We start from the raw sequence: 126,523 nt of genomic DNA, 5'->3' as shown, positions 1-126,523 counted from the left end.
ACAGAAAGAATCAATTCAGCAGGCCTGTATTTTAACTATGTGGTTTGGTATCATAAATAACTTATCTTGATTGAGTTGAATGACACTTGTTTTGAAGGAGCACCCAATACAATATTGCAGAGTTTGTATAGAAAAAGAGGCTGGTTTTACATTTAATGTAGAATGACTCCTGCCTATTGAAATTTTCATGTTTCCCAAATGAATTCTGGCACATCATAAAAGCCTACTCTGCTATCTGCCTTTCCGGAATCATCCTACTTAAAGCATCTACAACCCCATGCCGAGTGCGGGAATCTGCTACTAGAGCAATAAATCTGCTGTTCCCTCAGTTTGAATCCTGTCTATTCAGAGGATTTAAAAGGAATTAAGAATAAATAAAGATGTTCCTATTAAATCACCCAGTGCTGGATGTATAATTAATCTTAAATTTGAAACAAGTACAGATAGGCCTCGAACTTATGACCATAATTGAGCCCAAATTTTCTGTTACTTAGTGAAACACTTGTTAAGTGAATTTTGCCCCATTTTACAACCATTCTTGCTGTACTTGTTAAGTGAATCACTATGGTGTTTAAGTTAGTAACACACATATTTAAGTGAATCTGGCCTCCGCATTGGGTTTTCTTGACTGAAGGTTGCAAAAAGGGATCACATGATCCCGGGAGACTGAAACCATCATAAATATGAGTCAGTGGCCAAGCATCTGAATTTTTTTTAATAAAGTTTTTAAATTTTTAATTTAAAACAAATACAACATTCTTCTTTACATGCTATAGAAAGTGTATCAGTTGGTTACAAATAGACTTTTGCGCATCTCTTCCACAGTCAAGAAACATAGTTCATGTTAACTCGAGCATTTTAACTCAAATATTCATACATGTCACCATCATCATATATCCATTTTCATTTGACTATAATTAATAATAATAATAATAATAATAATAATAATAATAATAATAATGGTTTCTGGCTCAAATATCTGACCAGTTTACATGCAATATTGGCCAGGCAACTGAATGAAATTTTACAAAAGGGCCAAATTGATGAATGGTTGACAACTGGAAAAACATACTTGATTCAGAAAGATGCAACTAAAGGAACAACACCTGAAAACTACAGACCAATAACATGCTTGCCAACAACCTTCAAATTACTCACAGGCATTATTGCAGATAACATGATGGATTATTTGGAAACAAACAACATCTTGCCAGTAGAGCAAAAAGGCAACAAAAGAAGGAGCAGGGGCACAAAAGATCAGCTTCTAATTGATAAAATGATATTAGAAAATTGTAAGAACAGAAAAACGAACTTGAATATGGTCTGGATTGATTACAAAAAGGCATTTGACTCACTGCCACATAGTTGGATCATAAAATGCTTAGAAACAACTGGCATTAGCAAAAATATTACATCCTTTACTGAAAAGGCGATGAAACAATGGAGAACTGAGTTGGCAGTAGGGAATGAGATCTACGGAATGGTTAATATCAAGCGAGGAATTTTCCAGGGTGATTCACTTTCACCTCTTCTCTTCATCATCGCAATGATCCCACTATCAGTAATCTTAAAAAAAATGAAATTAGGCTACCAAACAGCCAAAGAAGCTGAAAAAATTTCACATTTACTATATATGGATGATTTGAAACTCTATGGAAAGTCAGAAATAGAAATCCAATCATTGACAAACACAGTCCGAGTATTCAGCACCGATATTTCAATGCAGTTTGGCATGGAAAAATGCGCCACTGTATCCATAAAAAGGGGCAAAATCACTGCATGTGAGGGAATTGAAATGCCCAATGGCCAATTAATTAAATGCAAAGAAAATGAAGCCTACAAATACTTAGGCATTCTGCAGTTGGATAACATCAAGCATGGAGAAGTAAAAACTATTGTCAGGCGAGAGTACACCAACAGAGTTAGGAAAATTTTAAAATCTAAATTGAATGGTGGAAATACAATCAAGGCCATAAATACCTGGGCAATACCAGTTATAAGATACACAGCTGGTATAGTTAACTGGACACAAGCTGATTTGGACCTTTTGGACCGAAAAACCAGGAAACTAATGACAATGCACTACAGTTTACATCCACGTGGTGATACTGATAGACTGTATCTGTCCCGAAAACCAGGTGGCAGAGGATTATTACAAGTGAAGCAAACAGTTGAAGAAGAAAAACATGCACTGGCTGATTATTTAAAAGAAAGTCAAGAACATCTATTAATCGAAGTAAAGAACAAAAATCTACTGAAGGCCCAACAGACGAAACAAGAATACAGAAAAGATGTGATAAAATCAAGAATGGAGAGTTGGCAGAACAAAGCACTGCATGGCCAATTTCTGGAAAAAATAAAAGATAAAGTGGATAGTGAACAAACTTGGTTATGGTTAACAACAGGTACATTAAAGAAAGAAACAGAGTCACTAATCCTGGCTGCGCAAGAACAAGCTATCCGCACAAATGCCATTAAGGCCAAAATCGAAAAATCCTCCGATGATGCCAAATGCAGACTTTGCAAAGAAGCTGATGAAACTGTTGATCACATCCTCAGCTGCTGTAAAAAAATCGCGCAGACTGATTATAAATTGCGGCACAATTCAGTAGCACAAATGATCCATTGGAATTTGTGCAAAAATTATAATATCAAAACAGCAAAAAACTGGTGGGAACATCAGCCTGAAAAAGTCACCGAAAATCAGATGGTCAAGATCTTGTGGGATTTCCGTATACAAACCGACAAAATACTGGCGCATAATACACCAGACATCACACTGGTTGAGAAAAATAAGGTCACAATCATAGACATCGCAATACCAGGTGATAGCAGGGTCGCCGAGAAGGAACATGAAAAAATCGCAAGATACCAGGACTTAAAAATCGAAATTCAACGACTATGGCACAAACCAGCAGTGGTAATTCCAGTGGTAATTGGCACACTGGGCGCTATTCCAAAAGCACTGGAATTACATTTAAAACAGTTAAAAATTGACAAAATCACCATCAGTCAAATGCAAAAAGCCGCACTGCTTGGATCTGCACGCATATTACGAAAATACATTACGACGTCCTAGGCCCCTGGGTGGGGCCCGACTAGTAACCAATGCCAAATCCAGCGAAACAACTGGCCGCTGTGATACAATTGTATAATAATAATAATAATAATAATAATAATAATAATAATAATAATAATAATAATAATAATAATAATAATAATGACTTAAAAATCGAAATTCAACGACTATGGCACAAACCAGCAGTGATAATTCCAGTGGTAATTGGCACACTGGATGCTATTCCAAAAGCACTGGAATTACATTTAAAACAGTTAAAAATTGACAAAATCACCATCAGTCAAATGCAAAAAGCCGCACTGCTTGTATCTGCACGCATATTACGAAAATATGTTACAACGTCCTAGGCCCCTAGGTGGGACCCGACTAGTAACCAATGCCAAATCCGGCGAAACAACTGGCCGCTGTGATACAATTGTATAATAATAATAATTATTATTTTTGTTTCTTAAACAATACATGCCCACACCAGTGGGAAAAGAAAAAAGAAAAAAAAAAGAAAATACAAAATAAAAAAAACCAAAGAAGACAAAAAGAACAAAAAAAAAATAACACAGGTATATATTATATAAGAAAAAAAGTATATCAGCTGGTTACAACATGTTTTGGTGCATCTCTTCCATTAATTCATATTATAATTAATTCATATCATAATTCATATTAATTCAAATATCTTAACTCAAATGTTTACCATATTGACATCATTATACCTCCACTTTTAGTTGACTACAGTTATTTAAACATCCTTCATCCTTAACTATGCCAAAGATTTAGTCCATAACCACATGCTGACATTTCATTTACTTGTTTGTAAAATCCTCTATTAACATCAAATCCTCATATCCTGTTTTAGCTGAACATCCATAATATTTAATACCAAAAATTCCATCTTCCATGCAATGTAGTTTATTATCATTCTCCCTTCTTTATGTAATTATATCGTATATCGTAACATTTTCCCCATATTAGTTAACATTTAACTGTATATATTTTATTTTATTTTTTAATAGCGACAATTATTGTGATTAATAACCTTTGTATATGGTCCAAAATATTTCCAACCTTCCCTTCTCATATCCAATTATTATTTATCATATCAACTCCACATTATATACATTACTATCAATATCAATTATTATTCAGCTATATCTATTACAAATAAGAGTAATTAGATTTAGCTAATTTTAAATTGTATTCTTCCATCTATCAGCCTATGTCTCTCCAATAACAAAACCTTCTTAATCCTATTGCCATTCGTGGAACAGATTTACCAAATGTTTTTATAAGCAAGTCCAAACAGGGATATCTTCGCACCTTTTTACTCAGGATGCCTCTGATGAAATAATAACGTTGTCCCAGGCTTGTTACACTTTTCAATTTGTCTTTAATTCTCAAGGGTGGAATTAAAAATTCTGCAAATGATGTTTCATAAAGTGTAGATTCTTTAATGCTTCTCATTCCTCCTGCGCTCTGTCTTTTAAAATAAATCTTCTGTATGGCTGCCCCCCTTTCCAGCGTTGCATCTCTTTCTCCCTCCAAAATAAACCAGACGCCCTGCGTGTCAGCAAGTTGAGAGACTTCATTTCTCACATTCTTCATTTGTATTTCAGGAACATTCAAACATTCAACGTTCTCACTTTTTTCTTCATATTTTAATGTCAAATAGTCCAATTTTTTTTCAAATCTTTCATATGAGTCAAACAACTTTTGAAATGCAGAGAAAAACATTTGAAACGAACTTTTTGGAGTATGTATCGACGCCATGTTGTGACGCAGTTAGAAGCTCTAAAATATTTGCAAGTAAAAACACGCTGGGAGCTGTGCGATCTTATCTGATCTTAGACCAACACAGCCAAGCAATAAAAGTGTCAGATCGTAAAAAGCCAATTTATAGTAAATTAGTTTACAGCCCACTTAAAAAGAGTCAGAGGGAATGTTGAAGTAGATCTTTAAAACATTTAAGAAATAGGGTAACCACCGGCCATAAATCCATTAAAGAAAAACCAATTCGCCGCTAGATTCTTCTGTTCTTTGGTTTCAATTAGCTTAAATTTTAGTGCGGACCGTCTCTCTTTGAGTAATAAAATCAGCTTACCAGTTGAAATCACTTCCACCATTCTTAGGGGCAACCTGCAGTTTCGGTTAGCATACCGCTAATCCAGAAGGAGCTGGCAAAAGGGGTTGAATTCCAAGCCCCCCAGAGACCTGCGAACGTCTCTGAGGTCACTGGATCTCCCCAAACCTTTCACTGTCTCTTCGGGACAGCTAGGATCGAAAACGACCCGTCCAATTTCCTTCGGAATAGGGAAATTTCAGGAATAGCCTGAAACTCCGTCTTCTCACTGCTAAGCCCCGCCTTCTTCCCCAAGCATCTGAATTTTGATCATGTGATTGCAACGGTTGTAACTGAAAAATGGTCATAAGTCACTTTTTTCAGTGCCACTGTTGTTTTGAATGGTCATTAAATGAACTGTAGTATGTCAAGGACGACCTGTAGTTGATTTTAAGTTTGCTCACATATACATACACATGTTGTGCTCCGCATTCCAAGATATTTGGTGGCTGCTGTGGACAAATGCAGAGACATCAATGGAGGGATTAAATACCCAAAAAGAGGGTGGGTGCAAGTTAAGTGATCAACCTAATTTCTTTTTAAATGTGTGTTTCAGGCACTTAAGAGTGGGCTTCAAATATATGACCACCTTGATTTTTTTTCTTGGGCAAGTGGAATGATAAATGGCCTCTCTCAATTTTCACTTGCTCTTATTATTCCAGACTGGTTTTATGATCAATCTTTGGACTTCAACCCTGCTATAAAAAGTCTGAATTTCTCTTCTATGGCATCACAATACATGCAATGAATACAAATCTACATAAAGCTGAGCTGTATAATTTCCCCTCAAAGTAATTCATGTCATTGCACACTTCTTCGTTCCTGATTTTAAAAAGGTTTCATACGTTCTTTTCCCCCTCTCTTGTATGATATGCATATTTTGATACTGCTTTAATAAAACAGAAAGACCAGGACCTTTGTCACTTAAAGTAGGCTGTTAACTGGACAGTTTCTGAACACCGCTTGCTTTGTGTTCTTATAACCTGGATGATTTGTTGAGGATCTAAGTATTCAGCATAACTCGGGAAGGAGGATTCGGTTTAAACTAATCTATTTAGCCCAAATAATTTTGGCTATTATAGAGCAAAGCAACTACTTTGAACTCTGCCTAGGAGGCTACAGAGAACCAGAGCAGATGCTGATGTAATTTGCTGTTGGATATGCAGTGCTGTTGGGGGTGGTGGGGGTGTCAGCTGTTCTCTTTTTTGCCAGCTGCAACTTCTTACAGACATCAAAGACAAATGTGCATTACACTAGTCTATACTTGAAATAAGAAATGGAGATGTGATTCTCTTGAACTCTTGATCTAAAGGGGAAAAAAGACTCAAAAGAGGGAATGAAGAGAAAGGACTGCTGGGCGTAGAGAATCCAGGAAAACAAGGAAGTTGCCCTGGGACTAAGAGTCCTCTTGGCACATCTCAGTGGATAATTTGAACTCTAGTCTATCTGTAGTTAACCCTAGCATCTGTTTATAATGCCAGACCTCAAATTTGGAATATGTCAGAGCAATACAGGGGTATTGTATCAAATTGGAACAGGTGAATGCAGTCATGTTAAGGTAGAAAGCAGCAATGAACCTCTAGTGAATATATTGAAGATAGGGTCAGAATCCAAGTCAACTGTAATAAGTAAATGATTAATAATGACATCCATCCCCATATATTGGATAGTTTCCTCTTTAACATACAATAACATTCCATGTTCATCTCAACTTTTAGAGGGGCCACCTTGCTCAGTCTCCTTTGGATATTAACTGCAGGCCCATTTGCATCAGTCTACTTTAGAAGGCCTCCAGAATTGCCAGATTTGAACTGCAGAACTTTGAGTGATCAATAGATGACATCATAGAGCTAGACTACTCATCATTTCTCTAGCTCCATCTTCTGGTCATCTGAGTTCTCACAGACCAGGTTTGGTCAACTTTACTGACTATCCTTTAAAAATCTTCAGAAAGCAATAGCTGTTCAGTCAAAGGAAAACTTCTATGAACTGTCAGTAGCTGGAAACTTTGACTCTTTTTTTTTTTTTTACAAAGATAGGTTATAAAAACTGGCTTTCTTTCCCTTTTTATAACCTAACAACTTATATTTGGTTTTGCTTTCATCCAAACAGATAATGAAAAGAGTTTATGTTGGCTTTTTTGTCCCAAAGGTGCTTTTTCAAGAGGCAACTGGACTTTGTGGTTTTTCTTTGAAGATGTTTCACTTCTCATCCAAGTAGCTTCTTCAGCTCATCCAAGAAAGTTCTTCAGATTCTTCTTCTTCTTGGATGAGAAGCAAAAAGTCTTTAAAGAAAAAAGAGAAAGTCCAGTTGCCTCTTGAAAAGCACCTTTGGGACAACCATGACCTGGATGACTGAGAATCTCTATAGACATAATCTGGCAAGGAAAGTGGTTTAAAACAACATACACAATAAAATGAAGCCCACATTCTTGCTTGCCTTTTCTATGATTTCCATCGATTTTTCTGGTTGTCGAACTACAGCACTTATCAAAAGTGTCCCAGTGTCAAACTCTCGCTTTTAACAAAAGGATGGATGAAGCTAAGCAGAGATCAGCTAGCGCTGATGAGTGAAAGTGAGTACACTCAGTCATTTCTCTTTGATTAACATGACTTTTATTTTAAAACTCTGATGAAACTCCTAATTAGTACAGCAATGAATGGTTAGCTTTGTTATGCCTTAACTTTAATAACACCTATTTATTATAACAATATAACTATATGACTTCCTCAGTGATATCATTAAAGGCCAAATGAGTTGGAAACAACTTCCTTTCTGTTTACTTATTTGTTTGTTTTCAGGAACTATTGAGATGTGAAATTGCTGGTCTTTGAATTCCTTGTTATACACACCTCTTGTTACTCATATTTTTCTAACCTGGTTATTCCTTATATGATCTTTTTAGTAATAGTTGCTGTGAATGTTTGAGTTCTAAGCTGTTTTCTAATGAATCTGCGCTATGGATCAAGATATAGCCATAGCTGTCTTAAATTATTTCCCCTCACTCAATTGTTTTCTTTGTTGACTAATCATTATTTCCAACTGAGCTCAAATAGCTATGTAACATACATAACAGAGTGAGCTCCCGTTACTTTTCCCAGCTTCTGCCAACCTAGTAGTTCAAAAGCTTGTAAAAATGCAAGTAGAAAAATAGGAACCACCTTTGGTGGGTAGGTAACAGTGTTCTGTGTGTCTTTGGCATTTAGTCATGCTGGCCACATGACCATGGAGACATCTTCGGACAGCGCTGGCTCTTCGCCTTTGAAACGGAGATGAGCACCGCCCCCTAGAATTGGAAATGACTAGCATATATGTGCGAGGGGAACCTTTTCCTTATTCCATATTTCAATTCCAAAATGCCATTTGCATAATAACCGATTAGATTGAATAATCTATTGTTTCTGTTACTAAATATGTAGACCAAATGTGGATAGACTAATTTTTGAGTTAAAGAATTATATAAAAGTTTTGCTGCTCTCGTAAAAGGCATTCTACACTTTTAGATGCTAATATCCAAAGAAATAGCTCTTTTAGTTTTCTAGTTTTGCTACAGTAAATCCACAAGCTATCAAAACTTGTATTCATTTCTTGTGGTGCTTTGATATGTACTGTTGACACATCTCCCTATTGAAAATGACTGGGATGTCTCAGATTTTATAGAAATGACCTCCGGTTTTTCTAGGTCACACTCTCACTGACTAATTCATTCTTATTCATTGTTAAGTAAATATCCTTCTTCAGAAATCCACATACCAGGCAGAAAATGTTTAATATATAACTAATATTGTTTGTATGTTCTAAACGAAGATTTAAAACCAAATAAATTTTTTTCATGGCTCTGAAAAACAAATATTACAGTTATAAATATCTATCCACAATTTTGTACAAATAACAGTTGCTTAAAATATTGTGTGGGCAAATCTACATGATACTCATCAGGAACATCTTTACATGAACATGGAAATAGATACTTTAGTTGTGATTCCTACATTCAAATCTTTAGAGCGATATGAAGGCTGGTATTTTAGAAATATATATTAATATAAAATCTGGGCTAGAATTTATCCCTGAAAAGTTGCTTTGCAGGCACAAATTTAATTTAATTTTGTTGTACAAGGTGTAATGACAATAAATTAAACTAAACCAAACTAAACTAAAACAAATTGCAGATTTGTTGAAATGTCTCATGTACTGTTTGCCTCTGAAGATATTCCAAAACATTCAAGTTCATTCAGAATAAATCCTTAAATATTAAATAGCACTGTTCGCTCTGTTCATGCCTTACCTGTTTTAGTTGATTTTCAGTTTCTGAAACCAATTCAGGTTTTGTCCTCATTTTCCAAATCTAAAATGGTTTGGTATGAAACCCTGCCAACAGCTTCTTCTTAACTTTCTTCTTCTTAACTGTTATTAATTATTAACTTAACTATCTTATTATTAATGAGAGGTTTCTCACTGACAGATTGGCAAAGTCTTTGTTATGGCTTCTAATCTCAATTTATAAGGGCCCATAACGGGTGGGTTCTGGCTGCTGCTACTGCCGGTTTGCTCAGGGATGCGCTGTGTGCGTGCCTGATGCACTCTATGCACACATGCACATTACAAAAGAAATGCTTCTGCACATGCTCATAGGAAAAAACAAGATGGCGGAACCTATGGCACCGCCAAAAGAACCGGTTCGGGTGCGTGGCAGACTGAGTTACTACCTACTCGGCCAGACCTGTCCGAATCCATAGGAACTCCCCTCTGGCCCATAATTACAAAGGGGGAGTAAAATTATATGGAGTTCTGTAATTTTTTTTTCCAGATCTACCACATGTTCAAAGGAAAGTGGTGGATTGGTTTTGTCAGCACTAACAAGGATATTACAGGTTTACCTCAGATTTCTTTTTTTACTGCAGTTCTTATCTCTCCTCATCAATCTATTCTCCACCGATGGGGTGAATCTTTTACATCATATTTCTCTTTGCGTTTCTAGGCCATGAGAGTTAATGACCTACAGCCTAAGTCAAGATACATTCAACTGATTCTAGATTCTAGGTCAAGATAAAATCAGAAGATATGAATACGCTTATACCTCATGATTCAGAGCAGGCATATCCAACCCATGGAGCACAGGCCACATGTGGCCCTGGACAGGTAGTCATGCCCCACAAGATAATTTAAAATATTTTTCTAAAAAAGAAGTTTGCTATTTACATACAGTAACTATATTTTATATGTGACCCAAAGTAATTCCTCTTCACTCATGTAGCTCAGGAAATCAAAAGGTTGAACAATCACAACTTAGAGTCTTTCCAGACCAAATAAGAAAAGGAAGGAGGATGTCTGTGGAGATTCTCAGTCATCTAGGTCATGGTTGTCCCAAAGGTGCTTTTTAAAAGGCATCTGGACTTTCTTTGTTTTTTTCCCCTTGAAGGCATTTTGTTTCTCATCCAAAAGCTTCTTCTATTCTGACTGAATGGTAGGGAATGGAAGGATGTATAGTCCTTGCAGTCGTCTGGAGCTAATGACCAACCTTAAGGGTTCTAACCACCAGATGAATGCAAAGAATATAAATCTTTCCATTCCCCACCATTCAGTCAGAATAGAAGAAGCTTCTTGGATGAGAAGCAAAAGTCTTCAAGGACAAAACAAAGTCCAGTTGCCTCTTGAAAAGCACCTTTGGGACAAAAGGAAGAAGAGTGAACTGTTAAAGTCTTTTAAAGACTATTTGGCATTTTTAGCCATGGCCAGGTGCTCATACCACGTAAATTTATAAATTTATCCTGTATGATAGATCCTGTGAAATTGTATGGAATCTATCTATCCATTTGCCTACTGTCGCACTCATCCATATTTAGCTTGTTTCCATAAAATCAGTTGATAGGAAAATAAACTCCTCCCCCCCAATAATGATGATCCAATATACCACAAATTTTCCAAGAGCCTGGTCATCTAGGGTGGGAATTTCCTCCTGGCTTGAAACCAAGCAAAAATGATACCATGGAAGATGCAGTAATGATCCATGGTTTCCTGCCTGGACAACAGAATCAGGTCCTGCAGCTGTTGCTGTGTACCCATCTCATCCACCCCCCTCACTGTCCCAAAGGGAAGTGCTTTTGGTCCTGGGCTTCATGATATAAATATAATTTAAATGAATATAATTCCTCTAAAGAACATGGGATATGCACCTAGGTAATGCAACAATTTTCCCATTCTGCTTCTCCACATCCATGTTCTTACCTGGTTTTGCAGTGGTTTCCCCTGAACTTTGATAGATTATGTACTTTTCATTATACATTTTTTTTCCTGTAGGAATGGCAAAACAATGAAACTCAATATAATAATACAAATATACTTGGTTCTTTCAGCTTTGGGGAAAAACAAACACATCTGCAGTCCTTCAGTCAAAGCTGCATTTGGACAATGTAGTAATGTATACAATGATCTGAAAACACCACTTTGCAGTAACAGATTTTCTATTTGTTTTTTTGTTTTTATCACAAAGGCTTACTGTACCATACAGGTGAATTTGTGGGAAATGACAAGACTGACATCTGAGACAGGCTGGAAGAATGGGGGAGGGCAACCTCAGACTTTTCTTTAGGGCTTGGAAGTGATATAATCTGCCAAAATGACAACGTAATTGACAGAAGCTCTTTGGCCTGGCAACCAAATGAGTAATATGGGAGCTTTCCAGGTTCACTATTGTTTATAACAGATTAGCATAGAGGAAACCAGAGAACAAGGAAATAATCAAGCAAACCCTGGCTACTTCTTTTCCTCCCCCCCCCCCTTTGATGGGGTTCCCGCTTCACTCAGATGTTTAAACAGTGCAAAACTGTATCCCAAAGGATACGCTCAAGATCTCTTCCAAAAGCTTGTGTGTCACCATAAGCTTCACCAAGTACAGTGAGGCTTGCTATCTAGGATTCCCACATAAAATTATGACCCTGCTGAATGCACTATATTGGGTAGGAGCTTCTGCTCTTCAGAATTCACTACTGCACCTCTGCCTTTCTGTTTGTTTTGCAAATTATGACATTGGGAAAAAAGCAGGGCTCATCTGCCTGAATAAAAAATATTATGATCTCTCTTCAAGTTTATGATTTATGATTATTTCCAGTGGGTTCTCTGAAAAGAAAACATGGATCTCAATGTGAGTCTTTTGGGGCTCAATAGATTGAGTGCTTTGCAATCTGTTTATTTAACCAGCATGGTTTAAGGGGGTGGGGAGTACGAGAAACCCTAACAGCAATGTTATTGCTTCATCATGAAACACCGATTGTACAGCAGTGAAAAAAATATTGCCTTTTGCCAAAGGGTGATGCAGGAGGACAGTACGTTTCTTGTGTTTTACTATATTTTGGTGAGTGATAAGGTATACAGAAGGGTCTCTTAATAGAGTTGTAATTTTAAAAAATGCTAAAGTAAGGTAAGAATAAGGAGGATTTTTCTTCTAAACCTCCTTTCAGCTGTGCTACTCCAAGATTTGCCAGCAGAGCAGAGAGGTATGCTGTAAGAATCCAGAAAGGAGTAGAGAAAGTGTGTGGTAAGGGAGGAGCTAGGTCACAACACATGTAAACTCCATCCAGACTAAAAAGCTGCCTAGAAAGTTGACCCAGAGATAGGTCGGGCTGACATAGCCTTAAGTAATTTTCAAACACTTAAATCTGATGAGATTTCAAAATACAAAAGCAGTAAAACTGTTCGTTCCTTATTTCTGGACTGGGAGGGTTTGAACAGAACTTACTTTCAGTGTGCTTTTAAAAGCAATCTGGAAAAAAAATCGTCCATGTTCACTCACTCCTTAAAATGAACCTTCTTTTTTCCAGCCTTCTACGTCATTCTGAGAAAAGAGGTGGCTGCTTTAAGGAGTTGGTTCATAAAGGTAATGCAGCTCTAAAAGCATCTACATTCTTCATTTCAGTCTGGGTAGAAGCCTGAAAGAAAAGGGGCTGCTTTTATTAACAGAGGAGAGATGCTGTACTCCTACTTGTGTGAGGTCTGAAGCATTCTTCTGAAGCATTGTTGAAGTGTGAACAGCTCTAATATGTAACCTCCTCCCCCAGATGTAACATATACATGTCACTGTCACCATTCAGAACTGCTTGCCAAGTAGCTGGGAAAGTTCCAAGGTAGCATGCATCTCTCTTGGCCTTCAGTATTCTTTTTGCAGTTTTACCTTCTGATGCTAATTAAGTAGCATTTACAATCTGGTGTTCATTTTCTCCTCCACCTTTGCTCAGTGGGATGTTTGAATTGTATACAGTCAAAATGTTTATCCCACATAGGACAGTTTGAAAATAAACATAACCTCGGCTATTTCATGTCAGCTCAATTAGTTCATGATACAGAGCTGCAAAGAAAAATAGGAAAAAAAACATGCTTCTTCTCATGGTATAGTCCTTATGCTTTTGTTATTTCATTAATTAATGATACAGTGCACTGTCTTAGATTTCCATAAAGGAGTCCCTGCGGATTTTACTCCACTAGTTGTTGCTGACTATAGGGGGCAGTGCTCATCCCCATTGAACCAGCGTCATCCAAAGACACTTCCGTGGTCATGTGGCCAGCATTACATCATTGAACGCTGTTACCTTCCCACTGAAGTGGTACCTATTTATCTACTTGCATTTGTATGCTTTCGAACTGCTGGGTTGTCAGGAGTTGGGGCAAGGACAGGATTGTGTGGAGCTTGGTTCTCAAGTCCAGGCTGCCGGATTTCCAGCCAACAAGTCCAGCATCTTAACCACTGACCCACTGTACCACTCAGATTTCAATTAACTTAAGTGAAAATATGCAACAAGACTTTGCTGAGTATTGTTAATAAATTTATAACTTTAATAAGGGTTTAGAGTTATGGAAAGCAGAGTATGTCATCCTTAATTAGTGACCTTTAGAAGTTACGATGGAAGTCCCTGGGGGTTACTTATGACCCATTCCAATGGCCATGCCCCCTTCCCATGGTCATGTGATTGTACTTTGTAGAGTTAGCAACTAGGCCACACTTACAACCATTTGCAGCATCCTGCAGTCACAATTGTGTTTTATGATAGTTTTGCCACAGCGACCAATGCAAAAAAGGTTGATCACATTTGTGGCAGCTATGAGTTACAACCATGCTGGGCAGACTCCAATATGGTAGCAGCTGGAGGTCTATCTATATGCATTTGGTCACTGAAATTGAGGATTTTGCAGACCCTTAAAATGAGATGTATAGAAATGGATGAATAGGGTACGATCAGATCAAATGCAATCCAGTGCTCTAAACTGTCACAAATGATTGGCTTTAAGCACCTCATGACTCCTACCATTAGGTGAGATCCTTTTAAAAAAGGTAAACATTATTGAAATGATGAATTAAGTCGAGAGAAAAGAAATTGAATAAATAAAGACTGACCACCGGATAATACATGCCAACATTAGGTGTGCCTGAACCCAGCAGTAGAGAAAGCCAAGCCAAGCTCCAAGTGACCAGGAATATGCTTTTTCTTTTTCTTCCTGCCCAGGAGGTTACTACAACAAAGTCTTTTTCAAAGCTGGAAAGAAAAGCATATCAAACTGTTTTAAAATATGCTTTGCAATTGGTAAAAATCCAATTATTTAAGTTTAACTTCAAACAAACCAGTTGTAAAGGAGGAAGAGATGGATATTCCAAACATTTAAACTGGTATTAGTCTAGTTGTGGAAATGTCTCTTCTTTGAATATCAAGTTGAAAATAGCACATGATATTCTGGAAAAACCCTAATTTCTAAATTGCCAGTCCTTTCAGGCAGACTGGGTGAAGAAACAAATACTGCAAGGCTTCCAGTATTATCGTTATTGTTATCGGGTATGGCAACTTGTTATCATACCAAATAGAATTAAGATTAAAGTTATTTTTTAGTTCCTTTTTCATATTCCCATTTTCCTAGGGAAAAGTTTTTAATTTTTCTCTCTGGGTGGCTCACCATTTCTTCATATAATTGGACAGAGCTGCAAAAGAGAATTCTGGAAGGTTGTTATAGGATTAGTTGAACCTGCATGAATAGTAAGAGAATTACTGATGTATAAACCCATTCTTGCTGGGAATGCAAGATAAGGGAAATGTGTGTAAATCCATAAGGATGCTTTCAGTCAAGAGAAAAAGATACAATGAAAAGCATGTTAAAACATCATTCTGTATGGATGCTAGCCGACTGCCTCCAGATTCCCCAGCACCAAAGAGGTTATGAAAAACATTGTTTGAAGGTCTGGAAGACTTGCCTTTATGATTGCAATAATCTAATTGTCAAAACCCAGAGAAAGACATGATTAAGGGAAGCATTAATGACTTTAAAGAGTCATTAACTGCAGATCTGAAAGAATTTTTCTGCATATTTGATATAAAGCCACTTGATTGGCTGCACTTGTCTTTGATGAAGTCTGATTGCCTTTTTTGTGTTTTAGATGATAACAAATTAATGTCCCCCGGATTTTTCCCCTGCAGCTTTAATCCTTAGCTGAACACGAACTGACTCCAAACACAATAAAACTGGGTCAGTTTCAATGTTCATATTTAAGCTGAAGAATCATATCAATACAAATAAAACGTAAGTTATTTGAATATGAGTCACATTGAAGCCTGTCGTTTTCTCAGCTCTTTCTGCTTTACAGAGTTATTTTTATAGTACAGGATGAGATGGGGGAAAGAGATGTAGCTTTTCTGTTCCTAGAGGACAGCCAGGATCTAAGTTTTATGATTAGGTATTATTATAAATAAGCTACACAAGACATCTGATTCATATTTCTCGTCAAAGTTGTGTCCTTTGTGTTCAGGATATTTCTGATTTCTTTACCCTTTTCATTTATTCTCCCTTTTAAGTTGAATTTGATGACCTCACAGACACATCCAACCAGTTTTCATAGCAGCAACAAAAAATTCATTTGCCACGGTCTTCTTTCAGGATATGTTTTCAACTTTCCACTGTAACTTCCGGCTGAAATTTCCCTGAGTTTTCTAATTCTATGATGTAGAAGGTTACACTTGTAAGAATGTATTTGTGCTTCTCTTTTTTTCCCTTTTCGCCAAACATTTGCACTACATGACAAACAAATCTTGCATCTTCAAAGACAGAACAATTTTGATTCAAAATCTTCTATTTTTTGATTGCAAAAATGTCAATGAGGACATTTACATTAGAAGACAATGGCAAGGCATGACAACAGCTATAATTCTGCAACATAAATAGGTTCTATAAAAAGGCTGGTATACTTCTTGGAGAGAGCTGTTTTGATGTAATAATCAAGGCATCAGGCTAGAAAGCAAGAGATAAGTTCCAATCTTGCCTTAGTCTTGAATGCTGGCTGGGTGACTTTGGGTCAATCCTTCTCTCTCAGCCTGACCCACCTCACAGGGTTGTTGTTGTGAAGAAAATAGGAAGAACAACATTAGATGTATTTGCCAACGTTTGTAAACATAATAAAGGCAAAATTAGATAGATAGATAGATGATAGATAGATGATAGATAGATAGATAGATAGATAGATAGATAGATAGATAGATAGATAGATAGATAGATAGATAGGCAGGCAGGCAGGCAGGCAGGCAGGCAGGCTGGCCGGTCGGCTGGCTGGTTGGTTGGTTGGCCGGCCGGCCAGCAGGCAAATAAATAATAGATGATAGATAATAGATAAATAGATAGATGATAGATAGATAGATAGATAGATAGATAGATAGATAGATAGATAGATATAGGTAGGTCGGTAGGTAGGCAGGCAGGCAGGCGGGCGGGCAGGCAGGCAGACAGACAGATGATAGATACTGATAGATAGCTAGATGGATGGATGGATGGATGGATGGATGGATGGATGATAGTAGGTAGGTAGGTAGACAGACAGACAGACAGATGATAGACAGATGATTGATAGATGATAGATGATAGGTATAGATGATAGGTAGGTAGGTAGGTAGGTAGGTAGGCAGGCAGGCAGGCAGACAGACAGACAGACAGATAAATAGATGATGGACAGAGACAGACAAACAGACAAACAGATAAATAAATTAAAATGCAAAATAAATAAAAGTTCTAGCCTTTCATTGGACATAAACCAGCTGGCTGACCTGGAGTTAGTCATTCTCTCTCAGCCCTAGGAAGTAGGCAATGGCAAAACATTCCTGAAATCTTGCCATGAAAACTTCAAGGACTTGCCTAGGAGTCAAGACGGCCTAGAAGGCACAAAATCAATAAACAAAACAAAACAAAACAAAATGCTTCCTTCGAAGGGGTTTTATGGCACTTCTGCCTCAACACCAGATCAATCTGTAAACAGTTCAAATGCATTCTTGGAGACAGAAAGAAATATTCTGTATGAAACAGAATGGGACCCACTGATGCCTGCCCGACAGGTTGTCATCCTACACTCCCAGCACCCCAAATTGGTTGGCAGCCCCTTGTTGTTAATCTCTTCCTGCTATAATTTTAGACCGGCATTCAGACTAGTGCTCTCTATGTACGTGCACAGATCTATGCAAATTAAGATTTTTATTCACCTCCCAACAAACTAAACAAGCACAATGGGGGGGGGGGGGGGAATTATCTCTTTCTCTCCCCCCTCTCTCTCCAATAGTGACATAAAACTATGTCTTCTTCCTACAGCAAAATGTAAAGTATGATTTATGCAAGCAAGTTTTAGTTTATGCATTAATTAAGCCAAAGGAGGGAAAGAAATGAAAAAGGATTCACTTTTTTTTAAAAAGGAAAGAAATAAAGTAGGATTGCATATTTTGAACAACCTGTGGATTTCCAACCCTCTGCACATTCTTATGCAGGCAACCTCGCCCCTTCCTTTACACTGCGTATTTTCCATTTTAAGATTTCCTGTTCAAACGTAAGGGCAAAGATCTTGTCAATAGCTGCACGAAGCGAGGCTTATTTGCTGTGTGTAAAAGGTAGTCTCCAGGTCTTGCATTACTGGTAGTGGTGCTGCTCCTTATCAAGAGTATCAGTCTTAAGTTCACAGTCTTTGCCTTTTCCGACTTGTTAGGCTAAAGTCCTTATTTTCTAAGCTATCTGAAGAATGGCTCAAAACAGCAGAAATGTTAGAGTGTGTGATGCAAACTGCCTACTTCCTGCTGAAGCCCTCCTTCCTCCTGGTTTTCTTCTCATTCTCTCTTTCTGGGTGAACCGTTCATAAACTCTCATGTGGGTTGAAACTCCCAGAGTTTCAAACCGAAAAGCAATGGAGCCAATAGTGCAGAGGTTGATTGTGAGGAGTAAAATTAGAAATGTCAACCGGATATTGATTTTTCTCTGAATCATGAACTCTGAAAAAGAAAAAGAGAGAGAAAAAAAATGCTTGAGTACATAGGGGTAAGAATGCAAGGGTGCTCAGGGCAAGCCCTGTTTTGAACATACTGAAATTAGGCTTTAATAACAATAGTCAGGTGTGAAAAATCATAGACAAAAGGCCAAATAATAAATGAACTGAAAAATAAACAAGGCTTAGTGGGAATATTCATCTTATAAACCGGTCCATCCACGTGATATTTTATGTGATCTTTCCCCTTACTGGTTTAAAGGAGAAAGCAACAAATGAACCAAGAAAGAAAGAAAGAAGGAAAGAAAGAAAGAAAGAAAGAAAGAAGGAAAGAAAGAAAGAAAGAAACAAACAAACAAAGAAACAAAAAAACAGAAGGAGAGGGAGGGAGTGGGAGAGGAATAAAGGAAGGAAGAAGGAAGGAAGGAAAAAAGGAAAGAAGGAGGGAGGGAAGAGAAATCAGATCCACCTGCAATATTAAAAAGATCTGCTTTAGGTAGTCCTCAACTTATGAACACAACTGAGCCCAACATTTCTGATGTTAAGTGACATTTGTTAAATGAATTTACGACCATTCCTGCTACAGTTATTAAGTGAATCACTGAAGTTAACTTAGTAACACGGTTGTTAAGTGAGTCTGTCTTCCGCATTGACTTTGGTTGTCATAAAGGGATCACATAACCCCACATGATCATAAATATGAAGGAATTGCTAAGCATCCAAATTTTGATCACATGACTATAGGGATGCTGCAACGGTGGTAAGTGTGAAAAAGTCATGTCACTTGTTTCAGTGCTGTCCCAACTTCGAACAGTCACTACACAAACATTTGTAAGTTGAGGACTACCTGTACTTAAAGTTCTTCTAGCATTTTGCCATCCACATCATGATTAGATCCAGGACCCTGTAAAGGCTAACAGCTGTATCAAAAAAAAATAAAAATAAAGAATGGTCTTTTAGGACCATCTATAGAAATGTTTTCCCACTCAGAATTCTTTGGAGTTGGTAAAATTAACTTCTTCCTAATATAAGAGTCATATCCACAAAGATGAACTGTGCAGGCAATGGTTTTCCTGTGGCCCTCTATGCAAGCAAAAGTTGGCCTTGACCAGTGTTGGTATGATGCCAGTTTGTACCGGTTTGGGTGAACTGTTAATGGCGTCATTGTGAGGCTCCGTCCACTCACCCAGACATCATCACGGACCTTCTGCGCATGCACAGACATGCCCTCCCGCTACCAAACCAGTAGTGAAGATAATAGGATACCATTACTGGCCTTGAACAGTAGCAAGGTGGATGGGTGAACTCAATTACAGCAGCAACAAGAACACCCCCGTTGGAGGCAGATCTTCCTGGAGAAAATTACTTGATGTGATTGCTTAGTGGCTGACACTGACTTGATGGCACATTATCAAATCATTGGGATAAATCCCTGATTTTCTAAAGCAGCTTTTCCTTCTTAGCATATCAGTGTAACTCCTGAGTTATGTCCTGCTGTTGGTAGCATGAAGAGATGATGCAATTACAGAGACTTTTGTCATGAGGAGAACTCTGCATCAGAATAGGCTGGCACCTTCCTTACCTTTTGTTATTATTGTCGTTGCTGCTACAACCTGATGGTTGAGAAGGAGTCACGGTGCTCTAAAATTTCCTTATCAGCCACATGGAATTAATCACATTTCGAGGTAAAAGATGATAACCACTTTAGTGTTTGATTCTGCCTCTAGAGCCAGTTATCTGAAGAACAGGGCAATTAACAGATTACATGTATCAACAATGCAAACAATTAAGAGACCTTGATATGATATCATGGCTCCTGCTTGACTGAAAGCTCTCTGTCTTAAGTTCATGGTATACAGTTATCCAACAGACTTTAGGTCAATGGTGAAAGGGAGCCTGAATATGTTTTACTGCAATCTACTTAATACATCTAAGAAAAATTGAAAAAATCCCAGCCAAACCCAGGACTTCTGAAAACGATTTTTGCTCATCTTTTCCTCACCTATCAATTAAGGCCAGTGAGGTAAGATGCTGTGACCCCTCCCCTGTCATATATATTATTAATAGCTTCGCCACTGATTCCCATGTAATTTGATTGCTTAAAAATGTAAATTGCTGCTGCTTTCATCTATAAAAGGGCTGTTACAACTATTGGCACGAATGCTCAGGCAATATTCTGTCTAAATGCTCAGCAAGACATCAGTTCCTTTTTGAAAACTAGGCCCAGGATGGTGAAATAATCAGAATAACCACGTAGTCCTGAATGGTTGGTATTTACTCACTTTTACCTTTATCAAAATGTAACTGAATCCACTAAGTACTTGCTGCAATTTTGAGTACTGTATAACACAATGTATCTTCTTTCTGAGATTTTCCATGGGATAGAGGGTGGTAATAGCCTTGGGGTGTAGGGGAATACAGAATATAGAGAATAAAAAAGTTGGAAGGGACCTTGGAACTCTTCTCAGTACTTGAGAGAGCCTGATTAGTAGACTCAAAAGGCATTCAGCCAGTGTGGAGGCACATATTGCATGTGCCCATGATTGTAAATATCACAATGAATACAGACAACATGGAAATAGTCCAACTGGGATGTTCATTTGCATTGTAAATACATAGGAAATGAAAAAGGTAGTCCCCCAAAGTTTCAATATATACGGAAAACAATATAGAATAACATAGTTAGAACTTGAAGAGTCCTTGAAAGTCTTTTAGTCCAGTCTGGTCCATTCCCCTGCTTGAGCTTGTAAAAAATCTTTACTATTGGTGCTGTGGGTGGACTTCGTGAGCATGGCAGGGGAAGGATACTGTAAAATCTCCATTGCCTCCCCATTCCAGAGGAAGGTTACTGCAAAATCCCCATTCCCTCTTGATCATCTGGGACTCGGGAGGCAGAGAATAGAGGGGGGTGGGGCCAGTCAGAGGTGGCATTTACTGGTTCTCCGAACTACTCACAATTTCCGCTACTGTTTCTCCAGAAGTGGTCAGAACCTGCTGAATACCACCTCTGGTGTCAAATCTGTGTCATCATGGCATCATGTGATGTATCCCATGCTAAACCAGGCATAGGCATGGCCAGTGTATGATACAAGTTTGACAGCCCTGCCCTATACCAGTCCAGACAAATGGCTGTCCAATCTGCTTAAAAACCTCCAGTGCCGGAGCATCCACCACTTCTGAAGGCAAACCTTAATTATCATCAGCATCAGGAAATTTGTTCTTAGTTCTAAGTTGGATCTCTCCTTGATAGGTTTCCCTCTGCTACTTCTTATCTTGCCCTTAGGTGTTTTGGAGAAGAGGTTGTCCCATTCTTCTTTTTGACGGTCTCTGAAATATTCAAAGACTGCTATCATGACACCCCTAGTTTTTCTCTTCATTAGATTAGATATGCCCAGAACAAGGGAAAAGTTTAGCACTCGGGCTGGTCTTTACCTGCCTATCTCTCTTCTTTCCTTGTGAAAATTGGAAGGCATCCCATCATTACTTTCTCATGGAAATATTTGGCCATAATACAACAGGGGAGTCTGTCAAGGGGGTGGGGGAAGGTTTCAATAATATCAGACTCATTAATGTGATTGGGCAATTTCAGCCCCACCCCTTTTAACATGAATTGTATGCCTACCTACATATCAAAAGGGGTAATGCTTTGATTGGTTGGTTGTACCTGCCTTTGTCCCTCCTGCAGATGCTGCTCTGAAAGCTACCATGTTTTGTAAAGTTTCTATTGGTATAATCATGTCTCCTTCATTTTGTACTAATATAGATTTGGAAGTTTTATTCCTGGCTTTTGTGTAATGCAAAAGACAGGCAAAGTGTGGTTATTGTTGCAGATTTATGCCCCTCGGTTTGACCAGAACAGCGGTTGGCAACCTTAAACCCTCAAAGAGCCACAGAGGTCCTAACTTGAAGCACCCCCATTCAATTCTGGAGCCAACCAGAAGTCTGGTTCCTTCACCTTAGAGTCTCCTCCTAGCAGGGTGTCCTTTTTCCTCTATCTGTCCTAACTGAAAGACCTATCAATTGTGGAGATAACTAGAAAACTCACTCCTTGCCATGGAATCCCCTCCTGGCACACTGTGCTTCCCCAGCCCCCACAACTGGAAGCTCCTCTCAAAATTGTGGTACCGACTGGTGACAGGGAGCCACAGCAGAGGGATGAAAGAGCCTTAAAGCTGTTAACAATATGAATAAAAAATAAAATACAGAACAAACCAATTAAAATGCAATACATAATGGCCTTAGCCTAATATAAAAATAACAAGATAGTAATAATGTAATGTAACCCATAATGCAATAATTCAAAGCACTACATGGAAAAGTAAGTAAGAGTAATATACTCATCCTGATCAGAATGTAATACTTCATCTTGTCCAACAGTGATTTGTTCCTATGCAATACCCCCCTTTTTAAAATTAACATTCTTACAATCCCTTATTTATATAACATTTACAGAATAATGATTCTCATTTCTGGTTGGCATTTGAAAAGGTTCAGAGGAGATAATTGTTTAGGGGTCTGTAAAGTTTAATTAAATTAAAGTTAATAACATAATTTACAATGTTTTGAAAAGGGATCCACAATTTTTTAAAGATGTTTATTTGCCAATAGCAGAGGTACAGTCTTGAAATGTTAATTCTGAGACACTAAATTGTAGCTTCAGAATACTCATTAGAGCAAATTAACAGCAATCGTTCCAGTTGCCATTAACTGTGATAATTATTAATAAGACATTTGTGATGGGGCTTTTTACAAACTCAATAGTAAAAGTAGTAGCATACAGTAAATGGAATTTCCTTATACAGTGGTACCTTGGTACTCAACCACTTTGAAACTCAAATTTGATACTCAGTGCATTTGGACATGAAAATTTTGTCCCAATACTCATCATTTGTTGTGTACTCGATGTACAAGATAGAATCTGTTGGTGTCGGTTGCCTTGTGACTCACTATATTATTCCTTGTGGCAAAAATTTGTTTGATACTCAGCGTTTTTGGTACTCATCGTGTCCCCAGAACCAATTAAGGATGAGTACTGAGGTACCACTGTAAAATTAATTGTGCAAATATGACTTTCCACAATCTGTTCACTGATTTGTTTGGTTTCAGCATTCCAAGAACTGATGACTCAAATGGAAAATCACACTATTGTGATAGGCAATGCTCTTTTTCAAGTTGTGTTATTTCATTTGTCCCTGTAGGAGCTGAGGTGACCAGAAATTTTAGCCTGTCTAGAGCACCTCAGAATTGGGTTGAGTTGATTGGATATTCACAAACCAGAGTTCTGCTACTTCAGGATCTACTAATTCATGGGATAGTCCCTAGGAATATGGCCGTTCTATTTTTTTTTTTTTTTTACTCCTTATCATGGATGGTCTTGTCCTACCCGTTTTTCTAATGCCCTCCAAGACAAGCCTGCCCTTATGGAAAATCCAGGCAACTTGGACTGTACACTTTTCTTGAGAGAGAATAATGCAATAGATCCTCAGGCAAGTTTGTCCTTTTGTTTGATCAGAATATTCATTTATGTGGATGAAACAGGAGTAGGGAGGCCTTTAGCAAGAATATGATTGATAGATGACTCAGCGAGAAGGGGCTGGCACAAAGGTGAGATGGCAGAGTGTGAACAACTCACAGGGGACACCTTAATTTGCAGGTAGTAAGCAGATAGAGACTTGAATAACCTTTTTTCTTTCTTTCTGCTGAGCCTATGAAGAAAGTTGTGACTAAAGTGCCACTGGTGCCATGGCATATTGACAGAAAGCTATTTTTAATTTTATGGCAACTACTTATCTGCAATGATGGATAAGGCCATTGTTTTCTTCTGAGTCATCGGCATTGATATACATTGACAGAGCTACGTGACTGAAGGAGAAGAGAATCTCACTTTATCTTAATCTGTTTTAGGACTGTCTCTCCTTGATTGTATTTATCTATGTCTCTATCTCAGTGCCCAGCATGGATGGAAAAATCTGCCCAACGTTCCACTGATAGAGATCCTTCATGTGAAATGAGCTTTCCTTTGGCACCGTCTGGATTTCCTCCTTCTATATTGTATAAGGTTAGTCTATGAATAGCAACAGAAGCAAATAATTTATCTGCGATGTTCTGAGTAATGACCCCGCCCCTAATTATTCTTATTCCTGTGCCAGAGTTATGTAAGATACGTATGTGTGTGAATATATTCATATTCATATGGGAGGGACATTTTTGGGGATGAATTGCTGTGAGCATAGGGAGATCTATGGGAAATACCCTTAAATCTCATACTTAGCAAACAGTTTAATCATTTTTTCCCCATAGAGCTTTGTGCTTTCCTCCTTTGCTGAATGCAGAATCACTATATTACTATGCTGGCTATTGTTTTAACTAGGTAAAAAGTTAACCTCTCTGTATTAAATCTATGAGAAGAGAATACAGAGTACTGTAATATTTTTGCAGAGTTCTCCACCCTCAACCTCCTAGTGCAAGGGTGTCAAACTTGGTCATCACGTGACCTATTGTGACTCCCCCCCTTCGCTAAAACAGGGGCAGATGTGGCCAGCGCATCTGGCCCATGGGCTGCAAGTTTGACACCCTGTCCTAGGGTGATAGAACTGCGCATCCCAGAATCCTCAAGTTTGTGGGTATTGAAGTCCTAATACATTTGGAGCATACTACCCTATGGACAATTGCGATACTGGATCAGAAATGGCTATTCAACTTCAGTCCCATGAACTGTTCAAGGACAGGTATTTTATCTCTGTGTTTCTGGATGCAATTAGGTAATCTTAGATCTTAAATATGATGACTGTATGATCTCTCAGTGTGTCATATGTCTTATTTGAAATAAGCACCATTTGTTTTAAAATATATTAATCGTAGATTATTTTCTACCATATAACCAACCACTTTCTGATGATAAAATATTACTTTTAACCAATGCAGTTGACCATCTTTATCCAGGTGGGGCTTATTGTTCCAATGCTAGTCCAGAGATTTGATGCCAACTTGGTCCTTTCCTTCTGCTCAGAAATTAAGGTCAAGTTGCATTTTTAAAGCCCAGAAAAGGTTTTGGCCTCCTTATGTAAGGTCAACGAGAATCCAGACTAAACTTTCCTCAGTAGGTCCCAAGATTTGATTGTTTGGTAAATGGAGAAAAAATAAGGGGACAAACAGGAAATTCTCAAGAATTCTGTACATCCACAATTTTAATCTTTTTTTCTCAGAACAGTTATTTCATTCTGCTCATACTTTCCTTTTGGGAAAGGGACCTCATGGACACTTGCTTCAAGTCATTAATGCCCCAAAGCTTTCTTTGAGCCACGGTGGCACAGTGATTAGAGTGCAGTACTGCAGTATACTTCTGCTGATCACTGGCTGCCAGCAGTTTGGCAGATCGAATCTCACTGGGCTCAAGGTTGATTCAGCCTTCCGTCCTTCTGAGAGTCATAAAATGAGGAGATTTGTTGCGGGCAATATGCAGACTCTGAAAACCACTTAGAGAGGGCTGTAAAAGCACTGTAAATTGGTATGTAAGTCTAAGTGCTATTGCTATTTCTTTCTCTTCTCCCTCTTGCTCTCTGTCATTTCTTAATTCAAAGAAGTTATTTCTCCTTTCTTCCTCTGACATTACTAGCAGTGTTAATGAGTTCCCAAAGGCTTTTTTCCTCCTCCACTCCTTTTCCCGACACTATCAAAGCAGTAGCTACTTCCCTTTTTTAAACAAAAAAAAAAAAAAGGTTGCAAAACCACATTGTCCTGAGCAGTTGCCAAAAAAGCTGCTTTGTCTTGGCTCTTCTACCGAAAAAGGAGGGGCAGGATTCCCGGTTCTACTAATGCTTGTGTGTGTGTGTGTGTGTGTGTGTGCGCACGCACGCATGCACGAGCAGGGGGATGGATTCTGGGACCATTAGACCAGAAGCCTCACCCCCTGTGTCCTGTCTGGCATTCAGGTCTTGCTTTCCTTTGACAGAAAGAGACACAAGAGCTCCAATCCCAACATTGCTGGCTTACTTTGACATAGGGAAACCACCAGGAAAATAACGTAAATGGAAGCTTGAGATCATGGACAAATAGAAAGAGAGAAAGGATCAAAAGGGTCCTCAGGTCAGAGGAGATGGTGAGAAAAATTCAAATGCATCACACAGCAAGATCTCATCATCTTAACCCCAAAAGCAGAAGGACTTCCTACCGATCCAATAAATAATGATAAAATATATTCTCTTTCCTGAGGAAGCCTTGGTTTTCTTTTCCTTTTTTCAGTAAACTGAGCTTGTGAGAAACTTCTGAAGAAAGAAGGAAATAGAGAAATAAAAGGGCAGCGAGGGAAATGTCAGAAGAGTGTGCCCGAGTGTCAATCCAGATGGGACTCAGCATCAGAAAAGATTACTGTACATATTGCCTCCCCCCCCCCCATATCAATAGAAGAATGGAAGGAACATAGAAAGCCAGTTTGCTATGATAGCTAAGAGCTATCATAAGAATCTTAGTCATCCAGGTCATGGTTGTCCCAAAGGTGCTTTTTCTGGAGGCAACTGGACTTTCTTATTTTTTTTTTGAAGACGTTTCACTTCTCATCCAAGAAGCTTCTTCAGCTTCCATTCAGTTTCCATTCCCCACTATCCTGTCAGAGCTGAAGAAGCTTCTTGGATGAAAAGTGAAATGTCTTCAAAAGAAAAAAAACAAGGAAGCCCAGTTGCCTCCAGAAAAAGCACATTTAGGATATGGTAGCTAAGACACCAAGCTAGAAACCTGGTGATCATGAATTCAAGCCCCGTCTTCCAGTGTGGTGCCCTTGGGCCAGTCACTCTCTCTCAGCCCTAAAAAGAAGGCAATGGCAAGCCATTTTCAAATTCTTGCCAAGGCAACTGCAGAGACAGGTCTAGGCAATCAAATAAAATAATAAAATAAAATTTAAAATAAATAGGGTAGCTATTTTTTAGATTTTTGGCCTAAGAATGATGTAGATCAGTCTCTGGGGAGGTATCTGCTTTCAGAGGATGCCAGCAACATCAGGACTTTAAAATGTGATAGGAAGAGGCAGGGAGATTTCACAATGAACATTCTGGGATCATTTCTCCAGTCTGTCCATTATCTCAGAAAACCCAGATTGAGCTTCTGCAATTATGACTACCTATAAAGACATTTCAAAATCTTCAGCTGGCTGCTTTTCACAGCTGAACTGCAGAAGCCACAGGGAGCAGAAATTTCCGAAACTTCAAATGTTTTTATTGCCTGTCCATCTATTTTATTTTATTTCATTTCATTTATTATTTTATTATTTTATTTTACTATTTTATTTATTTATTTTATTTTTTAGTATATGTCAAATTGATAGCATTTTACTTTGGTTCTGGGATCTTGAGGCTATAAATATTCCCCCATGGACTTGCCCATAGAATAAGGCTGCTTTTAGAGACTCTTACCTAAGAACATCTGTCTCAGATTGGATGGGTGTCAGAAGAGCTGGAAAACTATCGTGGTACTTTTTTCCCCTGCTGTTTTTTCCCCCAATTCCAGGGCTTTTCTTCCTAGAGCTTTTTCAATATGCTGGTTTGAGCTGATTTCAGTGTGAAGTCTCTTTTCACCTGTGCTTTTTCACGTTTGTTCTATTAATATATGTGAATAAATGTTTATATATCAATTGTTCGGGAAATGACTGCACGCGAAACTTGCATTTACATTCTGTGTAAAAGCAAAAGAAAACAACAACCCCCAAACAAAATATGATTTCTTGCTAAAAACCATATGGAAACTATTAATGTGTCAAACATAATATCTAATAAAAGACTGAGGCATTGTTTTATGCATGGCACCCAAAGCTGAAGAAAATACAACAGATAAGAAAGTGTGTGTACAAAGCAGTAGCTTCTGAGCAGCCTGTCCTAATTTAGGACCTTTTAAATATTTCCGCTTTGAATTCCATCTACTTTCATCACTGCTGTATCACTGGAACTGATGGGAGAAATACTATTTGTCTAAACATCTGGAGAAAGCAGTTTGGATCAGGCCGGACTATGGTAACAATAGATCATCTGATTAAAGGAGAAAAAGTAAGCAGTTACATACAGTAATAAGTGTTTTATGAAATAATTACCAATTGCATTCTCCTTTATGACTTCCATTTGACTTGACACATCAAAACATGTCAAAGCATGTTAAGAAAGGCAGCTGATCGATGGAAAATAAAGCATGGCTGAGGGACACTGAGAACTTACATCGTGTGATGGAGAATGATACTATGGAGAAGGATATTAGGAATGAATCTCTCTTTCATCTTCAAACATTCAGAAGTGCCAAAGTCTGATATGAATTTTCTCTTCTCTGCGTTAATATTTGAAGATGGAAAGCCTTGTTGCCCTTTGAACTCATAAGTCAGAAACCATCTGCATAGCACATGTAAATCTGCATCTGTCCACATTCAGCTTTACTATTTAATTTGGAAGACAAATGGAAAGCACTTTTTTTTTTAAAGGGCTGTATGTGGGGTTGGCTCTCTAAAATGATGTCCTCATTAGAATTAAGTCTGCCAAAGCCTTCTCTTCTAGGAAGTGAAGCTGAGGGCCAACAATTTGCTTGCAACACTTTGGAACCAAATATCTGGGCCCAGATTTGCCATCTTCCTCCCTCCCCATCTTTTACTGATTATATGAGCATCATATTTTACTATCTGAAAAGCATTAGAGAATTAGTTTCTTGCTCCCAAGTCATCTTTCTGGAAAGGCCTTCCTTTTGGCTAATAATGTCAGTGTATTCTCAAAAACGAACTCTAGTTTTTGTTCCCACTACAATTCTCCCACACTTTCCAATGGGGTTACAGAATCTGTTTCTAATATACAGATAATTGATGATGTTGAACTTCATGTAATAAATTAATACATTAAAATGTAGATAGTAGGTTTCCTTGCCTCCTCCTCCTCCCCCCTTGCTGTTATATAGTGTTATTTCCCTTTCAATATTTTAAGTTTGTTCTCATGGCACATTAAGCCAACTTGACCGGACTGTGCAATTAGTGTATGGGATGGAGTTTATATGAACCCAAAACAATCAATTGGATAAGTTATCCCTAAGCAAATATTCGATGTGAACACTGCCTCTATTTCTTTTTTCTAGACATCTAGAAGCTATTAATACTAATTCCTCTGCATTACTACTCATGCATATTCATATCTTATGGCATTAACTTACAACAGTGGGAATATCTTTGAAACAGTAGGAGGAAAAATGCAATTCCTCTGATACCTCCTACCTCCTTTTCAACATTTAAGTGCAACATTGCGTAGGGAAGTTCTTTGCAAATTGAAAATGTCTTATTGCACACTGAAGCCTAATGTTCAACACCAATATATATATATATATATATATATATATATATATATATATGTATGTATGTATGTATGTATGTATGTATGTATGTATGTATGTATGGATGTATGTATGTATGTATCTATGTATGTATGTATGTATCTATGTATGTCACTGCTATGAAGCCACCATAACAGTTCTGTTTTACAGCTTGTACAGCTGAGTAGGCACATGTACTTCCTTTAAACTTTTTTTCAAATGCTTTATGACCTCTCTCTTCCTTTGTAATTATAGTATAAGGCTATACTTGCAACTTGTATCATGGGCTTCTGTTATAAACAGAAGTGATAAAGTCCATCTGTTTTCTTTTTCTTACATTCAACTATAACACCTTGCATCTGTGTCCAGTTCCTTGCTTGCATTACAAATATGGTAAGTATTGCATTATATCAATTATCTAAGATCACAAACAAGCAACCTCTCCAAATAGACGGCATACAGTTCCAGTCGATAACCTTGCTAATGACCTAATATACAATAAGTCAATACAACCTATTTTGGACACTGCAGTTCATCCATTCATTAGTCTGTTCCACTCTTTGATTAATGTAAATGGGTGAGGTATTATTAACATGCTGAAGATTTCCAATTCTACATTGGCCCCTTAGACTGAGCTCGAAGTGCTGTGGAGATCCTGAATCCTGGAGGTTGTGGTATCTGAATGAGCTGAAATTAAATTCACACAAGATGGAGTTCCTTTGGCTTGATTTGGCTTTTGAGGCTGGCTTTGCATTGGGCTACCTTCTGCCCCAAAGAGCAAGATCATGATTTTGGATCCCCCTGGACTTGGCCTCCTGCCTGAACAGCAGCTGGAACTATAGTCAAGGAGTGCTTGCATGGTTTACCCAGTTTTGGTTGGTATATCAGTTATGGGCTTATCTAAACAAGGGCCCGTACAACAATGACTCGTGATTAGTACCACACAGTTAGACTGCTGCATCATGCTTGACCTGGGCCTGTCCTGGAAAGTGATCCAGAAACTGCAATTGGTGAAAAATCTAGCAACCAAACTATTAAGAGGGAGACTCAATTTAATAAGCACCCATCCACTCACCCAGTCAAACCATCCAGCAAAAACCAGTGGTTTGCTCCCTATACTAACCATTGATAAACTCTCTAATCCAATTAATGTATAGTTATTGTATACTATTTCTATGTCAAATAGGTATTTATGATCATACTGTACTTTTCTCAAACAATTAGGATATATAATAGAAGATTTTTAAGCTAAGTTTACCTTTTAACTTAGTTTAGCTTTCTGCCAATATCTTGTATTGGCTGTACTGGAAATATAATTTTAAAATGAAAAAAAAATAGTAGGTGCTTAATGCTTCTATATAAATCAGTGGAACTCCAGATTAATCTAGTCTGATTGTCTCATGCTGGTAACACGCTGGTTTTTCGTTCAGTAAGAGACACAAATGGATTAAAATGACATCTCTGTTTTTACATATATTGGGACTTTTGAGAACACCTTTTCTACTTCTTACAAGTTTATAATGCATTTGAACATCCAGTTAGACTATTTCCACATTGCCTGTATTCAGTGTGATATTTGCAGCACTATAATCATGGGCACATGCAGACAATATGTGCCTCCATACTGGCCAATAGCTGAGTGTCTCTTGGGTCTACTACTGGCCAGGCTCTCTCATGTATTGAGTCATGAAATAACCAAAAAACAAAATAAAACAAAAACCCTCTGAATCCCTTCTCCAGAAAAAGAAGAAAAAAATGGCTTGCTGGCATCCCTTATCTCCCATAACTACATCTATCTCAATATGTTGATTTCCTCCCATTGTTCACCAGTAGAGAGACATAAGAATGTACAACATATACATTGCAGCTTTCAAAATCTCTACAGATTTTTCTGAGAGTTGCACACAACATCAAAGAGAACAGCATTACCACAGTCCAAGCCTTTCTGCATCGCTGTGATAAAGGATTCATTAAACTAGTGGACTGGGAGAGCTAACAGGATAACAGAGTTGGAAAGGATCTTGGAGGTCTTCTAGTCCAACTCCTTGTTTAAGAAGGAAATCCCGTACCATTTCAGACAAATGGTTGTCCAATCTCTTCTTAAAAACCTCCAGTGTTGGATCACCAACATGGAGGAGGTTGGAAAATCTCATCCTTCTGAGAGATTGTGAGAATAGTGCCTACTTCTTGAATGGATGTCTCTACAGGAAGGCTATGCATCATGTCAGCTGGGTGCTCTTTCACAAAGATGTTCTTCTAAAGATTGCCTTCTCACAAAAATGCCCAGCCCATGTGATGCATGGCCTTCCTACTCAGGCTGCCTTGCACTATACTGGAAGCATCTGCTCTTCCTACAAAATTGCACCCTCTGAGAGATTATGAGAAGGGTGCCCACTTCCAAACTGTTGTGAGGTAGTTCTGTAGGAAGGCTGTGCATCACACCAGCTGGGCACTCTTTTGTAAAGGCAATCTTCAAAAGAGGCAAGTAGAGCAAGGTGTGATAGGGCGGGGCGGGGGGAAAGATAGGTGGCAGTTGTAGCATCCCTACTGACAATCATTAGGGAGAGTAGATTGCCAAGTTTCCAAATTTTCATCAGACCTCCATGGTGGCATGGCAACAGTCATAATTTTTGGTATAGGACGCATATTCCTTCATTCAGCCCTGTCGTAATTTTGGTTGCTGAATGAATGGTCATTCACAGAATTTTAAAACTAAGAAACTTAGAAAAAAATTATAAAACATATATATATGAAAGAAATAGTGATACAGAGACAAAGAAAATATTCAAAGAATAGATTTGTGATATTTACAGCAGTTACTAGCATGATTATTACCATTTCTGCCCTTCCAAATTATATATTTTGGTTCCCTTCTTCCCATAAACAACCCATTTGAAACAGTACATTCATTTTTGACTATTTTCAGCAAAAAGTCCATAAAGTTTTTCCAATCTTTTATAAAAGTAATTATTGTCCTTTTCTTAACCGAGAAAGTCTATTTAACCATTTCAGTAAGTTATACCATCTTCACATTTCATTTTGGGTATTTTAAGCTATTAACATTTACAGAAGTTCATATCATGCAATAATGGGGAAAAATTAGAAATTAAGCCTGTAAATTGGAATATGAAGGCCAAATTTCCAAGAGGGTCAATTTAATGTATAACACTATGAAAATAGACATATAGCTTTGTTTCTATCCTTTGCTCAAGACACAAGAACTGTATTCTTCTGCAATTTTATTCTTCTTTCACATATAATTTTTAAAATTCTAATTATATCCATTTAAAAGAAAATATTTAAAGACGAAGGTTTCTGGTTCTCGATTCATCATCTTAGCTACTTTACTTTCATACAGAATTAGTGCCCTCTCACTCTTTATCGTTTCTGTTTCCTTGTGAACTAACTATGTGCATTCCTACATAGGAACAGCCTATATTTCCAATTAGGTAATGTGCTCAAACAAATTTTCTCATGTGTAATATGTAAAGCATATGAATACAAAGTGAAGGTTTGCAAAGAGATGTCCTTGCAAATGTGGAGATATAGTATCTGTTTAAGCTTTACGTGGATGCTTATGACTTTGGATTCTTCATAACCAGCAAAATCCTTCTCCTGGATCCGGTAGACTAAGTATGTCTCATTTGTAGGAATGAAGGAGCATCATTGTCTGGTACGTGGTGACTGCTAATTGCCAGCTTAATCCTTCCGCTGTGTCACAGCACAGCTGAAAGAGATGGTGTTGTGTTTAACTGGATTAATGACTGCACAATGACAAGCCTGCCTCCATGCTGTTCTACAATTAGAGCTCATTATATATTTGCAACCTGGCAGACCTTTAAAAATATAATTACAAGACACCAGTATTATCTGCATTCAATTTGAGACAGCAAGAAGAGAAAGATTACTGAGAGGAGGAACTGGCTCCAGGAAACTTAACCATACCATATTGTTCTTCTGCATAAAAAGATAGTCCTTCTGACCCACTAATGCCTCCCTTCTGACTGCCACTGTTTTAGGCATAACACAGAGGGGCAAAGTGGGTCTAGAGACTGAATAAGGCAGCCAGGATTTGATATGCAAGTGACAACACTTATCAGAACAATTGTTTACCGGGGATAAGCATGCCATGTACTTAGAATGAGTAATTTGAATTACACAAGGGAAAAAATTATAGTTCCATTTTATTGATAAGAATGTGCCACTCTTTACTGCATATACTGTAATACTGTAATACTGGATTCCTAAAAACTATAATGTTCATGAAATGGAGGGCTAGTTGTGATGATTGTCATTGTCCTCAGCTGCCATTATATGTTTGTTTATTATTGTTGTTGTTGTTGTTGCGTGATTAATCTTTGGTGAGATTCACAGCTTTTGGGGCTGGCTGGTAGCTCAACAGCTCGAGTCCTAACCAAGGATCTAGGAACTGTTAAGGTAACGTCAAAGGATATAAGCTGTTTCTAGGTTAGATGCCCACATTTGTTGTTGGGAGATGGGCAGCCAGATAAATGGCTTGGAATAAATGAATGAATGAATTAATCAACGAATGAATATTCCCGTTTACAAAATTATAAATACTACCAAAGGCATATGGCTCATTAGAACCAGAACAAGATCTCCAGCTAAGTAAGTAAGGTGTTCAGCGTTCTGGCCTTCAGGTGGAAATCTAGCATTTGAAAATGTCCTGGTCAGTTCAAGCAAAGGTTTTTTTTATGAAACAGCAAGAAAATCCTGGTGTGTCTTTGGGCACCTATCATTACATCTTTGCGAATGACTTTGCTTTCTTTAGAGATTGTTTGCTTGTTCCTTATTTTCTGCTGATCTTACCTACTTTATCTTATTTGTGTAAGTTGTTTCACTTCTTCAATCCTTTAACTTACTCATCATACTCTGATGCAACTTGAAGCCATACAATAATTTTAAACAAAAGTAGAATCTCCTACCCTAAAGGTAAGAGGGCAAAACTGAATGTTAGTTGGTTTTAATATCCATCCAGCCATCCATCCAATTTATATAACTGCTCATGTATCAATGGATCTGTTTTTTTTAGTAGGCAGCAAAGTCATTTCAAACTTGTAAACATTTTTTCTATATCTCACTTCTTCCGTGCATCCTTATTAGTTATTACTCTTGTCATATGGACAGTCCCCTAGTTACTTCAACAATTGTAGCAAGTTGCTATCTTAGCTATGTACAGGAGCAGCTCTTCTTTATTATCATGCCTTACAAATATTACTTCACCTTTGTTCACAAAATGACTTAATGCTCTTACCAAGCCTTTCTAGTCCTTCAGATATGTACTTTTGTTCAGTATGGTTCAGCATGGGAGAAGTTAGATAATCATTTAAACACTGTTAAGCCAGCAGCAAATAAAATAACATTCCTTGGGGCTTCCTCATTTGCTATGAAAAGCTATAAAAAAGAAGGCATAGAAGTAAGTTCCTTAATAATGTTCAGGATGTATCACTGAATTTCTGCTTTATGGAAAACACAAATTCTTGGTTACTACCACATAACCAAGTTCTGTCACATTGAGGGATGTGTCTAAAGAATCCAAAAAGCAAAATGGTGGAGTAACGGTATGTGAGAATGACCTGGGGTAACAAGATGAACAGCCATAGACTAGATGACCATCACACAAAAGATATCTCAAGCTACAGAAGAAGAGGTGGGATGGGAATGGTCCAGAAGAGTTGGATTGGATTGGATTGATTTTATTTATATGCCGCCCTTTTCCCCCGAAGGGGACTCAGGGCGGCTCACAACTCAAAACCAGGGAAAGGGGGGTTACAGACAAAGTTAAAAACACGACACGAAACAATACATGGTTTAAAACACACAGCAGTCATACCATTCGAGACGGGGGCAATGGTTCTTTAGCCCCAGGCCTGTTGGAACAGCCAGGTTTTAAGGGCTTTGCGGAAGGCCTGGAGGGTGGTGAAGGTTCGAATCTCCACGGGGAGTTCGTTCCAGAGGGTCGGAGCAGCCACAGAGAAGGCTCTCCTCCGGGTAGTCGCCAGTCGACACTGGCCGGTGGATGGAATTCGGAGGAGGCCTAATCTGTGGGATCTAATCGGTCTAGTGGAGGTAATTGGCAGCAGGCGGTCTCTCAAGTACCCAGGTCCAATACCATGAAGGGCTTTATAAGTGACGACTAGCGCCTTGAAGCGTATCCGGAGACCAATAGGCAGCCAGTGCAGCTCGCGGAGGATAGGTGTTACGTGGGTGAACTGAGGTGCACCCACGATCGCTCGCGCGGCTGCATTCTGGACAAGCTGAAGTCGCCGAATGCTCTTCAAAGGCTGCCCCATGTAGAGCACGTTGCAGTAGTCCAGTCTAGAGGTCACAAGGGCACAAGTGACTGTTGTGAGGGCCTCCCGGTTCAGGTAGGGACGCAACTGGTGCACCAGGCGAACCTGGGCAAATGCCCCCCTGGTCACAGCTGACAAGTGATGTTCAAAAGTCAGCTGTGGGTCCAGGAGGACTCCCAAATTGCGAACCCTGTCTGAGGGGCGTACTGTTTGACCCCCCAGCCTGAGAGATGGAACACTTGGCCAATTAGTAGGAGGGAAACACACCAGCCACTCGGTCTTATCTGGATTGAGAACAAGCTTGTTAACCCCCATCCAGTCCCTAACAGCCTCGAGGCCCTGGCACATCACGTCAACCGCTTCACTGAGTTGGCACAGGGCGGACAGATACAGTTGCGTATCATCCGCGTACTGATGGTATTTTATCCCGTGCCGTCGAATGATCTCACCCAGCGGCTTCATGTAGATATTAAACAGGAGGGGGGACAGGACCGAACCCTGCGGCACCCCATAAATCAAGGGCCTAGGGGTCGATCTCTGCCCTCCGACCAACACCGACTGCGACCTGTCCGAGAGGTAAGAGGAGAACCACCGTAGGACAGTGCCTCCCACCCCCACCTCCCGCAGTCGTCGCAGAAGGATACCATGGTCGATGGTATCGAAAGCCGCTGAGAGGTCAAGGAGCACTAGGACGGAGGCATAACCACCGTCCCTGGCTCTCCAGAGATCATCGATCAGTGCGACCAAAGCGGTTTCCATGCTGTAGCCCAGCCTAAATCTTGACTGGAAGGGATCTAGATAATCAGTTTCCTCCAAGGACCGCCGGAGCTGAAAGGCAACCACCTTCTCAACAACCTTCCCCACAAAGGGGAGGTTGGAGACTGGACGATAGTTGTTTAAGACGGCTGGATCCCGAGATGGCTTCTTCAGAAGGGGTCTCACCACTGCCGCCTTTAGAGCGGGGGGAAAGAACCCCTCCCGAAGGGAGGCAGTAACAACCGCTTGGATCCAGCCCCGTGTCACCTCCCTGCTGTTAGCGACCAGCCAGGAGGGGCACGGGTCCAGTACACATGTGGAGGCACTTACAGCTCCCATGGCCTTGTCCACGTCCTCAGGGGTAACAGCTTGAAAATCAACCCAGTGATGTCCAGCCAGATTCTCCCCTGGTGCCTCAGCTGGTTCTGCGCAATTGGAGTCCAGGTCCGTCCGAAGCCGAGCAACTTTATCCTCGAGGAATTGGATGTAATCCTCAGCTCTGCCTTGCAAAGGATCGCTCATATCCCTCCTATTTAGGAGGGAACGGGTTATCCTGAACAAGGCGGCTGGGCGCGACTCAGCGGAAGCAATCAGAGAGGCAATGTGTGTTCTTTTAGTCGTCCTAATAGCCCGAAGGTAGGATCTGATGCTGGATGTTAAAAGCGCTCGGTCTGACTCGGACTTACTGGATCTCCATCATTGCTCTAGGCGTCTCTTTCGGCGCTTCATCTCCCGGAGTTCCTCAGTAAACCAAGGGGCCCTCCTGGATCCACTGCCTCAGATCGGCCATAAAGGCGCAATCCGGTTAAGAGCCTCTGTCGCTGCTGAATTCCAGGCAGCAACCAGAGTCTCCGCTGGACTGCGGATGAGGGTATCAGGAATAACTCCAAGCTCCGTCTGAAAGCCCAAAGGGTCCATAAGTCGCCTGGGGTGGAACCACCTAATCGGTTCCTCCTCCCTACAGTGGGGGTTTGGTCTCCGAAAGTCAAGCCTCAGTAGGTAGTGGTCTGACCATGACAGGGGTAAGATCTCACTACCCCTCAAACCAAGATCACAGCTCCACTGCTCCGAGAGGAATACGAGGTCGAGCATGTGACCCGCCGAGTGAGTCGGGCCCCGAATTACTTGGGTCAAGCCCATGGCTGCATTGGAAGCCATGAACTCCTGCGCTCCATCAGAGTGTTCACCGAGCGAAGGCAAATTGAAATCCCCCAGAACCATGAGCCTGGGAAACTCAATTGCCAGCTCGGCTACTGACTCGAGGAGCAAGGGGAGGGCTGCTGCAATGCTGTTGGGAGGTAGGTACATTAACAGCAAGTCCACTTGACCCTTGAGGTCCAACTTCACCAGCAGGGACTCACACCCGACAAGCTCCGGAGCAGGGATCCTACGAGGTAGTAGAGACTCTCAGATAACAATAGCCACACCCCCACCCCTTTCCTGGGATCGCGGCTGATGAAGCACCTGAAAACCCTCTGGGCACATCTCTACGAGGGGGACTCCTCCCTCCGGGCCCAGACAGGTTTCAGTAATACATGCCAGGTCTGCCCTCTCGTCTAAAATTAGGTCCTGGACGAGGGGAGCCTTATGAACTACAGACCTGGCATTTAGCGACAGCAGCCTGAGACCAGGGTCCTGATTACTCGCGCCATCTGGCCTTGGAGTGGGACTCGTAGGGCCGGAAGGAGGGATCTCTGTAACGTAGCGAGCCCTCCTTCCCCGGTAATGGCCAGCCCTAAAGTCCCCGCCATATCTGCCCCTCCCTGTTAAGACCGTAATGCTCCAGCCCACTCCTCTGTCCGTAGTCCCTCCACCCACCCCTATATCCCCCGCGTTTCCCGACAGGTCCTTTGAATCAGTCATCCTCTCACACAAACACAGCCACTCGTCCATGCATTCCCCACATAAGTCAATTAAAACACAAAAAATACAACAATAATAAAGTTTAAAAAGTGGGTACAGTCATCAATCAGACATACCATTCACACCGCATTCCTAAAAATTTTCCCTGCTCCGGTAAGGCTAAAAAGGTCCCAAGAGTCTAAGGTGGTTGAGGGGAGCAGGAGGTCTTCCTATGCGCAATGGGCATCCCCGTTTGTCCAAAAACCAAGGCACTGTAATAGATGGAATTAAACAAGTGCTGTCCAAGATGGTATTGGTATTCCCAGGGCAGTTGTAGCTAGTAATAGTCAAAGCAGCTGGGGCTGAGATAGCACGTCCAGAGGCCCTGGGATTATGGTTAGGCAAAACTTGATGTTTAAAAGTACAGCTGGAAAAGGGCCAGATGACCAGCAAAGGAAATAGACAAAAGCTCCACAATATCGTTGACAGGCTGTAGGAGAAACTCTCCCAGTCCACCAAGGGGAGAAGTCCAAACAGACAGGGCTCAGGAGAGAACGAGGGCAGTGATAGTACAAAGGCTGAGCCACAGGGGGAGGGGAGGGGGAGGCGTCCAGGAGGGCCATGGCGGTGGCACTTGTAGTCAACCGCCCAATTCGCCCAGTCTCTACGGGCGCCCAGATTGTTTTCTCCCCCTCTGAAGCGGAGGCAGTCCAGGGAAGTCCCCGGGGGTTCAGCAAACTGGGCGGGTACCGTCGGAGGATGTTGCAGGCACCCAGGGATGGAAAGGAACGCTGCCATCATCTGCCCGCCGCCTGCAGCAGCAACAGCAAGCAGCGAAGGAGCCGCACCAGAGAGACGAGGGGGTGGGGGGGAGGCGGCCTGGGGAAACTGTAGCGCCGGCGGCAAGACCAGCCGCCCAGTCCCGACCACTCTGCCGTTGGAATACAGCCACCCCTTCCTCCAGGCGAGGCGCAAGCTGCCTCATGTAGCACACCGCCCAGCACAGTCCAAGTACAAGTCCCGAAACCAGGGTCTCACCGGCAGCGCTGCGCAGCTGAGAAAAACGCCTGCCGCTGCACAGCTGGGAAAGAACGCCCGCCGCTCGCCTGCTGTCTTCGACACCGCCGAGGCCAGAATAGAATCACAAAAACAGTCCAGGGGCCGTCCAGCAGCACCCCCTCACGTAGGCCGATGCCTCTTCGGCTTGCCCAATAGTTAATCTCCTGCCAGGACTCCTTTTCGCCGATCGCCGGGATCTCAATCCGCAGGTTATTCATTCTTTTTGTTCTTTGTAAGCCCAGCGTTTAGCTTGGGCAGCCATTTCCCGTCCTGCACATGCACAGAGTTCCTCCTAGTTTTCTGGAGGATAAAAGAAATGGAGGGGAGAAATATTTTCAAAATTGCAAGACTAATGTTAGCCCTTGTTATTGTAAGTTTATATTAATAGATTCATCCATAACACTCAAGAAGGAATTCCACCACATTTTATTTGCTGCATCATATATAGAATAGAATAGAATAGAAAAAGAGAATTGGAAGGGACCTGGGAGGACAATGATTATCCAGTCTCTTCTTAAAAACTCCCAATGTTGGAGAATTCACAACTTCTGGAGGCAAGTTGTTCTGCCAAGTAATTGTTCTAACTGTTAAGAAATTTCTCCTCACTTCTAAGTTGCTTCTCTACTTGATTAGTTTTCAACCATTGCTTTTTGACCTGCCCTCAGGTGCTTTGGAGAATAGCTTGATTCCCTCTTCTTTGTGGCAACCCCTGAGATATTGGAACACTGCTATCATGTCACCCCCTAGTCCTTCTTTTCATTAAACTCACGGTGTCCATGACTGCAGAGCTGTAAAAGTTTATATCTTTAAATCAAGATGTACAGCACTGAAGAATATCACATTTAAAGACAACTAACATGCATGAATCATTGCTACCACGGAGTAGAGTGCTGCTTGTTCCCAAGTAACGTAGGATCATTGCAACTGGAAGAATACAGTCTAAGATTGGCATAGCAAACCTTCCTGTGCTGCTTTCTCATGGCCTGTGCTGAAGCTTTCTCACTTCCTTTTTCTGTTTCCTCTGCTTTTGATTCAATTTGTGAAGGAATATTTTAAGCCTCAAAAAGCCACTGCTTTCCTTTCAATAAGTAGAAGAATAATGCCCTCATAGAAGTATAATTGTATCACTCGCACCCAAAAATAAAGTTTGTTTGCAGATGGTAAAATTGTGCAACACTGCTTTTGGGTGTTTGGTTTGAAAGTATAAAAGCACACAAAGTGTAAAATCTCCACTTTTTCAGCACTATTTAATCAGCTTCATAGGACTAGGCTGCTTTAAGATATGGGGACTTCAACTGCTAGAATTCCTCAGCATTCATGCTGGGAGTTGAGTCCTGAGCATTTGAATTCCACACATGTAAAGCCTGCTGAGATTGAGGGAGCTGTCTGCTGCTCTTGGGAACCTATCAAGGCTCTTCAAATTCACTGACAAGACATCGGCTGCTAAAACACCTGTATTGTAGGACCAGGTGTTTTGAAATGAGTTTTATAAAACACTTTTACAGAAAACAAAAACATTATAAGGTCAGCTCAGGACAAGATGGGGTAATGCAGTGGAAAGGAAGCCCTAAAACTTGCAACATCACCCCTCATGTAGCTAAGATTTGGCAAAGCAGCAGTTGCAGTGGTCTTAAACAGGCAGCTCTCAACTTATAACTTTTCTTTTAGGAGCAATATTTCAATTCATGAGAGTGAAATCCATACCTTGCAGATAACAAATCAATATTTCCATGGAGTGGCCTTATATACATACATTGTGAGGGTAGACAAAAAGTGAGGGCTTCAAAAAAAATGTGCCAAAATTCTAAAATAAAGCATCACTTATGACATCATACTTACAATACAATACAATACAATACAATACAATACAATACAATACAATACAATACCAGAGTTGGAAGGGACCTTGGAGGTCTTCTAGTCCAAGCCCTGCCTAGGCAGGAAACCCTTTACTGTTTCAGACAAATGGCTATCCAACATCTTCTTAAAGACTTCCAGTGTTGGGGCATTCACAACTTCTGGAGGCAAGCTGTCCCACTGATTAATTGTTCTAACTGTCAGGAAATTTCTCCGAAGTTCTAAGTTGCTTCTCTCCTTGATTAGTTTCCACCCATTGCTTCTTGTTCTACCCTCAGGTGCCTTGGAGAATAGTTTGACTCCCTCTTCTTTCTGGCAAACCCTGAGATATTGGAACACTGCTATCATGTCTCCCCTAGTCCTTATTTTCATTAAACTAGACATACCCAGTTCCTGCAACCGTTCTTCATATGTTTTAGTCTCCAATCCCCTAATCATCTTTGTTGCTCTTCTCTGCACTCTTTCTAGAGTCTCCACATCTTTTCTACATCGTGCTGACCAAACCTGAATGCAGTATTCCAAGTGTGGCCTTACCAAGGCATTATAAAGTGGTATTAACACTTCATGTGATCTTGATTCTATCCCTCTATTTATGCAGCCTAGAACTGTGTTGGCTTTTTTGGCAGCTGCTGCACACTGCTGGCTCATATTTAAATGGTTGTCTACTAGGACTCCAAGATCCCTTTCACAGTTACTACTGTTGAGCAAGGTACCACCTATACTGTACCTGTGCATTTCGTTTTTGTTGCCTAAATGTAGAACCTTCTCTTTTCACCATTGAATTTCATTTTATTAGAATGTTCAAGTTTGTCAAGATCCTTCTGTATCTTTAGCCTATCTTCTGGAGTGTTGGCTATTCCTGCCAGCTTGGTGTCATCTGCAAATTTAATGAGTTCCCCATTTATTCCCTCATCCAAATCATTGATGAAGATGTTGAAGAGTACTGGGCCTAAAACAGAGCCTTGGGGTATTCCACTGCATACTTCCCTCCATGAAGATGCAGTTCCATTGAGGACTACACATTGAGTGCGGTTGGTTAGCCAGTTACGAATCCATCTGGTGGTGATACTGTCTAACCCACATTCTTCTACTTTATCTAGTAGTAGGTTATGGTCTACCCTATCAAATGCCTACTGAACCTAGTAGTAGGTTATGGTCTACCTTATCAAATGCCTTACTGAAGTCCAAGTAAACTATATCGACCTCATTCCTTTGGTCCACTAATTTTGACACATTATCAAAAAACGCAATAAGGTTAGTCTGGCATGATCTATTTTTGACAAACCCATGTTGGCTTTTGGCTATTACTTTGTTTGCTTCTAGGTGTTCGCTAATTCATTGCTTGATTATCTTTTCCAGAATCTTTCCTACTTAGTTTTAATATTGTAACCATCCATATTTTCTGAAAGATATGGGAATGGACTGCAAAGAAAATTGCAATGGAATAACAAATTTGAGAAGCAACCTAGAACTAAGGAGAAATTTCCTCACAGTTAGAACAATTAATCAGTGAAACATCTTGCCTCCAGAAGTTGTGAGTGCTCCAACACTGGAGGTTTTTAAGAAGAGATTGAACAACCATTTGTCTGAAATGGTATAGGGCTTCCTGCCTAAACAGGGGATTGGATTAGAAGACCTCCAAGCACAAGATCCCTTCCAACTCTGTTATTCTACCATTAAAAAAGTGACTTCTGATCCCAACTGTGTTTGTAAGTTGAGGCCTATTAGACATTACAAAGAGGTTATTGCCTAGTAACAGAGGGAGTCAACAGTGATCCAAATTATATTACTATAGCTTTACTAACTTTTTTCCAATCTTGTGCCTAGAATTGCACAAAGTAGAATATATTGGCAGACTGATAGTATATAATGCTAATGATCTCCACCAATTTTACTGGCTCAAATATGGCATGGGTTACCTTTAATTAAAACAAAGACTATGGTTCATATAAAGTGGATTTTTTTTTGGGGGGGGGCATTATTGTTTGTCTGGAAATCATTGGTACACATACTAATTCTAATCAAATTGGGCAGATGCTTATGTGGCATCCCGATGAACAGGAAGTTAGCACAAATAGTGTATTGCTGTGTGAATTCAATGGAAAAAAATAATCCAAATACACAGGTCAGAGAATGTTGGCATTTTTGTAAAAAGAAGTGATCACTCAGGGCATTGGCACTTATTATATTTTGAATCCACTCCACTCAGGCATGTGACTTTCTAAGTAATAATGTACTCTAATTCAAAAGTTTGCCACCCTTTTCCAGCTAAATGTCCTCTGTGCTGGAATTATATTCCAAAAAGCAGTTGTAAACCAGGAAAAAATAAATCTAAATAAAAGGTTCCGGAAAGCATTTGCTTTGTTTCAGAAAGTGTGATTCAATGTTTGCAGAAGGCCTATTCATGGAATTAAAATCAGTAGAAAGATCAATTAAAGCTTCATACAACTTCATACCAAGTTGTAAACATGTGTATACTGTCGCATGACATAACAAAAGAAAACATTTTAATAATGTTATTCTACTGGTTAATTCGTTGTGGATTAATTAGTCCATTGCATAATGAATCTGGATAGATATTACAGGAAGACGAAAATATATTTATACTGACATCATCTGTTTTTTTTCTGAGGTAGGTTGAAAAGTTTGTTGATCAGCAAATGATCTTTTTGTATTAGCACTTACAAACATTAGAATGAGGAAAAGTGGGCAAGCTCATGAATTGTCCGATATATAGTTTTAAATGTTCTTGGTTTATGAAATGTGTAGGTGCTAAATTCTGATTTGTGATTTTGAAATGGTCATAATGTCAGGTTTCAAATTGTAAACCAGTGAAAATAATTAGGGAAATTGTAAGTATTGAATGTGATGTAAACTGGTACTCATGACTTCTAAGATGGTGCTTTTTAAAAAAAATGGTGGCCACTAAAGGCTGGCAAGTGGAGAAAGGATGAGATCGGGACCAGTTTTAGGTTAGACTGAGTAGACACTGGCCAGGGTGCCAAAGCTTAGGAGGTGCAAAGATCAGCCCTCCTTCTAAATTATTCTAAAAATAGAAATCTTTGCATTGTCAGGGAGCAATGCCATCATTCAATATGGCTGAAGGGGTGTCCGATACTCTCAAGCTGATAATGGAGGAGACCCTATGATTCTCTTTTGTTTCAGTGTTACTTTTGGTTTCTTCTGCCCCTAAATGCTCCTAAATGACTCTACTACCTGCTTCTTGGACTGATTGTGAGGCTCAAGTCTTGATTTGGGATCTACTTTAAATTTTATGCCCATTTACAGCATATTGATTGGACTGCTTATATATGGGTCCAGATTCTGTTTGGCTTTCATCTTAATTTTCCTTGTAAACTTCATATCCACATTGATATTCTATTTGTGCTACAGCTGAACCCCCACATTTCTGGGATTCTGTACTGTATTTTTCATGCTTACAGATAACTATGAAATTTACAATCGTTTTTCATCACCATCCAGAAGATTCCAAAGCAATACATAAAAGAGTGAATACAGCTTTCCTCATAACCATATAATAAAAACAATAAAAGCAAGATGTGACTATTGACTGAAACAAAAGGCAAGCCAGATACACCAAGGCCTAGAAAAAAATAAGGACAATCGTAAAGAAGAAACAAAGGTCTTTAAATACTTAGACATTATTTTCCTAAGTTCTTCTGGAGGAAATAAATAAATACTGTCATTGTTTGGTCCCACAAGATAATTAATTCCAATCCTGTTGTTTTGCTGGCAGTAGATGTGATAATTATGTCTCTGCTGCTATGAATATAAGACTAAAGTGATGAACTTCTTGCTTTACAGATTACAAATTTGTACTTTTCAAGAGTTAATATCTCTTAAAATTGTCCAGTCCAAGTTTTTAAGCTCCATACCCAGCACTCCTTTGTATGCATTAAACTCTTGCTGTGCTTGGAATTTTGGCTGGTTCCTTTCCTGTTAAGACTGCATTATCTTAGATTCTGGTCCAAACTGGTTTTTTGCCTGGAATTATATGCCTTGTTGACATTGTTGGATAGCTGTATGAAGAAAGGATTTCAATTTATATTGTAGTAGGTATGATCTCTCACCCTAATATCTGTTTTTTTCCCCTGAGGTCAGATGAGTTGTTCCAATTCCAATTTGGAATTGGAACAACTGATGTTCAAATGTTCCAAATTTTATCCCCCACTTTAGCCACACCTTTTTTTTGCCAAGAACCTGCAGTTCATTATTTTTGAGGAAAGCTAGCTACCCAACCAACTAACTTCAGCTATCTATCTAACCAACCAACCAACCAACATCTTGTATTTGTGGTGCTGCTTTCTTGCCTTAAGTGTTACTGAAAGGCTAGGAGGAGGACTTTGAAGATGAGGTCCAAACACGTCTCTCCCGGCTGGATGCCATTAAGATATTCAGACCAGATGATTTCCCCTGAGGTTAAACTATTTCTGTCAGACTGGACTAGGAGAAAGTGTTTACTCTTTTTCTAGAGAAGTAGCTAAGATCCGTACTATCACTTTCACTCCTCAAGAGACTAGGTTCTTCGGCCTTCCAAATACACATCTATGTGTTTCAAACCATGGGAAAGCCCAATCCATTTTAGCTTATATTTCCCAGTATTTATCTTTTAGCCTTTTTTGTCTCTTATATTGAACATATGTGTGATGTAGTGGTTAAGGTTCAGTAATCTAAGTAGAGGGGTTTCTGCAAAAGGGAGATCCAAGAGTCAAGGTCATGGCCACAACTTCATAACTGATAATCTGACTCATTTTTAAAATACCATGTTAGAAAGGGCTGGGTGGCTGCATCCACATTTTTGTGTTTTTTGCCCCTCCCACCTGCAGATGTCCTGTCCAGGTTCAAATTATACTCAACCCCAGAACTCACTGAGCAATTTTAAGCCAATGAATCTTACCATATGGTGTTGTTAGAAGAAAGATAGAAGCAGAGAGTGATATGCATACCGATTTTTGTCCTTAAATGAAAGGTGGGATCAGACAAGCCATCAAATAAACAAAAGGTGCCTTTTATTCATCTTATGATGCAGGTTGATGGCCCTACTGTACTAAACTCTTAAGTAACTTAAATGACCACTACAGAATATAGAAAGGAATTAAGCAGAATAAAACAGCCTGAACACCGACTATTTATCCAAGTTCTGTTTATCCCTGTGTTCGTATAGTATTTTAAAGTATAGGTTGTCCTCAACTTATGACCACAATTGAGCCCAAAATTTATGTTGCTAAGTGAAACATTTGTAAATTTTGTTACCTTTCTTGCCACAGTTGGCAACAAACAGTTGTTAAGTGAATCATTGCATTGGTTTAAGTTAGTAACATGGTTGTTAAATGAATCTGGCCTCCCCATTGACTTTGCTTGTGAGAAGGTCGCAAAAGGTGACCCCAGGACACTGCATCCATCCAATATATGAGTCAGTTGTCAAGCATCCAAATTTTAATCACATGATCATGGGGATGCTGCAAAGGTCATAAGCGTGGAGAAAGGTCATAAATCACTTTTTTCCAGTGCTGTTGAATGGTCACTAAATGAATTGTGGTAAGTCGAGGACTACTTATATGTCACCAGAATGGCAAGAAGCTTTTATAATTCCTGTACTATTCTAATAAGGCTCCTGTTCCCCACAATTTCCCTTTAGCTCCAACTGTTCTGTTTAATCCCACTCACTGTATCAAAAATCTAAAGAATCTGCAGTTCATTATTTTTGATAACAGCTTTCCAAATAAGACGAGGCATTTGGCTGCCTCGCAAAAGGGAGAACTGATATTCTTTCCTAACATGGCACAAATCCATCCCCAAATTGGTAAATGTTATACTTGTTTTTGAATCCTGGTTCCAGAGGGAGTGAAAAGTGTGGTTTTGTGTGTGCTCCAGGAAATTAAGATTTGGGTGAGGTGGCTGAGGTTACTTTTAAGGGATTTAAATAATGGAATCATACTCTTTCTTGGAAGGGAAGATGGTTGATTTTATTTTTTAAGTCAGAATTTCACGGAATTTCAAATGTCATATATGTGTATCTAGAGAGGTGGAAACCAAGTAGGTGTGTCAATATTTGTATGATTGAATGACCACTTGTGCACAAGCATGTTGCAGGTAAAATGGCAATTTGATTGAAGACTTCCAGATTCTAAAGAGTTTCTTCACTCCCAAATTTTGTGGATGGAAGGAGATAATATTCAGTTTCGCAGGCATCCTGATTCCTGTCTCAAGCTTAAAAAAATAATTATACAGATATAAAATTGAAATTACTTGGAAAGAAAATGATGGAAATTCTACAACTGATTCCTATAATGAAGGAGCAGGTTAAAAACAAATGGATGAACAAACAAATAAACAAAATCATTGGAGCCATTCCAAACTGCCATCCCCAATGAGAATAGCTGTTGAAAGGTGCCCAACTGTCATTGGCCTCTGCAGAGACATCTGTAGCAAATGGAGAGGATGCCCAAATGACAAACACCATGTGTCTCAATGCCATAATGCAAGCTCTGCTCTTTTGTACTTTGGCCAAGGGGGACATTGCAAACAGTTATGGAAAGGATCTACCACAATGTCATGGTTCATTGTTCATCTCTTGGCTCACATTGCTCTTCCTCCCTGCCTTGAGTACAACTAATATTAAGCCAGATGTACCACCTTAACAATTATTTATATTAGGTTTGTTTAATTTTCATGAAATCTGGGGTTCTTTTTGAAGCAGCCAGGAGGGAGGGAGGGAGGGAGGAAGGAAGGATATTCACGACTTAATTCAGCTGCTGATGAACAGCATTTAAAATGTTACAACTTGAAAAACCTTTCAAAAGAGGCTTTTGGCCTCTCACTCTTCCTATGTAGCTGCATTGAGATCGTAGCCCTCACCCTTCCTCCTTTTTCTACCTCTGTCCATCTGTCTTTTTGCCTGCCTACCTACCTACTTACCTACCTACCTACTTGGTTGCTTAGATGGATTTTATTCCAGTTTGGAGGTGCTGAGTTACTTACTGAAGAACACATAAAGTAGGATTTAGACTTACTAATGTATTAAATGTACAGATAGTCCTCGGACTTACATTACACTAAGCCATCACTTAGTGACCGTTCAAAGTTACAATTGACTTAAGTGACTTAAGTTTTCATACTTAACGGTTGTTGCAGGATTCCTATGGTCATGTAATTCAGGCGCTTGGCAACTGGCATGTTGCCACGACATTTTGCATTGTCATGGGGTCATGTGATCACCATTTGTAATTCCCAGATGGCTTCCAACAAGCAAAGTCAATTGAGACTAGCCAGATTCACTTAATGATCACATGATTCACTTAACAACTGTGGCAAGAAAGGTCAAAATGTGGCAAAACTCCCTTAACAATCGCCTTGTTTACCAATGGACATTTTGAGCTCAGTTGCGGTTGTTATGTTTAGGACAGCTGTATATAGCTGCCCATCTCATCAATGTGGTTCCATAGACTGTGTTGTGTATATGTGCAATAAAACAATCAAGGAAAGAATAATATAATGCCACAATTAAAAAATTAAAACATCATTTAAAGTAAAGCATTGATGTAAATGCTTAACAAATAAACAAACCACAAACCAATTAATACTGTTCAACTGGTACAGGTGCTGTCTGGAATAATATGATTGTTCCCTTTTATTGCCCAATACTCTGCAAAACATTCCTATATCTACTACTCTTCAAAAGCTTAATAGCCAGTGGGTGGCTGGAGTATCCCAGGCCGTCAGTCTGATTTATTTCCTCTGGCAGTATTTGTATTTGTATTTTATTATTTGTATGCCGCCCTTCTCCGGGAGGACTCAGGGCGGCAAACAATTCAAGGGGGAAAAAGGGGAACATAAAAAGACAAAATACAAATAATAAAAGTAGACAACAGTCGCACAACCATACATATCGAGAGGGCAGTGAAGAAGGTTAGTTAGTTAGAGACACAAAAGCCTCTAGAGATGATCACATCCCTTTGAAAAGCCAACATAATGGCTTAAAAATACAAAATGAATTGCTAGGCTTCATACAGGGCTCTGGAATCATTGTGTACCTTTACAGTTAAGGTGTACCTCTGTGTTTTGCATCCAACTGCTTAGCCTGCTCAGATAAACATAATTTTTTGAGTCACCATCTATTGTTTCATGATCCACTTGGGGACTTTAGCCCCCACTTTGAAAAATATTATCTTAGCATCCTGGGTCCCTTTTAGTGATGTATTTTAATCTGTGAAATAAAGGATCAGAGCTTCTTTAAGAAATCGTGGTTTAAAATCCTGGCCTTTATTAATATTACACTTGGTAACCCCTCGCCAAAAATTATCCCCTCCGAACATTAACAGCTGTAAATATGGTGGTACATCACGTACTTCTATCCAAAAATCAACCATTACAAGAAACAAAACTTTTCAGATATATTGTGCACTTCTTTTCATGGAATTGTCTGCCCAAGGCATTTTGGAGGATTTTAAAGAAAATCAGCGGGTGATCCCACATTCATTTTCATGCTTGAACAGTCATCTGCTTTGTCTTCAAACACCTGCAGTTTTCATAAAATGGTAGCCTTGGCAGTTGGCAATTGGCTATGAAGGCCCCATTTCAGTGGTGGAGTCCTACTGGTTTAGTTGAACTGGTAGCAGTTTGGCAACCTGGGTGGCTAGAACACAGCGCGCATGAAGCCTACGTGCAGCGCACCAATGAGCAAACCAGCAGTAGTGCCTGCCGGAACATACCCCTGCCCCATTTATTTATATTTTGAAAAATTCTAGATTGCTATAATGTCGCAGCATTTACTACTTCATGCTAAGACACCGTATTTTTGTAGAACTATTATGGTTGCTATACCACAATGTCCATAAATGTAGCTCTTTTGTATTGATGATATGGTGTTAAAGATTATTGATGTTTCTAACAATGATGAATGATCAGTATCAATGCTCTTAAATTTTACTAATCGGGACCCAGTTCTGTGGTTTTGACAAACTACTGTGAAGCGAAAGCTCAGATTAATAACAGATGTTCAGGAACCTCATTGGAAAGGGGCCAGTTTATATTACTAGGAGCCTCAAACCTATTACTCCAGATCCATTGAAGTGGAAATACGTTGTTTCATTCTGCTGTTTCACTCTGTTGAAATTTACAATGACAGTGCATCATGGTGACATTCAATTGGAACAAATTAACTGTCAGGCCAGAGCAAAACTTGTAAGTCTGAGGACTACAGCTCTCTCAGTTATGTGGTATTCAGAAACATCAGAATGACCACAAACCATACTACTTTTAAACAAAGAAAGTGCAGACACGCTTGTTGGAATTAGCTTCTCCACAGCCCTAAAATTCAACCCGCTCAAAAAAGATTGCATTATTTTTTTTAAAAAGGAGGGGGGGGGGCTAAGTCAAAAGGAGAAGAAGATTTTAAAGAAAGTGTCTTAGGAGAATAAAAACAAAAATGTATTCACTGTGGTCATGAGTAAACATGCCCTTTTTTGTTGCTCAATTAACTAAGCAGAGTTTTCCTCAGCTTTTTGCTTCAGGTGAGGCACTGCAGGTCTTCACCATATAAATTTCCTGAGATACAGAAGGGGCACTTTTTTCAGAACTGCTCATTAACAAAGGTGTGATTGATAGTAAGGATGCTGCCATGTCACAAAGACAATGCCCCCATGCCATGAAGTAAGTGAGGATTCTCCTGGCATTCAGCCCTCTGATGCAGAGCATGGTAAATGTTTACGGGTCCCCTGGGCTGTGTGCAGATACCAATCCATGTGGTAAATTTTTCATCTGTTCACACAGTCAAGAAACAACATTTGTGTCAAAACATCAGTAGAATTACATGGGAGTTATAATATGTCAAGTAGTCCACTTTTTCTGGGTTGCTAGAGGTGGGAATGAAAAGGGCCTGAAGAAAATACTAGGTGGCTTTATGGACCAAAACGAAGCCATAATACAGGTAGTCCTCAACTTACAACCATTTGTTTAGTGGTCATTTGAAGTTACAAAAGCACTGAAAAAAATGAGCTATGACCATTTTTCACACTTACAACCATTGTGGCATCTCCATAGTCATGTGATCAAATGATGGGCACTTGGCAACTGGCATGTGTCTACGAAGGTTGTAGCATCCTGAGGTCATATTAACCTTCCCAGCAGGCTTCTGACAAGCAAAGTCAAGGGGGGAAGCTGGATTCACCTAATGATTGAATGATTCACTTAACAACTGCAGTGATTCACTTAACAACAACAATGGCAAGAAAGGTTGCAAAATGGAGCAAAGCTGTCTTGCTTAGCAACAGAAAAGTTGGGTTTGGTTGTGGTCGTAGGTCGAGGACTATCTATACTGAGGTTAAACACCAGGATAATGAAAACAGCTGCACCTCTACATTTTAGAGATAATGAATATTTACACCTTCTTTAATGACTAGGTGCTGACATACATGTATTGCATGCCGAGTGAGTACAAAGGAAATATGTCTTATAGCGTGTGTTGAGCTTAAAAAAAGAATACTTTGACTGCTCAGGTGCCAACAAACAAATAGCGAGGATTAGTGAGAAATCAGCCCAATTTCACTTTTATCTTAAAAACAGTTGGCAAATATAGTCATTGGTATCTGTTACGGGAACTTAGTTACCTACTGTGCAAGAGTGCAGAATGAGGAAAGAGAAAAGAAGAAGGCAGGAAAATTAGTAATAGAAAAGAGTCCTGGAAAAATAAGGAAGCAGTTAAGTCATCCGATTTATTTTGGTCCTAACCCCATTCCACAGTTCCTTCTGAATCATTGAATTAAAAGCATTTTTGCAGTTGTTTAGATGCCCAGTTAAAGCACAGCTGCACTTTGTTGCCAATTCTCTTTTCCTCATTATTTTTTACATATTGGTGAGGAATGTTTACTGGATGGACTCTGAATCCCATTAAAATTTGCCAGGAAGAATGGTTGTTACAAGTGAAAAACTCTGCTTATAATTTCAAAAGAGAAGTCGATGGTGGACAATTGTACCATTAATATGGAAACAATTCAGCTAGAATTTAAGTTCGGATGTTTTCCAATTAATATTTTGATAAAAGCAGTTCCTTAAAGGATGCCAGGTAAAGATAATAATAATAGTGAGCTATTGATAATCTGATTGAATTATCATAAGCCTTATTTTATGCAGTTATTCCTGGATGGCAGGTAAGTGAATGCATATTCAAATGCTATTCCATATATATTTTTAAAAAATTATATCCAGAATTAGCATTTCAAATATATATATTACCTTCTCTCCATAGCATACTAATTGTATATGTGTATCATATTCCCCACTACCTTTGGCTCTCCATATGTTCCACAACAGAACAATGGCAGAAGCATTTAACTGTAATAGTAGTGACTAAAGATCTCTGAGCTACCAGAGTTTTAAATGGTATGACATTTATAACAGTGGTAAAAAGGTAAAGGGGGCAGTGCTCATCTCTGTTTCAAAGCTGAAGAGCCAGTGCTGTCCGAAAATGTCTCTGTGGTCATGTGGCTGGCATGACTAAATGCCGAAGGCACACAGAACACTGTTACCTTCCCACCAAAGGTGGTTCCTATTTTTCTACTTGCATTTTTTAGGTTCTTTCGAACTGCTAGGTTGGCAGAAGCTGGGACAAGTAATGGGAGCTCACTCCATTACTCAGAGCTAGGGATTCAAACTGCCGAACTGCCGAACTTTCTGATCGACAAGCTCAGCTTTTAGCCACTGAGCCACAGCATCCCTCTTATAACATTGGACTTCTTATCAATTTCAGATTGCATGGTTTTTTTCCAGTTAAGAACGTGTTCATCAATAAATAGTGACAGTGCTGAGGGAGCTGAGTTTTTCTCCCCCCAAAAAATGAAGAGTGTCTCTCTGAGAATGCTATCCACATCTAAATAGTATAGGATCTCCTGCTTGAGCATGGGGTTGGATTAAAAGACCTCCAAGATCTCTTCAAAGTCTCTGATTGATTGATTGATTGATTGATTGATTGAAAATAGCAGAACCACCAAGAAAAATCTGCATCCTGAACATGGTAGAGCAGAGAGATTCATTGGTCAAACCACTATTGCGGAGTAAAGGTGGGGAATGTTTCTTGGCCAGTTGGAAGAACCAAAAGTGAGTTTCTTTGCTTCTTTTTCCAGTTATAAAGTTTCCTTAGTGGTTTAGTTTTTTTTGGGGGGGTGGGGGATCAGACCAAAAACCCCAAGGAGGTTTTAGTCAGGAAGGTGCTTGTTAGACTGATATGGGGAGAGTTGAGCTCAAATTCTTTGTGTGGGCTCACTGGAAAAACGAGCTATGAAACTGTCATTGTCATATAAGAAGCAAGGTAGGGCCTCTTAATTCATGATTAAAGATCACTCATAATCATTTGAGACAACTAGTTTTTCTTTGTGTCTCCCCAAATTTTATCCCTAGATAACATTCTGCCGACAGTTATTTGAGATCTTGGCTGCGGGGATCTTGGATAAAAATATCTCTTTGTTTTCTCCCACACTTTTTTTTAATTAAAAAAACTCTCAAACTTTGTTCTGTTCTATTTATATTTACAGAAACATCTACATTTACAAATGCTGATCAGTATTTCTAACAAGCAACCCAAATATAATGCTTTCCAACATCTGCTTTCCAATGTCAATTGATAAGAAAAAAACCCCAATCGTTTTATCTGTGCTTAAAAAGAAGAGTTTGTTTGGGGGTGAGAGGAGGTGGCTACAAGCAGTTAAATATATTGGGATATCTGCAGAGGAGAGGTCAAAAAAGGCAAGATGGAGAAATTAAAGCTCCACTCCTTTTATATGTATTGCATAAACCAGGGTAGAGTTTTGGTCACATGATTGCAGCAGCCATCGTGATATATATATATATTTACTCAAAGGCCTAGTGATTCATACCTAGACATTTAAGAGTCAAGAGATCAATGCCTTCAATTTGTCAACATTTTTTAAATTAACAAAAGAGAAAGAAATCAAGTTCTTTCTCTAACATTCATGAAGATTACACTATGTTTTGATATCAATTTTTAAAAAGAACCTAAACAAAATCCTTAGCCATCATCATAAACCAATGAGACAGGTATAGAAAATATATTAGGATGAATATTCTGAAACTCTCTCTCTTGGCTGACAACAAGCTAAATTTTTACGGACTAATGCAAGGAACAAGACACAGAAATATATATTTAAATGGTTGATGACCTTCCACCATTTTTGTTTTCTTTGGGCCAGAATGGGGCCCAGAGCGATTCTTGGAAATGAGGGGTCCTTGATGTTCTCTGAGCTTGCTTGTTTTCTTGCAGATGTTTCATTAGCCAAACTAGGTAACATATCAGTGCTAGTAAGGAGAGTGATTTGCTACCAGTTTATATTCCAGTGGCTTGCATGACAGTGTTAGTGGGAGTGGTCTTAGATATTCTTTTTTTTGGGGGGGGGTTTACTGTTGGCTGTTTGGCAGTTTCTTGATTGGGGCATTGCATGAATCTAATCTTGTTTGTTTTATTGGAATCTTTGCAAATGGATTTAGGATTTACTCTGCAGAAAGTTTGGATTACTTTGCATCTGGCTCCAGAATGTTTGGGAATTTTGAATTGAAGGTTGGATGGCCTCAAACAGCCAAGCCATTGTGCTGCTATTTTGTCTTTTAGTTTCATTTTGTTCTGGATGTACAAATATCTTTTTCAAGTTACCAGGCAGTTTCTAACAAAATGTAAATCGAAACCACATTAAAACAAACATTCAAATTGTCCCTCATCAAAGCAACATATACCATGGGATAGCAGCCGCCAGAGAGTCAGTTAAGCTATCTTGCTTTGAAAAAAAAAATCCCTGTTAAGAAAACAAACAATTCAATAACAACAATACGCAGAGAAAGAATAATAGACGTCAAGCAAAACAAAGCTCATAATAATAAACCATTGAGTGGATTTTTGCCCACAGAATTGGCACACATAGCACATCGCTGAAAAGAAAACCTATCAAAGGGTAACTTTTGAACCCATCTAAAAGGGTGAAATCCAGCAACAAGCACGTGGATTTAAAACGTGAAGGACATATTAGATTGTTGTTTTGTGCTTTTTTTTAAAAAAATTGGAAACCCCATAAGCCAGGTAGACCTGTTTTCTTTTTATTGTAGTGTTTCTCTTCTTCATTGACAGTGATGAGGAAAATACAGTAACAATTTAATTGACCAGTAACAAAAGTCTGACTTAGGTAAAATCTTCCAGGAAGTAGGACTAAGTGAAATCGCTTGTTTAAATGCCAGGTGTTTAAATGCCAGGGGAGGCGCTCAAGAAAGCCAAGATGGCACCCACATGCCATGCAGCAGGAAACCCGTCTTTTTAATTGCATCAAACCCATATAAAAGAGGGCAGGACTTTCAATGGCGGCCATCTTAACTCCCTCTCCCCCCCCCCCAATCTAGTTCCTGCAGACACCATGGGTTGAATGCAAATATTTCTAACCCTCATACAGCACCGGTCATGCTAAATTCCTACCCAAACGTAATGGAAGTGGCTGGGGCAAGGTGCCTTGTAAAAAAAGCGAGAGAGATACATATTTTACAAGGCAGAGAGTGGAAGTTTATTTTCACAAGGCTGAAAAGCAGCTTTTAAAAAAAAGCCTGTCATTTCTCGAACTTTGAGTCATCAAAGCAGTGATATTTATTGGATTTCATTTTAGTGTAGATGTATAATGTAAACAATCTGTTGGTTTCCATTTACGACCTGGCACTCTTTTTTTGGTAGTGTCCATCTTAATAAAAATAGGAATTTCCAGAAGTTTAAAAGAATGTCATATTGGGAGCAATTATGGACTGAATTCCAATTACAACGGTGCTTTTGATTCACCAAGTATATTTTAAAGTCTGACCAGAAAACCCCTTTCTGCAAACAATTATGCACATGAGGAATTCTGTCCAAGTGAGTGGCATTCGGCTTTCATTCACTTCAAGGAGACCTAATCCATAATTATTCCTATAGAAACCCAGACCTTATCTCTCATTCTCTCTCCCTCCCTCCCCACTCCTTCAATGATACTATAAAATAATCACTTAGCATAGCTTTTAAACTGTACAGTCCTTTCAATTTCACTCTCTCTGTGGGTTATCCAATATTTGAGGGGCTGCCACAAAGAAGTGGGGGGGTCAACTTATTTTCCAAAGCACCAGAAGGCAAGACAAGAAACAATGGATGGAAACTAATCAAGGAGAGAGAAAAAAACAACAACTAAGGATAAACTTCCTACAAATTGAAACCAGTAGAACAGCTTGTCTTCAGAAGTTATAGGTGCTTCATCACTGGAGGATTTTAAGAAGAGACTGGACAGCCACTTGTCTGAAACGTGCCGAAAAAGGAGCACATACGCTCGTCTGTGCTGCAACCCAGGAAACATGCACATGCTGGAAAATGAACTTCCAGTTTCTGGCGTGTGCATGTGGGCCAGCCAGCTAGTCTTCTGGTGACTGGTGCACATGCAATGTGCGCTGATCAGTTGGCTGGCACATATACTCATGCTGGAAAACAAAAGACCAGCTCTTCCAGTTTCCAACACTACCACACACATGAAAGCTAGCTCATCATTGTGTGTGCATGCGCACCAGAAACCTGGAAGAAGAACGGGCAATGCCGGACGTGCCAGGCAACATGGCTCCCCGTGCCATTTTGGGCCCACGTGCCATAGGTTCACCATCATGGGTACAGGGTCTCCTGCTTGAGCAGGGAGTTGGACTAGAAGAACTCCAAGGCCCCTTCCAACTCTGTTATTCTCTGTGTGTGAGAGAGAAAGAGACAGAGAGAAATACATCTTAGGTATACAGCAATACAGGTGGTCTTCGACTTACGACCATTCGGTTAGTGATTGTTTAAAATTACAATAGTGCTGGAAAAAAATGACTCACACTCTGTTGTCATGTGATCATTATTTGGGAATACATTTTTGATGTTCGCAGCATCCCTGAGACATGTGATTGCCATAGGCAACCTTCCCAGCTGGATTTTATAAGCAAAGACAATTCAGGAAACTGGATTCATTTAATGACTGCCTAATTCACTTAACAACAGTGATAAAAAGTGTTGTAAAATTGGATAAAGTCATGTGATGATTCATTTAATGATTATGTCATTTAGCAACAATGGAGCTTGTAAGTCTAGGAGATCCTTCTATTTTTCAAGAGATAAATTAAAATAGTAGCGCCTCTCTCCTCCTCACAGAGTGCGTGGAACAACTTGGCGAAGCATATAAATTACATGGTACAATAACAACTTTGTATTGATTTAATTTCTAGCACCTACAGACAAGGTTGATGAAAGCTCCCATCTGAAATCTTGGATAAACATTGCTGCTCCTTCACAGAATAAGTGAATTAGGACTGATTTTTTTTTCTTATAAATGATTTGTATTTCACTATGAATCACAAGTTATGTGATATTACTTAATTCAACACTGAAGGAAACAAAACTTTCAATAGTTTTCTCCTACGTGGACAACGGTTTAATTAGAAGAAAAGCACAGTCCCACACGCAGCTATAAATAAAATAAAATATTCTTACTTTACATGTTCACTGATGGGACTTGAGCTAAAAAGCGATTTGGCTAAACATGCAGCATGGAATCATAGTAGATCACTCTTAAAATGCAACTCAGCATGTGGCAATTATGAAAAAAAAATATTTCCAAAGGGAAAGAGATCAAAAGTAGCTACCACCAATCTGGTAATGCCATGTCTGAAAATAAAGGAAAGACAAACCAAAGTAATCCTGGAGATGGAGCAACCCTTGGTCACAAATTGTTATCAAGTTTGTAATTTCAGCATTTAGGGAGGACTCCTAGTGAATTCAAGTGGATTGAATGATGTACTTTCTCTATGTTCCATAATACTTGAACTTGGCATCATGCTTAGATGTTAAATAATGCCCAGAGTTGATGAAAGGTAACCCTATGGGCTTATTTTATATGAGATTGTTGTTGACTGCCAACTGAGATGATTCAAAGATAAGTGTATCAATTGCCATTTGGTATGATGGCTAATACTATCTTCAGAATTAAAGGGACCATCTGTGTGAAAATGTAGGACTACAAATGGAGAGAACTATTGTCTTCATAATACGCTGGTTGAGTATTAAAGGAGATGATGCTTTCTCTTGTCCTATTTGACTCCTAAATCCTGTAATTCGATAAGTCAGTTTCAGTAATCCTGTTTAATCTTCTTTTCAGGGTGGAGAAAATCCATTAGTTTCACCTCTCCATGTTTGTTTGTTTGTTATTTAATAATGAGGGCGGATGTCACACCACCTAAAAAGTAAAAAATATGAGTGAATTTTGTAAAAGTACAGCAGCTACAAACATATTGTTACTACTGCTTATCCAAGGCCAACTAGCTACTTCAAAGCTATGATGAAACTGGAATCCAGCAGTTAATATTTCCCACCAGGACAATTTTTAACAAAAGATCTGGCAATACTAGGCTCTGAGTCATGGGTGGCATTTTACCTTGCAACAAGCACTGTTTAATTGATGAGTAATTCCATTAGTCAAAATCCCCCAGTTATTTTATGAAATATAGAAAGGCAAAGTGAAGAAAACAAATGTGCTGCTTAGTAACTATATGGAATTCCTAGGAAAGCTCATCAATTGGCACAGGAGGTGAAATATCACCCACATGCAAATGATGCTCAGTTATGCATTTCACCTCTGGCCAAACATCAGATGTGGTATTACTGACTTGAGAGCCTGGATGAAGAAAAACAGGCTTAGCCTGAATCCTATCAGTCCTATGGCATGGCTGTAGAGTTGAAAGCCTACCAAATCCAGAAAAACCAAGTGTTTTTTACTAGATGGTGTCATACTGCCCCATTTGCTTACAATATGGAGGTTCTTCTGGACTAACAGCTCCCGCTGGAACAGTAGATGGATGCCATGGCCAGGATAGTCTTTGCACAATTACAGCTGTAATTGTAAAATTATAAACAATTTTTGTGCATCAATTGTGGGATATTCCTGAAACTTTATAAATAATCATTCATGCTTCTGATTTGAGTACTGCAATTAGGTGGGGCTATCCTTAAAGAGTACTTGGAAGTTTCAAGATGATACAATGCAGCTAGGGGTAGAATGAAGACTTAACACATTTACTATAGGAGCTGATTTGACTACAGGTCAGAATAACAAACTAACAAATTTGGAAGGGATTTTGGAGGTCCTCTAGTGAAAACCCCTATTCAAGCAGGAAACCTAAGACCATTTCAGACAAATGGGAGTCCAATTTCCTCTTAAAACCCTCCAGTGTTGGAACACACACAACCTCTGGAGGGAAGTCATTCCACTGAATTGTTCTAACTGTCAGGAATTTTCTCCTTAGTTCTAGGTTGGTTCTCTCCTTGATTAGTTTCCATCCATTGCTTCTCGCCCTGCCTTCATATGCTTTAGAGCAGGGCTGTCAAACTCCTGGACTGCGGGCTATATGTGTCACGTGCTGGCCACGCCCACACCCAGTTTAGCAAAGGGGGGAAAAGTCCTGATATGTGATATGATGCCATCATTATGACGTGAGTTTGACATCCCTGCTTTAGTGAATAGGTTGACCCCATCTTCTTTGTGACAGCCCCTTAGATATTGTAACACTGCTATCATGTCACCCCTAGTCTTTCTTTTCATTTTAGATACAAGTCAAACTGCTTGTTGACATGATTAAAATCTTCATGGCTCAGTGCCTGGATACATATGAGACTGCCTTCTCTGAAATGATTCTGCCTCACCAGTCAGGAGAGGGGCTTGGTGGGGATCCACAGGGAAGTGAGGCATCTTAGTGAAGGTCCCTCTTCTGTGAAATAGCTTAGAAATACCTTATGTCAGAGCTCAGCCATTCAGAAACAAGAATCCACTTGGATTTCTGGAAAGTTCCCTATAGCTAGTAGAATAATATAATAGAATTTTGGAAGTCCATCAAAATGATTTCCCTGTTAATTTACATCTAATGGAATTGAGACAGAGTTGCTGTTAGTCTCTTTCTAATATTTCCTCCCTCCCTTGAGCTGAAGTGTCTCTATCACCATGGTCTTTTTTCATTCATCTGCTTTTCCAAGGACTGTTCTACCTTCCATCAACTTTTATTGGCTTCCAAAGAGCCTTGAAGACCCAATTCTTCAGGAAGGCTTTGGGGGTTGTGGAAGTTCAATCTAACCCAGGAATGGCACTGTCATGGGATGATTATCAGAAGGACCAGTCTATGAAGATTCTCAGTCATTCAGGTCATGGTCGACCTTTTTCAAAAGGCGACTGGGCTTTGTATTTCATTGAAGATGTTTCGCTTCTCATCCAAGAAACTTCTTCAGTTCATCTTCAGAATGACCAGTGTTTTCAAGTTTATGTCTGGCATTCTGTAAGCAGCTTTCCTCTATGGAAATTGGAAGCATAGAAGCACAACTAACTGAATAAATACACATCAACTTGCATTTATTTTCAGACATCAATATTTCTTTTTAACAGAAGAGACTTAAGTGACCAATAATGGTGTCAGTTAGAGACAAAGTATTAACAGGGCCTCTCCCACATATAAATAGTTTTTGCTTTATGACCAAAACTGAACTAAAAATTTCTCTTGTTAAGTGAGACATTTGTTTAAGTGAGTTTGCCCCATTTTATCGCCTGTCTTGCCACAGTGGTTAAGTGAATCACTGCAGTTGTTAAGTTAGTAACATGGTTAAATGAATCTGGCTTTCCCATTGACTTTGCTTGTCAGAGGGTCTCATGATCACTTAACTCTGGGACATGGCAATTGTCATAAATACAAACAAATTGTCAAACATCCAAATTTTGATCACATGACCATGGAATGCTGCAACAGTTGTAGGTGTGAAAGACAGTCATAAGTCATGCATAAGTTATGGGCCTTCATACCTGTCTTGCCATTTCACCTTTCCTATCCCAACTGTTTTGCAATAACTTAGGTCTTTCTTTCTCTTCTCTCTTCTCCTGCTTGGCTAACCTACTACCATTACTGCTCTCTTGAGAGTCACACGTGACCACTCAAGACCACTCAGTGGTGGCTCCCGCCCTGTGTAATATCATCCCTATGAAAATAAGATTGGTCCCCACTTAATCGCCTTTTGTTAGGCTGTGAGCAGTGGTGAAATTCAAACATTTTTACTACCAATTCTGTGGCTTGGTGGGCATGGCAGGGGAAGGATATTGCAAAATCTCCATTCCCACCCCACTTTGGGGCCAGCCAGAGGTGGTATTTACCGGTTCTCCGAACTACTCAAAATTTCCACTACCGGTTCTCCAGAACCTGTCAGAATCTGCTGAATTTTGGCCCTGGCCATGAGGACATGACTATGGCCATGGGCCAGAAGACCCCAAAGTGCGATGGAACCTATGAAGTAGCTCATTTGATTGTTGCCACCAGTAGGTAAGGTAAGGATGTTACTGCTCTTTATTTTATTTATTTTATTCTACTTGTATTGGGTATTTATCCCTGTAAGCTGCCTGGAGTCTCTGAGACTGAGTTGGGGAGCCCTGTCAATTTTCCTAAATAAAATCAATGAAATAAATTAAGCGTGCACTCCAAATCAGCATAAGGAAAATAGCACGGCCAAAGGAAACACCACACTGAAAGGTTGTTGGGGGAAATTGGGTGCAAAATGTTGTCCTTTGTGGAGAGCATTATTAGCTGACTGATACTCTAATCAAACTGTGGAAATTTGCAAATCTCATTTGCATTGTTTGAAGTATCTAAACATTGGGGAGGAATGCGTGAGATCTAAGGGAAAAATATATTTCCTGTTGTTTTTTTATTGTGTGTGTGTGTGTGTGATTTTGCTTTAGTGGAGCAGAGCTGAGGATGTTTTACTCTGATGAGTTTGGCTTTGAGTTTGGTGTCCTGCAAAAAGAATTACTCTTATGTTTATTACCTTCCTGTATTTAGTTTATTGAGCTTGGCTTTGTTCCTAGAAACAATGCTGTCATTTTTTTAATGCTACCTCTGCAGCCTTCAAGAATATCATTAAAACTGGAATCTGGAGAAAAAGGCATCATGAGTTAATGAACTTACTGAGGAAAACTGCAAGTTCTCAGAGCTATTCCTCTCTCTCTCTCTGTTCTCCTAGCTTTTTATATCTCAACATCCCACCACCAGTCAAAGGGAGGAAGAAATGGTGGCAGTAGTGGTGATGCTAAACTAATGTAGGAAAGCCTAAAAGCTGCCCCCTCGCCATGTCAGAAATTTCCTTTCAGTGAAAACAATTAATTAGTGGAATGGCTTACCTCCAGAAATCATGGTGCTCCATTGCTGGACGTTTTGAAGAAGAGACTAGACACTGGCAATGTTGGCAAACCTTTTAAGCACCAAGTGCCGAAACGGGAGCGTGCACACTGAAAACCGGAAGAGCAGCTCCCTGGAGCGCTTGTGCGTGCTGGGAAATTGAGCTTCCAGTTTCCAGCATGCGCATGTGCGCCAGTCACCTGGTCTTCCAGTTTCTGGAGTGGATGCATGCACGAAGACAGCTGGCTGTTGCCCATGTATGCACCGGAAACCAGAAGTTCAACTTCCTCTTGCGCGCATGCATGCCAGGGAGCTGCTCTTCTGATTTCCAGTACTCCCACGCACATGAAGACCAGTTGTGCGTATGAACCCGGAAGAGCAACAGGCGACGTCTGCCATGGCCGGAGAAATGGCTCTGCATGCCAGTTCCAGCACGCGTGCCATAGGTTCGCCATCACAGGTATAAGGTCTCCTGCTTGAGCAGGGGGTTGGATTAGAAGACCTCCAAGGTCTCTTCCAACACTGTTATTCTACTAGACTTTGGATCTGGGACCAGAACCTGGATTTTGTACAGGTCCAAGCAGCCCCTTCAGGCTAGTTGAAATTTCTATAGGAACTTTTTTTTAAGTAACGTTGCAGCTGTCACTTGTTCTTTATTATTAAGGAAGTGCTACATACGCAGACTTAATGCAGGAAGATTTCAGCCTGAGGGGCACACAACTTGTAGAAAATAACAAAATGAACACACACAAAGAAACACATTTGGCAGTTAAGCTCTACAGTTTAAAGAACTCTAATGAATGTGAAAGAAATAGATGCCTCCGGGATTGTGGAATCTACTGGGTGGTATGTGCCTTTTGCTAGCATATGTGATTCCAAGCATCCAAAGTTTGATGTCCCAAGTAATCACATCCTTCCCATTGACTTCAATGAGGACTTGGCCTGAATAATTACTATCAATGCAAGCACCACAGCACAAGGAGTTTGCAGTTTGGAAAAAGAAGAAGCCAACATTCTCCTCCTTCTCCTCCACATGGTTCCAATTAGAAATAGCTAATTGCTATCCATGTCTCCAGAAGGTTTCATAGAGTAATAAAGAGAATTTCTGTTGGGGGACTTGAAAAATCTTTTTTTCTTTAAAGCCTCCAGTCTGTAGATTACTTAAAGCCAGTATAGTTTTGCTGACTTCAATGACAAAAATAACTTGTGGAGGGAGACATGTAATGGTTTGAATTTGGGTACATCTCAATTGCATCCATTGTTTAGAATGTTTAGTTGGTTTTCACTGTTTAGAATGTTTAGTTGGTTTTAGGGGGAAAAACCCATGGTAAGTGCTTCTTTTAGCACAACTCTGTTCCAAGCAAGGGCTAAAATATATAATAGATCATATTTCAAAGTTCAGTAGTAAGGAGATTCCAATCTGCATTCCAAGTGAAGGCTGAATTCTCTGACTTTATTAATCATAAAAGAGAAAATTGAAATACACAATTGAAATAGCAAATGAGGTGGCATGGTCACAAATTGTTCTCTATAATTGCATGTAAATTACCAAATGGATTCAACAGCAATCTTAATTGGACTCTATAAATGAAAAACTGCTTGTGACCTTCTATTGCTGCACCACAGAGAGTATTTTAACTTACTGTATCCGTGTGTGGTTTGCCAATTGCACAGTGGCAGATTGGACAGCCCTCCAGAGGGTCAATGCCATTGCCCAGAGGATCATTGGTTGCCCTCTCCCCTCTTTGGAAGAGCTTTATAGCACCTGCTGCCTTAGGAAAGTTCAAAACATTCTTAAAGATCCATCTCATCCTGGACACCCTTTTTTTGAACTATTAACATCTGGCAGACGGTACAGGATAATAAAAACAAGGACAAATAGGCTGAAAAACAGCTTCTATCCCAGTAACCATATTGAATTCTATGGTATAGTGCAATATCAGGTTTTCAATTTCAATTATATAGAAAGTAAAGGATGTATGTTTATGTTTTTATTTTTATAGTTATAATGTACACTGAAGACGGCATTTAATTTCATTGTACCATGTGCAATGACAATAAACTAAACTTAAACTAAATGAATGACATATGTACAGTAAGAGCAGATCCCGAAATGAATATAGAATATTGAAACACATCTAAATGGGAACAATTCTAAAACCTTCATATAAGAATCTGAATGATGTTGGTTTCCGGTGCTTTTCTATAACTCCCCAGTGGCACCTAACAAGCATTTCTAATAGCTATAATCAATAAAGAGTGGATTATATTGGAGGTGTCATTCTTCTATTGGAATGGGCCTTCCCTTGTCCAACCCCTAATCTTCTCCAGAACATTGGGGGCCCTCTGAACTGCTGTCAAGTAGAGCATTGGGAAATCCTGTTTCCAAATGGAAGTCCACTCATCTAATCCTGGATGAGGTTTCTGAACAGCTTTCAAATGTAGCTTTGTACAAAGCAGTGTACTAATCCAAGGAGCATAGATAATTGACTCCAGGCACACCAGCTACATTCCATAGCCAGACTTTGAAGCTTAGCTGCTTGATTAAACTGTTTCATCCAATAAGCATAGTGAGTAAGTTATATATTCGATGCGGAATAAACAAAATGGAACTTTCTTTATATGGGTATTTCTACTTTTGATTGCCCATTTGAGTTACATATTAGTAATAATAGGTTTTTTTTTTAAAAAGAGAATACATCCAGTTCATTGCTGCCTATGGAACGCTTCTGATTTGCAGTTGTAGTCGACGGTTCCTGTATTCTAAGGAGGCAACGCTTCAGTTCTGAATCATTTTTCTGCATTGCATGTTCACTACTTGGTTTAATTGTGAAATAGCTTGCATAATTTAGATATACTGCAGCCTCCCCACCCCCCCCCCCCACACACACAATCAGAGCCAGAGTATCCTCTTGTTAAGTGGCTGCCTGCTTGGGATGCATGCTGAAATCCAAACCCCTTGTTCCATTTCGAGATCACAGAACCCCATACATTACCTTGTACCCCAATTTCCACCTGACTGAGTATTTCTCTGAGGCATATTTAAGAGAAAGAAATGCAGAAAATCTTGTCAGTTTCTCAGGAATAGTATTCTTTGCCCTCTTGCCAGCTAATGGAAGCGTAATGTGGGCTGAATTAAAATGTGTGAAACTTCTTCCCTGAAGTCCACACTGCATAGCAAGATTTATTCCATTTTCCAATTTTTCCAGCGGCAGCTGAAAATACTCAACTCTTGTTTTTCTGTTGTTTCTGATTCCGATAGAAAGGGAATGAGATTCTTTCATTGGAAACACGCTGAAGTCATTAACATTTGATCAGTTATTGTATTGTTTTTGAGCACTGCTGCAGCTTATGAGGCTGTTTTAATAAAAACTCTGGGTTGAATCCAGTGCAAAGCTGCCAGAATGTTTGCAGGGAAGTACGTTTGCCACATGCTTTTTGCTTGAAAATGGTGTCCTTCCTGTCTGTGAGCCTTTGAAAACAAGGAGCCACAGCAAGCATCTTTTCTGCACAGTTCCATTTCCTGGAGAATATCACAGGCCAAAAATCATAGCATAGAAATTTGTAGCCCCAACAAATAAAAATGATTCTTTTAGGTAGCCAAGGAATGTCCTGTTGAATTATCATGTAATATGCCATAGAGAAATTACTCAAAATCTAATGAAGCATTTTTGGATAGGAAGTTGTTTATAGCATTATATGTTGTTCACTTCAAGCAAACATTTAAATTCAGCCATGGGAACATTTCCAGTTTTATAGAATGATCCTGATGGCATAGGAACTCGGACCAGTTGGGTGTTTCTCTAGGTGAGAAGTGACTTGTGTAAAACAGCTGATTTTCATCGGAGCAAAGGAAATGCTTGTGAAACAACAGAGATTGGAATTGCTGGATCTGATGCCCTGTTTAAAGGAGTCCTATGAAACCTGATTCAGAACAAGCAAATGAGCAGTATGAGTATAATCATAACAGATCACTGTTTTTTTTTAAAATTTCAAGAGAACTGATTTCTGAAGTTATGAGAGAAATGAATGACTAAGCTGTTGAAATTGTTTTCCTTTCCATTGTCCTTTGTCCTTGCCCAGAAATTATGTGTAATTAATACTGATATAGGAAGGAACTGATTGGAGTCTCCATAAAACAACTTCTCACGATCATCTAAACTAGTCATGTTTCTTCAGGAAGTAACCCAGAATTTTTTTTTTTTTTTTTTCTTTAGTGATTTTATTGAAATTTGTAGGCCGCCCTTTTCCCTGAGGGGACTCAGGGCGGCTCACATAAAATCGGGGAAGGGGAGATACAGACAATAACAAAGACACATATAATAAAAACAGTAACCAACATGCATTCATCATTCGGGGGGGGCAACTATCTTCATCCCCAGGCCTGACGGGCTAGCCAGTTCTTCAAGGCTGCGCGGAAGGCCTGGATGGTGGTGAGGGTACGAATCTCCACGGGGAGTTCGTTCCAAAGGGTCGGGGCGACTACTGAGAAGGCCCTCCTCCTTGTAGTTGCCAGCCGACACTGGCTGGCCGATGGAATACGGAGGAGGCCCAATCTGTGTGATCTTATTGGTCGCAGGGAGGTAATTGGCAGAAGGCGGTCTCTCAAGTATCCAGATCCACTACCATGTAGGGCTTTATGGGTGATTAACAGCACCTTGAAGCGCATCCGGAAGTCGACAGGTAGCCAGCGCAGCTCGCTTTAGTCATGGGTACAAAAAGTTTTCTAATTTCCATATGAGATCTCAGATTGACTCAGCACCTTGGTCATCCCATGGCAGTTTTGGGGAGCTGAGCTGATTTACTTGCTTAGATGTGTGCAAGAGGAACCTTGATATTTGCTTTCAGCTGAAAGTTCTGGAAGGAACTCATTTTTTACTTGTCTTCATGGGTTCTGAGCTTTAAACCTCTTAATGGGTCCTCTAAGGGGCATGCTGAATTGACAGCTTTGTTTCTCTCTTTCTGTGGTGAGGATGAAAGTGACTATGTTAGTTTCTCCCTAGCTCCTCTACTATTCTGGCTGGTACCTGATAAGAGAGCTCTGCATTTTGTTGCTGTGTGGATCTCCTGGGAAAACTCAATCAATAGTACCTTCAAGAGGTGTAGATCCTAGTCCATCCATTAAAAAAAAAAAAGCAGCACCACAGCAATCATAACATAATGTTAGCCACGATGTTCTAATTGTTTTGTGGCCTGTCTGGCTATTTAAAATATTTTCTAGTACCACATACGTCTGTCATGAGCGATTTCTTTTTCCAACGTTCCTGTGAGTCTCCCTGCAACTGATGCTGCTTAGAAATTGTTGAATGTGGACAACTTTCACTGGTTTTATTGTAATCCTTTAGACTTGTGCCTATTTTTCTCTAGATCTGTTTTAGGCAGCGAAATAATTTTTTTTGTGGCTGTTGCACCTTCTCTAGCCCTCAACCCATTGTAAGCATGAAAAATCAGTTTCCCCCCCATTTCGCTTCTGACTATTCTTCTTGTATTTGAGTCGTGGGAAACTAAGTTTATTGAACATTCTCTCCTTCAATATTCATTCTAATAAAACATTCAAAAAGCTCTTTATCTCCCCACCACTTTAAAAATTTACTGGTTATAGAACTCAGAACTATTTTTATTACTCTCAGATTATGATCCTTTCCTAATATATTGTTTAGCACTGCAATATGCAAAATTTACTTCAAACTGGTCACTACTAAGAATAAGTAGAAGACTTACAGGGAAGACTACAATCATACTAGGTTTTAATTGTCATTGTGATCACACTTTACTACTATATACCAACACAGTTACAATCTGAATCTTAATAATATGATTCTTACATATTAAAATGTTCAGAGATTTAGGCTAGTAATGCTCACTTAGTTTTCTGTAATTTATAGCTATAAATTACAGCTATACATAACGGTAGCTTCTGTTCATCTGTAGCTTATTTTAGTTTTAACCTATACTTTAATATCTATAATGCTTGCATCAATATTTTATCTTGCACCTTTTCTTAGGTATGGTTTATTAATTTTTAATAAAGTCAGACATTTGTTATAGTAATGCTCTAAGTTTTTTTTATCTTTTGTGTTCCAGATTAATATGCTTACTTGCAGTTAATTCTCCAGTTTTATGTTATCGGATGCTGATCTATGACTTAACATTATTTATCTATGATTACTCATCTTTGGATTTCATCCCTAAGAGACAAGTTCCATAATAGATATACGTGCATGTGGAATTGTGCTAACAGTTTAACAAACTTTGGAAGGTGAACTCTTCCAAACAGCAACTTGAGAATTCTTCATTATGAGCATTTTGTTGATACAGATGGCAAGCGAAGTCATATCAGTGTTTACAGTCACCTTACTTGGCATTGGCCAGGTTTTATTCCACACCTAAATTTTTTAAAGATTGCTTCAAATCTACACTCACGATAAAGATGGTGTGGCAGGGAGTCACGTATCAAGTTTTGGCACCATCTTTGAAGACATCAATGGCTTCTAGGTCATTTAACTTGACTGCTGTTTAGAACTGTCCTATTTCTGTAGATAGAAAAAGGCAGACCAGGGATGTCAAACTCATAATGGCATGTCGTCATGTGATGCATCACAACTCCCTCCCTTCATTAAACCAGGGATGGGCGTGGCCAGCACATGATTCATCCAGCCCACGGGCCACAAGTTTAGTACCTCTGATGTAGAGGTAGAAAAACTTGGGGTGCTGGGAGAAAGAAGTCTTTTAAGTGTTTTGCAGTAAATGGGTATTTTGTCATTATAAAAAGAAAGCACTCCCTTGGCAGCCATTATGTGAAAGAATCCATAGCATGATCTTAGGTAGTTGTTACACTTGGCAACTTTAGGATGCGTAGACTTCAACTCCCAGAGTTCTTCAGCTAGCAGAATTCTGGGAATTAAATTCACCTATCCAAGTTTGAAAAACAAACAAACAAACAAACAAACAAACAAACAGGTATTTAAGCCTTTGCTTCATGACCAGGGGAAAAGTGCTGCTTCTAGCCAAATTAAAGAGAGCTTGAGGTTGCTATTTTAAATGGGAATTCATCCTTGCTGTCAGCTCATTTGAGCACTTTGACTCTTAAAGGGAAAATACAGCTTCAAAGAGACAGAGGACAACTCTCTTGGTCAGCAAATATATTCACTTTATGAGCAAGGTGATGTGTCTTTGTCCACGGGCACATATTTATAAATAACATTTACAATAAACCAAATGCAAATGTGAATTCACTGATCCATTGACTACTCTGTATAAGTGTTATTTACTGAACATGGGTGAGGTGTAAGTGACAGTGAAGAGGGAAGGGGAGAAATTCCCCACTGTTTTATCAGTAACTATAAATTGTGGGGTGGATTTTTTTTGCTTTGTTGTTCAGACTGTGGGTGGCCTAGATAAGAAACTGCTGCAAATTATGGCATCACAAAATTATTAATGGCTCAACAGGTGCCTTTGTATTTTTAAAATGGTACCAATCTTTCATTCCTAGGACTATACTATTACTATTAAAATAAAATAAAATAAAAAAACAATTAACCATTCAAGAGCCAACCCTGACAAAATTCCAGCAGTTTTATCACCGATCCCCATCCCTCCCCACCCCATTCTTATTTGTTTCCAAAAGATTTTTCAACCAGCTTCAACTTTTATTAATTGAAAACTCCCTTTTTTTCACATTATATCTTTTCGGCTTTGTGGATCGCCTTTAGCATCTTAACTCCCCCTTTTTGATATTGATCTCCCACCCACCCCCAGGAACAAATATGATTTGAAGGAGAAAATTGAGGCTGTTCATCAAAGAGGGGGAAGGGCCAACTTATTTTCCAAAGCACTGGAGAGCAGGACAAGAGAAACAATGGATGGAAACTAATCAAAGAGAGAAGCAACCTGGAATTAAGGAGAAACTTCCTAACAGTAAGGGCAAATAACCACTGGAACAGCTTGCCTTCAGAAGTTGTAAGCAGGCCTGAGGAGAGGGTGCAGCTGGAAATTGTTCCAGGGCTCATGGAGGGGTCCATGAAGGAGATTTTTTTTTTGATTTTTACAAAACCAAATCTATACTTTGTGTGCGTATAGCAAAACCGCCTTGCAGCCTTGTTTGACATAACCTTTATTAATCTGAAACTCAGTGAACAGTTATTTATGTAATTTATTGTATTTTAATTTCATTGTCTCCTATGTAATATTGGCTGTTATTGGTGAACTGACTGTTTCAATGTGTCCACGTGTAGGTGAGGGGGCCCATATTAGTTTTGTTCCAGCAGTTAATAATCCTCAGGGCAGCCCCGGTTGTTAAGTACTTCATCACTGGAGGTTTTAAAGAAGAGACTGGACAACCACTTGTCTGAAATGGTATAGACTGTCCTGCTTAAGCGGGGAAGGGAGGGGGTGGACTAGAAGACCTCCAAGGTCTTCTGCTTACCTGTTATTCAACAAAAAATTGGATAAGAATTTTAAAAGTCATATCTTAAGAAATGCTTTTCTGCAGGTTTGGAAAAAATATCAATATAAACTAAATGACAAGTTACCCATGTGGGCAATTCCTAGACATGCAATTGAAAATATGAATATAGCACAAAAACAGGATAGAACCACCTACAGACACCTTCTCACTTCCGGAAGGGGGGTTCTACAACTGGCTGGTTGTAAACAGCAGAGAGGTGACACGAGGCTGGATCCAGGCGGTTGTTACCGCCTCCCTACGGGAGGGGGGTCTTTCCCCCCGCTTTAAAGGCGGCGGTGGTGAGACCCCTCCTGAAGAAACCATCCTTGGATCCAGCCGTTTTAAACAACTATTGTCCAGTCTCCAACCTCCCCTTTGTGGGGAAGGTTGTTGAGAAGGTGGTGGCCTTTCAGCTCCAGCGATCCTTGGAGGAAGCCAGTTATCTTGATCCATTCCAGTCCGGCTTCAGACCTGGCTACAGCACAGAAACCGCTTTGGTCGCGTTGACTGATGATCTCTGGCGAGCCAGGGATGGAGGCCATGCCTCCATCCTGGTGCTCCTTGACCTCTCGGCGGCTTTCGATACCATCGACCATGGTATCCTTCTGCGACGACTGCGGGAGGTGGGGGTGGGAGGCACTGTTTTACGGTGGTTCTCCTCTTACCTCTCGGACAGGTTGCAGTCGGTGTTAGTCGGAGGGCAGAGATCGACCCCTAGGCCCCTAACGCATGGGGTGCCGCAGGGTTCGGTCCTGTCCCCCCTTCTTTTCAATATCTACATGAAACCGCTGGGTGAGATCATCTGACGGCACGGGATAAAATACCATCAGTATGCGGACGATACACAGTTGTATCTGTCCGCCCCGTGCCAACTCAATGAAGCGATGGACGTGATGAGCCAGGGTCTTGAGGCTGTTAGAGACTGGATGGGGGTTAACAAGCTTGTGCTCAATCCAGAAAAAACCGAGTGGCTGTTGTGCTTCCCTCCCACGAATTGGCCAAGTGTTCCATCTCTCAGGCTGGGGGGTCAAATTGTACGCCCCTCAGATAGGGTTCGCAACTTGGGAGTCCTCCTGGACCCTCAGCTGACTTTTGAACACCATTTGTCAGCTGTAACCAGGGGGGCATTTGCTCAGGTTCGCCTGGTGCACCAGTTGCGTCCCTACCTGAAACGGGAGGCCCTCACAACAGTCACTCGTGCCCTTGTGACCTCTAGGCTGGAGTACTGCAATGTGCTCTACATGGGGCTGCCCTTGAAAAGTATTCGGCGACTTGAGCTGGTCCAGAATGCGGCCGCGCGAGCGATCGTCGGTGCACCTCGATTCACCCACGTAACACCTATCCTCCGCGAGCTGCACTGGCTGCCTGTTGATCTCCGGGTGCGCTTCAAGGTGCTACTTGTCACCTACAAAGCCCTTCATGGTATTGGATCTGGGTACTTGAGAGACCGCCTACTGCCAATTACCTCCACTAGACCGATAAGATCGCATAGATTAGGCCTCCTCCGAATTCCATCCGCCAGTCAGTGTAGACCGGCAACTACCCGGAGGAGAGCCTTCTCGGTGGCTGCTCCGACCCTCTGGAACGAACTCCCCGTGGAGATCCGGACCCTCACCACCCTCCAGACCTTCCGCGCCGCCCTTAAAATCTGGCTGTCCCGGCTGGCCTGGGGTTAAAGACTCTAACCCCTACTCGAATTGTATGATTGTTGAGTTCTTAAATGATGTAGTGCCTTTATGTTGTAAATTGTTTGTCCTCCCCCCCCCCCCCCTTTGAACTGTGAGCCGCCCTGAGTCCCCCCAGGGAAAAGGGTGGCATACAAATAAAGTGAAAACTAAACTAAACTAAACTAAAATCTTTAGAGGTATTGAAAGAGGAGAAGGTAGTTCAAACATGGTTCCAGTATGGCCAATTACAGGCCAGGTGGAAAATAGACCAAAAAACTGGTTTTATCCAAGTTGAGGATAATTTGTTTAAACAAATAAGAGATGAAAGTTTAATGCATATAAAGAGGATATATAATGTACTAATACAGATGGATTCGGAAACAGAATTAGTTAAAGATTGTATGATAAAGTGGGCTCAAAATATTGAAGAACCAATAATGTTGGACATATGGGAAAGAATATGGGTAAGAAATGTGAAATTCACACAAGCACAAAACCTGAGAGAAAAATTTTATAAGATGTTTTATAGATGGCACTTATCCTAGAAAGCTGGCTTCTATGTATCCGAATGTACAGCCTAAATGTTGGAGATGTGGTTCTCTCGATGCTACATATTTTCATATATGGTGGACTTGTCAAAAGGTTAAGGCATTTTGGATAAAATGTGGTGGATTATGCAAAATATCTTTAAAAGAAGGATAAAGTTTACTCCCCAGTTATTTTTACTAGGTATATGTATGGACTTTACAGCGGTAGAGACTAATTTGGTTCTGCACCTAATAACGGCAGCAATACTGGAAGAAGGAAGACTTGCCTACAACTCAAGAATGGACATTGAAAGTCACAAACCTAGCCGAGATGGCGAAAATATTGGCATATCTTAAAGACCATTCAAATGAGAGATATAAACGAGACTGGAAAAAATGGATTGACTATATACAAAACAAATATGGGACTAAGAAATTACAGATAGCCTATGTTTAAGTTTAGGAATAATCTAAACTGTTCATAGCTAGTGCAACAGGAAGAAGCTGAGTTCAATGCAAAGATGTTATTAACTTTTTTTTTTATTTCCTTTGTCTTAATATATTTTAGACTGTGTTTGTTAAAAATCTATACCGTTTACGGGCTCTGGGAAGTCAGGGGGGGAAGGGAGGTGGGGTGTCAGGGGGGAGGGGGGAGGGGGGATACATAGTATGTGTTAGATTTTAAGGTAACGTGACTGCACTTGTACACTGTTGCTCTTTAATTCCACTGTAAAAATAGGACAAGCTGAATATATTAATAGATTGTAGAAATACACCGAAGGGAGGAGTAGAGGGATAGAAGAAAGAGGGGTAGAGAGGGTGGGAGAGAGGACTGGAGGGAGGGGGAGAAGGAAGGGAGGGAGTGTATCGGGAGAGAGGAGTGGTAGAGGGGGAGGGGAAGTAGGGTAGAGGAGAATGATGGAGGGAAGATGGAAAGTTGGAGGGGGGGCGAAAGAAAGGGTGTGTGGAGGGTTGAAGAGGTACATTGGGTTTTTATTTTTTGGGGTACTGCTGATAAGAGGAATGGCTGTGTTTATTGTTTAATGTTATATGGCCCCGGTTATGCACAGTATATATGTGACTGTACGAAAATGAAAATGGAATAAAAACACATTTACATCAAAAATAAAAAAAATTGATATAGAAGACCTCCAAGGTCCCCTCCAGCTCTCTTCTGAATTTGAAAAATAAGAAAACCTATGACGTGCAAAATAAAAACAAACAAACAAACTACTGGGAGCTGCCTTCAGAGAAGAAAAGACTCCGGGGGGGGGGGTCTTTTAGTGGAAGCCTGTCCCGAGCAAGATCTTCTCCGCATTTGGACAGCACTGGCGCATTCTCAGGAAAAAGATTGGAAACGAGATTCTTGAGGTCCTTCCCGGGGGCTGATGAAATCTGCCTGGTCTGCCAAACATGTCCGATGGCTCGCGCGCGAAGTTGCAGGCGTGTACTTTGTATGTTTGTTTGTTTGTGTGTGTGTGTGTGCGTGTGTGTCTGCGCGCGCGCGCGTGTAAAAGCGCGCGCCCTCGCTCGGCGGAGCCGATCCGCGCTAGAGACTGACCCAGCGTAAACTGAACGGGTTTGGGATTCCACCGCCGCTCTTAAATATGATGGTTATTTTTATCCTGCTACGTAACGTGCCGAAAGACCGGCCCACCAACAGCCGAGAGAGGCTACACAATATTTCCCTTTTAGTCGGAGGGGAAATGGAAAAAGCCCAGGCGGGCTGGGTCACATGGTGCTGAAGTCAATGAAAAGCGCGCGGGGCGGGTGGGGTGGGGAGAAGAGGAGAGAAGGGAGGGTTTCTCCGGCTGTTTAATTTATGCGCTTTCCTCCCTTCCAAATTCTTGTCCAATAGTCTTGTCCGGTTTAACCCTTGGCGTTGGAAGGATCTGAAGGGAAGGCTGCCTGCTTTAGGATGAAAGCCCAGAAAAGCCATCCTTTGTAACGGGGGTGGGGGGAGGAGGAAAGGAAGGAGGGAGGGGGTCCCTCTATAAACACAAGCTGGCCGTGGTAATTGAAGGCTTGGAAAAAAGCGAAGGAAACGCGCGGCTTGTACGAAACATCAGCAGACAAGAAACGGGGTGATGTCAGACGCTCTTCCAGAATTAGAAGCCCTTAAAAGCCGAGCGGCTCTGAGCTGCCCTGGAGAAAGGAAGGGCTCTACGGACAGAGAGAAGCAGGCGAGCTTTCGTATTCGAAGGCCAGATCTTTCTGAAAACGCGAAAGGAGAGGCACTTTTTTGTTGTAAACAAACACTGTGGGAAGATGCGAGTAACACGGGTGTGTGTGCCCCGCTAGGACGATATAATCCGTTATTAGGAGAATTAACTCTGCTTAAGACAGCGCTGGTACTGTTTGTAAAAAGCCCCCCTATAATTCACCATTAAAGTTTTACCTGGGCACGCTGGGTAGTCCAGCACACTGTTACAATATCGTAGAACTGTTGTTTTTTTTACTTTAGGTAAAAAAAAAAGTTTTAAAATCTTTTTTTTTAAGTAATTCCAAAAAAGTAGTAAAAAGCAGGCCAGCTGGGGTTTGAGTATATTCAGAGACATAAATCCCAATTGAAATGGTTTAATTAGGAACTGGAAGCTAAAATGTATGAAGAACGATTACAGGAACTGGGTATGTCTAGTTTAATAGAAAGAAGGACTAGGGGAGACATGAGAGCAGTGTTCCAATATCTCAGGGGTTGCCACAAAGAAGAGGGAGCCAAACTATTCTCCAAAGCACCTGAGGGCAGAACAAGAAGCAATGGGTGGAAACTAATCAAGGAGAGAAGCAACCTAGAACTAAGAAGAAATTTCCTGACAGGACAATGAATCAATGGAACAACTTGCCTCTAGAAGTTGTGAATGGTCCAACACTGGAGGTTTTAAAGAAGAGATTGGATAACCATTTGTCTGAAGTGGTGTAGGGCTTCCTGCCTAAGCAGGGGGATAGACTAGAAGACCTTCAAGGTCCCTTCCAATTCTATTCTATTCCATATGAGTAGAAACAGTTAAGTGTCTTCTTTTGTAATTTTTTGAAAAATCCCAAAGATAGTTTTCGCTTTGCTTTATGCTCTGACCAATGTCTGTGTTGAAGAACGTAATAGCATATAGTATAAAAGCAGGTTAGGGTTATTTGAAAACATGTTTCCTTAGTTCAAGTATTGTAGAGTGATAGCAATAGCACTTAGACTTATATACTGCTTCACAGTGCTTTACAGCCCTCTCTAAGCGGTTTACAGAGTCAGCAATCTGGGTGCTCGTTTTTTACTGATTTTGGAAGGTTGAGTCAACCTTGAGCCAGTCAGGATCGAACTGCTGGCAGTTGGTTCCCAATTGGTACCCAATTGGGTATTCTTGGGCAAGTCCCTCCATCTCAGCCCTAGGGGCAAACCATTTATGAAATCTTTTCAATAAAGCTACAGGGACTAATCCAGGTACTTGTCAAGAATCAACACTAAAGTCTCCCCTCCCTCCCCCTTCCCCTCTCTCAAAGAAGATGTATCTGATTGGGCACCCACTTAATTTGTCACTCTGATAAGTAAACACCAAAAGTTAGTTGTAAGTAATGTTTATCAAAGCACACTTTGAACTATAATATCTTAAGCCCATCATAGGGTGATGGAACATTCACTTTTCTGTTTTCCAGTATTTTTATTATTGAAACAGAACCCTACTTCCGTTCCATGTTTTGCCTTCCTAACAAAATAGGATTCCTCACTGAAAAATGGTTCAGTTGACAACAATACATGGACCAGTCTTCGCATTTTTATTTATCTGGATCAAATGACTGGTTCACCTTCAAAATTCATTTTTATAGAAGCACTCAAAGTCCTGATTGAGCAACAAATGAAAATCTGCAGTCTTCTTCAACTGATTTCAACTGAGTTGGCTTCAACTCATTTACTGCAGGGGTTGGGAACCAGGGCCCTTCTATGACCTGTGGACTTCAACTCCCAGAATTCCTGGCTCAGGTTGAAGTCCACAAGTCATAAAAGGGCCATGGTTCCCTACCTCTGATTTACTGTGCTCAGATCCTTAGCAATCTCAAATAAGAATTGGAAAAACTTCAGCAAACGTAAGTACACATAAGACATTTGGATCCTAGTCACCCCATCCTTCTTGTTTTCTTACATGTATGAGTTGACAGAACCCCCAAACTGCAGATTATGAAGTTGAGCACCACCCTCATTTCAATAAAAAGGGAGAAGAAATCATTTTATGTGGCCTACCAACAAGCTTTTTCCTTTCTAACAGATTGAAATTTTCCCAAGAAAATAGCATTTCATGATTGTTGTCTCACATCTTTATCCCATGTCCAAAACTCCATAAGTGAATCCTTGTGAATCCTTGTGATCAAGATCTAAAAGTTAGGGGAAACTGGACAAAGACTAGAGATTCTTCATATAAAAATAGGCCTTGGCAGGGAATTGGTTAGCATGCCAACGTTCAAATCAAAAGAAAACACAACCATTTTTCCCCAATGGAAAGTATAAAACACTACAGTTAGTCCTCATTTAGCAACTTCTTTGTTTAGGGACCATTCTCAGTTACGATGGAGATGAAAAAGGAACTTTGTGACCGATCCTCATATTTATGACCTTTACAGAGCTGAAGTAAGATTTTTAAGGACATTCATAGTTTCAGTTAATGACCACTTCATTTAACGACCAAGTTGTTGATTCCAACTATGGCAGCTTATAAAGAATTATCTGTATTAAGATTTAATCAATGTCTGTGAATACATGTGTAAGCTGGTATGCACAATCCCAATAAAAATGGTCTTTCTTTAGTGGCAATTCTTGCATTACATTTGAGGTATGCCTTTGGACTCCAAAATCGCTATGATGATTCTTATTAAATAAAAAGGGGATTATTACATTCCAATGGAAGTCTGTCCACCTGTTTAGAAGAAAAGCAAAAGTGAAATGGAGTGGTAGAAACATCTTGCAGGGGAGTTTTAAAAAATGCAACCAGTGATGGGATTGAAATAATTTAACAACTAATTCTCTGCCCTAACGACCAGCTGTGTAGTTGTGGCTCAGTGGTCATGTGACTGTGTGGGCATAGCCAACTCAACATCACTCAGGTCAATGGGCCATTCACCTTAGCTGTTACAATGTAATAAGAGTTAATCAGAGAGGCAGTTTCTCTAAGCAGGGCAGTAAAGAATAGGCTAGAAACACTGGAATGTTTCCTTCCTGCCTTCCTAACAGGATTAGCCCTGTAAAATGGGAAAATATTTATTCCAACAACTGGTTTTCCGAACTGCTTAGATAGTTAACAACTGGTTCTCCCGAATAGGTGCGAACTGACTGAATCCCACCACTGCTTCCCCCAACAAACCAACAAAAAACCTACCCTCAGTTTCATGGTTTTTCTTCTGATAAATGGAAGTCTGTTACTGTTTTGTGAAGGGCATCCACTTCTCCCATTCTCAGAATTCTAAAATTTGCTCACAAATAGAGAGGAGTTTCTTACCTCTTTACCAGAGTATCTGAGTCATTGCCTGGCTTGGTTCTCAGTGACCTTTCCAGTCATAAGTGTTGTGGCGTGTTGTGTAATCTTTGATCAGTTAACGCTACCCATGACAGGGATGTATGTAAGGAAGAGATGTATATGAAATAATATACACTTTCTCTATCATTCTGTCCTAACTATTGGACAAATGTTGGGCAAGAAAGGGCATTGTTATTTTTATACCTCAGTGTTTCTCAACTTCTTTAATGTTTGTGGACTTGAATTCCCAGAATTCCCCAGCTGGTGTGCAGGCTGTGGGATTCTCTGAACTGAAATGCAGGCATCTTAAAAAGTGTTGAGGCTGTAAAAATGCTGCTCTAGGCTGAGAAAGGTTGATAGGAAAATGAGTAGGCATTTGCCAACCATCTGGAATGACTAACTACAGAGCATGGCTTTCTGGTGGTGGACTCTGAAGGACGTGGTGTGTGGGCTTGTTTGTATAAAACTCTGTTCAGGACAGCTGTACAGGCAGGATAATAATCAATTTTTATTTCGCAGCATGGTAGTCTATTCTAATCCAAAAAATGCATCATATACAGGTAGTCCTAGACTTAGAACCATTAACTTAGTGACTATTTGATATAGCAGCATTGAAAAAAGCGACTTATGCTCAGTTTTCACATGTAACAAAGATTGCAGCATTCCCCATGGTCATGTGATCAAAATTTGGGCTCTTGGCAACCGGCATATATTTAGGAAAGCTGCCCTGTTGTAGGGTCATGCGATCACCATGTGCAATCTTTCCAGCTGATTTCCGACAAGCAGAGACAATGAGGAAAGCCAGATTTGCTTAACGACCACATGATTCACTTAACAACTGTGCCAAACAAGGTCCTAAAATGGGGCATACCTTACTTAAAAACTGCCTTGGTTAGCAATGGAAATTTTGGGCTCAATTGTGGTCATACCTCTGTATAACCTAGAGTAATACTTAGGTTGTATTCAAAATTACCATTTATGTTGGTGGAATCAAAGCATACAAATCCAGAACTGATATAATGTTCACATATATTAAATGTAAACCCTGTACTTCTTCCAGAGGTTCAGAGGAATGTTCATCAGTACCTTTCCTCCAATGTTATCTGCACAACATCCCTATAAGATAAGTGGGGCTTGGTAAGGAGAAGTGAACCACTCAAACACCAGAGGTGGTATTCAGCTAGTTCGGATCGGTTCACCCAAACTAGTAATGGAAATCATGGGTGGGCCTGCCCCAGCTCTATGCTGTCCTATTTAGGCACGCTTTCAAGCCACATGCACGACCAAAAAGTGCATGTGCAGAAGGCCAAGTGCATGCGTCGATGGGTGTGCTCACATTTGCAAACCGGTAGGGAAAGTAAATGAATACCACCCCGGTTAAACAGCTTCCATGACTGAGTATGGGTCTCTCCATTTTTTGGGTTGAGTAGCTTAAGCACTTCTCCTTAATAAGCAAGAAAATGTATCATGAAATTCAGTGTATATTTATATGAGGGTTTGCCACAAAATAATCTCATTTTGTATACATAATATGAATGTATCCAATAAATTTCCTGGCACTATCCATGAGAGTTATTTTGGAAGAGAGTCAAAATTTCTCCCTGATCCTATGGAAATGAAATGTAGCAGTGTGGCATTTAATTCTTCTCTAATATGTCAGTTCATGGGATGGAATTTAGCCATAAATAGAACGCTGTTGCCTGTGGCTACTGTTAAACAAATAGAGCCTTCCATTAAAAAAAAAAACCCAAAATAAGATTCAGAGAATAATCACATATTAATAGCTATGGCAGACTCTGTAGGGTAGAGGCATCTTATGTCCATAATGAAAGGAGGACCTTCCTGAGTCATTTGATATGATGTGACATGGAGATGACAGATTGGCTTGAATAAGGAATGTTTCATACGCTGTGGTCCCTAATTCTGTCCAGTCACAGGAAGAAGAGTAAATGTTAAGGAATAGTGGTGATACATTCCAATTTGATGACACACTGATGAAGTAACCTAGTTTGGGAATGAAATGTCTGCAAGAAAACAACCCAAGATCAGAGAGCACCAAGGACCCCAAGTTCAACCCCAAGCTATAAATAGTCTCTTCTACAGTCCAATTTGTCAGATGGTTCCCAGATTCCACACTCCTAAATGGATCTTGAGCTGACTGGAAGAAATAAAAATATATGTTTTTAAAATATGCCCACTCAACCTCTTTATTATATGCTCACATTTCTCTTTCTTGTGGAAGAGGCTGGAATCCTCTGTAGTTCATACTTATTATCCACAGGAAAATTTACTGCCTTTGGTTATACAACTTAATTTAACTCAAAAGCAGTTTTAGAACTGGAATCTTAATAATTACATCTGAAAGTATTGTTAGAAAAATGAAAACTCTTTTGTTTTATTTTATCCTGAATATCTCAAGTGGCTACATATATAACAGTGTTTGTGATATTTTCCCCCCTTTTTCTAATTTTGCTTCTTTTACCCACTGCTTCATTTTCATCACTGGAAATGACCTCAGTCATCTAAATCACTGTTCTTTGTTTCTAGCTTTAAAAACACACATCTTGATCTTGTGAAAGGAAGGCTTTTTGAATGCAGTGGTTCCCCTTTTGTTATATGGTACATAAATCTTGTATGATATAACACCTAAATTTATCATCGGTCAGCAGTTCCAATTACACCGTTCATTGTCTTCAGCTTGGGTCAGAGCTAACCCAACTAGCATTTCCGGACGTTGTCTTTTTAAAGTAGTTTTGAAGCTGCTTTTTTTTGTCCTTTCTCCTCCCCCCCCCAGCTTTGTAACTGGATGATTATGAAAGCATTTAAGCTATGAACTTTTGCAATCAAGTGTTTCTGCTGTCTAGCAGTATTTTTCCAATACTTTAAAAAACCTAACTGCCCTAAAGTTACACTTCATAATGGAACTGGATATTTTTGCCTGAAATAAGGACTTGCTTGCAGCTTGTTGCACAAATTCTAAAGACAATCATGAACATTATGGTTATGCTGAAATGAAAAGGATAAACTCTATGATACTGAATTATGGATTTTTTTCTGCACAGTAAACTTACTCCAGGCCTGTTTAAACTTTCTCTGTTATAACTTAACTTGACTTTTTTTCTCTCAGATTTTATAAACTGTGTCTAGAAACTGAAATGTTTCAAATAGGCTTGTGCTTGTTTAATTTGGAAAAATGACTGACAATTGTATTACTGCATTCAATAAGAGCAGCACACTGGTTATTGTAAATTAGTTTAAAAGTAAATTTCTTTAAATTTTGCAGAATTGAAGTCTCTGCATTCTGTTATATCAAATGTTTGAACCAATCTACAATCTACTGATATTTTATAGTGGAACATTTCTGAAATAATGTATAAGTATTTATCATTGTTAGCAAGAGGTGTGTTTTCTTACTTTTCTTTTGAAATTTTAAATTATATTTTGCCATTGCAAGTCAGTGTACCAAGGAATAATTGATTTGTAATGGCAAAAGAATGTTTTAAAATTATCCCCTTCCCATATTTGAGATGAAGCCACCAAATTGCATACAATAAGAATAAGGGATATACATACATACATACATGCATGCATGCATGCATGCATACAGTATTGCTTCCACCACTTTCTACTTTATGTATTTATATTCTACATTTTTACTCAGCATGCCACAAACATGATATGAAAGACAGTGGATAACGTTAAGATTTAAATAGAGAATAACAATAGCATCATAAAATTGGATAAAAGCAGATAGAAAGTATTAGAAATAATAACATATTGAAATTGTAACTAACATCAGAGTTACAAGGAATTACAAGAGGATTATTTTTACATATAAAATAAAGAAGGCACACTAATCATGATTTAGGTATAGTGTTCCTCATAATCAGAAATATAGCACTTTTAACATTTTATGTTTTTTTAATCTCCATGGGAGTACTATAGAGAATTAACACAGCTGTCACTAAGAGAAAGACTAAATGTTTTAATTGCTTTTTATTCCATTTCAGAGACAGTTTTTGTTAAAGACTAGTGTTAATAGCTGTCAGTATAAATAGGTTTGCTCAGTTAACAGTGGCTTAATGTATCATTTTAGTCCTCAAATGGGTGAAAAGAACCTGGAATGTTCATTCAGATCTTTACATTGAATGATATATGACCGTGATGGCGAACCCATGGTCCGCGTGCCACAGGTGGCACATGGAGCTATCTCTAAGTGCACGTGAGCCGTTGCCCTGGGTCAGCTGCAACACTCATGTGTGCAATGGCCATCTGATTTTCGGCCTTTGGAGGGCCTCTGGAGCGCCCAGGGAGGCCATTTTCACCCTCCCCAGGCTTCAGGAAAGCCTCCGAAGCCTAGGGTGGGTGAAAAATGGGGCCTACTGGAAGTAGGCCTACTTTGCCTACTGGAAGTTCGGAAACATGACCGGGGGAGGCCATTTTCACCCTCCCCAGGCTTCAGGAGGTGGGGCAGCAGGGCCGGGGGGTGGTGCGCGAATGCATGGGATGGATTGAATAATGGGTGTGGGCACGCACACGTGCAATTTTGGCACCTGACCCAAAAAAGGTTAGCCATCACTGATATATATAGCAGTAGCACATGCATAATTCTGGGAGAAGTTTGCCATCCTCCTATATTATATGAAAATGTATATCTTTGAAAGATGTTCCATAAACCTAATGCTGACTGTTGTAAGGTTAGAAAACTGATCTTTTAAAATATTCCCAACAGATTAAACTGCATTCAGCTGAATCACCTGCTGTTATTCTCTCTGGGAGACACATAGATATCTCTTTTGGATGCTGTGAAGCACACAAGACATCCCCTTATCTCTTTTGGATCTATATGGTTTAGAAAAAATACAATGGGGTACCATATATGTCAGTGGTGGGTTTCAATTTTTTTTAGAACCTCTTCTGTAGGTGTAGCCTGCTTTGTGGGAGTGGCTTGCCAGCCATGTGACTGGGTGGGAGTGGCTTGCCAGCCATGTGACCGAGTGGGAGTGGCTTGGTGCTTAGCAACCAAGATGTTGGCTCAGAAACTCTGGCATTTGAAGCACGCAAGTCTTAAAGCTATCAAGTTACAATACTTGCACCCCTAACCCTTTAGAAAAAAAAACCCAGGGGTGTTCAAACTTGACAGCTTTAAGACTTGTGGACTTCAACTCCCAGAATTCCTCCTCCAGTCATGTTGGCTCAGGAATTCTGGCATTGAAATGTGCAAGTCTTAAAGCTGTAACGTTACAAGACCCTTGCACCCTAACCCTTTAGAAAAAAACTCCAGGGGTGTTCAAACTTGACAGCTTTAAGACTTGTGGACCACTGTTCCCTCTAAGGTGCGCGGCTGCGCGGCCGCGCACATGGCAAGAAACTCCCGCGCAGCAGTTTCTAACTGCCGCGCAAAGATTTCTTTCAAAGCAAACGTGGGGAAGTCCTTTGCAGGCGGCTAGAACTGGCCGCCCGAAAAGGACCTCCCCAAACTTGTTTCAGCGGCACCTCTCAGCCTACGGCGGCAGGGTCACGCAGGCTGTGGAAGGAGGGGGAGGAGGAGGGAACCAAAGAGAGGCTTTTACCGGGTCTGCGCCCCACAGCCAGGACTGTCCTTGCGCCTCAAGCCGCGTTTCTTCCTGCAAAGCCCTTCTGGCGTCAAGCGGAACTCTCGGGATGCCCGAAGGGCTTTGCAGGAAGAAACACGGCTTGAGGCGCAAGGACGGTCCTGGCTGTGGGGCGCAGACCCGGTAAAAGCCTCTCTTTGGTTTCCTCCTCCTCCTCCTCCTCCTTCCACAGCCTGCGTGACGCTGCCGCCGTAGGCTGAGAGCTGCCGCTGCCGCTGCTGCACAACTGAGGGAGGGAGAGCAAAAGCAGAGGTAGCCTCAAATTTAATGTAAATTCTTTAAAAGAATTTTTGGATTTCTCCTCACCAAACCTTTAAGACTGAAAGTTTTTCCTAACATGAACTTGAGCTAATATACTTAATATGAGAAAGGTGCAGCAATTAACACTGCTTTTTAAAAAGAACAATATTTCTCAATTGTTTATCTGTATGAAGTCTGCCTATCTTAAGTTCCTACTATACAAAAGGTATTACCTTCTAAGGCAACCTGTATACAATACATTAGTGGCCAATGTTACATTGCTCCTAATGACAAAATTAGAGCTGTGTTAAGCCTATGAAAAAAATCCCAAATGAATAAAATCATTATTAAGACCCAATGAAAAAATTACAAAAATTATGCATAAACTTTCATGTTCCCCAAATTTCCAATCCAAAACTTAACCCAGATTCTTCAGACATAGATTTGTAATTCAGAGTCAGACTCGATTATTAGAATGAATGCATTAATCAGGGGTGAATAATGTTGGTGAAATCTCATCTAACCTTCCATAATAATAACATACATACACAAATAGCTGACAGCCACATCTCTGAAACACTATTAAATCTGAACTAAATGTTTATCTAGAACTCAAATAAATAGCTGCTTTTTGGTTTTATTTTTTTTTAATATTTATCAGTCTCTCTTTTATTCCATACTTCTGGTTGAAAGACTATTCTATGTCATGCTAAACAAATGCATATTCTAGTGGCGGTGGGGGCTCGTTGGCATCTTCAGCAGCAGCCCTGCCTCCTGTGAAAAAAACCGAAGATGGAGCAGATCCACGCAGATGACTTTGCTGCAACATGACTGGAGGAGGAATTCTGGGAGTTGAAGTCAGCAAGGCTTAAAGCTGTCAGGTTTGAAGACCCCTGGGGTTTTTTTTCCTAAAGGGTTAGGGGTGCAAGGGTCTTGTAACTTGACAGCTTTAAGACTTGCGTGCTTCAATGCCAGAGTTTCTGAGCCAACATTTTGGTTGCTAAGCAGGACCGTTGTTAAGTGATACTGATATTATATAACACTTTTAATTAAGCGGGTACCTTGAATAAACATAACTTTGAATTTCAAATAACACTGATTTCGTTGTTGTCTTAGGTGACATCTGTGAAAAAAAGTCAGGTGCTCAGGCATGAAAATGTGCCGCTCAAACACTATACTTTTCTGCTCACACTGAAAAAAAAATTAGAGGGAACATTGTTGTGGACTTCAACTCCCAGAATTCTTCCTCTCGCTCTTCACCTTGATGGTGTGCGGACGGGTGGGGGGAGGGAGCTGGAATTGGTTCTAAATGTAACAGTAGATTTGTGGAACCTCTTCTATAGAAGTGGTTAGAACTGGCAAGAACCCACCCCTGATATATGTGTAATGCAACTTCCAATCTTAGATCAGAGTTTGAAGAAAACAACCATTAGATGCAATCAGCAGATGCTAATAACAACATGCATATATATAATAATTACATATATGTTCATGCATTTCTGAATTTTATCCTTCCTTTATGTATGTATGCCCAGACCTATACATTGATTCTGTCTTAAAAGCAGTTACCTTATAAATCTACTAGACATGGTTTTTGATTCTGTGAATCTTGTTCCAAGTTAAGTGGCAGACTGCTTTTGCCTTTTGAAAATAAAACAAAACATTGTGATGGTCATCATAATGTTTTGTTTCGTTTTTAAAAGGCAAAAGCAAAAGTCTGGTCAAAGGTCAAAAACTGTGCCTAGTAGATTTAGTTCCACTAGATGTGATGTTCGCTTCAAAGAGAGTGAAGACAAATTCCCAGAGGACAATTATATCAGGACTATCTATACTCATCACGTGCCTAGATGCTGGCCCCAGGCATGGAGGCAGTCTGCCACTGAATACTAAGTGGATGGGATCAACCATGTGGAAGAAGGCTGTCTTGATTTCCCTAGTTGTGGACTTCCCAGATACATCTGGTTGGCCAATATATGAAATGGAATCCTAGCTAAATGAGTCTAGACCTCCAACTGGATGTATTCTCATGACCCCATTTTTGTCAAACTAAGTGGCTTTGAGTTCTATGCTAGGGCAATAGGTCAAAAAGCACATTGAGACAGGGTGAAATAATTAATAGGACCCAAAGGGGGGAAAATGGGTGTGGCCAGAACAAAAGACAGAAAGTCAAAGGGCTCTGATCTAGATTTTGAATGGAAAATACTTCTACTATTTGACATTTAATGTGAAATGCAATCAGAAGACAATCCCCAGACTGAATTCTCCCAAGAAATGACTTCAGTAATAAAAGATGGACACTTTTGTCCCAGTGAAATTTGCTCTCAGTTTCTTGGTATGCAAGTTAAATGTCAAATACACAAGGACTTGAGATTTTTCTGATTTTTGTTCACATTCTTTGCCACTACTAAGTAAGCATTAGCATGATGCTCAAGCTAAGGAAGCTGTAGCAATTGATGTGGAAAGATCTCGGTTTCAGAAGAAATACTATGTTCTAGGCAATGGAAATGAAACTTGTGACTTGGTTAGATAGGGATCCATCTGCAACCGCAGCTGTCAGTATTGCACAATTTTCTATTGTTGGCTTCTAACTGATTCTGCTGTCAACTTGAGGGAAAACTTTCTTCTGGGAAGAAACTATACTTGATTTTGAAAAATGAGCATTCTTTTCTTTGCTATGAGTCGAAATGTTTTCAGGAGATGTTCCAGAGCAACCTCTGATATTGAAGAGTCCTTTGAAGGAGGAGTGTGTGAAGTAGCCCTATTCTACTTTGGTAGGGATCCTATCTCTATGCAGTGAAGCTTTCTGGCTCGATGAAACATTGCATCTTATTTTTACTCCTTGACAAAGAGATTTTGTGCCTGTACAGAAGCCCCATTGGAGCAAAGTGTTATGGCTGCTTTATGCCTGTGTTTTGAAGCTGGAAGAAGGACACTTCACTGCATGAATGTGCTTTGGAGGAGAACTTTGAAAGAAGCATTGCTGAGGTCAAGGACTCCTCTGAGCGTTTACAATTCTAGTTGAAGGTAGTCCATGTATAATTCTTCCTTGTTATCCCGATGCGCTGCAACACGCTTTACCTTTTCCTAAGGGGGGAGTTAAGAAAACTGCAGGGGGGAGTTAACTAACCTGTCAGGTAGAGAAGGCTACCAAAACATGTGACAATGAGGGGTTATTGGTGCTCTCTGAGCTTCACTGTTTTCTTACAGACCTTTCATCACCCAAATTAGCTCTAATGATGTTATCTAGTTTGGGTAATGAAATGTCTGCAAGAGAACAACCAAGCTCACAGAGCATCAAGGACCCCTCATTTCAACCCTGAGCTACAAATATTCTCCTTTAGATGTGATAATGAGTTACAGCAACGGTCCCCAACCTTTGGTGGCCTGACAGGGGAGAGGGGGGACTGGGCCGTGCATGTGGCAGGCACTGTTCCCTCTAAGCTGTGCGGCCGCGCGGCCACACACGTGGCAACAAAACACCATGCAGCAGTTTCCAACTGCTGTGCAGTGGTTTTTGTGAGATGCCTTCCACCATAATAGGAGAGGAGAGCCAGCCTGGAGATAGCAATCAGTTCTGTATCCACAAGGCAGAAAGTAAGTAGCTCAGAGAAGGAGTGTGGGGGTTGGAAGAAGGCATGGGACGGGCTCCCCGCAGCGGCTGCTCAGATTTGCCAGAGAGGGAGGGAGGGAGGGAGGGAGAGAGAGAGAGAGAGTATCCCTCCTTCCTTCAGCCCAATACTCTCGCTGGCATTCCAGCCAGATGAGAGGGACTGCAGAGGGTCTCCTCGAGTCTAGGGCAGCAAGTCATTCGATGGGAAAGTTGCCTCTTGGAAGGAATGACCCGGATTGGCTCCTGCTTCATCTCTCCTGCTTCGTCTCTCCTGCCTCTTTGCTTCTCCATTCGGTCTTTGGGCAGCAGATCGAAAGCGGAAGCCAATCCGGGTCATTCCTTCCAAGAGGCAACTTTCCCATCGAATGACTCGCTGCCCTAGACTCTAGGAGACCCTCTGCAGTCCCTCTTGTCTGGCCAGGATGCCAGTGAGAGTGTTGGGCTGAAGGAAGGAGGGATTCATTCTTTCTCTCTCTCTCTCTCTCTCTCTCCCTCTCTCTCTCTCTCTCGAGTTAGTTGGTGGGCAGACTTAGCACTTTGTTAAGTTTGTTTCTCTCTGTGTTGTGCATAATATATACATGACTCCATGGATGCAATTGTGCAAGCATTTTTTTTCCTCTTTAAAAGAATTTTTGGATTTCTCCTCACCAAACCTTTAAGACTGAAAGAGTTAGAGTTGAAATATAAAGAGATTGTCAATTGCTATACTGTTAGATTGGTAGGCAATTATGGACTATCTTGATTATATCATCCTTCGAAAGAATATGCTACTGTATGGTTGAGAAAAAGACCAAACTTCATTCCATGGAAACCAAACAAAGTTCATATGGAAGGTTTCTTTCTACAATGGGCTTCTTGGGTCAACAGTGAATATCAGTTATCAAAAATGTAGGTAAAAAGTTAAGCAGGCAATAGGCAATTACAAAAAGGGAAGCCAACTTTCTGAATTCTGTTTCTTTGACTTAGTGACTTATAAATAGTAGACTAATGTTCTGAAAACGTGACCTAAATTTATATATATTTTAAATAGCTGTAAAGCTGTGCTGAAAAAGTTGTTCTCAAGGTATTGTGATAAATTCAGTAAAAAGAAGGAAATTCTTGATGAACTTAAGGAGGAATGAGAGTATTGGATAGTAAATGGACAAATAAAATTACCAATCAAAGAGAATATTTGCACCTCAGGGTTGAAATGAGATGTTCTCTCTTCCTCTTTCCTCTTCCTCTCTTCTCTTTCTGTCTCTCTCATCCTCTTTCTCTTTGTCTCTCTTCTCTTTCTCTCTTTCTTTTCCATTCTTCTGTCACTTTTTCTCTCCTCTCTCCTCTTTGTCTCTTTCTGTCTCATCCTTTCTCTTTGTCTCTCTTTCTCTCTCCTTCTTTCCCACTCTTCTGTCACTTTCTCTCTCCTTCTCTGTCTCTTTCTGTCTCTCTTCCCTCTTTTTTCTTCCTCTCTTCCTCTTTCCTACTCTTTTATCACTTTCTTTCTACCGCCCAACCTGTCCCCATACTTATCTTCAACTGATCATGTTTGCAATAATTTACCTTCTTTTCTAAATAGGCACAGTTCCCTTACCGGATCCCTCGCTCACTCAAACACACACACACACACACACACACACACACACACACAAAACCATTTTTCTCCATTCCAATTCAGATCCTATAAATCAATTGCTTTGTGAAACATCTGTGAAAAAAATTCAGGTGCTCAGACATGAAAATGTGCCGCTCAAACACTATACTTTTCCGCACACACTGAAAAAAAATTAGAGGGAACATTGGTGGCAGGCCAGCAGCACATGCATTCATGCACAGCTCAACCTGTGCAAGTTGAGCTGCCCACTGCTCATGCAAGTTGCACTGTGCGAGTGCACACGAGCCCACCTCTCACATAGCCCAATTGTGAACAGGCCACGGCCCAGTAGTGGGCTGCAACCCGGGGCTTGGGGATCCTTGAGTTACAGTATATGCATAAAGTTGATGTGTATATTTTAAAAGATGGAAAGCAGCTATTGATGCTTGATTTTGAATTACTTGTGATGCTGTGGAAGGCTACAAACAATCACTTCCCATCCTATTTTCTTAATCTGCATTTTATTCTTCAAATGTCTCATCTAATCTTAGAGACACTCATACTTCTTATTAGATTAAGGGTGCATTAATGTTTGGGGCTCAGTCTAGAAGTGCCTATAAATTTCTTGTCAAGGCCATGCTTGATAGAATAGGTAGGGCCAAAATCAGGGAGTAATCAAAACAAGGGATTGGAACTAAATTGATTATTTAATTTAAAATTAAGTTGAGAGTAGTTAATATGATTATCCCATTGGTGGGATTCTACTGGTTCGGATCGGTTCGCCCGAACCGGTAGCTCCGACAATCAGCTGGGAGCGAAGCATGTGCTCAGTGAACCGGTTGTTAACCCTGTAGGATCCCACTCCTGGATTATCCCCAATATTTGTAGGTTTTTCCTCTTTCTGTCAATCTCCTATTGTTCAGTAGCAACTGATAAAGAACCAACAGAAAGTAGGGGTTTGAAGCTACTCAGCCACAAGTTAACATAGGGAAGTAATATTGAGTCTAATTGCAGACTGCCTCAACTATCCTTCTGCAATGTTGTGGGACATTTTTTTTTTTAAAAAAAAAACGGTATTACAATTATTATGATTGGTTGAAAAGTCAGCCAAAAGTTTAGATATTCTCAAAGGTCTAGGACAGGCAAATGTTAATTTTTGATGGTGTTAAAAGTATCATCGCATGTAAGCTGTTCCAAGTAAAACTGTCTTTTGCAATTAGCCATTGGTGAGTTTGTCAACACTCATGATGTTCAAATGGTGCTTCAGATGTTTTGTGATTGCTCCCAAGGGACCTATTGCTTTCTTTTGTCAGTCGTTCTACTTCTGTTTGCAGATCTTTGTATTTTGTGATTTTCTCCAGTTCTCTTTTGCTGTGTTCAGATACTACAGTGTCCACTATCCAGAATTTTTGCCCTTCTTTTCAACCATTGTTAAATCTGGGGTGTTATGCTATTATTATTTTTACAGCAGTGTGAAATCACAGCTTCAGTTTGTCAGCTGATGTAAGTTTCATATGCATTTAGTTTTTCTTAAGAACTAGGATGTCGTAATATATTGGTCCAGTCTATGTGTGGATCTAAGCAGTGTTTCCTTTTGTAATTGACAGATGGAAAATTTATGACTGCATAGCTTTGCTAAGTTCCATCCAAGATTTTTTGATATGGCATCCAATAAATCGAAAACTACTGGGACCAATGCAACCAGTTTATAATCTTTCAACTTTGATTTTTCAGATCTTAGTGATCTTCTCCAATTCTTTATCTTCTGTTCTATTTTCCCCCTGATATTGCCACATCAATTGCCAACCACAATCAAAACTGGCATGTTATGAGCCAAGACTTTAACCGTTTGTATTTGGAAATCCCACAATACTTTAAGCTGCTCATTTTCAACTATGTTTTTAATTACATGATCCCACCAGTTTTTCATTATTGACACAAGGTGATTTTTTACAGGTGCTCCAGGGAATTATATTGTGTTTGTGTTATGTTGTTGCTTATAATCAGTTAGTGTGATTATAATTATTTCAAAAGTTGATGAAACCATTGTCTCTTTGGAGAACTCCATACCAGCTTCTCCCAGTACTTTGGAGAGAGGGGTTCCAGGCCAGTGGTGTTTGCAAAGAATGGATGTTCAAAACTTCAGGATAGTTTTGGGGAGTTTTGCAATTGTAGTTTTGGGTCTAGGTGTGGATAAATATATAAATAAAAATGATATTGTAACTCCCAATCCACTTTATATGAATTACACATATGTTAAAAAAGGATTGGCTTCAAATATATGGATGTACTTTCTACCTTCTCACACACACACACACACACACACACACACACACCCTTGCAGACACTCTGTCATGAAGGAAATTTCTAGAACGGTGTTTTTCAATCTTCGTAACTTTAACATGAGTGCTATCAGCTGTCATCTTAAACTGTCCATGCTTTGCTGTTCTGTGGTAATAGGCTGCCATGAACTGTGGGGAGGATGCTTGGGGAATTGAAAGTAGGGACTGTACTGCCTTGAGATGCTGCCCCAAGGTCATCCAGCTGGAAGAAGGAGGGAGTTGCATACCAAGCTGCACTTGGAGTTACCATTACAAAAACTTCTTGCATGAACTGATTGGTTACAGTGGGGTGGACAATGATGTGAGAGACAAAATGATGTGAGTGAGTGCAGCTTGGAGGGAGGGGGGAAGTAGAGTTTAGGGATTTTGGTGCTCAGTTCTCAGTTCTGGCTATGCAATGCTGCAATACACTTGACCTCTAATAAAACTATACCTTTTTTCAACAAATGGAGCCAAGGATCATTTCTATTTAGAGGTTTAGGTTTGGTCAGTCGGACAGGTGGACTTCAACCCCCGCCCCCAATTCCTCAGCCATCATGCTGGTCCAGATTTGGACAGAGAATTTACATACAGTAAAAATTAACAGCATCTCAATAGGTAACGTTTGTTTGTTTGCTCTGAACTGTATATGCATTTAAAAAAATGGATTATAGCTGATGTGCTATCATTCTCCAAAAATCCATTGTGCTCTTCAGTATCAATGAATCTCTTTGATAACTGAAACATGAATGTATTGATTTGGAACAAAAGATAACATGTTATATCAACAGTTGACAATAGTATTTTCCTGGCTATTACAATAGAGAACATGCCAAATTCTGGCACTGGACTGGGTCATTATCATTATAAATGAAAACAACAAGAAAGACATGATGTGCGAAAAACTTAATGCATGACTGCATTAGTGCTGCCATAACTAGGCATGGTAATTCTGGAATGAAATGCTTCCACTTATTAAAGATACTAGGCCTTGCTATGAAATGGAAGAATTGCTTTTCCTGGCCTTGGTGCAGAATTTTCTCCAGTCATCAAATGTAAAACAGAAGTTTCTTCCCACCCAAATAACTCCTTCCTCAAAGAAGCATCATCAAATAAACTAGCATACAAATAAATGGTAAATAAATAAAAAGAGAACAGGAGGTACGAAATAAGTACAGGACAATCCTAGGCAAGAGGTAATAAGGGGAAAACCAAATCAGTGCATTGAAATATGTGTTAAAGACGCCTGCATTCATAGTCCTTGTCAGCGATGTTAAAAAAGATAACACCTCCTTCACAACATTTTTTTGGTAACAGCAAAAGAAGTGAATCAGTACCTTCTTTTTCAACAGTCTAGCCCAATTTTTCTCAACTTTGGCAGTCTGAAGATGTGTTACCTTCTGAACCCAGAAAAACAGAATGCTAAACCCCAGAACAATTTAACATTTAATTCAGCACACTGAAATCTGCCCAAAGAGTTTATAAATTCTTTCTGCTCATTTGAGCGTTGATATTTTTCTGGATTTCTCCTCCTTTTGCACTCTTTGAATCTTCACCGTCTGATTTAGTTCATCTAAGCATTAACTGTAATTTTGCAGAGTGTTCCCCGGAAAGAACTGTTATAAGAAAAGGGAAAATTACAGGAGTGGTGATGAAAACCAATAACAGCAACAGTAATAATTCCAATGTATTTGTTTTTTCTAGCATGGGATAGATGAGCTGCAAAAAGTTTATGTCAGCCTCCGCTTGCTGCTGCTTTGGCTGCCATTGAAACGGGAAGGGGGGGCATGGTATTTGGGAGGGGAATCATGCTGTGCTGGAGGAAGATTCTAGACGCTGCTTGACCATCTTACTGCGCATGTGGAAGAAGGGAGTTTCCCGCCAAGGATAACTGTCCAGCATTCCATTCTGGTGATGCCTTTTGAAGTTATCTCCCACCTGACAGTTGGGTGCATTATAATTGGACTATGGACTGGGATGCCAAGGGGAGGGGATTGAGTTATACATGATATTATTCACTTTCGTGCCTAATTAACCAGATTCAGCTTAGCTTTGCAACTGTTTGTTTATAATTAGTAAAAGTACATTGATTTCAATTCAAATGGAGTTGAGTGGTTTCTTCCCTGATTATTAAATGAAGTCGATGCTGACAATAAGATGAATCTCATTCGCACCCATCCCGGAGCTAACAACTACCGAGGGGGGTGCCCTCACAAGAAGAAAAGGAATGTCTTTGCATGCAAGCGACCAGGAGGAAGAAGATGGGGCAGCAGCGGGACCATCTTTAACGAAAAAACTGGCCGAATTGAGGGTGGAAGAACCTGCCGTCCGTCCCAGATGGACTTGGGGTGTGGGACAGAAAGGGGAACCTGAGGAATTACATGCTGGAGTTACGAGAAGGAGGCCAAAGAAAAAACCAGCAGCTGATTGGAGTGGCTCTGGAGAAGAAGATTACAAGATTTCCCACGCCATGAGACTCCTCGAAGAGGCATGGACTGAATGTCGAAGCCGAGAGAGAGCAGTGGAAAGAGAGCCAACAGAGGAGTTGGAACAAAAGTACTCAATGCATAGCTTAAGGGAAAGTGAAGGGGCCGAGGGGGGTTGTGCGCAAGAAAACCCAGAACCAGCCTCCGCCCCTGCGGCTAGAGTCATTCAAAGAGCGGGGGGGGGGAGGCAACGTCGGATGGCAAAGGTCCCTCCCTTAAGTGTAAAATATGATGGAGACCCCAAAAGTCTTGGGTTGTTTTATAATTCAGGTCTGGAGTTATATGGAAATCTATGGACCTGATTTAGAGACAGATGAAATTAAAGTGAGAATGGTATTAATGGCTTTAGAGAAGAAAGCAGCCGAATGGATGGTCGGCCTACATAAATGCAATTCCCCTCTCCTGAGGAATTTTGATGAATTTATGGCAGCCATGAGAAGGAGGTTCGACGACCCTTTGACCGAGCGTCGCGGCCGCCTGAAATTTACGGCTCTTAAAGAGGGAAACAAAACTGTGCTGGATTATGTGCAGGAATTTCAAGAATTATCAACTTATATGAGGGGGTGGTCAGAAGAGGCTTTGCTGGATCAGTTTGCTGAGGGATTGCATAAAGATATATACCAACAATGCATAAACAGACGCCTTCCCTGTCGTTTAACAGTTTGGTATGAAAACGCTGCAGACGTGGAATTGGATTTAGCCAGGCTTCAGTGCATGAAAGAGGGAGATGTGGAGAAATCCCCCCAGCAGTCCCAACCCCCCCCCCGCCCCAGAAGTGATGGCAGGGGAAGTTTTGCCGGCAAAGCCAAGCCTTTCACTTGTTTCCGCTGTGGAAAGGAGGGGCATCGTGCTGTGAATTGCCGCGTCAAATTGGCTCAAACCGTCCCACCCCCCCGGAGGGAGGGGAAATCAGTGAAAACTCCAAGCAAGAGAAAGGAAGCTGCTTTCGCTGCTGAGAATGTTTCCCAACACTTCCAGCCAGAGGAGGAGGGGGGCGTGAGCCCCAGCTCATCTGACGAATCGGATGGGGAGGAATCTCATCGCTGGGTAAGATCCAGAACTGGCCCTATGCTTATCCCTATTGAACTTAGAGTGCCATCTTCTGGCACAACTGAAAAACTTTTAGCTCTGCTAGATTCAGGCTGTTTCCGCTGCATGATAAGCCCTGAGATGGTGGAAAAACTGGGCTTGAAGTTAAGAACTTTGAAAACCCCTATTGTTTTTTTGCCAAATTGATGGTTTTATTGCGGGAGGCGGCCCTGCTCATTTTTCTACAGAACCCATAGAAATGGGGATGGGTACCCACCAGGAATTAATAACTTTTATTGTGGCGCCTGGGATGGACCGACTCCTTATTTTGGGACTCCCCTGGCTTCGTAGATGGAACCCACGCATTAACTGGAGAGAGGGTTGGTTATGAATTCGCATAAACATACCCCCTGAGAGGAGGGTTGAGACTCCAGACTCTGACACTACTACCCCCACATTGGCAGCCAGGGGGCAGGAGAGAATTGAGGGGGAGGAAAGAATTCCAAAGGAGTATTGGGACCTCAGGGAGGTTTTTAGTGAAAAATCTTCTGATAAATTACCCCCCCCCCCCAGACCCACAGATTGCACCATTGATATTTTGCCTGGAGTAAAGCTTTCAAAGCCCCAAATATATTCAATGTCCCCTAGAGAAATGGAGGAAATGAGGAAATTCATTGATAAGAACTTGGAAAGGGGTTTCATTGAACCGGCAAGACCCAAGGTAGCAGCTCCAATATTGTTCAGAGAAAAGAAAGATGGCTCCCTGAGATTATGTGTGAACTTCAAAAACCTGAACGCGATATCATCCCAGAATCTTTACCCATTGCCACTGATGAAGGACATGCTGGCCCACCTCGGGAAGGGCCGTATTTTCACTAAGTTGGACTTAAGAGAGGTGTATTATAGAGTCAGAATTAAAGAGGGGGACGAATGGAAAACTGCTTTCAACTGCCCCCTTGGCTGTTTCCAATTTCGTGTAATGCCATTTGGCCTACAGGGGGCACCAGTGATCTTCATGCAACTGATTAATGAGGTTTTGCATGACCATCTTTACAAAGGCGTTATCGTCTATTTAGATGATATCCTTATTTACATGGAAACACGTGAAGAACACGTGAAGCTGGTTCGTACAGTGCTAAAGAAACTTCGGGCAGCTGAACTCTACGCCAAATTGTCCAAGTGTGAATTCCATCAGGAGAAGGTTGACTACCTAGGCTATCGCATCTCCTACAAGGGCGTTGAAATGGACCCCGCTAAGGTCAAGGCGGTCACCGAGTGGGAGGCCCCTCGTACACGCAAGCAATTGAAGAATTTTTGGGGTTTTGCTAATTTCTATCGTCAATTTATTCCCTTTTTTGCTAAAATTGCTCTCCCGATAACTAACCTCCTTAAGTCTAAGGGTGAGGCGAAACCCAAACCTAGCAAGCCGCTGAATTGGACTATGGAATGCCAAGCTGCTTTCGAGAAGTTAAAGCGCCTTTTTTCCAGAGGAGCCTGTCCTCAAGCACCCGGACATGGACGCGCCTTTTGTGGTCCAAGCTGACGCCAGTGACGTGGTTGTGGGAGCTGTATTACTTCAAACTAATAGTCAAGGTAGATTACAACCCTGCGCGTACACCTCTCGCAAACTAACCGACACGGAGAGACGTTGGGCCATTTGGGAAAAAGAAGCTTTTGCTGTTTGCTGGGCTTTGGCCACATGGCGCCATTTTCTAGAGGGCGCCAAACACCCTTTTGAGGTATGGACTGACCATAAAAATTTGGAAGCTTTGAGGACACCCAGAAAACTTTCTCCTAAGTAAATGCACTGGGCTCAGCATTTCAATAGATTTAATTTTACCTTGAAATACATTCCGGGTGGGAAAAAATTTATGGCTTCCTCAATACAATTGTTCTAAGCTCAGTGTGATCCAGCCTGTCATTCTTGTGACGAGCCTCGCTGCTCCTGTTGTTACTAGAAGTCACGCAACTTCTAAGCTGGAGGTCATTCAGGACTTTCTTTCTCACCTGAAAAAGGCCCTCACTGATGATGATTGGTTCCGACAGCATGTGCATGAATGCACTACTATGAGGGATGAGTTGCCTTGGATTGGGACAAAGTTATACGTTTCTGCGTCCCTTAGGACCATTGTTCTTCAACGGGCTCATGATTCCCGAATGGCAGAGCATTTTGGATTCGTCAAGACTCTCCACCTCGTCAAGCGGCAATTTTGGTGGCCCTCTTTGAAAAAGGACATTGAGAAATATGTTGCCAATTGTCCCGTTTGTGCTGCTGCTAAACAACCTCCGGGTAAGCCCCAGGGATTACTCCAGGTGGTGGCTCGCCCAGTCGCCCCGTGGAAGGAGATTTGCATGGATTTCATTGTCGAACTTCCTGAGAGTCAGGGGCACACTGTCATCTGGGTTGTTACTGACTTGTTCTCCAAACAGGTCCATTTCATCCCTTGCTCCAGGATTCCCTCTGCTAAATCTCTTGCTAAGATGTTCATCTCCCATATTTACCACTTACATGGGGTGCCCGACCGCATCATTTCGGACAGGGGTGTTCAGTTCACCTCCCTTTTCTGGAAAGAGTTTCTGAAGCGGATTGGCTCCACCCAGGGGTTAAGCTCCTCCCACCACCTTCAGACTAATGGGGCTTGTGAAAGGACTAATTCTGTATTGGAACAATATTTACATTGTTTCATCAACTACCAATAGGATGATTGGGTGGATTTGTTGCCGCATGATGAGGTGGCTTACAATAATTCTGTGCACAGCAGCACTGGGTTTACCCCTTTTCGTGTGGTGGTTGGCCAGGATTTCATGCCCATTCCTGAGATTCCTCGTGAACAACCCCAGGTGTCGTCGCTGTCAGAGTGGAGTGATCGCCTTCGGGACATTTGGCCTTTGGCTCTCCAAACTCTGGATGCTGCGCACCGCGCTCATAAGAGACAGGCTGATAAGAAATGGACTATATTTCTATGAGAGGAATCTTTTACTTCATAGTGTAGAATCTGTGCACGCTGCATTCAGAAATAGGGTTTTAATGGATCTAACTCTCTTTAATTGGATTCCAGAAGTGCAGCCTTAAATTTATTTCAAATAAATACAAAGGTCTTCTTGCTTCTTGCTAGCATTGTCACTGAGTATCCCTCCCGCTCCCTACTTTTGGCAGGCTATCAGCCCAAAACAGCAATAAAGTCTTCCTTCTGGTGGTAAGTCCTGCAATGTGCCAAGTCATTAAAAACGACCTGGTTTGGGTTAAAGAGCAGCAGCTGTTTAATATGGTTGGGTTCAGCTTTTTGTGCATTTCATGCTGACACATCCTCACTTTGGGGGTCACAAATACGGGCTGTAATTGGCTGGATGTGAGCAGCCCTGTACTTTCTATTCCACTAGTGATTTTCAGACAGAGAGAAATTCTCTTGGCTCTGATAGGGTTTTAGAATTAAAAACCTGTCATCAATGTTTATATTGAAGGGAAAAGTCAAGCTGTTCTGCTAAAGGAGGACAGGGGCCTGCTATCATCAAAGATTGGTACAGTGTTTTTATTCAAAAAGAATTTTGTGGCAGGACTCCTAAGGCACTTTATGTCTATCATGGTCAACCTGAGCAGGGATGAGCTTAATTGCACAGACACCTGCAGCTTCTTGTGAATTTCTTCCATGTCATCCAACACTCCAAGGTTGGAAAGTTTAGATTTGTAAATCAGTGCTGTTGGCTTATAAAAGTACTAGCTGGATACCTGTGCTTCACTATGAAACTATGTGATTGGGCTTCATAACTTGACACTTAAAGCTTGAAAATTAATGTAGATTGTGTAATTCCTTAACATCAGAGTGTGTTAAAATAAGGCAACTGGCAGTTGGTACAGAGCTCTTTACAGGTGTGGAGGGTGAGTAGAATGTGTAACTCCTTAGCAGAGCGTGTTTATATAATACTTTATAAGAAATACTAATGATCTGATGGTCATTTCAACAAATCCTTTCTTAGTGAGCACCTAGAAGCCAAGAGGAACATACATGTCAAATTTCAAGTTTGTAGGCTTTACAGTTCTGGAGATTTTGTGATGATGCATGAGTGGTATTTGGCTTTTATATATATAGATTGTTCTAAAATACATGCGCTCCAAAGCTTTTAATGAAGTAAATGCCAATATGAGTACTTTGGCTTCTACCCTTTTAGGTACTTCTTAAGTAATGCTTAGATGTAAAAGAATGACAGGGGAAGGAGAGAAGCAAGAGAGGAAGGTTAATGACATCTTTCAGTACATCAGGAAACAAGTTTAAAGAAGAGGCTGGCATGCTGCTCTGGATTTCTAAGAGCTGAGCATCTGTATTTCTTTCTTCCTCCAGTCTCTACACACTTCCATAAGGAAAAAGAAAGATTTCCTGCCCAGTTACTTAAGATCTACTTTCCATGCCTAGTTTGGTATTATATATTTAATTTGTCAACTGTAAATAGGTGCATTCTTGAGTTGGGACCAACTCAAAGGGTTGTGCACTGGGAGAGAAATGGCCATTTATCAATGTTTAGGAAAAAACCATGAGTTTTGAACTTTCTATTCTCAATATAGAAATGGATTAAAATTACAAAAAAAAGAGCTAAAAAACAATGTTTTGGAGGGGAGAAATGAAGTGTCTTCTCTGTTGGTGAACCAAACATCTCTAGACAGCAGCTTCTCCTTCAGAGCCCATGGTAGTCAGCATAGCAGGGTTTTAAGAACTTTCCTGAAGGCTAAAAGAGAGAAGGGAGGATCTTATCTCCTGAGGCTAGATGTTCCAAAGGGCAGGAGCTATGGCAAAGAAGGCTTTTCTCTTGGATTCCACCAGCTGAAATTCCTCAGCTGATGGGATCTGCAGAAGGTCCCTTCTGCTAGCAAGAGTGGGGCAGGCCAGTCCCATTGGATTCTGCAGATATTCTGGACTCAGGCCATTAAAGGGTTTCAAAGGTAATAACTGATTATTTGACTTGTACCCAGAAGCAGATTGGCAGCCAGTGCAGCTTGCGTAAAAGTGGTGTTACATGTGCCACCCTGGGGGCCTCCAAAACTGTCCACATTCTGGACCAATTATAGTTTTCTAATGTCCTTCAAGCATGTCCCCACGTGAAGCACAATGCAATAATCCAGATGTATCTTGTGATGTAATGTCTTAAATCGTTATCTTAAAGTCACCAGTCAGCTCTCCAGCAATAGATTCACCATCAAGGTATTACAGGTAGTCCTCGACTTACAACACTTCATTTAGTGACCATTTGAAGTTACAATGGCACTGAAAAAAGTGACTTTTGAACTTACGACCATTGTGGCATCCTGATAGTAATAGCACTTAGACTTATATACCGCTTTACAGTGCTTTTACAGCCCTCTCTATACGGTTTACATAGTCAGCATATTGCCCCCAACAATCTGGCTCCTCATTTTACCCACCTCAGAAAGATGGAAGATTGAGTCAACCTTGAGCCTGTTGAGATTCGAACTGCCAAATTGCAGGCAGCCGGCAGTCAGCAGAAGTAGCTGCAGTACTGCATTCTAACTACTGCACCACCATGGCTTGATGGTCATGTAATCAAAATTCAGATGCTTTATTTATGACCATTGCAGTGTCCTGGGGTCATGTGATCACCTTTTGTGACCTTCTGACAAAGAAAGTCAATGGAGAATCCAGAAGCACTTAGTGATTTAACAACTGTAGTGATTCACTTACCAACCCAAGCAAGAAAGGTCATAAAATGTGGAAAATTAAGTGAGACATAACAAATATTTCACTTGACAATAGAAATTTTGGGCTCAGTTGTGGTTGTAAGTCAAGGACTACCTGTATCAATGAGCCTTTTTTGAATATGCCAACCTGTGTCTCTTCGTATCTACTTCAGTACCTAATGATATTCACTTTTCTTCAACCTTGCTATCTAGACAAGCCACAGTTGCTTTGAATGACATCGTCTTATATATTTATAAAATATCTAGCTAAATAAAATATCAGAAGAAGAATCTTTTGTTCAAGATGAAAATGGTAGCTATTACTGACTTCTTCCCCGGATTGTGTGATGTTCAGAGGTGGTATTCAGCAGGTTCTGACCAATTCTCGAGAACCGGTAGTGGAAATTTTGAGTAGTTCAGAGAACCGGTAAATACCACCTCTGACTACCCCATCTATTCTCTGCCTCCTGTGTCCCAGCTGATCGGGAGGGAATGGGGATTTTGCAGTAACCTTCCTCTGGAGCGGGCAGGGAAGGGGATTTTGCAGTAACCTTCCTCTGGAATGGGGAGGGAATGGGGATTTTACAGTATCCTTCCCCTGCCACCCCCACCAAGCCACCCCACCCCACCCCCACCAAGCCATGCCCACAGAACTGGTAGTTAAAAAAATTGAATCCCACCATTGGTGATGTCCCGTATTCATGGGAAATAGGAAGAGTCAACAGAAATAAATGAATAGAGACATTTTTGCAGATTATCTAGTTAAGGTGAAATGCATTTTCCTCATGAAAACCTGGTAGAACATGTTTTGGGGAGTCTTTGAAGTATGAGTATGTGTACTCTGCTTGTTGTAATTGGCAAAACAGACAATTATAACTGTGATCTTTTGCTTCTCAGTAAGGTGTTTTTTTTTACCATAATTGGGTAATGCATCAACAGTGGTATCTGTACAAAGAGCAACTAAATACCTTTTTATGGGAAAACATGGAAGGATATTTGGGAGAAAGAAAAAAAAGACACAAAACTGCATCTTTTGTGTGTCTGCTATGTTTGTCAGGCACTCCCTCTCTGTGTGGGCTTATTGTTAAGGCTGCAAGTTTTAACAAATGTCCTAAATTACCATTTGCTTTGAAAGGATGGCATTCATCCCAAAGAAATAAAATAAAATAAATAAATGACGAATGGATTTATTTGAAGTACATTTAAATTAATGTATTCCAAGTGGAAGACAAGATATAAAATTAATTAAACAAAATTAAATCCATTGTAGAGCACACTTGGACCAATTTTATTTCAATAATACTTTCAGTCTATGCATGACAGAGATGTATGAAGTGTGAAGTTTTGCCATTTTCACAGCTGTCCTAAGAACAATGGCTTCCAGGCCCAAGACAACAAGTGGTTGTTATAAGATATAAGATATTTCCTAAAATTTATCTTCTTTTCTTTTTAATGGATTTGATGGCTAGATGTGCACATCACCTTGAACTTTAAATGTTTGTTTTTGACATATCCTGAAGATCAAAATGAGCACAGGCATTTTAGTTTGTAAACAATGACTTCTGGCTTATAATGAGATGGAAATCTACTTATTGTAAGTGTAGTTAAGACAATGTACGAACCCAGTCTAACATGAGGTTTTGTAATTTTATAGATGATTGATCTTTAATCAATCTGTCTGTCTATCATCAGGCAAGGTGGTTCTGGTAGATTAGTAAATAGAGATTATTTGATTTCTCAGTCTAGGGCTGAAAGAGAAACTGGGGCTCTTGCAGGAAATGACATATCTGATGCACAAGGATTTATCCTATATGCAACATTTAATGTATGGATGTAAGACCGGGGCATATTTTGGTCAGAATTTGTAACCAAAGCCCAATTTTATCTCAAAAATGATTATGGTTTTCTATGTAATCTAGAAGGCACTTTGTAGGCCAAGATCTTGGATTGGGATGATGGTTGGGCCTCATTGCTGTTGTTGTTGTTCTATCTGCTGATCAGCTGCCTTCTTTGATGTTGAGGGCTTTTCAAATTGCCTGAAACTTTTTGATCTGAGTTTAGCAATCTTTCATGGTGCTGTTAAAGTTTGTTTTTCAAAAGGCTGCAATGGAGTGCCCTCAGAAGTTGAAATGCTCTGATTTTACCTTATCCTTATGTCAAGTTTGTGTCCATAAACTCTTTTGCGCAAAATTTGTCCCATTTCTCTTACAAGGAATCCAATTAGCAGGTGACGGAAACTATCACATTAGAAGAAGTGCATCTGAAGGAACTTCCAGTCCTGCATGTGTATTTGTTGGGGCCTATAATGGTGCTAGTGGTGTAGATGTGGATTTATTGCTGTTGGTAGACATCTGGCTTTGTTGAAGAGTTTGGTCTGCATAATTGCCCTATTGATTGTTGTTGCTTGTGAAAGTCTGCTTTAAATTGGATGTTTGAGTGGTTGTCTAGATACAAGTAAGGTTCTTCCACCAACTCTCTGAGAAAATGCAGTATCATTGTCCATTACAAGCTACAGCTTATGTTTGAGTGGATTCAAGTGTTAGCTGCAGGTTACAACCAGTATTATTCTGGTAATAGGTTTTTTCTTTTAATCAAACAGTATCTGTGGTCTAGTTAGCACAAGACAGTTCTTTCGTTCAAACTTTTTATTGCTTAATAATGAAACGAACTGAACAGATGTAGATTTCTTATGCTGATTGAGGCAGACCTTGAGTCCAAGTAAATTGGTATTTTCTGTTCTTTCTGGAAAATGTTTCATTACATTGAGTTCTTGGACTTTTCAATCCCGATCTGGTTTACTTCTTGGAAAATCATTCAGAACTTTACGGTGGTTCAAGTCATACTTGGAAGATTGTTTTTTAAAAGGTAATGTTGAGGGATTTCTTACCCATCTCATCCATCTCATGATATATTTCATTTTTCTACATTATCTACTGTACAGCTACATAAAATGCTAAATGAGACCATCTGGAGATTGAGAATATATTGCCATTAGTGTGCAGGTTTTGATCAGATCTAAGTGAAGCAGTGGAAGTGTTTAATCATTCAACACCTGTTTATGATAGTGAATCTGCTTATAATAGGGTAAAGGTTCCCCTCGACAACAGGTGCTAGTTGTTCCTGACTCTAGGGGGTGGTGCTCATCTCCGTTTCAAAGCCGAAGAGCCAGCGCTGTCTGAAGACATCTCTGTGGTCATGTGGCCAGCATAATTAAATGCCAAAGGCCCACAGAACACTGTTACCTTCCCACCAAAGGTAATTCCTATTTTTCTACTTGCATTTTTACATGCTTTCAAACTGCTACGCTGGCAGAAGCTGGGACAAGTAACAGGAGCTCACTCTGTTATGCGGTGCTAGGGATTCAAACCGCTGAACTGTCAACCTTTCTGATCGACAACCTCAGCGTCTTAGCCACTGAGCCACCATGACCCTTATTTATAATAATGGCAGTCAATAAATTAAATCTCCAGTTGGACAAAACAGAAGTGTTCTTAATGGGCTGGCTATCTGTCCTGGGAGTGGCATTTCAACTTGTTCTGAAAGAGTTTTTGCAGTCCAGTTAAAGAAACAGTTAAACAACCTGAGGGTATTTTGAAGTCTGTCTTTTTCTCTTTAGGGGCACAAATGCCCTTTGTATCCCCAAATATATATTTTACTAGACATCATCTATGTTCCAGTTTGTGCATTTATTTATTTGTTTGTTTGTTTGTTTGTTTGTTTATTATTTATTTATTTATTTATTTATTTATTTATTTATTTATTTATTTATTTATTTATTTATTTATTTATTTATTTATAACATTTATTAGCTGCCCATCTTACCATAAGTCAACCCTGGTCTGATTACAGTTGCATCTACAGTTAAAACAGAAAAAGTTAAAATCAGCCATTAAAATCAAGGACACATGGGGAAGGCGGGAGCGGAATGGGATGAGGAGGTGGGATCTATTACTACTCAACCAATCAGCTCCATTGAACTGTTCTCCTCCTGGGGCTCCAAAATGACTATAAGAGCCACATCTCTAGGTCCTTAAAAAAAGATCGGAGGGTTTGGGCCAACCTCACTTCGGGGAGGGGGGGCAAGATGTTTCAAAAGACAGGAACAACAGCAGAGAGGGCCCTCCTCCTGGGCACTACCAGGTGGGATAATGGTACTGACAGGACCTGCAGTCTGCCTCCTCTGCCAGCACAAGTGGTACAGACCAATCCCAGTGGGTTGAGACAGTCCCTCAAGTAGCCTTGCTTCAATAAACCACATCCTTATAGCCAACTTTCTGCCTGGATTATAGCATTGCATTACATGTGGAGCTCTCCTTGAAGAAGGACTGGATGCTTTACCTGCTAGAAATTGTAGCAGGAGAAATACTGACAGGATCGAGCCGTTATGCCTAATTCCGTGCCAGCTGACATGATCCTCATGTTCTCTCTGTTGATTTATGATCCCAATTAATGAGGCTGTTTTTAACTAATAATGCCCTCCGCAGTTTGGAACAATAGTTCTGTATTTCAAATAACGTCTTTTTCACGGTGTCCTTACTCAAACTCTCACATCAACATCAGAGGGTCTGCTCAGCATGCCTCCCACAAAGAAGCATGGTGGGATCCTGTCCAGGAATGGTACTTCTTAATGGTGGTCCCAGCTTTGAACTGCTTCTTCCTCTGCATGGTGGGAAGCCTGATGCCTTCTTTGTTATCTTTCCAGCACCCAAGGATTTTCTGTACACATAAGCGTTTTGTTAGCTTATATTATTAATAACTTTCTATGGAAATGGAGCTTTATAATTTAGTTTTCTTCCTCTTTGTTTCCATAGTTGTACATGCTTTAAGTTTTACCAGTTTTCCCCCTCCCTTTAATAAACAGTTATTCTGATTTTAAAATACTCAAATTCTCTGGGAATCTAGTTTTGAGTAGCATGTGAGTCAATCAATCAATCAATCAATCAATTGAATGTATTGTTCAGCTATCAATTCTTTGGTTGTTTTTTCCTGTGATTGGTTTTAAGAGAAATCTAAAAACTACATTTCTTACAGGTTACTTGCAAATCATGTTACCTGTCCCTTATTCTTAAATCCGCCCCTTCCTTCCTTCCTTCCTTCCTTCCTTCCTTCCTTCCTTCCTTCCTTCCTTCCTTCCTTCCTTCCTTCCTTCCTCCTTCCTTCCTTCCTTCCTTCCTTCCTTCCTTCCTTCCTTCCTTCCGCACCCGGAGATCCGTTGATCTCCGGGTGCGCTTCAAGGTGCTACTTACCACCCATAAAGCCCTTCATGGTAGTGGATCTGCGTACTTGAGAGACCACCTCCTGCCAATTACCTCCTTGCAACCTATTAGATCGCACAGATTAGGCCTCCTCCGAGTTCCATCTGCCAGTCAGTGTTGACTGGCAACTACGCGGAGGAGAGCCTTTTCAGTAGTAGCTCCGACCCTTTGGAACGATCTCCCCATGGAGATTCGTACCCTCACCACCCTCCAGACCTTCCGCACAGCCCTCAAGACCTGGCTATCTTGTCAGGCCTGGGGATAAAGAGTGTAATCTGTCCCCACCCGAATGATGAATGTTGTGTTTTACTTTTACTTGCACTGTTTTCATGTTTATTGTTTTATTGTCTGGTATCCCCCTCCCTATAAATTGTAAGCCGCCCTGAGTCCCCTCAGGGAAAAGGGCGGCCTATAAATTAATAAAAACCTAAACCTAAACCTAAACCTTCCTTCCTTCCTATTTTTTTTCATTATAAATCACTTTAATCTTTGCTGTTCAAGGCAGTCACAAGCCAAAGAAAACAGGATTCCAGTACCTTTCATTGTTGCACAGAGAAGAGGGAAATTCAGCATAGGTGAACTTGTTTTGAAAAGCAAATAATAATAGTCCCTCCCCCAAAAGATACTGACCTATTTTCTTCTAAATAAAACTAATGTTACCTTAATTACAGATAGTCTGAAAACCACCTATAAAATATCTAATTCCAGTAAGGCTTTGAAAATATTTTTCATTGATATAATTTTAGATTACCCAGCTAGCCATTTCTTGGACCAAATTGTTTATTAAATGTGTACTTTCAGAGCATATCAAATAACAATCCACTATACAGCAGAAATGTCGGCAAATGAGTTTGTGAGAGGTATTGGTGATAATTTGATTGCTTCAATTTGATCCAACAGTTCCTGGAAGCAAATGTCAAACAGCCTGTGTCTCAGTGGTGGGATACGACTGGTATGCCCTGGAAGGGGCGTACCAGTGCCTGCTGGGAGCACCAGGTACCATTCTGTTCCAGTGCTCCAGAGGGCCCACCTGCCCGCCCACTCTCCTTACCACTATTTGAGCCAGTCGGGGCATTTGCGCATGTGCATGGAGCGTATGGCGCCTGCACAGTGCTCCACCGAGCAGCTGGAGTGTCGCGGGCAGTGGGTATGCATACGCACGCTGTACGCGTGCACTTGATGGGTGTCCAGCTCCGTTGCACCGTACCGGTTGCAGTGGGACCCGGAACCCACCACTGCTGTGTCTAAATCACTGTTAATTAATTATTTTTGGCAGTTTACACATTTCCTCATGTGAAAATCTATGAAATGGATAGATCTGAACAATGACCTTTTCATTTGGTAGAACTGTTTTATGGGCTAGAAAAAAAGTAGTTTTAAATGTCCATGAATAATAATGTTCACCTGACTATGCATTATACATATCATCTCTCTCTCTCTTATATGTATGTGTGTGTGTGTGTGTGTGTGTGTGTGTGTGTGTGTGTATGTATGTATGTATGTATGTATGTATGTATGTATGTATGTATGTATGTACCTACCTACCTGTATATTTCAGATCTTCCACTTTGGTTTTCAAGCTATTAATTTTCCACTTCTCTCGTTTGTTTATTCATAATCCTTATTGTTTCAAATGAAGGAGTTGAAGCGGAGAGGGAGACATAATTGGAACAGAATGTCTTTTTCATGCTAATAATGAGTGTCATCATTTTATTTATATTGTGCTAGGGTTTTTTCTAATACAAAAGCACTTCAAAGAGCAGAGAAGAATAGAACAGAAGAACATCAGAAAATAAATGTCAGGGGCCTATAATGAAAACCAGCCCGGAGGGCAGACAGCCTATGCAACTGACAAACGAAGTTGGTGCAGTTAATGTATATGCAGCAGGGCTCAGGATCCACACAGGTGTCTCCGAAAAAGATGAACAATTGACAGCATGAGGTTTGAGAAAGGCACAGCTGGGAAAACGATGCTACTTGCTAAAATCCTGCATTGCTATGAAGGGATGCATTGCGTGGACACCAACACAAAGAAATAAGAATAATTTCTGCATATATTCTCCCCTTATTAGAGAGATTGCCAGGGAGGGCAGACAATTTTTATCAAGACTTTCTCCTCCAGGACACTAACCCGGTTACCAAGTATGCAGTGGCAAAGTTCTGTGCTGCTGCAATGTCTATAAGAAAAAAATTGGCTACAGTATAGTACCATCTTGTACCAATTATCTGGACATACCTTTAACAATCTTTGGACCATAATAGTTATTATCCACTTTTAATGTAAATACTTTTAATTATATTTTAATGTTAGTATTTTTAATATAGTGTAAAGACAAATGTACATTGCTGGTCATTGACCGTAATAAAGATCTTACTTACTTACTTACTTACTTACTTACTTACTTACTTACTTACTTACTTACTTATTATAAGAAGAAAAGATAAGTTTTTTTTAGAAGTGTCACCAATGAAAAGTATATTGCATTATCACAACAGTTTACTGCTAAGGTTAAAGCCTGCAGTTTAAAATCGGGTAATTGTTGGTAAGCTAGCAGTGGTAAATAAAATGTTTCTCAAAGTGAGTACAGATAGTCCTCAGGTTATGACCAGAATTTATGTTGCTAAGCAAGGCAGTTGTTAAGTGAGTCCTGCCCAATTTTACAAGCTTTTCCCCCCCACGGTTATTAAGTGAATCCCTATAGTTCTTAAGTGAATCATGTTAAGTGAATCTAGCTTCCCAACTAACTTTGCTTACGAGAAGCCAGCTGTGAAGGTTGCAAATGGTGATCACATGTCCCTGGGACACTTGCAATCATCAGAAATAAATGCTGGTTTGTCAAGAGCCCAAATTTGGATCATTTTACTGTGGGGATGCTATGTTGGTCACCAAACAAATGCTTGTACGTTAAGGACTCTTTGTATCTTTGAAAAGCAGATGTTTAAAATGTGTTTGCAGGTATGAGTAAGTCTATTTTACATCTGGGGGTGCAGGTAACTAACAATCTGAATTGGTTTCTCCAAACCAGTTAAACATGCAAACCAGTGTCTGCATTTCCTGCATCAGATGAGGAGAGCACATCTTCTGTCCTAGCCACTTTTTACAGAGGTCCGATTGAGAGTGTTTTAACAAACTGCATCACTTTTTGGTTTTGTGGCAGCAGTGCCTCAGATAGAAAGTCCATACAGAGAGTGGTAAGGACAGTTGAGAAGATTATATGAAGTTTTTTAAATATTGACGGAGGGACGACGCGCAGCCATAGGTTTCAACTAACAGAACTCTTTATTCAGTTGACGGCGATTCGAAGAACAAAAACTCGCGCCAAGGTATTTATACTATTTTTAAACCAATCACCGGCCGGGGACGAGACAGCAACTGCTGACGTCAGTCCCTCGGCCAATCAACAGGAACATTACGTCGGCAACACCCTCTGGAGCTCTCAGCCAATCAGAGAGCTAGAGGGTGTTACTGACAGCAAGAATAATTAACCAATATTTAACACCCCTTCCCCCCAGTTCTGCGCATGCCCGAAACGGAGCATGCGTAGTCCTTAAGGTACGCTGGGCGGCGCCGGACCCGCCCAGATCTTCTCATTGCAGGGGAAGTCGTCGGCGGAGGAGGACCTCCTCGTGGTAGCTCCTCCCCGAAGGGAGTGTAGCTCCGAGGCACGCCCTTTCGAGATGGCCCAGAAAGCGGGCTCAACTGCAATGGTAGGTGTAGCCGTGGGGGCGCGTCACTTGTCGTGGGGGGAATCCTCTGGGCAGCGTCCTCGGATTGAGCTGTTGTACTGGCGTCCCTTTGGGTGGCGCTTGGGTAAGCAGGGCCTGGTGTGGCGAAGGCCCTCGTTTGCGGACTGCCGGTTTGAGAACGCTGTTGTTGAAGCAGGAGGGGGCCTGGTGTGGCAAAGGCCCATGGATGTGGTCTCTCGGATTGAGGGCTTTGTGCTTGGTGCAGGTTGAGGCCTGGAGCGGCGAAGGCTTCACATTGCAACCCCGGTGCTGCGGTGTTGTCGCTCAGGGGTTCGCGGCCACCAGCCTGCGACGGGAGACGCCTCCTCAATTGATCCAGGTGGCGTCTCCATTGGGTTCCATCAGCCAATTGGACCCTGAAAGAACAGGGGCCGGTCAGGGCAACGATAGCACCCGGCACCCATTTTGGTTCCCCCGTAAAAGACCGAGCCCACACTGGATCCCCTAGCTTAAAGGACCGGGGAGGGAGGACCCCCAGATTGCTCGGCTGATCCCCTGAATAGAGCGGATGAAGCCTATCCAGGGGAGTCCGCAGGCGCCTGCCCATCAAGAGCTCCGCGGGGCTTTTGTTGGTAGTTGGGCAGGGGGTGGAATGTTGGCTTAGCAGGTAAGCCGCCACCCTTGCCTGCCAGTCGCCCCGGTCCATGCGGCCCAGTGCCTCCTTAGCTGAGCGGACCGCCCGTTCTGCCCGGCCATTGCTGGCCGGGTGGTACGGGGCTATGGGCGCATGCCGGATCCCTTGCTCGGCCAAGAACTCCTGGAAAACGGTGGATGTGAACTGGGGCCCATTGTCCGAGACCACTACGTCCGGCAACCCATGGGTTGCGAACATTTTCCGCAGGGCCCTGACCGTACTCTCGGCTGTGGTAGAGCCCATGAGGACTAGCTCCACCCACCGAGAGTAGGCATCCACCACTACCAGGAAGTTCTGGCCGTGGAAGGGACCGGCGAAATCGATGTGGAGGCGAGACCATGGGCCTCTCGGAGCCTCCCACTCACGAGCAGGCCCGGCTGGGGGGTTGGGCCTGGATAATTGACAGGTCGTGCAGCGGCCTACATGGGCCGCTATCTCTGTGTCCAGCAAGGGCCACCAGACATAGCTACGGGCTAATGCCTTCATCCGTGCTATGCCCGGGTGGTCCTTGTGGAGCAGATCCAGAACTAGTGGCCGGAGTGCGGTGGGGATCAGCACCCGATCCCCCCAGATGAGACATCCCCCGTGGAGGGAGATCTCCGCTTGGCGATTTTTAAAGGGCTGGAAGCCCTCTGCCACTTTGTCCGTTGGCCATCCTCTTAGAACCCAGGAAGAGACCTGGGACAAGATTGGATCGGCCTTTGTGTGGGCCGCTACGTCCGCGGCAGAGAGCGGGAAACCGGAGGCGGCAATGGATAGGACTGAGAGAGAGGGAACGGGGGCGGTGTCCGTCTCCGGAAGTGGGCAACGGCTGAGGGCATCTGCATGCCCTAACTGTTTGCCAGGACGGTACAGCAACGTATAAGAATACGCTGCGAGGAACTCCGTCCAGCGAGTCATGCGGGGAGATAGGATGGTGGGGGTCGGCTTGTCCCCCGCCAAAAGCCCAAGGAGTGGCTTATGGTCGGTGACAAGGGTAAAGTGCCGACCGTAGAGGTAGTCGTGGAACCTCTTAATCCCGGACACTGCAGCCAGAGCCTCCTTGTCGATCTGACTGTAGTTGCGCTCCGCCGAGGAGAGTGTCCGGGAATAAAAGGCCACAGGGGCTTCTGAGCCATTAGGGAGGATATGGCTCAGGACAGCCCCTACTCCGAATGGGGAGGCGTCACACGCCAACGTCAGAGGCATCCCATCATGATATTGAATGAGGACTGCCGATGACGTCAGTGTCTCTTTGACAGCCGCGAACGCATGCGCTTCGCGGCTTCCCCAGCGCCAGGCCGCGGATCGGTCGAGCAACCGATGCAGCGGCTCGGCTAGTGACGCCTTGTGAGGAATGAAGGGGGCGTAAAAATTGAGCAGCCCTAGGAACGCCTGTAGCTCCGCCCTGGAGGTGGGAGCAGGGGCGTTCTTAATGGCGGCAATTTTAGAGGGTGTAGGGTGAATGCCTTGGGCATCTATTAAGAAGCCCAAGAATTCTACCCTAGGGACAGCAAATGAGCATTTGCTGCTTTTTAATTTTAATCCCGCGCCCCTGAAACGACAGAGGACCTTCCTTAATACTTCGATGAGTTCTGGGCGGCTCGTTGCAGCGATCAGAACGTCATCGAAATATGGAACTACCCCCGGAAGTCCATGGAGCAGGCGCTCCATGAGACTTTGGAAGATCCCCGGGGCCACGGATACGCCGAATTGTAGGCGGCGACAACGAAAAGCCCCACGATGGGTGACGATGGTCTGGGCAGCCGCCGCATCGTCATCCACCGGGAGCTGTTGATAGGCTTGCGCCATATCCAGTTTGGCAAATATGCAACCCTGCCCCAGGGAATGGAGCAGGTGTTGCACAACAGGGACTGGATAGGGGTTTGCCTGAAGGGCCAAGTTGATCGTCGACTTGTAGTCGGCGCAGATTCTCACCGAGCCATCCGGCTTGACCGGAAGAACTATGGGTGTCTCCCATGGAGCATGATCGACTGGCTCGATGACACCCTGCGCCAATAATTTGTCAAGTTCGGCGTCAACCTTGGCCCTTAAGGCAAAAGGCACCCTGCGGGCTTTCAGCCTAATAGGAGCAATCTGAGGATCTAAGCTAAGGGAGATGGGGGTTCCCTTATAACACCCTAGCTGTCCATCAAACACATCAGAGAACTCCTGTAGGACGTCCTCAATTGTTGAAGTTTTTACTTGGTGAACCCCCCCAATGGACAGTCCCAGTGCCTTAAACCAGTCAAGGCCAAGAAGAGCCGGCAAATCATTTTTTACAATGATGATCGGCAGCTCTCCCTCAAACTTGCCATACCTAACAGGAATAGGAAAGGATCCCAGAACAGGGATCAACTTTCCTTGGTAGTCCCTTAAGAGTACCCGGGATGGGGCTAACTTATTTTGGGAAACTGTAGGGCAGAGATAGGAGAACATGTCCCATGACAATAACGATCGGGAGGAGCCAGAGTCCACCTCCATCTGGCAAGGCTGACCTGCCAGGTGGACATTGGCTGTGATTTTGCGGTTGCCTGAGGAGGCCTGATTGATGGAAGTCTCCACTTCCTGCGGCTCGGAAACAGTGTGGCAGTCATCTCCTCTGCGAGCTGGTTTCGGGGGCTGCTGGCGGCGCTGCTGCTGCTTGGTTCTCTCAGAAGCTTGGAAGAAGGCAGGGGCCGGCAAGGAGGCTCGGCACACTTGGGCGATGTGCCCCTGCCTCTGACAGCGGCGGCAGATTGCGTTTTTGAATTGGCAAGTTTGGCGGTCGTGGCGGCCTCCGCAGCTAAGGCAAGGCACCCTGAAGTTTTGCGGTGCAGCTGTGGATTGAGCAGGTGGCTTCCGCCGTGGTTGTGCACGGACTTGGTCGATGTTGTCTTGCTCCCGGACCTCACAAGGTGTAATATCATCATAGTCAATGTCATGCACTTGTGAGGCCGGTGCCGGGTTAGTTGACAGCTGTAGCCGCTCCAAATCTGCTGTTGATTGCTCAGAGAGCTCAGCTGCTCTGGCGATCTCGACTGCTTGGAGAAGTGTAATGTCGTGATGGCGGAACATGCGGCTTCTTAAGTGTACATCCCGCACTCCGCACACAAACTGCTCGACTAGATTTTCTTCTAGGTTCGAAAAATCGCACTGGGCCGCCACAGTGCGCAGGGCTTCCAAAAATTGACTGATAGTCTCCCCCGGCTTCTGTACTCGTCTCCTGAACGCGAAGCTACGGGCAATTTTGGACGGCGTTGGGGCATAGTGCCCCTTCAATTTCGCCATCAAGTTGTCCCAGCCCAATTTGTATGCGGGTCTGGGAGCAGCCATAGCTCTGGCTGAGGCAAACATTGAGGGTTCGCAGCATGATAAAAAGAAGCTGCACTTCTCCTCATCCGTTTGAGCCTGATTTTTGGTAGCGATTAAATAAGTTTCAAAGCGCTCCATGAATCCTTCCCAGGATTCACCGGCGGAGCCGAAAGGAGCGAAAGGCGGCAGTGAATTCATATTGATTAAGCTGACTTGTGAGGAGCGGAGTGACTGAGGTCGTGACAGAAAAGTTTTTCCTCAGCGTTCGGTGCTGGCGCGGACAGCGACTTACAGCAGCTAGCTGAAATAAACTCTCTGTCTTTAAACCTAGGCTTGCGTGGAATCGCCGGATCCCACCTTCGTCGCCAGTTTTAAATATTGACGGAGGGACGACGCGCAGCCATAGGTTTCAACTAACAGAACTCTTTATTCAGTTGACGGCGATTCGAAGAACAAAAACTCGCGCCAAGGTATTTATACTATTTTTAAACCAATCACCGGCCGGGGACGAGACAGCAACTGCTGACGTCAGTCCCTCGGCCAATCAACAGGAACATTACGTCGGCAACACCCTCTGGAGCTCTCAGCCAATCAGAGAGCTAGAGGGTGTTACTGACAGCAAGAATAATTAACCAATATTTAACAAAGTTGGCTTCCCGTTATTCAGGATACTGCTCATAAGCACTATGTGCTCAGAGCTCAAAGCATTATTAAGAGACTCCACACACTCACTTCACGATCTGCTTCTGTTGCTCCCCTCAGGGAGGACGTATCGAAGTATTTCTAGCAGGACTATCAGATTCTGTAACAGCTTTGTTCCCTGAGCCATCTGTCCGGTAAACTCACAAGATTCATTTCTCTAGACTAGATCGTGTTGTTTCTCTGTTTCATATAATATACATATGTGGGTATATGCATATTTATTTATTTAGTTAGTTATGTTTATGTAGTGTATATTGAAGAGCTGTATGCAACGACATTTCATTTTAATGTATGCCGATTAGTGTACATTCAAAATGACAATAAAGTTATTCTAAGTTCTATTAATTATAAGTATCATTATTAAGTGCAGTCAACAGGGTTCTTAAGCCCTTTCCATTCCCCTGGTTGCTAGTAATAAGATTTACTATTAATGAAGTTGTTGATTACAGTCTTCAGAGGCCTTAAGATCACTTTCAAGTGTACGATTTTGTGATCTTGTCCATGCTCTGGTATCAGCCGTATTAAATGCAAACAAAATATGGCTTAGCATGTTGTGCACATCATCAATTAACAGGTGTATACATCACTAGTTGCAGTGATGGAGTTACCTTTATGTGTTTTCTCATGAAATGCTTTGATTCAGGAAGCATATAGGCAAGTCCAAGAATGTGGTTTATTATTATCATTTCATTATCGTCTGAAAAACTTATTCTGTGTCAGATGATAGAGCACTGGTTTTAAGGTTTTTCATAACGAAGCTTAGGGATGCCTGTGAGATTGCAATGCTTGTTCTCTTTAATGCTTATTCTCATATAAAGGGGCACAATCCAAAAATGAAATAAATGAACCAAAAATATTTTCCCATTCCATATTGCTAAGGCGTCAAAATAATTTCTGGCCAATTTAGTTAATTAGGTCTATTTTACGGACTGTTTAATGTCACTAGGCATACATTTGGTTGTATTTATTCTAGACTAACTACAACTCAAAACACATTAAGCAATATAGACTACATTTGGCTAGGTGGTAATGGAAGAGATGGAAACAGTATACAAGTTTTAAGTCAAGCATCCATTGATCTATACATTGGAATCCCAGTGCTATTTATTCATAATTTGTGAATTTATAGTTTAAGGTGACCAGATTTTCAGATTGGTAAAGAGGGACACCTTTGATCGGGGGGGGGGGGGGCTTGATTAAAAATTTTATACGGAGCAACAAAAAATTTCATATAACACAAAAATAGTATTGTAATTTTTTTTATTTCAACATAACTACAATTTACAAATATAAATTGTAACTGTTGCCAAACATCAACATTTTGATCACGTGACCATGAGGATGCTGCAACGGTCACTAAGTGTGAAAATGGTCGCTAAGTGTGAAAAATGGTCATCAGTCACTTTTTTCAATGCCATTGTAACTTTGGTCACTATACCACCTTTCTTGCCACAGTTCTTAAGTGAATAACTGCAGCTGGTATTTTTTTTTAATAGAATCTTTTTTTAAATAGTCTAAGACAATTTAAAAAAAGAATCCACAGAGAATAAATTGAAGTAAAACATTTCAAAGTATTGTGCATAGAATTTTTAAAAATGGTTTCACTTCAATTTATTTTGGATAGAATCTTGTTTTAAATAGTCTAAGACAATTTAAAAAAAGAATCCACACAGAATAAAACTTTTAAAAAAATATTATTTTAAAATACATTAAAAAATAAAAGAAAAAAAACCCAGCTCACTTACCAGCAGGCACAAGTGAGTACTCCAAGTCAATCCAGAATGATATAGATGTTAATACAAAGAACTGAGCAAATTAAAATGGTGAATTTAGTCAGGGAAATATTTTTCAAAGAAACTTTGCCACCATTTTTTTCCATACGAGCCGACCTCCAACCTCCCTCCCCCTCCCCTCCGGAAAATCCAGGAAGTAACACTCGCGGCTTCTCTAGCCAAGTATTTCCTGCAGCTCTATGGTACTTGGTCATTTTTTCCTATAAAATGAGGCAAAAGGGGCACGGGGGGGTGTCCGTTTTGTTGCTTTAACATTTTAATATCTTCAATGAAAGTACTGATACAGAGAGAGAGGTTAGTTAGACAGAGTGTCTTTTTTCTTGCCCCGGTCAGGATTTCTTAAGCAAATCCACTGGGCTTTCAACATGAAGCCAGAAAATCGGGACTTTTTAAAAACGCCCCAGGACACGGGACAAATTGTTATAAATCGTGACTGTCCCGCTGAAATTGGGACGTCTGGTCACCTTATTATAGTTCTAAAGAGGCAGACAATGGAACTGAATATTTAAAAAATGCAAAACAGTGACATTACAAAAAAGCTCAACAACAGAGGTGGGTTTCTACCGGTTCAGGCTGGTGTGGCTGAGTAGATAGTAACTCAGCTTGCCACTCCCCCGAACCAGTTCTATCAGCAGCGGCGCCATAATGATTTTCAGTTCTGCGCATGCACAGAACAATCTTCATTGCAAAAATTAATTTGGCCCTGGAAAATATATATGTACATAGTATGCAATGGCTCAGTGGTTTGTGAGTTTGTCAGCTGGAAAATGCTGACAGCTCCAGTTTGAGATCCAGGTTCTTTGTGATGGGGTGAGCTCCCATTCCTTGCCTAGCTCCTGCCCACCTAGCAGTTCAAAAGCGAGCAAGTAGATTAATCTTATTTTGGTGGGAAGGTAACAGCATTCCAAGCACCTTAGCAAAAAGCCATGACCATAAAACATATCTTTAGACAACCCTGGCTCCCTCGGCCAAGAAATGGAGATAAGCATCAGGCCCTAGAGTCAGACACAACTGGACAGGAAACCTTTACCTTACTATGCCTGCGTGCGCAGGTGCACACACCCATACAAATGCACCTATGTGGAGAAGGCATTTCTGGAGATATCCTAGGCCTGAGCAGTTCAAGGTTTGAAAATTATCCAAGTCTTGTATGAAAACTTGAAATGGACTGGCAGGCCTTACAGTGTGACTGATCACTGATATGATAGAATCATACCTACTATTTCCATTCTCCCTGTTTCAGCACTCAGGAAAAACAACAACCAGCTTACTTCAAGCCATTGACCTGAGCTATTTCTGCCTGTCGATTATGCAACTGACTTAGCATAAAAGCCACTGGGTTTTTTTTGTTTATAATTTATCGCTCTTGTTTTTTATATTTTCCTTTGTCAACAGGTCATTTCTCATCAGACATCCTGATGAAATGCATTGAGAATGCATTGAAGTCACCCATTTCTGTCAGAGAATTCATGACTAGCAGAGACATGGTAACAAAGGTTAGTCAATAAATAGGGCTAAAGTAACAAGGTCAGCCAATGAGGGCTGTTTGGAAACTGAAAGAGTTGTGAAGCCAGGGTGTGGCTTAGCCCTGCAGCTCTGAGGTCTGTGCTGAGAACTAAATTGGTCTGCTCTCTGAACTCTGAACTGAAACTGTTCTCTCCTCTGCCTGTTGGCATTGTATATTTCCTTATGTGTTATATTATATATAAAGAGAAGTTAATGAATCCTGCTGAATCAGTTACCTGCGTGTGCTTTCTGGAGTTGATTTCTGCAACAAACTCTGACAATTTATCTCAGTGGTGAGATGGGTGATGTATACATTTAATAAACAAACAAGCATAGAGAAATATGAAATGCAATTTTTGATATTCTGGTTGCATGGGGCCATCCCAGATGTGGCTTTAAAAAAAACTCTGGTAGGGCTTAATTTGAGATGAAGTTGAACATCAGAACCTGTTTTCAAGGACTGGTTTCTTTCATCATTTGAGTAATTAACACATAGTGGATGAATTTATATAAGTACTATTTACTCCATAACGACTGACAATAGAACTGCCGAATAGTCTTTTGGATCCATATTCATAGGATATCCTCAGGATAGCAAGGGAGTATTATGGCATCATGTGTCAGATATCATGATAATCACATCAACTTTATGTTATCATTGCATGTATTATCTTTTTTGGAGTCACCATGATTTTTTTTACAATTTACAGCAGCTTTATATCTTCTGGTTCATTGCATGGGGAAAAAAATCATTGTCTTTTCTTTCTAATTCCAGACTGAATTGCTGATGAAAAGAGAGAAGGGAGGATGAAATCTCCATTTTCATTCATCCCAAAGTAGGCTGCTGGGAATGTGATGATGATGACATTAACCATTCAGATGTGTCTGACTCTTGGCAATTCTACAGGCCAGGTCTCTCCACATCCTCTGATCTTGTACTGCTTCTTGGAGTTTTTCTATGCTTTGGATGGAGTCAGCTTTGATAGAGTTCAGCCATTGTGTTCTTCGGTGGCCTGGTTTCCTTTTACCGCTAACTCTTCCCAACATAATTGTTTTCTCCAGTGAATTGCCTGATAGGACAGAGCCAAAGTAAGCGAGACCCAGTTTTGTGATTTTGCTGAGAATGTAAGGATAAGTAAAAATTAAGAGGTTGGCCTCAATATTTGAAGAACATCACCAATGGGACTCCAGAATGAGATGGATTTATCTCTTGTTCTCCTTTCATTTGCCATATTCAAGATAATTCTTCTGTCTTGCAAAGTTCACTGTTTTCTATCTTTGGCTGCCTGCTTGACTGAAATGATTTACTTTTAAAAAATATTTAATGTATTAATCAGAGCCAGAATTTGCCTTTTTTTTGCTAGTCCTATCATGTTGCTATCCTAAGGGTTAACGATTGCATTATGACTTAATAACCTGCTTCTTTCCTTGATTAATTCCTATAATAATCCCAGCATCTGGCTGCATGAAACCAAGAATAAATACTTTTCTGACAGAAGTCCCACAAGCTGAATTCCTTTCAACCTGAAACTTCAACCATTTTTTAAAATCTTAATTGCTTAAATAAATGCCATTCTGTTTTAAAGGAAACGAATGGATTTTTCCATTAGAAAATTCAAATAGCTAGAGCAACCTGACTTAAACTAGTTTCTTTCAAATAAATTGGGATTACAATTGATTGGGAATTCTGGGAGTTATAATCCCAACACAAGTCTTCCTTCCTTCCTTCCTTCCTTCCTTCCTTCCTTCCTTCCTTCCTTCCTTCTTTCTTTCCTCTCTCTCTCCCTCTCCCTCCCTCTTTCTCTTCTCTTCAACCAGAGGAATGATTTATTTATTTGTTTTTAAAGATGTCTGCATGTCTAATAATAAAAATTTACGTGTCTCTATTCCCAAATTAAGTTCCACTGAGTTTCATGGAGCTTCCTTCCCTATAAATAGATCAGAGGTGGGTTCCTACCAGTTCGCACATATTCGATAGAACCAGTTCGTCAAATCTACTGAACCGGTTAGAAGAGGTTCCACCAGTGGACCTGGAAAGCAGGCCACACCTCAAATTTTTTTTGAAACCCACCACTGAAGTAGATAGAAGATTATAATTAAAGTCTAATTGAACTGTTCTTGCTACTTATTTTATTCTAGCATCAATGCCACTGAGTCATGTGATTCTGCTCATTATGTGAAAACTACTATTAAATCAATGAGTCTCATGAATAAAAACTACTTAGGATAGTGAAGATATCAATGAGCTGGAGTTAAAAATAAGTCTTTGTTTTCTATTTTTTTGGGGGGGTGTCCAGATGGGCTGTACTGCAAAATTGTTGTTTGCTTTGATCCAATAGTAGTTTCTTAGGACTTTAAAAACTGTCAATAAAATATCTTTATTAAAAATGATAGGGAATTGAAAATCAGGAAAAGAGAATTTTAAAAAAGGATGTATTTAAAATGACCAAATATGATTTTGAAAATAAAATGTATCTATCATTATGGCTTCATTATGTCACAATACCATCATTGTTTATGTTTTGCTTAATAAGCCACAATTGGCTTGATTTAGCAGGATCCAAGCAAGGGGTTCCCAACCCGCAGACTGCAGATCAGTACTGGCAAGTGGCTAATTGGGAACCTGGCCAATTGTGCAAGCGGTGGGCGAGAGTATAAAGCTTCATTTGCACATGCACGGGAGCTAGGTTGCACATGTGAAATTATTTCCTCTCCCCACTGCCACCACTGCTGCAGATTTGTAGTGCAAGAAAGGTTGGGGACCTCTCGACTTGCCCCTTTTCAGTTTTGTAATATGGCAGCTGGGGAAACAACAGGAATATCCTAGTTTTCACACTTGTGGAAAAGGGCAGATAAAGGGTGTAAATGTTGGCATGACAAAACTTTGCACTCTTTCAGTTTTCTCTGTTAAAAGACCAAGAACTGCTTCCTACTTAAACGAGGTCTCCATTTTTAGGAAAGAGCCAACCAAACAAACAAATAAACCAAAAACCATTTTTGCTATTGAAGTTGAAGGTCTCTTTTTATATTTCCTTCAATTTTTATTTTTATTTCCAAACAAGTGCTTTTTTAAAATGCTTCCCAATCATCTCATTAAAACAGAAAAGGAGAAAAATCTGCCCTGGTCTTGGACTTATAATGAGTTCCTGCTGTACAGTCATTCTAATTTTGTGGCCACGTTTATGAAAAGAACACCCCCTAATTAAACACAGTGTTGAAATGAGTACTTGAAACAGACTTTGATCTTGATGAATTTGCTGTTACAAGTGATCATTTGATTGAAAGAACACTGCCTTATTTTTAGCAAGTTTGTCAGTGTTTAATATGTCTTTGCATGAATATGTGTTGGGAACATGGGCACAATCCAGACACTTTCAAATTCTATTAATGTCTAGGAGAAACATTTTCAAATTCAATAAAGTATTTCATTGCTTATTTTTGGTAAGGTCTTTGAACTCACTCACCTCAATGGACTGCTATTCTGGGAAAAAGTGGAGGACTGAATTTTGTGTGCATTGTCTCAAATTCCAGAGAACAAAGTGAAATATAAACAAATAAATAATATATTTCCCCATTGGGGGTTCAATTTCCTAGGAGCCAATATTGAAATATTTAATATTAGTGTTAAGTACATATTTAAATGTAATATTCTCAATGAATGTGCAGTATTTGATTAATTATGTATCATTAAATTGGTGATAATTTTTAGTGATCACATTGATGTTCTCCAAGACAATCTGTCCCTAACTTGATCTTTCAAGTCTTTCAATGGTGCGCTCATCATCACTGTAACTGAGTCCATCCATCTTGCTCTTGGTTGTCTTTTTCTTCTCTTTCCTTTCACTCTTCCCAACATTAGACCCTTCTTCAGAGAGCTAGGTCTTATGTGCCCCACGTCTGTTATAAGCATGGATTTATTTATTGATAACCAAAATTTATATACCTTAATAAAGGGCTGGTTTTATTTTCTTCTGAAACATCATCAAGGAAGGATCATCAACGAAGGACTTCACCTTGCAGCAGGAGCAAATTATTATAGAGGCAATTGGCTCCTACTCAGTGGTCAATCTTTGGATCCCAAGCCTTTCTGAATTCAAGAAGCTCTTTTTTTCTAGGATATTTTCCCTCTCTCTCTCTCTCTCTCTCTCTCTCTCTCTCTCTCTCTCTCTCTCTCTCTCTCTCTCTCTCTCTCTCCCTCCCTCCCTCCCTCCCTCCCTATCTATCTATCTATCTATCTATCTATCTATCTATCTATCTATCTATCTATCTATCTATCTATTCAACCAAACTTGGTACACAGATGACTTACTCTTTGGAAACAAATATTGTGGGGGTAAAACACCCCCAGTGTGTGTGTTCTGTTATGATATGGCCTGTTGTGCCTTCAAATGGCTTCTACTGTACTGCCATAAAATGGCTTCTACTGTACTGCGCAGTGGAGTTGTCGTGGTAACGGCTTCATAGTACTTCACAAGGGGGCTCCCTCTGGTAAGGGGGAAAATCCAACATTAGAAATTACGTTTGGTCTGGAGATTTCCCCCCTATAAATAAATACCCAGACAACACCGAGTTATCAGCTAGTTATTAATAAACAAGATGCAGGCCATACTTAGTGTCTGGGGAACAATCTGTTAAAAAGAAAAAAAAAAAGAGCTTTAGATACTTTGAAACCTAGCCAGAGGAACATAGGTAGAACAGAGAGAATATGCAATATTATCCACATTTGGGACTTTTTACTACACTATTGATAGAGCACTAGCCTATAAAATCACCAAAAGTCAGGTGTAACTAAATGGTTAAAAAAACAACAAGTGATAGTTGGAGATCAGCTAAAGATCCAATCTCCCCTCTTCAGATGTATTACGTCAATCAGTTACAATGGACAATGCTCATAACCTCAAAATAGCGCTGGTATGTTTTTCAGAAAAACACTTAAAGAGAAATGTGAACAAATGAAAACAAGGTTTTACTTAAGGAGCAAATTCAGTATAGCATAAGGTCAATCTTTTAAAGCAGTCTAAGTCTCTGCTCCTTATTTTAAGCATATTCTTATCATACTTGCATGCAGCTTCTGAACAACAGCTCAGCAATGATAATTTGTTTTATAAACTCTGCTTTTCAGAGATTATCAATACTTGGAAGTGTATTATTATTTTTTTACTCTTCATCATAAATACAGATCCGTGATCCTTATGCTCGGAACAAATTTAGTCCATTTTTTTTGTCTTTTTTTTGTCCTTTGCAACACTCACACAGCCCTATATTTAAGCAGAAAAATTGATTCATTCTTTTTTCCTATGATCTGTTCAGAGACTCGGCGATTTAAAAAAAAACAGTCATGCACATTGCTAACCATTCTGTTGACAGAAACATGTTTTTTTCCCTTGAGTTAAAAAAAATCAAATTCTCACAGAGGATCATAATATCCATAAAAACACACCAATTATCCAAGCCTTTGCATTTAAAAATGAAAGCAAATAAAACCCAAACAGATCTATGAGAAGTAATTGAGAAAAGGGCAGAAAATAGTCCTTTTATGCAACATAATTTTCATTTTATTTTACTAAGGCTGAAGGGCCCCACAAAATCAAACCCCCTAATAAGTAAGTACTATAAAAAAAATTGAACTCACAAAAAAAGTTAAATTCCTTGGCAAACTAGAGAGGTGGGTCTGGAAAGGATCATTTACCGTAATTGCGGTCTTTTAAAAATTATAAGCAAGCAAATTATGATTCAGTGTGAAGTCATTATATCTACTTTTCCTAGTAACTTTGTATGAGTGGCTGTTGTTTGAGTAAGATTAAGTCAGCTATCTCCTAAGGTCAGAGCTATAGTCCTCAGAGATCAGCTGTCCGTTGGTGCAGCGGGAAACACTTCACAAATGGTTGAAGCATCCGATTTTTCAAATCTGTTTGCTGTTTAATCAGTTCAGAGCAGCAGCATAATAAAAGGCATTGGGCAAGGGGAGCAAGCCATCCTGCAAAGCTAATGTAATGTCAGAGTGTGTGTATGCAACCCAAACAAATGCAAAGCAATACACAAGACTTCAAGGGATAAACCTATCATTTACATGAATTATTACCGGCCCTGCAACTCCAAGGGAGGCTAGAAAAGTGTAGGTTAACCAAGGAATAAAGGCACGGTCTTTGTCTGCAAGCCCATCATTTGAAAGACATAATAAAAGGAGAAACAGGCTGTTGGAGATATACAGGATTTTTTCTTTTCTTTTGCATATGTCTTAACAAAAGAGGGTACAACCTTTAGCCACATCTACTTGCTTCCAGACATCTGCATGCTGTGTAGAGCTGAGTGTGTTTAGCATGATAAATGTGGAATTTTATTTATTTAATGTACTTATCAAATTTATTTATACAGCCAGTTTGATCTACTGGTTAAGGAGTTGTCCCAGAAACCAGGGGTTCTAATCAGGGTTGAAATTAATTTATCTTCGCTACAGGTTTGCAAATGTGAGTGTGTGTAGAGCTTCCACGTATGCGCAGAGCATCAAAAATGGGATGTGATCATGTCCGGACGGGTGGGCAGAGCCTCCCGCCACCACCGCTACCAGTTCACCTGAACTGGATAGAACCAGCTGAATTGCACCACTGGTTCTAATCCACCATACACATGAAAGTGACTGGGTGACTTTGGGCCAGCCATTTTCTCTCAGCCGAACCCACCTCACAGGTGGTAGTTGTGAGGAAAATAGGAGAAGGAAGGAGAATTCACTGCCTTGAGTTATTTATAAAAATAATAAAGCAGTATAAAAATAAATAAATAAACAAAATAAAAATATATAGCTGTCCATCTCACTCGAAGTTACTCTGGCCAATCCAGGGATTTGTCAGTTAAAAGTCACTTTTAACAACAATCAATTGTGGGTTCTAAAATGTTTATTTCCAAGGATTTTGGAATTCTCTCATGCTTTTGATTTGAAAAGGAGGGAAAGAATAAATGAGAAAGAGAGACCAAAAGCAGGAATGCTATTATTCCACCATTAATGGGAAACCCATTCCCAATGTGCCTTTCCAAATGCCAATATTCAAAATCTTGCTGAAACAACCTAGCATTTTTTCTCCAAATGCAGATCATTCAGCACATCCTTGGCCAAAGAAGGATAAAAATTGCAAAGATTAGCTGTGTTTCAAATGAGATGGCTGTCAGCCTTGTTCAGAATTGCTGGAATGGCTATTCATGAGAATATTCTTAAAAGTCCCCTTTTTTCGCTCCTCTCTAGTGGGCCGCATGGGGATCCTTTCAGACACCAGCACCCTTTGAAAGCTATTGTCCCAATCACCTTCAGACTCTTACACATTTTAAGATGCAAAGAAAACAAACAAACAAACAAACAAACAAACCAGAACAGCTTGCTCGACCATGAATAAATGAAGGTCTAACTGAGAGCTATTTTGATTTATTAGCAATGACGTTTCCTACATAGGGAGAGGCTGCAATGTTTCAGAGTTGTTTAGCTTCATATGGTTGATGATGCTACAGACAGAAAAAGCTGCAACTTTAGGAAAAAAACAGCCACCCTGATTAGGTCTTGAGCTTTCTCTTTCTCTGTTTTCTGGACCTGAGTCTGCTCTAAGCTGTAATGAATGTAATAGGAATGGCACAAAGAAACCCCTATTGGACGCCACTCTGAAGCACAGATGCCCTTTTGGCTTTCAGGTGCCAAGTGATGCTGGTTGGAGCTGAACCCCTGCCATGATGAGCAGGATGGCTGAAGGAGCCTCGCAAATTACAGTATGTGGAGAAATCGCAATTTATAGCCATGATCTCAGTGCCAGATTTATTGTTGTGAGAATGAAGGAACATCTTATGATTGACTAAAAACAGACAGGCAAAAAAAAAACACCACCCCATCTCTCTCAAATCCCTCTATTTGCATAAAAATTAAACTCCAAACCAAATAGCCAGATTCTTCCATCGACTCTCTTAGATGTGCCAGTTCAGTCCAGCTCTTCACTGTCTCCTTTGACCCTGCGCTCGAAGCTGCTGGCAGACTTTTCTTCCTCCACGGTGGAGTTGCAGGGGGACAGAATCGCTTTTGAAACCAGCTCTTG

At 40.6% G+C, this 126,523-nt stretch overlaps 1 long non-coding RNA gene across 1 annotated transcript; it reads left to right on the top strand.

Annotated features, from left to right (window-relative positions):
• Positions 1–24,345: 24,345 nt before the first annotated feature.
• On the top strand, positions 24,346–121,974 carry LOC148045474 (uncharacterized). The gene is made up of 3 exons (XR_015696749.1): positions 24,346–24,514; positions 118,344–118,444; positions 119,230–121,974. It is a non-coding gene; the product is annotated as an uncharacterized LOC148045474 (long non-coding RNA).
• Positions 121,975–126,523: the final 4,549 nt, after the last annotated feature.

The sequence above is a fragment of the Thamnophis sirtalis genome, unplaced genomic scaffold (assembly GCF_051295495.1).
Source record: "Thamnophis sirtalis isolate CommonGarterSnake01/CBP01778 unplaced genomic scaffold, rThaSir2_p1.2 scaffold_5, whole genome shotgun sequence".
Classification (NCBI taxonomy): domain Eukaryota; kingdom Metazoa; phylum Chordata; class Lepidosauria; order Squamata; family Natricidae; genus Thamnophis; species Thamnophis sirtalis.
This window is presented reverse-complemented; position numbering and strand designations above follow the sequence as displayed.